The sequence below is a fragment of the Protomyctophum parallelum genome (assembly GCF_964188405.1).
Source record: "Protomyctophum parallelum genome assembly, chromosome: 8".
NCBI lineage: Eukaryota > Metazoa > Chordata > Actinopteri > Myctophiformes > Myctophidae > Protomyctophum > Protomyctophum parallelum.
Genome location: NC_139703.1, coordinates 51644187 through 51788365, shown reverse-complemented (window position 1 = coordinate 51788365; position 144179 = coordinate 51644187). Strand labels below are relative to the sequence as shown.

Here is a 144179-nt window from a genome sequence, read left to right as displayed (position 1 = left end):
TTACTGTTTGTCAGTCCCCCCCCCGGTCACATCTACAGTAAACCTTTACTGTTTGTCAGTCCCCCCCCCCCGGTCACATCTACAGTAAACCTTTACTGTTTGTCAGTCCCCCCCCCGGTCACATCTACAGTAAACCTTTACTGTTTGTCAGTCCCCCCCCGGTCACATCTACAGTAAACCTTTACTGTTTGTCAGTCCCCCCCCCCCCGGTCACATCTACAGTAAACCTTTACTGTTTGTCAGTCCCCCCCCGGTCACATCTACAGTAAACCTTTACTGTTTGTCAGTCCCCCCCCCCCCGGTCACATCTACAGTAAACCTTTACTGTTTGTCAGTCCCCCCCCCCCCGGTCACATCTACAGTAAACCTTTACTGTTTGTCAGTCCCCCCCCGGTCACATCTACAGTAAACCTTTACTGTTTGTCAGTCCCCCCCCCCCCGGTCACATCTACAGTAAACCTTTACTGTTTGTCAGTCCCCCCCCCCGGTCACATCTACAGTAAACCTTTACTGTTTGTCAGTCCCCCCCCCCGGTCACATCTACAGTAAACCTTTACTGTTTGTCAGTCCCCCCCCCCGGTCACATCTACAGTAAACCTTTACTGTTTGTCAGTCCCCCCCGGTCACATCTACAGTAAACCTTTACTGTTTGTCAGTCCCCCCCCCCGGTCACATCTACAGTAAACCTTTACTGTTTGTCAGTCCCCCCCGGTCACATCTACAGTAAACCTTTACTGTTTGTCAGTCCCCCCCCCGGGTCACATCTACAGTAAACCTTTACTGTTTGTCAGTCCCCCCCGGTCACATCTACAGTAAACCTTTACTGTTTGTCAGTCCCCCCCCCCCGGTCACATCTACAGTAAACCTTTACTGTTTGTCAGTCCCCCCCCCCCGGTCACATCTACAGTAAACCTTTACTGTTTGTCAGTCCCCCCCCCCCGGTCACATCTACAGTAAACCTTTACTGTTTGTCTGTCCCCCCCCCCCCGGTCACATCTACAGTAAACCTTTACTGTTTGTCAGTCCCCCCCCCCCGGTCACATCTACAGTAAACCTTTACTGTTTGTCTGTCCCCCCCCCCCCGGTCACATCTACAGTAAACCTTTACTGTTTGTCAGTCCCCCCCCCCCCGGTCACATCTACAGTAAACCTTTACTGTTTGTCAGTCCCCCCCCCCCGGTCACATCTACAGTAAACCTTTACTGTTTGTCAGTCCCCCCCCCCGGTCACATCTACAGTAAACCTTTACTGTTTGTCAGTCCCCCCCCCCCCCCACATCTACAGTAAACCTTTACTGTTTGTCAGTCCCCCCCCGGTCACATCTACAGTAAACCTTTACTGTTTGTCAGTCCCCCCCCCCCCGGTCACATCTACAGTAAACCTTTACTGTTTGTCAGTCCCCCCCCCCCCGGTCACATCTACAGTAAACCTTTACTGTTTGTCAGTCCCCCCCCCCCCCGGTCACATCTACAGTAAACCTTTACTGTTTGTCAGTCCCCCCCCCGGTCACATCTACAGTAAACCTTTACTGTTTGTCAGTCCCCCCCCCCAGGTCACATCTACAGTAAACCTTTACTGTTTGTCAGTCCCCCCCCCCGGTCACATCTACAGTAAACCTTTACTGTTTGTCAGTCCCCCCCCCCCGGTCACATCTACAGTAAACCTTTACTGTTTGTCAGTCCCCCCCCCCGGTCACATCTACAGTAAACCTTTACTGTTTGTCAGTCCCCCCCCCGGTCACATCTACAGTAAACCTTTACTGTTTGTCTGTCCCCCCCCCGGTCACATCTACAGTAAACCTTTACTGTTTGTCTGTCCCCCCCCCCCGGTCACATCTACAGTAAACCTTTACTGTTTGTCAGTCCCCCCCCCACACATCTACAGTAAACCTTTACTGTTTGTCAGTCCCCCCCCCCCCCCCGGTCACATCTACAGTAAACCTTTACTGTTTGTCAGTCCCGGCGGTCACATCTACAGTAAACCTTTACTGTTTGTCAGTCCCCCCCGGTCACATCTACAGTAAACCTCGCTCAATGTCACAGCTAAACGTGGTGAAGTCGGTCTTTCAGATTGTGATAACATTCCCATTAATAGGGAAGCAGCACGTCATTCAAATTGTTCAAAGGCGAAAGAGAAAAGAAGTCTGAATCAGCCATTCTGAAGTGGCAGACTCCCTTCGCTCCTTCCTGCCGTGAAGGAGGGCAGCCTATTATCTTGTTCTAATCTATATACAGTAGTAAGCTATAGAACACTTTGAGGGGGGAAACCATTTTGATGACCTGAATATGTTCATTTCTGACAGCTCTACTGTAATAAGGGTGTGGCTTCCATGTGGATAGTGTACTTCAGTCATTGACGATGTATGACTCCAAATTTCAGCCCGATCTGACCCAAATGACATTTGCGGCAAAGGCAAATGATTCGCCTACTGGCAGCGTGCGCAAATAAGAAATATGAGTGCTGATAATAATAATCTTTATTGTCCCGAAGGATATTTGTCTTCACGGTCTGTTCAAACACCCACGTCAAAAACAACACATAGCACCATAACAACAAGACAATGCAAAAACATGAGGTCCCCACTGCAGACACAACCATCCCATCATACATGTACAGTAACAGTACACTATACAGAACCATCCCATCATACATGTACAGTACCATCATAGCGGTGGGGCAGTTTGTTTAATGCCGCGATGACTGACAAAACTCCTACTAAAACGGACCTTTTTCCATGGCAAGGTTCTGTATCTTTGTCCAGATGGCACGAGGTTAAAAAAGCGATACAGAGGATGATCAGTGTCATTTTTGTTATTGAAAATGCTAGCCTTATTGTTCATATCAGAAAGTGTGGGTGTAGGGAGTCTGAAAAGTTTGTTTCTGTTAGGCATGGGCAGTATGGTACTATGGTGTAGAAACATGCGGAACAGTACAACAGAACAGGTTGAATAATACGTTTGTACAATATTAATAACAGACGATGAGGAGCAACATGGAGTCTTTGCTGAAAACGTGACTGGATAGATTAAAGGTATATTCAGTGATTTCACTCAAAAAACCTTAGGTTTCGTTTTTGGCTGTGGGACCCAGCCTTTCGTCCAATCAGGATAGAGAGTCAAAAACGAAACCTAAGGTTTTTTGACCCCCAGGGGTTAACTGGGGACAGGGAGGAACTCCTTATATGGTCAGCACACTCTATAGTAGGGAGGATTATCACAACAAAACAAAAAATAAGTGAAATCACTGAATATACCTTTAATGTGTTGATCAAACCTAAGTTTATTGTCCAGGATATGTGAAACTGTCAACCTGTTCTACGGTTTTACCATTAATGAGGAGTGTCCTCATCTAGTCCAGTGTGGGTTAATTGTTTCAATGAGCAGTTCTTTTGATCGGTCTAGTGGTTTGTGAGATTAGTCCCAGACAGACATGGACAGACATACAATCACACCCTCTACTGGATGGCTTGTGTATTACATGTCTTTATGCCGTGGCTCTGCAGGAGTAGTTTTTGGTCACATAACATTTTGAAATAACATACATTTTATAATGGATGGAAGTCAAGGGACTATGATTCATATGTCATAGATAGATATGCGTCATACAGTTTGTCACATACATGTCACAAGTCAGGCCTTGGAAACAGCTTGAATGTAGTATAAATATTTAAAAATGTTCCCAACTTGTTGACTTGTGAAAGCTTCCCCTGAAAACACTGATAGAATTTGCAGCCTTCATCATCACAAATAAAGGCTGTTTTGTATTGCTTTCTGAATTAATAATGTCTTTCTTACATGACATGCAGTGGTGGGTAAAATATAAGTACAAATTACAAAGTACATTTCAGAAATTGCCTGAAATTTGCAACATTTTAAGAAATGTTCAAATATACAGAAAATAGCAGATCTATAAGTTCTGTGAGCTTGTAGATTGACTATTTTCAATATATTTGAAATAGGGCTTAAGTTTCTGTTTCTGAGTCCCTTAATTCCTAGAAATGTGGTGGAGTCAAAAATCTCAAAATAGAATATTTCTATTTGAAGTACAGCACTCTACGTAAACTGTAGTTACTGTTCACCAATGCTGGCATGGCACTGCATGGCTGAGATCATCATTCATTAAATAAATCTTCCATCCATGCAGTTAATGTAATTGTATGGACGCACGCGTATTGGGCTCATTAAATAACAGCTCCGTATAAGGGCCTCATAAGGGCCTCATAAGGGCCTATAAGGGCTCATTAAATAACAGCTCCGTATAAGGGCCCAATGAGCGTATTGGGCTCATTAAATAACAGCTCCGTATAAGGGCCCAATGAGCGTATTGGGCTCATTAAATAACAGCTCCGTATAAGGGCCCAATGAGCGGCCATTGATTGACATGAAAATAGACAATTCGCACCCTTTCTGAATGGCGGCGTTTCGGCCCGGGTTTCTGAATGGCAGTGTTTTTTCGGAAGGCTGTCCCCAAATTGGTTCCTATGCAAGGGACTGCATAACATACTGTATCTAGCTCTCCAAAATTCTAGAATTGTGTAGAAATCCTAGATGAATGACAGGCAGTGTAACAGCAACCAGGAGTCTCTGGTGTAGCAGAGGAAAGAAGCTTGAAGAGAGTCAGGCCTGCTAGAATACAAATCTGTCTCACTAGAGTGAAGCTGAGCTTCACAGACTGTGCAGTATACTGTAGCTCCTACAAAAACAAGAAATATTGAATTGCCTCAGAGCCGTGTCTGTCCAGAGACTCATACAGTATTCCAACGGAACAACAGTGGGTCGGGAGTCGGGAACCATTTCCATGGGTCGTGAGTAAATATGTAGAGCAGGGGGGTGGGCAACTTTGACCATGGAGAGGGGGGTGGGCAGGGGGGTGGGCAACTTTGACCATGGAGAGGGCCATTATACTTCCACACTCACTCCCTATAGCCTAGGGCCACATATTACTGTCGTAGCAAAAATAGCCGATCTACAAGCTCAAAACGCGTCGATTTTGAGCTTGTAGATCGGCTATTTTTGCTATATTCGAATTAAAATCTTGAATTTTTGCTATTTTATGAATTGGCCTTTAATTATACGTGTGTTGAAGCAATGAGCTACTAATTTAGACTGAAGTAAATAAAAGCGGGTCATGTTTGCATATTGTGGAATAGTGACAGCTGGAACCAATATTATAATCAATGTTCTGACAATAACCTGAGGGCCACATTAAGTGAAGGTGGGGGGCCGCATGTGGCCCCCGGGCCGCCAGTTGCCCACCCCTGATGCAGAGGACGAGTGCTGCATAATGTAACACTATATGTACATACAGGACATGTAGTATTTCTATGTGCATCTGTAGAAGATACAATGCTGAATTATTAATTCAATATAACATAAGTAACACAAACGATGATCGTTCTGGCTGGCTATTCCTAGAGAGAGCCCTTTCATCATCCCCTACTTCATACTTAGTCGTTGCATAGCTAAAATAGCCTATTAGTTCATAGATTTTCCTACATTTGACGTATGAAATATTATTTACAAATATCTTTTACATTTACGTTTTACATTGTATTGTTTTATTGTAAATAAATGTCCTATACTTCGTCATACTACAGTGAATTGTTTGAAAGTGAAAGTCTGTCTGTGGGATTTATAATATTGAACCGCAATGAGACGTATTCAGAGTAAGAGCATTGTTTTAACCCATTCTGAACGGGCACCCATTTTGGTGTCAGCACTATGTTATGCTTTAGCTATTGAAAAATAGCAGATCTACAAGCTCGTAGCGCGCCACCGAGTGGCGCGCTACGAGCTTGTAGGTCTGCTATTTTTTGAAAAATCGAAGAACGACTGACATTTTTTTAAATCTGATCTCAGGTCAGAATGGGTTCATCAGACCAGTGTGTGTCCAGTGGAAACCTCGTATGAATCTGATCTCAGGTCAGAATGGTTTAAATCCCATGGATTCTTCACTATACTGTCATGAAGTGCTGATACATAGTGTAAAAGTGTTAACATGTAATTAGCTGTAAAAACCAAGACTCATCATGAAATGATATTATGCACGGCCCCAGCGGGACGTCTCCGTCTGCAGTTCACAGTAAAATGTTATTACTGTACTGTGTACTGTATATACATCCTCTCAGCCCCGTGCATGGCAGCAGGCAGGGACCAGGGTTGCTTATCCCATTCTGACCTGAGATCAGATTCATACGAGGTTTCCACATGGACACACACTGGTCTGATTAACCCATTCTGACCTGAGATCAGATTCTAAAAATGTCAGTCGTTCTTCGATTTTTCAAAAATAGCAGACCTACAAGTAGATCTGCTATTTTTCAATAGCTAAAGCATAACATGATGCTGACACCAAAATGGGTGCCCGGTCAGAATGGGTTATAGCTTTGTCATCAATTGTAACTAATAAAGGGCATTATTTAACAACTCTGCCTTCGGGGTCGAAGCTACGGTGGTTTTTATTTATTTATGTATTGCATAGTGCATTGTTTAACCACATGAACCCTATATAGCATCCCTATTCTGGGCATCTAATAATATATTGTTGCTAAAAACAGGAAATACGTTATAACAACACGCCCAGAACAAAACAGAGATCTACAACGTCATTAACACGTGTTTTATGAGTAGGGCTGCCCCGATCAGGTTCTTTTTTTGCTCCCGAATCATTTGATTTTGAGCATCTGCCGATACAGATTTTTCACGATCCGATATTTATATTTCATAGAACACCTTTATGCCATATCACAACAGTACAATATCCCAAATCACAGACAGTATCCAGTCTAATATCATGATATGGATATTATATTGATACTAGGTGGTCCAGGTGCATACCACATACAGTATAGGCTATGGCCTGACAGACATGGAACCAATTTGTACACTCTCAGAGTTACATACCGAACCCACTAAAGGACATTTTGAGACCCACTGGAGTAGCAGAGTGTTTCCGGTGAGCCAACATGCACAATAGCAGCACCCTTTCTCTGTTTGACCAGAATGGAACAGAGCCTTTATTAGTGGCATCGGTAATACCTGTGAAGGAAGTATAGGGAAGGCCCGGAAGTAGGATGCATACAGTAGGAAGCGTTACTCTGTGTGCATAGAGCCTATATATTGGGACTCCTACAGGTTAGTCTGGGTGCAGTAGGTGAAGTAGGATGCATACAGTAGGAAGCGTTACTCTGTGTGCATAGAGCCATTATATTGGGACTCCTACAGGTTATAGGGTGCAGTAGGTGAAGTAGGATGCATACAGTAGGAAGCGTTACTCTGTGTGCATAGAGCCTATATATTGGGTCTCCTACAGGTTATAGGGTGCAGTAGGTGAAGTAGGATGCCTACAGTAGGAAGCGTTACTCTGTGTGCATAGAGCCATTATATTGGGACTCCTACAGGTTATAGGGTGCAGTAGGTGAAGTAGGATGCCTACAGTAGGAAGTGTTACTCTGTGTGCATAGAGCCTATATATTGGGACTCCAGTCTGGGTGCAGTAGGTGAAGTAGGATGCCTACAGTAGGAAGCGTTACTCTGTGTGCATAGAGCCATTATATTGGGACTCCTACAGGTTAGTCTGGGTGCAGTAGGTGAAGTAGGATGCCTACAGTAGGAAGCGTTACTCTGTGTGCATAGAGCCTATATATTGGGTCTAGGTTAGTCTGGGTGCAGTAGGTGAAGTAGGATGCCTACAGTAGGAAGCGTTACTCTGTGTGCATAGAGCCATTATATTGGGTCTCCTACAGGTTAGTCTGGGTGCAGTAGGTGAAGTAGGATGCCTACAGTAGGAAGCGTTACTCTGTGTGCATAGAGCCATTATATTGGGTCTAGGTTAGTCTGGGTGCAGTAGGTGAAGTAGGATGCATAGAAGCGTTACTCTGTGTGCATAGAGCCTATATATTGGGACTCCTACAGGTTATAGTCCGGGTTGCCGTTGCAGCAGTGAACGATAGTGTTCCTCTGAATGTGCTGCACCCAGGCGGCAAGGAAGCTACACTGGATTGGGGGTAATTATTAATTAATAGTCTGGTCGCTCTATTTTCCTCCTGCTACTGGCTGCAGAAGCCTTCTCCCAGAAGGATGACCATGTCATTGATTTGATTGGACTTTACACTTGATTTTATTACCTTAGTGATCATTGTTGCGACTGTAGGTCACAGTTTACTGTGAAAACCCGCAATTCACGTCAGTCCGTCACGCCTCCATAATGAAGATCACGACACTGACCTCATCAAACCCTAGATAGCCATACATGGAGAACACTGGATCATCACCTAGATCTGCATATGTGGAGCAGGCCAGCAACTCTACATAGATCTGACCTCAGGACACCATGTTGATCTGACCTCATCAAACCCTTAGATCTCCATATATGGAGCTGACCTGTTCTGACGTTCCATTATGTTGAACCTTCCCCACCCGTCCTTCCATTCTGACTGATACCTGTCCATTTGACTGATACCTGTCCATTTGACTGATACCTGTCCATTTGACTGATACCTGTCCATTTGACTGATACCTGTCCATTCTGACTGATACCTGTCCATTTGACTGATACCTGTCCATTTGACTGATACCTGTCCATTTGACTGATACCTGTCCATTTGACTGATACCTGTCCATTCTGACTGATACCTGTCCATTTGACTGATACCTGTCCATTTGACTGATACCTGTCCTTTTGACTGATACCTGTCCATTCTGACTGATACCTGTCCATTCTTTGACTGATACCTGTCCATTTGACTGATACCTGTCCATTATTTGACTGATACCTGTCCATTTGACTGATACCTGTCCATTCTGACTGATACCTGTCCATTCTGACTGATACCTGTCCATTTGACTGATACCTGTCCATTTGACTGATACCTGTCCTTTTGACTGATACCTGTCCATTTGACTGATACCTGTCCATTTGACTGATACCTGTCCATTTGACTGATACCTGTCCATTTGACTGATACCTGTCCATTTGACTGATACCTGTCCATTTGACTGATACCTGTCCATTTGACTGATACCTGTCCATTCTGACTGATACCTGTCCATTTGACTGATACCTGTCCATTTGACTGATACCTGTCCTTTTGACTGATACCTGTCCATTCTGACTGATACCTGTCCATTCTTTGACTGATACCTGTCCATTTGACTGATACCTGTCCATTCTTTGACTGATACCTGTCCATTTGACTGATACCTGTCCATTCTGACTGATACCTGTCCATTCTGACTGATACCTGTCCATTCTGACTGATACCTGTCCATTCTGACTGATACCTGTCCATTCTTTGACTGATACCTGTCCATTCTGACTGATACCTGTCCATTCTGACTGATACCTGTCCATTCTTTGACTGATACCTGTCCATTCTGACTGATACCTGTCCATTCTGACTGATACCTGTCCATTCTGACTGATACCTGTCCATTTGACTGATACCTGTCCATTCTTTGACTGATACCTGTCCATTTGACTGATACCTGTCCATTATTTGACTGATACCTGTCCATTCTGACTGATACCTGTCCATTTGACTGATACCTGTCCATTCTTTGACTGATACCTGTCCATTCTGACTGATACCTGTCCATTCTGACTGATACCTGTCCATTTGACTGATACCTGTCCATTATTTGACTGATACCTGTCCATTCTGACTGATACCTGTCCATTCTTTGACTGATACCTGTCCATTCTTTGACTGATACCTGTCCATTTGACCATTCGAAATCTAGACGGGCCCGCCCTGAAAATAAAGGCGGCCTAAGAAGAACAAACAAGTCCATATATGGGTATTCCCAGACCTGGAAAATCCAAGATGGTGGATTTGAATTAACTGAAAAAGTGGCTTTAGAACCCAATGGGTCACGTGTGAGAGCCCTGTCCATATTCTTTACAGTCTATGGGTTGTATCCTCCTTCCAGAGGTCTTTAGAACCCAATGGGTCACGTGTGAGAGCCCTCACACTTCATCTTCATTCTTTAGAACCCAATGGGTCACGTGTGAGAGCCCTCACACTTCATCCATATTCTTTACAGTCTATGGGTTGCATCCTCCTTCCAGAGTTTTGGGTCCCGATACCGCTCCTGGTTTTGCAGTGTCCTAGGTTACCGATTCCTGAAGTTTTTACCCATATTTTGTGGGAAGAAATTGCAAAATAAATTCTAATCAATTTGAACACCTTACCTTATTGGATTAAATTCTAAAATAGCCTATTGACAAGCTCACAATGTGTGGTGACTGGTGATGCATCAGCTATTGAGCAGCGCTAACTGATCCAAAGTGTGGCTTTGTGTGTACCCCCGTGATGTCATGTGACATTCAAGTCAATGGCAAAATAAATGTAATAAATGTGTGTATGGCTGACGTCATAGAGGACTGTCATAGGCTGTTTTTTTTAGAACATAAAATTGGCATTCTATCATACTGAAGTTTAAATATTAAAAATCACGTTTTGGGGTGCTGTTCGGAATTCAAACTAGAACATATTTGCTAATTACCAGCGACCGGCTATCATACTGTAATGAATTACAAAATGTACTTTGGCGATACCGTGTCTGGTGTTCACATCATTAGCGACTTCATGTGATTTCTGTAGCGGCGCATTGCAGTGACAAGCCTGCATGAGGACCATAAATATGTATATATATATACAGTATATCTAGTGGTGAATGGTGTAGTTCTTGACAGAATGTGGATCATGAAGCGCCTGGAAGCTGGGGGTGAGTGCCACTACCTCTTCGCTGGTAAAGAGTATGTTGTGGGACGCAAGAACTGTGACATCCTGCTGTCTGGTGACCGGTCCGTCAGCAGGATTCATGCCCACCTCGCTGCTACTGACCAGACCCTAACTGTGAAGGACAGCTCGAAGTATGGAACGTTTGTCAACAATCAGCGTCTGTCAAAGAACACATCGCTGAGCCTGGGAGAAGGAGACCAAGTCACCTTTGGAGTTCTCCAAAGCGAGTTCAGCGTGGACAGGATGCAGCTGGTGGTTTGTTCATCGCGTGTGGATGCTGAGGGCAAGGCGAGGCTCTCTCAGGCCCTGCTTCCTCTGGGAGGTATGCTGGTCAACAGCTGGACAGAGGACTGCACTCACCTGGTCATGCCCACTGTCACGGTCACCATCAAGACTATAAGTGCTCTCCTGTGCTGCCGACCAATCATCAAACAGGAGTTCATCAGTGAGCTGAGCAGAGCAGTTCAGCAAAGGCATCCCATCCCTGAAGCTGACAGTTTCATCCCAGAGTTGGATGAGCCCCATCTGCATAGAGAGGAGGTGGATCTCACAGCCAGGCCAGAACGCCAACGGCTCTTTGTTGGGAAAACCTTTGTCTTCCTCAGTGACAAACAGCTCAAACGTTTGGGTGCAACGGTGGCTTTTGGAGGTGGGCAGAGCCAGCTGTTGGCAGAAGGCAGTCTTCCCCGCCCGCTGCTACAGTCGCCACAGAGCTGCGTGGTGAACGTGGTCACCAGGAGCTCCCAGGCCTCCATAATACCTTCTTCCACCATGGACTGGGCCAACTCTGTGGGGAGGATTCTACAAGAGAAAGCCTTGCGGTTGATCCCAGAGTCTGAGATTGGCCTGGCCGCCGTCTACATCTCTTGTGACAAATACTGCAATCCAACCCATGCCGTGACAGACACGGTGGGGGTTTCAGACACCGGGCAAACCCATGCCATGACAGACACGGTGGGGCTTTCAGACACCGGGCAAAGTGCAAAGTCCAGAATTCCAGGTGCCACACATTCCCAGAATGCAGTGGAGGATACAGTGTTAGCAGGAGTATCTCTGAACATCACAGCATACGCCGTAAACACAGAACCCTCACAAGGCATCAGTTTGGATCAACATGAGGTAACAGGGGTGACAGCAGTAGGAGAGACTCCCGAGAAGAGACACAGAGGCAGCTCAGTCATTACGGTGGCTGACACCATCAGTTCATCTATCAGCTCCACACAGAAAACAACCTCACACGAGAGGCAGACGGACAGATCACCACACCAAGGTGTTGTGACAGCAGGTGTGGCTGACCTTACTGTGCATCCAGTCCCATTTAAGGCGACCAGCTTTGGGGCCATGTTCTCTCTGAAGCAGTCCCCTCAAAAACAGAAGCCGTCTACAGTAACGTCTCCACAGAAACGGTCTTCTCTCGCCAGCTTCTTTCAGCCACTCGATAAGAAAAGACCTCGGGAAGATGACTCCTCCCCTGTTGTGTTGGAGTCAAAGCGGTCCATGCCTCCACCCACTGGCTCCAGACACACATCCTCCAACACCCAGCCAGACAGCTTCCCCAACGCCAGGGATCTTGGTCACCAGGCCTCGGGGTCAGAGTCTCTCCCGGGCCAATCTCCCACCGGCTCCTACCCTGACCGGGGCAGAAAGAGGAAGGAGATGGATGCAGGGATTGAGCTGGAAGAAACAGAGTTCATGAAGTCTGAGGACATGGACGACTTCGATGATCAGCAGGTTCAACCAGCAGGACGCAACAAAACCCGGCCTGATGCGCTTGTAGACGCTAAGAAGTGTGAACACTCCACAAATCAGAAAGAGGCTTTAAGTGTCGGGACACTTTCTAGCAAGAGGTTGCGGCTCGACCTGGAAGTGAGTGGTCTAGCCAATCAGCTGCCAAGCATGGAAGTAGAGGAGTTATCAGTGTCCAATAGAAACCAGAGCCTTGAAACAGAGGAGCGGTCTTCATCCAATAGGAGACAGCAGCCACAGCCTGTGGAAGATGAGGCATCCAATCAGAAGTCCAGTCCTCCTCTCTGGCAGGCTGCCAAAGAGGAGGAGGTGTCCGTTGTTGTGCATTCAGAAGAATGCAATGGTGTCTTTGGCCAACAGAAGTCTTCTGAGACCCCACTGAAGCCCACCGAAGTCAAACTGGAGACCCCTGTGTCGGGGGCAGACGGAGGTCTTCCTCAAACTGGGTTATTCATCGAGTTTAGATCACTGACAGTCAAACCACGGCACTTCCAGGGAAACGGCTCCACCACCAATTTCAAACGCTTCCGCAAGGTTCCAGTGCCCGGAGCCAAAGGCAGACTCAGCATCATAGGAGCATCAGATCTGTTTGGTTACAACAGGAGCAGCAATGCTGAGCTAGACGAATGGCTTAGAGCTGTTGCTGAGGACGAACAGCGGAACAGCAATGAGCAGACTCTAGAAGATGATCTGTTGAGGTACAACCCCAGCTAAGTTACGAGGAGAACATGAAATGCATCGCAACCTGAGGGAGCACGAGTATGTTTGACTAGCAGAGAATGTACAGTGGATGGATTGCATTGCATTTTTTAGCGCTTTGCTACAGTATGCACTACGTGCTTACTAAAGTTAATTTATAAATGATGTGTTGATTGAAATAAAACGTTTCTGTTAAAGGTTTTAAAGCACTATAGTAGCACACACCTGTTTGTTCACTAACAGGGGTCTCCCCGACTATCATGATGATTATGTATGATGTGAAGATGTATTTATATTGACCGACATGACCTCACACAAAGAGGTCACGTGATGTCATTTGCCATTGACGTGCCCCGAAAGTCAAAAAAATCATCATAAAAAGTCCATAGACATGATGGCGTCACAGGCGGAACACTGCACAGACAGATGTTGGAGGGGCTAGCACCCCTCAAAAAATACATTTTCAGGTGGGCTGCCATTTTTCAGCCAATCAAGAGAGTACCCATTTATCAGCTTTTTTAGTGTTCAAGTTCCAATTTTGTCTGCTCATTGTTTGTGTCATTATATTACTTCCAATTTCATTTGTATCCTGTCCGAGTTCTCTATCCTGATTGGATAAAATTGGTATCTCGACCTGAGAATATATTTTCTGTTTATTAATGAGCTGGATAGAAATGGAGACCCCCTATACTGAACAACTGAAGAAATGATTACTATTAGAGCTATACAAAGGTAGAGTAACCTAAAATATCACGTACCCTATACCCCAGAGCCGTACAATTTACAATTTAGGCATTTAGCAGACGCTCTTAATCCAGAGCGACTTACATTTAAGCAAGAACAAAGAAGAAGAGAGAGAAGAAGAGAAGAGAAGAAGAAGAGAGTCGCGACACGCTTTGATCTGGCCTCACTGCGGGGTGCTATGGGCTATATAGTTCCTCACTGCGGGGTGCTATGGGCTATATAGTTCCTCACTGCGGGGTGCTATGGGCTATATAGTTCCTCACTGCGGGGTGCTATGGGCTATATAGTTCCACACTGCGGGGTGCTATGGGCTATATAGTTCCACACTGCGGGGTGCTATGGGCTATATAGTTCCACACTGCGGGGTGCTATGGGCTATATAGTTCCACACTGCGGGGTGCTATGGGCTATATAGTTCCTCACTGCGGGGTGCTATGGGCTATATAGTTCCTCACTGCGGGGTGCTATGGGCTATATAGTTCCTCACTGCGGGGTGCTATGGGCTATATAGTTCCTCACTGCGGGGTGCTATGGGCTATATAGTTCCTCACTGCGGGGTGCTATGGGCTATATAGTTCCTCACTGCGGGGTGCTATGGGCTATATAGTTCCTCACTGCGGGGTGCTATGGGCTATATAGTTCCTCACTGCGGGGTGCTATGGGCTATATAGTTCCTCACTGCGGGGTGCTATGGGCTATATAGTTCCTCACTGCGGGGTGCTATGGGCTATATAGTTCCTCACTGCGGGGTGCTATGGGCTATATAGTTCCTCACTGCGGGGTGCTATGGGCTATATAGTTCCTCACTGCGGGGTGCTATGGGCTATATAGTTCCTCACTGCGGGGTGCTATGGGCTATATAGTTCCTCACTGCGGGGTGCTATGGGCTATATAGTTCCAAACATTGTAACTATATCCCATTGAGAATGAGCACGTCCTAGGCTTCCTACGGTTTTAGACGCTATTAGCACTTAAGTAGTTAACCAGATTAACCCTGCCGTCCCTTTGGTGAAATTAGTGAAAAGTCTTCACAGTTTATTTTCCACATTTTTCCATTAATTTATTTTGCCTCAAAAAGGCAAAAACAGCTAACCTGACTCCCCCACATTTCAGCAGTATTGAGTTCATAAGTTCCTCCTACCTTGATCTGGTCTCTCTCTAGTCCCCTCCTACCTTGATCTGGTCTCTCTCTAGTTCCCTCCTCCTACCTTGATCTGGTCTCTCTCTAGTTCCCTCCTCCTACCTTGATCTGGTCTCTCTCTAGTTCCCTCCTACCTTGATCTGGTCTCTCTCTAGTTCCCTCCTCCTACCTTGATCTGGTCTCTCTCAGGCAGAAACGATGAACCCAGAAGCAACGGGACAAAAATCTGATATCTCCATAATCATTTTGAGTTGTAGTCCTGTTAGGTTGTGTTTACATTCGCGCTGTGGCACAGCTACAATACGTCACCAGTCTCACGTTGATCGTGCATGGTCTCTGCCCGAGAGAGACCAGATGGGAACAGGAGGAGGAACTCACTGCTGCCGCTATCTGGCGTAGTCAGGTTGAAAAACAGCATGCAGTACAATCTCACAATGTGTTGCATGGTGACTATGAGCAACACCTTATTAAAGCATCTCACATGTGGACACAATGAGGAGGGCGTAATGAGGCCCTCTGTGGTGTCCTTGTGTAAAGTACTCTCCACTCATGCTGAAGGAATGATTAGACACCGTAACCTATGCTCTCTGGCTGCACTCATTATTTGCCAATCCTCATTTATAACAAGAATCTGTGGCTAATTACATGTTGCTGTCAGGCTGGAAACTGTCTGTCTGTCTGTCTGTCTGTCTGTCTGTCTGTCTGTCTGTCTGTCTGTCTGTCTGTCTGTCTGTCTGTCTGTCTGTCTGTCTGTCTGTCTGTCTGTCTGTCTGTCTGTCTGTCTGTCTGTCTGTCTGTCTGTCTGTCTGTCTGTCTGTCTGTCTGTCTGTCTGTCTGTCTGTCTGTCTGTCTGTCTGTCTGTCTGTCTGTCTGTCTGTCTGTCTGTCTGTCTGTCTGTCTGTCTGTCTGTCTGTCTGTCTGTCTGTCTGTCTGTCTGTCTGCCTGCCTGCCTGCCTGCCTAACATTAATCTCAATTGAAACCCTCCACAGATTACATACATACTGTACACACAAGCTTGGCGAGCACGCACCCACGCACGCACACGCACGCACGCACGCACGCACACACACACACACACACACACACACACACACACACACACACACACACACACACACACACACAAAACACTGACATGGGCTCTGTCTTGGAGCCTAAACGTTAAACGTTGTGTCCTTCCTCCTCCCACTCCATCCATCTACTTAGTTACCATTCAGTTCATTTATTATATTTATTATATCCATCTACTTAGTTACCATTCAGTTCATTTATTATATTTATTATATCCATCTACTTAGTTACCATTCAGTTCATTTATTATATTACTTATATCTACTTAGTTACCATTCAGTTCATTTATTATATTTAAAGCACTGCTGTTTGTCTCAGATTGTGCGGTATTTTTTACTTTACTGGAGTATTTCCAATCTTCAGTACTTCTTCTACTCCATCTACATCAATGCAAATATTGCACTTTTACTCCACTACAATTATTTTAAAACGTTCTTGTTAAAAAGTTACTTTGTATATTTTGATTCTTATTTCAAAACATACATTAAACACTTCGTCCCTATATATACATTTTGTCCAACAGCCGATCTACAAGCCATTTTGGTGTCAGCATCATGTTATGCTTTAGCTATTGAAAAATAGCAGATCTACAAGCTCATAGCGCGCCACCGAGTGGCGCGCTATGAGCTTGTAGGTCTGCTATTTTTCAAAAATCGAATAACGACTGACATTTTTAGAATCTGATCTCAGGTCAGAATGGGTTCATCAGACCAGTGTGTGTCCGGTGCGGAAACCTCGTATGAATCTGATCTCAGGTCAGAATGGGTTAAATATATAGCTTGTAGATCTGCTATTTTCAAAAGATTTTTATGATTTTTGAAAACTTGTGAAATTGGACATTCTGCATAATGAGTAGTATATAAGGCTATACTTTCTACTTTTGGTACAGAGTATTTCTACATTGCAGAATTGATACTTTCACTTTTTCTACCACATGGTGGACGCTAAATATACACAGGCTGCAGAAATGACCCAAACGTGGTCGTCACGATGCGGACATGACTGACTGACGCTCTGAACAGCTCAGTCAGGTCACGATGAGGACATGACTGACTGACTGACGCTCTGAACAGCTCAGTCAGGTCACGATGAGGACATGACTGACTGACTGACGCTCTGACAGCTCAGTCAGGTCACGATGAGGACATGACTGACTGACTGACGCTCTGACAGCTCAGTCAGGTCACGATGTGGACATGACTGACTGACTGACGCTCTGAACAGCTCAGTCAGGTCACGATGTGGACATGACTGACTGACTGACGCTCTGAACAGCTCAGTCAGGTCACGATGTGGACATGACTGACTGACTGACGCTCTAACAGCTCAGTCAGGTCACGATGTGGACATGACTGACTGACTGACGCTCTGACAGCTCAGTCAGGTCACGATGAGGACATGACTGACTGACTGACGCTCTGAACAGCTCAGTCAGGTCACGATGAGGACATGACTGACTGACTGACGCTCTAACAGCTCAGTCAGGTCACGATGAGGACATGACTGACTGACTGACGCTCTGAACAGCTCAGTCAGGTCACTATAGGGACATGACTGACTGACTGACGCTCTGACAGCTCAGTCAGGTCACGATGGGGACATGACTGACTGACTGACGCTCTGAACAGCTCAGTCAGGTCACGATGAGGACATGACTGACTGACTGACGCTCTAACAGCTCAGTCAGGTCACGATGAGGACATGACTGACTGACTGACGCTCTGAACAGCTCAGTCAGGTCACGATGAGGACATGACTGACTGACTGACGCTCTAACAGCTCAGTCAGGTCACGATGAGGACATGACTGACTGACTGACGCTCTGACAGCTCAGTCACATTCACTCCACTCCCACTCTGATCCCGTTGTCACTTCTAATGCAAGATTTGCCAAATATTAAGCCGATTTGCCACATAGACATTCCATTTCTCCGCCAAAATGTAGCATCCAAAGATGGAACCAGTTGTTCAGTAAATCCTCCTCCTCCTCCTCCACCATGTACTCCTCTATGCACTTTGAGCTGCATTTCATGTCATGAAAGGTGCTATACACATAAAGTTTTATTATTATTATTGTTATTATTATTATAGTCCTTCTCCTTGTCTTCCCCCCCCCCTCCTCCTCCTCCTTCTCTCTGTCCTCCTCTACCTCCTCCTCTCTCTCACTAGCTCTCCCCCCCCCCTCCTCCTCCTCCTTCTCTCTGTCCTCATCTTCCTCCTCCTCCTCTCTCTCACTCTTACGCCTCTCCTTCTCTGGTTGTCGATCTCTTCAAGGTTCTCCATTGTTCACCAGACAAAACAGAGGCTCTCTCAAGTCCCTTTTATGCTGCAGTCCTGATAGAAAATTGCTCACCAGACCTGAATGTTTAGAGACTTGACAGTCTGTGTGTTGTAGGTTTGATGCTTTGAGATTTAATGTGATAGTATTTGTAATATAGTATATCTAGTATATACTAGTGTATCTAGTATATCTATATCTATATATACTATAGAATGAATTGATATTATGAAAGTCAGAGTCTAATGCGGATAAGGGAGTGTGCTGTAGTGCAAAGTGTGTCGAGTGATTCAGATTAGGTACATGAGGTACATGAAGTACAATACATTTTTGCGTGTTAAATATCGTGAAAAACTGTAATAGGGTTAACCCATTCTGACCTGAGATCAGATTCTAAAAATGTCTATTACATCCTGACAGTTTCATTATGAACCCATTCTGACCTGAGATCAGATTCTAAAAGTGTCTTCGATTTTTCAAAAATAGCAAATCTACAAGCTCATATCGCGCCACCGAGTGGCGCGATATGAGCTTGTAGATCTGCTGTTTTTCAATAGCTAAAGCATAACATGATGCCAACACCAAAATGGGTGCCCGGTCAGAATGGGTTAAATAACCAATTAACCTGCAATTATATATAACGTGGCAACATGATTGTTTTATAATTGACTATATTATAGCTGAAAATAGTGAATGTGTATATATGTATTACATTATTTATTGTAATGTATTTAATACATATTTTATTGATTAAATCGGTTAGGTTGATTATCATTATTGCACTCATTTAATGCAATATAATTAAGTATCTGATGTCGGTTGCTGTTACTTGTATAGTTAGGCTGTTTGATGTGAGAGATGCTTTTGTTTAAATGCATGTGAGCTGAATGGAGTTGACGAGACGATACAGAACAATTAATGCATGTCACCAGATTTTGTGCAATCATCCATTAGAAACACAATGTAAAATTTGTAGGAGAATTGTTAATTCTTCATGAATACCCATAGCTCTCTTGAGAGGCAAAAAAGGTCTGCAACTCCACAGCTGTTGTTGCTGAATCAGAGAGAGAGAGAGAGAGAGAGAGAGGACACCAGACTGCAGTAACTGTAACGCACAGTAACGTTAACAGTAACGTCTGTTGTAACGGCAGCCACGCCCCTCAGAACATGCGCGACTTTATGGTAATTTTCTTTTATAAATGGGACCATAATTTTCCAAAAAGATTATTATGACATGAGAAATGAGACTTTAAACTAGTGACTGGAAGCAGAAAGTATTCATGGCCATGTTTATTAAGGTAATACAGTCTAGGTTGGGCCCAAATACATGGACCTCTACATGGCCCAATGACAGCACCACAACAGGCCATTATATATGAACTTTCAGGAAGTCAGATGCTTTCCCAGTTTTAATGGGTTAAAGGGACACTTTACCCTTTTTGCAAAAAAATATATGTTAATGACGTTTAGAAGCTTTAGAACACTTTCCTGGGGGTCTTTATGTGTGTAATATGTGGTTTTAGATATTTTAGATTGTAGCAGTGAGCCTGTTGTCTCTGATGTCATGGACACTGGGATCACTTCCTTCCTGGACTACATGTTGTCTCAGTAAGACAGCTCTCCCCCTATCCACAAGGAGGAGCAGTGCACCAAAGAATTATGGGAATTGTATTCCAGGAAGGTAGTGAGACCAGTGTCCATGACATCAGAGACAACAGGCTCACTGCTACAATCTAAAATATCTAAAACCACATATTACACACATAAATACCCCCAGGAAAGTGATCTAAAGCTTCTAAACGTCATTAACATATATTTCTTTTGCAAAAAGGGTGAAGTGTCCCTTTAACCATTCGGTGTGGGGTTTTTTGTTGTTTTTTTGGTAGCTGAAAAATAATTCGAATACAAATGGTACTGGCTGTCTAACAGTTGTACTTGTTGTGTTGTTGTGTTGTGAACAGGTTGTGTTGAGCGGTGTGTTCCCTGGTTAGGGCTGGTGTTGCCATGCCCTTTGGCTGTCTAACAGTTGTACTTGTTGTGTTGTTGTGTTGTGAACAGGTTGTGTTGAGCGGTGTGTTCCCTATAGGGCTGGTGTTGCCATGCCCTTTGGCTGTCTAACAGTTGTACTTGTTGTGTTGTTGTGTTGTGAACAGGTTGTGTTGAGCGGTGTGTTCCCTGGTTAGGGCTGGTGTTGCCATGCCCTTTGGCTGTCTAACAGTTGTACTTGTTGTGTTGTTGTGTTGTTAACAGGTTGTGTTGAGCGGTGTGTTCCCTGGTTAGGGCTGGTGTTGCCATGCCCTTTGGCTGTCTAACAGGTACTTGTTGTGTTGTTGTGTTGTGAACAGGTTGTGTTGAGCGGTGTGTTCCCTGGTTAGGGCTGGTGTTGCCATGCCCTTTGGCTGTCTAACAGTTGTACTTGTTGTGTTGTTGTGTTGTGAACAGGTTGTGTTGAGCGGTGTGTTCCCTGGTTAGGGCTGGTTGTTGCCATGCCCTTTGGCTGTCTAACAGTGTGTTGTTGTGTTGTTAACAGGTTGTGTTGAGCGGTGTGTTCCCTGGTTAGGGCTGGTGTTGCCATGCCCTTTGGCTGTCTAACAGTTGTACTTGTTGTGTTGTTGTGTTGTTAACAGGTTGTGTTGAGCGGTGTGTTCCCTGGTTAGGGCTGGTGTTGCCATGCCCTTTGGCTGTCTAACAGTTGTACTTGTTGTGTTGTTGTGTTGTTAACAGGTTGTGTTGAGCGGTGTGTTCCCTATAGGGCTGGTGTTGCCATGCCCTTTGGCTGTCTAACAGTTGTACTTGTTGTGTTGTTGTGTTGTTAACAGGTTGTGTTGAGCGGTGTGTTCCCTGGTTAGGGCTGGTGTTGCCATGCCCTTTGGCTGTCTAACAGTTGTACTTGTTGTGTTGTTGTGTTGTTAACAGGTTGTGTTGAGCGGTGTGTTCCCTGGTTAGGGCTGGTGTTGCCATGCCCTTTGGCTGTCTAACAGTTGTACTTGTTGTGTTGTTGTGTTGTTAACAGGTTGTGTTGAGCGGTGTGTTCCCTATAGGGCTGGTGTTGCCATGCCCTTTGGCTGTCTAACAGTTGTACTTGTTGTGTTGTTGTGTTGTTAACAGGTTGTGTTGAGCGGTGTGTTCCCTGGTTAGGGCTGGTGTTGCCATGCCCTTTGGCTGTCTAACAGTTGTACTTGTTGTGTTGTTGTGTTGTTAACAGGTTGTGTTGAGCGGTGTGTTCCCTGGCTATAGGGCTGGTGTTGCCATGCCCTTTGGCTGTCTAACAGTTGTACTTGTTGTGTTGTTGTGTTGTTAACAGGTTGTGTTGAGCGGTGTGTTCCCTGGTTAGGGCTGGTGTTGCCATGCCCTTTGGCTGTCTAACAGTGTGTTGTTGTGTTGTTAACAGGTTGTGTTGAGCGGTGTGTTCCCTGGCTATAGGGCTGGTGTTGCCATGCCCTTTGGCTGTCTAACAGTTGGTACTTGTTGTGTTGTTGTGTTGTTAACAGGTTGTGTTGAGCGGTGTGTTCCCTGGTTAGGGCTGGTGTTGCCATGCCCTTTGGCTGTCTAACAGTTGTACTTGTTGTGTTGTTGTGTTGTTAACAGGTTGTGTTGAGCGGTGTGTTCCCTGTGTTGCCATGCCCTTTGGCTGTCTAACAGTGTGTTGTTGTGTTGTTAACAGGTTGTGTTGAGCGGTGTGTTCCTTTAGGGCTGGTGTTGCCATGCCCTTTGGCTGTCTAACAGTTGGGGAGAAGGACTACAACACTCCTTCCCAAGTCGCTGACAAATATGACCTGGGACAGATGGTTAAATCGTGAGTATACCTGTGCAGCAAAGCATACATAACAGTATACATAACATAACAGTAACATAACATAACATAACAGTAACATAACATAACATAACAGTATACCTGTGCAGCAAAGCATACATAACAAACTGATGACTATAAAGGTCCTACAGTGTGTAGGCGCTATAACAGGGCAACCAGACTATATAGCAATGTCACACTTTATTTTTTATTTTTCTAGTCTACCATATTCTTTACAGTAATCATTGGCGAGGACTATTTATATTTAGATTGTTGAAGCTGTACAATTCTGATTATTATTATTCTTCTTCTTTTTTTGTATTTTTAAATTTCCATATAGAGTTTGTTCCACAGAGTCTGGGATTAAATGACCGTGTTGTCAGGATCAAAAGTGACCTTGATGAGCTGGCCGCCAAAAAATAGGGGAGTGTTCCAACTTCCAGCACATCTTTTCCATAGAACTGCACGGCAGAAAGTCACTGGCAGCTCAAAAACTGTTTCTGGCTGGTAATCCAGTCTGGCAGTGTGCCGCGGGTTCGACTCCCGATCCCGACGGCCGGCCTTTACTGCATGTCACCCCCCCCCCCCCCCCCTCATCTCTCTCCCCATTTCCTGTAAGCCTATACTGTCTGTCCCTCCATAAAAAATATAAAAAATAAAGGCGAAAGCCTAACTCTGTCTACCAGCTCTGTGTCTCAGAGGTGGACTGCACATGGTTGGTAGGCTGGTTTCTGAACTGCTCATAACCTAACTCTGAGAGGCAGTGGGTTTAGACAGAAATTATACCATGTTATAATGAGCATTTTAGTGAGGATAAATTGTATGAAGATAAGTTTGAAAATGGGTCTTGTAGCGTGTACCTCCACATGCGTTACACCCCCTAGTGAGACCTGTCACTGTCGGGTGGAAAGAAGATGTTGGCTTGACGGACCCGAAGCTTTCTTCACCCTCCCAAAGACTGATTGTGGGGGTTAGCGGAGATGGAGTACTTGTAGAGATGCTGCAGGGGAATTGGGAATTGGCTTTACTAAATTGGGACTTGAAGGGGAGAAAATGTTTTTCTTTTGTCTTGAAGGGGCATGTTTTGCACAACGACATAGTCTTTTCATTATGTCTGCCCATGATCTCTGTGATTCATACATTTGTTTATCTCTTGTCACTGATACTAAAATCTGATGTTTAATTTTTTTTTAATTCAAAGAACCTGTGACTTGACATCCATACTGTTATAAAAGCAAATAAAAAGATTTTGAAAAGAAAGAAAAGGGGTCTTGTTTTAATGGCTAAACTGATATGATGCTAATGTGAATTATTTCGTCTGTCTTGTCAGAGAGGAATTTTGCGAGATATTCCGAGCAAAGGACAGGAATACGTTGAAAATGTTCACCTGTAAAAAGTTCATCAAAAAGGATGGGAGAAAAGTGAGGAAAGCCGCCAAGAATGAGATCCTGATCTTGAAAATGTGAGTGAAGTTTTTTATTCTCTTATTGCTGAAATATACAATAACAAACATAAGACTGGATTTAAAATGTACTTTATAAATCCCTCATACATGCAGAATTGCAGACACATGCACTTTCAACCTGGTGTCCCTGTTGGCAAAGAATTTAAAGTGAAAATAGCCCATATTTATACATGCATCTTCTTTGAGAATTTTGAGTGACGTAAAAGATGAGGCATTCAATAATTTATGAAAGAAAACATAAAAATATGAAACATGAAGATGAAAGGTTTCTGCCCGACAGTGATGTTATTTTCAAGCTGATGTTGCATTGCTGGTATCATAGGCTTGAATGATAAGCCTGATTTATAAGTAACTTAAGCCTGATTTATCCTACGTTGCATGAGGGTGGTCAAAAATAGATGGTCAACAAGCTCATAATGTGATGAGTTGTGAGCTTATAGATCTGCTATTTTGACCAACTTGTACAACAAAGTATAAATGAGGATTTACTGCTCAAACTAAACACATTCCTCTCCTCTCCTCCTTTCATAGGGTGAAGCATCATAACATAACATAACATAACATAACATAACATAACATAACATAACATAACATAACATAACATAACATAACATAACATAACATAACATAACATAACATAACATAACATAACATAACATAACATAACATAACATAAACACATTCCTCTCCTGTCCTCCTTTCATAGGGTGAAGCATCATAACATCCTCCAGCTGGTCGATGTCTTCGAGACCAAGAAAGAGTACTTCCTCTTCCTGGAGCTGTGAGTGTCTTGTTGAGGTGCTTTGTGAGCCTTTGAATTAGAGACGGTGGTTCTAGGGACGCACGCACACGCACGCACGCACGCACACACGCACGCACGCACGCACGCACGCACGCACGCACGCACGCACGCACGCACGCACGCACGCACGCACGCATGCACGCACGCACGCACGCACACACACACACACACGCACACACACACACACACACACACACACACACACACACACACATGCAGTTAAGAATTTTTAATATATGCACAGTATATGCTAAGAAAAAGAAGAAACAAAAACAACAAAAGCCATATTCATAAACAGACTAGACCTCTTGGGAAAATATACACTCATTCTGTGGCTTTCGTGGTTTAGCTTAAATACCAGCAGCCTTTCATACTTTGATGGCAGCATCATTTACATTTTCCCTGCTGGCAATTTACATAAATTGTAGGCTTCCCAGCGGCTTAGCAGACAAAATGAGGAACAGTTTAAACACTTAAGCCCTGTTTTATTTTACAACTATTCAAAAATAGCTGATCGAATAGATTTGTGAACTTATAATAATATATATTTTTTAAGAGTTTACATTACAATACTCCATTCATTCAAGCCTTATTCATCATCCGTCCGTCCGTGTTTTTCACCCTTTCTTTTAACCGGCGCTAACCCCTCCAACGCCTGGCTTTGTGTCATATTTTCATATTGTGCTATTGCTAGTTTTACTTCACTGAAAAGAACAGTAATTATGGCATGCGGTCGTCAGGCCCACGCTTGAATCAGGGAGAAGGACGTCCAGGCTGCCATGCATAGACACCAAAACAATAACACAGGGGACAGAGTGTGGGTAGAACAGGAATCCTTCAGCTGGCTGCAGAGGGGCTGCATAGACACCAAAACAATAACACAGGGGACAGAGTGTGGGTAGAACAAGGATCCTTCAGCTGGCTGCAGAGGGCGGCATAGACACCAAAACAATAACACAGGGGACAGAGTGTGGGTAGAACAAGGATCCTTCAGCTGGCTGCAGAGGGCGGCAGGGAGAGGTCCCTGTCCCTGCTCTCCCGCCCAGAGATGTTCCGGGATTAAAGGAGCGAGACATCTGTGAAGGGTGGCTCCCGGCTGATGACCCTGGGCCTGACACACTTCATCTGTGAAGGGAGGCTCCCGGCTGATGACCCTGGGCCTGACACACTTCATTTGTGAAGGGAGGCTCCCGGCTGATGACCCTGGGCCTGTGAAGGGAGGCTCCCGGCTGATGACCCTGGGCCTGTGAAGGGAGGCTCCCGGCTGATGACCCTGGGCCTGTGAAGGGAGGCTCCCGGCTGATGACCCTGGGCCTGTGAAGGGAGGCTCCCGGCTGATGACCCTGGGCCTGTGAAGGGAGGCTCCCGGCTGATGACCCTGGGCCTGTGAAGGGAGGCTCCCGGCTGATGACCCTGGGCCTGACACACTTCATCTGTGAAGGGTGGCTCTCGGCTGATGACCCTGGGCCTGACACACTTCATCTGTGAAGGGTGGCTCCCGGCTGATGACCCTGGGCCTGTGAAAGGTGGCTCCCGGCTGATGACCCTGGGCCTGACACACTGACATCTGTGAAGGGAGGCTCCCGGCTGATGACAATTTACAATTTACAATTTAGGCATTTAGCAGACGCTCTTAATCCAGAGCGACTTACATTAAGCAAGAACAAAAAGCATGGGAATACATCACATAAAAGCATTTATCATGAAACATGCGTAAGCTAAGAAAGTAACAGTGGAATATCTATATAATGAAACTATACATACACTATACATATAAACTATACATATTTACTACTATGCTATACATATGTACTATGGCGTGCTATGACTATATACAATGCAATTATAGTGCTGTCTACATAACATGCTATAAGTCTGTGTCAAATGCTATCTAAGCCAACAGAAATGCTATCTAAGGGGGTAGGGTAAGTGCTACGGGCCATGATGGAGTCTGAAAAGGTGGGTTTTCAGGCTACGGCGGAAGATTGGGAGTGATGCTGCAGTTCTGACTGCAATGGGAAGTGCATTCCACAGTTTTGGAGCCAGAAGGGAGAAGAGTTTGGGACGTGTGGAGCGTTGTCCCGGCGTTTTTAGTGAGGGTATACTTCCAGTTGGGCCTGGGCCTGACACACTTCCGACGCAATGGTGCTGGCTCACTCACCGTCGTGCCAAGTGTGTCATGAGGAAATGTCCAGAAAGTGTTCTCACTTCTCCCTTTGTGCTTCCATCTATTGCACACCTCAGGGCTACAGGCAGGGAGGTGTTTGACTGGATCCTAGACCAAGGCTACTACTCAGAGCAGGACACCAGCAATGTGCTGAGACAGGTGCTGGAGGCTGTGGCCTACCTGCACTCACTGAGAATCGTCCACAGAAACCTGAAGGTACTTCTTATCACATACATAAATACACTGTCCATCGCTGCCACCTAGTGCTGAAAGGTAGCACTTCACATGCCACATTAATGTGCTTTAAAACAAATAATTAAATGAAATAAAGTGCAGTGGTGGAAAGTAAATGAGTAAATTTACTCAAGTACTGTACTTAAACACAATTTTGGTTTAGGTCGAGTCTGAGCATATGAATATTTTGAAACAGCCTGGGGTGCACACAAAAGCGAAAGTAGACGTTACAAATTGTTTTAGAGTGAAATAACCCTTTTGTGCATAGTGATTCTTACACCACAGAAGTGCACAGTTGCATTTGGTAATCATGGCAAAAAGAATACCTTCATGTAATTCCTTATCATCACAATGATTACTTTAATATCTATTTCTGTCTGGTGCAGCTGGAGAATTTGGTGTACTTTAATCGTTTGAAGAACTCCAAAATTGTTATCAGTGATTTCCAACTAGCCAAAGTGGAAAACGGACTCATTAAGGACCCCTGTGGCACACCAGATTATCTGGGTAAGGATTTGGTTTTAGATCAGTAACAAAAGCATTCATTTGACTAATTGGTCAACTGTATTAAGGCATTTTGATTAAAGATGATGTCAGTGGTTTTGAGGGATGATACATTTTATATATTGTTGCTGTTGGGCAGAAAGCTCTTATCTCCATATTTTAACTTAATTTATGTGTGTTTTTATTTAGTTATTAACCCATTCTGACCTGAGATCAGATTTAAAAAATGTCTGTTTGAAAATGACAGTTTTCTGAAAAAGCTATGTTTCTATGTCAGTCGTTCTTCGATTTTTCAAAAATAGCAGACCTATACAAGCTCATATCGCGCCACTCGGTGGCGCGATACGAGCTTGTAGATCTGCTATTTTTCAATAGCTAAAGCACGACATGATGCCAACACCAAAATGGGTGCCCGTTCAGAATGGGCCCTACTTTGCCCTACTAAAATAGATGTTCTACAGCTGATCTATAAACTCAAAACGTATTGCATTTTGAGCTTGTAGATCTGCTATTTTTTAATTCCAAAAAGTAACCATTTTGTAGGTTTCCACCCATCAGCAACGATATTATGATTCTGTGCATTGTGTTTTGTCAGCTCCTGAGGTGATCGGGAGGCAACGATATGGAAGGCCAGTTGACTGCTGGGCAATAGGGGTCATCATGTACATCCTGTAAGTGTTCCTGTAATAGGTTTTTATGGATTACTTTTTTTTTAACCCATTCTGACCTGAGATCAGATTCACACGAGGTTTCCACCGGACACACACTGGTCTGATTAACCCATTCTGACCTGAGATCAGATTCTAAAAATGTCAGTCGTTCTTCGATTTTTACAAAAATAGCAGACCTACAAGCTCATAGCGCGCCACTCGGTGGCGCGCTATGAGCTTGTAGATCTGCTATTTTTAAATAGCTAAAGCATAACATGATGCTAACACCTTAATGGGTGCCCGTTCAGAATGGGTTAATCATCAAATCAAGGCAAACAATTTAAAGGATTATTTCTAAATAAATGGCTAAATTAATTAGTCTGATTACCGTAACCACTTTGCCCTAAATTATGATTTTTGAGCTATTGTAACTATATACTTATACAGCATTATACCCATAATGAATTATAGAGGTGCGATGCATATAGTAAGTGTTACCAAACCTTGTGTTATCCTTGGTCACCTATAATAACAAAAAAGATGATCACTTACCAATTATCTGTTATAATCTGGGTTTTTTATAACTGATTGAACCAATTCGTTTGATGTATACTGTTGCAGCCCTATTCACAACCGCTTGAAAGTATAAAACAGTAACGTTTATATAACCTTTCACTGTTATATTTTTCACACGAACCATTCCACATGAGTATATATTTTTCTCTAAGCACTACTTTTAGTAGCAAGCTTCCAGCAGACCAAAATGACGTGGGCACGCTTTTAAAGAGTGGTTAACATTGTGTCTTTCTTTTAAAGAGTGGTTAACATTGTGTCTTTCTTTTAAAGAGTGGTTAACATTGTGTCTTTCTTTTAAAGAGTGGTTAACATTGTGTCTTTCTTTTAAAGAGTGGTTAACATTGTGTCTTTCTTTTAAAGAGTGGTTAACATTGTGTCTTTCTTTTAAAGAGTGGTTAACATTGTGTCTTTCTTTTAAAGAGTGGTTAACATTGTGTCTTTCTTTTAAAGAGTGGTTAACATTGTGTCTTTCTTTTAAAGAGTGGTTAACATTGTGTCTTTCTTTTTAAAGAGTGGTTAACATTGTGTCTTTCTTTTAAAGAGTGGTTAACATTGTGTCTTTCTTTTAAAGAGTGGTTAACATTGTGTCTTTCTTTTTAAAGAGTGGTTAACATTGTGTCTTTCTTTTAAAGAGTGGTTAACATTGTGTCTTTCTTTTAAAGAGTGGTTAACATTGTGTCTTTCTTTTAAAGAGTGGTTAACATTGTGTCTTTCTTTTAAAGAGTGGTTAACATTGTGTCTTTCTTTTTAAAGAGTGGTTAACATTGTGTCTTTCTTTTAAAGAGTGGTTAACATTGTGTCTTTCTTTTTAAAGAGTGGTTAACATTGTGTCTTTCTTTTTAAAGAGTGGTTAACATTGTGTCTTTCTTTTAAAGAGTGGTTAACATTGTGTCTTTCTTTTAAAGAGTGGTTAACATTGTGTCTTTCTTTTAAAGAGTGGTTAACATTGTGTCTTTCTTTTTAAAGAGTGGTTAACATTGTGTCTTTCTTTTTAAAGAGTGGTTAACATTGTGTCTTTCTTTTCCAAACTCAACAGTTTGTCGGGGAACCCTCCGTTCTATGACGACGCGGATGAGGACAACTATGATAATCACGATAAAAACCTTTTCCTGAAGATTTTGTCAGGAGACTATGAATTTGATTCACCATACTGGGATGACATTTCTGACTCAGGTATAACTATATGAGATCACTGGGCCTCATCAGGCTAATGTATTTTCTTTCTTTTTTTTGAGGCTTTTTATGCCTTTATTGATAGGGAATAGTATACACTATACAGACAGGAAAAGGGAAGAGAGACACAAAGGCCGTCAAGCTTGGGAGTCAAACCCATGGAACACCTTCCGGTTGACTTGGCAGCCAAGGTGCCCAGACGGCTGACTTGGCAGCCAAGGTGCCCAGACGGCTGACTTGGCAGCCAAGGTGCCCAGACGGTTGAGATAACCGTCCAGGCCAGCCAAGGTGCCCAGACGGTTGAGCTAACCGTCCAGGCCAGGCTAGTGTTTTTTTAAGCAGAACACAATAATTGTGTTTTAGTCGAATCAGCGGTTCTGGACAAACACCGATCGGACCGACTTCACCACAGGCACTGCACTCCCTGGGGTCCTTGGTGACACATGTGCCGAGTTTAAAGTCAATTAGTCAGGTGGAATTCGGGATAGGACAGAAGGTTTTTCCTTTTTATTTTTCTAAAGTAACAGGGAATGAGGACATTTGTGCAATCAAAGCCAGCAACATCCCATCAATGCCAGTTTTCATTGTTGCTACACTTAGAATATCAAATAACAAGTGTGGGAGGAACCCTAAAACAACTTAAAACTTGATTACGTAACTGGAATCTTTGCTTTATCAGCAGTGGTGCATGCTGGGGTGATCTGATCTGACTTTGTGATCCAGGAATGTTGATGATCATGTGACTAAATGGTCTAATATTCTATTTCAGTATCTTTATAAAGGTCTCTATTCTACTCTGACTGGTAGTTTGGAACCAAATGGACCGTTAATGGGTCTGTAACTCTGGCAGTGTATAAATTATATATATACGAGAAGTTAAGTGTAGATTGGGGTCCTCGAGGATGAAAAGTGATGTCAAATGGGGGTCTGTGGCAGCATAAACTGTGGGTCCTTTTCAGTATTTACATGTGAAATAACTCTAGGTTTGTTTGTTTTTTACAGCCAAAACACTTGTAGCATCATTGATGGAAATAGACCAAGATCAACGACTAACAGCACAGGAGGCTATAAACCATGAATGGTAAAAGCTTTCTCTCAGAAATACTGAAAACATTGTTTATTGGCTCAAATGGAGTGAGAGATGACAGTTCTCTGCTTCCCAGTGGTGCAAAGTTATTAAGTAAATATACTCAAGTGCTGTCCTGACCTTAAATATAATTTTAGTTGAAAATGACTAGTTTTACGATTAATACAAAACATACACTACAGTACTTATAGTACTGTACGTATAGTGATGAATGGTTATGTATTATTACTGTAGGTCATCAGGCTACTGCCGTGAATTGGCTCAACCAAAAATCTGAGTAGGCTTCTTCCACCAATGGTTGTCCTTTGCCTCAGGATCTCCGGGAACGCCGCCTCGAATAAGAACATCAAGGATGGAGTCTGTGCGCAGATAGAGAAGAACTTTGCCAAAGCCAAGTGGAAGGTAACTTTTACACATCGTATTATCATTTACTCCAGTATCCGAATCCACTACATCTCAGATGCAAATTATATTATATTTTTTACATTTATTTGTAGAGTGGAGTTTACAGTAGTGGCACCTCTAGACAATTGTTCCCAAACCTTTTAGTTTGAGATCCAAAAGAGGAATTTGCTATTTCCCCAGGATCCAAGCTATAGTGAAAATGTCCGATTTTCTACAAGCTTCACATCACGTGTGAGCTTGTAGGAAATCTTTTCAAATAATAATGAAAAACTAAATGTAGGACACAATGAAAAGGATATTTTAGTTGCAACCCATGAAAATGTGACCGCGACCCAAAAATGTGTCCCGACCCACTGTTTTGGAAACACTACCTGATGAAATACGGCGGCGGCTCAGGGGTAGTACAGTGCCTGGATGGTAACCGTAAGGTTGCCAGTTCGAACCCGGGCTCCCCCAGAGTTACTGTCGAAGTGTCCTTGAGCAAGACACTGAACCCCTAATTGCTCCCGATGTGCTAGTTGGTGCCTTGCATGGTTTCCGCTGCCATTGGTGTATGAATGGATGAATGTAATGCACAATCTCTCTCTATAAAGCGCCTTGGATAAAGGCGCTATATAAATGCACCATTTACCATGAACTAGAGCTAACTGGCCCTCCATTGTTTGTGGCTCACAGAAAGCGATAAGGGTGACCACCCTCATGCAGAGACTCCGGGCCCCTGAACAGAGTGAGTCGGGAGGCACTAGTCCTGTCGTGGGGCCTCCGCGGGGTCCCGTACCACCCCCAGCTGGACGCCCAGGGTCCCTGAGACCTGCTGGCACACAGGCTCCTGTCAACACATGCACTGCCATCAGCCCTGCAGCCTCCATGACCAGCAGTGCTGGCCAGCCATAGACCCACTGCCAGTCTGCCACGGTGGGGGACATTCTCCAAACATCATTGCAAACACAGGGTCATTAGACTGATTCAAAGTAGTATTTTAACGCCTACTGTGGCTTTCGCGTGCACCCGAGACAGTTACAGTATGTTGCTCGATTCAATATTTGATATTCATTTGGTCAGACACACAATTCAAACTCAAAAAGTGTTGAACTTGAACCATGTTAAATGAATTGAAAATACTAGTCCATTCTGGTGACAGATATTGTCCTTACTTATTTTTTTAATGAAAAAAGCAATGAAACACAGTGTGTGTGTGTGTGTGTGTGTGTGTGTGTGTGTGTGTGTGTGTGTGTGTGTGTGTGTGTGTGTGTGTGTGTGTGTGTGTGTGTGTGTGTGTGTGCGTGCGTGCGTGCGTGCGTGCGTGCGTGCGTGCGTGCGTGCGTGCGTGCGTGCGTCCACTCAAGCATTAGAAGGACAATATCAATCACCAGAAGTAGAGACGTGTTTCACGTTTTCAATATATATTTTAGCCTACATGTCTGAAATATACAGTAGGTGCATGATAATGTCTGAAATATCCAAATACTGAATCAAGCAGCTTTAAACTGTCTGGGATGCACGCAGAAGCCAGAGTAGATGTTAAAGTATCCCTGTAAAAAACAATGTAAAAAGGACCTGTGCCATCCCGGATACTGTATACATAATGTAGTGGCATATTGATAAAGTCTGTATCCTCTTCAGCTGTCTCCTAACCCACAGGAGCACTGCTTTGTTCACACTCAGCCCAAATCCCATTTCAGCCTATTCAAATTGTTTTAATCAAGTCTGAATTAACAGCAAAAAAAAGGGGGGAAATTTAAACCACATTCCTAGGTGGTTGGAAATTCTTTGGAATCGGATTTCCAAAGATGTGTGTGAGTTTGGACACTCGGACACGGACACGGAACCCTGATTTATATTTGGAAGTATGATGAGGTCGCTTAGCAGATCCTAGCACGTCGCATTGTCATCATACAACAGAGTACATTATGAATAAAGCATTACTCACACAATACATTACTTTGTTACCACCACCAATGCAGATATAGGTCAACAATGACACAAAATGCCATCTGATGACTTTTCAATTAACAGTGTGGACAGTCTGTCCTAGATCAGATTTCAGAAACGAATGGGATTTGCCTGCAGTCTGAACAAAGCCAAAGAGCTGTGTTTGTATATTTAATCCACCCTCTGTGAACTGTGTGATTGTCTTACTGTATGTATTGTACAGTACACTGTAGCCTACTTCCTTTAAACGTTGCTGTCCTGTCCGCTCTGTGCCCCTCAATGAGTGGACGTGTTATATTGTTGCTGTCGGGCATGGCTCCAAATATCAACTTTCAAATCTTTTTCGTAAATGAATGCCCTACTAAGGCCTACTTCATCATCATACAAGCCAGTCGCACTAAAGCAGTGAAAATAGCAGTACTACAAACTCACCACGCGCTCCTTATATGCGACAGATCGGCTGTTTAAAATATATATATATAATAATGAAGAAATTTCTTTTTTTTAACATAGGCCTATAGGCCTATTAGGTTTCCACCCAGCAGCAACAGTACTGAAAACAACTTTATTAAAATAGCTTATTGGTCTGCTATTTCTTCATATAGGCCTATATATTTTTTTATGCTGTCTCTTTATGTTGCTCCTTAAATTTGGTCAGTTTCACAAGTTGCTATAGGCCTACTGTAAGTTATCATGAGATATGCTCAAAAACATTTGCTTGTGTTTTGTCTTTATTCGCACTTTATTCGTTCAAAATGAAAACGTAGTACTATTTTCGTTCTGTGGAGAGTAAAGTTTTAGCTGTTGTGGCGTTGTTCGTAAAGTAGCTAATAGCCCACGTTTTGTTTTTCTTAGTTGATTGTAGCTTTTAGCTGAGAAAAGGGGTTTGTTAAATTGCTTGTTAACTAATAAACTTAGCAATATTACTATACTGCAACTGTGACACATTCCTTGAAGAATCACTCAACAAAGTTTTGTTTTTTTCAGAATATTTGTGGAGACTCATTTAAACCATGAAAACAACAGTCTTGTTTGAATGTTACTGTTGTGTTAATAAAACAAATCTGAAATAAATAGTAATTGGGTCAAATTGCATTGTTTCTATATTAACTAAGTATTGTAGCATTGTGTATGTGGTAGGGCGTGTGACTCATACCAGTGCATGGTTCCGTATCAGGGCCAACATAAAAATCATGAAATCATCTGACCGTATTTCTTTTATGTGGAAATGTGGAATTGCTCTGACGCATTCTGGAGTTATGAATGAATAGATAGCGGTTATTTGTAAGTCAAATGTATGAAATGTGTAAAAATAGTCTTATTATGCTTAAAATACATTTATTACAGTATTGATTGATTGATTGATTGAAATATTTATTAACAGTTTGTAGAATTTACAGTACATTTTAAGCACAAACTCAATACAAAGACTGTTAACTGTGAGTGGACGACCCAATTAAGCATTACACTTGTTTACAACAGGGTCCACATTGTTCAATTCATCAAAACATTTAGAGACATACAAACATTTAGAGACATACAAATAGACATTTCTATGTAGCTAAAGAACAGAACAGGAATTCATCATATAGGAAGCAAAAAGGGAAAAGATACATATACAGTGAGGGGAAATGGGGGGGGGGGATTCAGATTTTACAGAGGCCAGTTTAGGCCCTACAGTCATTGAGTAATGAGTTTTTTTGATTGATTGAAATATTTATTAACAGTTTGTAGAATTTACATTACATTTTAAGCACAAACTCAAATACAAAGACTGTTAACTGTGAGTGGACGACCCAATTAAGCATTACACTTGTTTACAACAGGGTCCACATTGTTCAATTCATCAAAACATTTAGAGACATACAAATAGACACTTCTATGTAGTTAAAGAACAGAACAGGTATGGAGTTACTTTTGTGTCTTTATTAACCAAACAAAAGAAAAACATTTGAGAGCGAAAAAATCTAAACAGAACAAAAAACTATTTTTAATTCAAACAAATTAAAAACGCAATCAAAAGATATATTTGCAAGCAAAAAAAATAAGATTTGAAATTAAAGAAAAGAAAAAATAAGGAAAAACTGTTTAACAGGAATTCAGGCTTGCCTAAAGTGGAAATTTGCACTTGTACGCAAACTCGGGTACAATAAAGCAAGTTAGAAAAAAAGGAAAAGAAAGAAAACAGCTCAGATTTGGCCTCCATCTTTGTTTCTGTGCAGACAGACAGTCAGACACACAGACAGTCGGCTCCGTCTTTTGAGCTAATTTAGAACTTCCTGTCTGAGAGCTAGCTAATTTAAGACATCCGGTTGCCTTCAGAATAAAATAAGGTTATTTAATTAATAATTATTACATTACATTATTAGTATTATTATTACATTACAGTTATTGTAAAGACACACATTATGTTTCTGTGTAAAAATAAGTAATTAAATAACATCAAAAAGTTATCTAAATGGATAAATGCTATTCACTGGAGTGAATATTCTATTATATTCTAAAAACGACTTATAAATCCTAAAGCCTTGTTTATACTTCACTGTGCAACGGTCCTATGCTGGACAATAGCAGATATGCAAACTCACAGCACATCTCATTCAAGACACTGAACTTGCAGATCTGCCATTTTTGAACACACTATAAAGTTAACCATTTATCATGCTGCTCTACGTGGCACTGCATTCTGTGACATTAAACCAAATGGCATTTTCCACTCTATGGGCCTGATTCTTCAACGCGCTTCCGCTTATATATTGACGTGACGCTAGCGGAAAGGCATTTACGTGGATTTCCCACATTAATTTGGAATTCATGAAAATGGCCGTGAACTTGACGCTGTCTTTGGTTGGTCGGAAATTCCGCTAAATCCTCCGCCACCTCTTTAGGTGGCGGAGAAATTTTCGGAAGCATACACTTGCATATAGATTTATTCAGAAGGCTTTAGTCTTCATGCTGAATCAATAAATAGTCCCCAAATCTCAGATAAAATATGTAGGCATGTGTCCCCAACATATTGGTCGATCAGCACATAAAAAAACGATATATATATATATATATATATATATATATATATATATATATATATATATATATATATAAAAGCCGAGTGCACTTGTATGCCTAAATGCATGCATTATAGGCAAGTTAGCCTATAGAGTCCCATACAGAAACTGCCCCGCAAGCACGACACATTTCTATTTATTTATTAGGATATTTATATCATGCGCGATTGGGGCTGCAGCTCACTGGCAGCCTTCTACTCGGAAGTGCAACGGTTGTGAGCTTGTAGATCGGATCTCGCGGACTCGCGCTGCATGTTAAAAAACAAATTCACAGTTATAATAAGAACATAGGCTTATCTGCATTCTGCACTGTACGAATCCAACATAGTTTAGTGTAGACAGTAATGCCTGCAGTAGGCGTGTGTGTGTGTGTGTGTGTGTGTGTGTGTGTGTGTGTGTGTGTGTGTGTGTGTGTGGCGGGGGGCAGACAGCAGCGTGCTGCCGATCCGATTCACATTGGAAAATGAATAGGGCTAATTAGCCCTATATAAAAAATAGAAGACCACATTTATAGCCTAATGAATGCAGCGTGTTTGAAAGTCGGCCAGTCATATCAGTTTTAAACCATGCAGCTCGCCTCCACTCGTGAACATGACGGACAGACAGACAGAATTTATAATAATGTATATTGATATTGATCACATGGATGCCACACACAGAATAGTTTAACTCACTGGATTATAATTTCTTCAGACAAGAGGATCCCAGGCCTATAATATATTTACTTATGAATGTATATGGGCTACTGTTCTTTATCGCGCAACAGTGTCGAGGGCCCATGCAGCCCCCCTCCCTCTCTCGTCTCTCTCTCTCTCTCGCTCTCTCTGAAAAGACGACTTTTGCATTGACAAAAATATCGGATATGTTTTACCTCTGCAAAGGTGTGAGTGAGCACCCGCCTTGGTCCCGAACTTAATTAAATAAATTATAATTATATTGCTTCAGCGGAGCACGCACTGTTGTAAGCTTGGATATAGCAGTGACCGCGGCTGTGATCTCAGACAAACTGCTGTCTGCTGAGTCATGCTTGAAGCCTTTTATGGTCGATATGGGGCGTGGATCAATGCAGATGAGGTTGTCGGTTGCTTTTCCGATCACTTTGCACCCGCTGCTTTCAGTATGACATACACCTGCGATACGCCAGCGCACCTGTGGTACACACCACTCTCTGAATAACACGTCATCTCAACGTAGCTTGATCGGACGGATAAATACGATATCTGTTTCCGTCACCGTTACACTCTGGCGCATTTCGTTTTTGAAGAATCAGGACCTATGACTAGGGTTGCCACCTTTGAGATCTTGAAATAAGGGACACTCTTTACGCCTGCCGCGGCCTTGCGGCGCAGGCGTGTGCGGCAAGGCCGGCAATAAGTTGAAGCAATAAGTTGAAGCAATAAGTTGAAGCAATACGTTGAAGCAATAAGTTGAAGCAATACGTTGAAGCAATAAGTTGAAGCAATACGTTGAAGCAATAAGTTGAAGTTTCCCTTCAACTTATTGTTTATGGTATGCTATCCACAACTTTTGAAGTAGAATTTTGTTTTCCAAATGAGCATAACAACATCAGCAGCCCATTATAAAATATATGCCAGCGACCCCCATAAGAGAAGATTTGTACACAGTGATTCTCAACCCATTTAATTTCAAGTACCAGTTTGACATGCATTAGTATACAGACCCCCATTTAATGGCATTTCTATCTCTGGGACCCCCAATTCATATTGTAAAATCAATGTTAATTTAACTCTGATGGTCCATTTGGTTCCATTTGTACACTCTCAGAGTTACAGACCCATAAGGGTCCATTTGGTTCCAAACAATAATTTAGCTGGGGACCCCCTGGAACTCCCTCAAGGACCCCTGGGGGACCTCACTTTGGGAACCACTGGTTTAGGCTACTTTAGGTAGTGTGTGCCTCCCGCTAGAACAATTGTGCTGACTTTAATATTTCCTGTGTTTTGTTTTGTTCATTATTGTTAAATTCAGTGTTGACGTGTAGGGGCTATTTAGGAAAATAAGGAACAAACTGCGTTCCTTATTGGTTCAATAAGGGACGCATCATTTAATTCTCAAATAAGGGACGATTCTGTATTTTAAGGGACACTACTGTTCTACATTTTTGTCTAATAAAATAGGCTATTAATTTAATCAATCAAACTGCATTAACTAACAGAGATAGCCTACTACTAACCAAGCTATCCATGTCAACATGCTCTATAGGAGTCTCAATAACAAGTAACGTTTAATGTTTAGTAATGTTTAATGTAGCAGAAGAGGCCATTCATTGAACAGAGTTTTGCACAATTTTAACATCCCAGATCGATTGAAATATGAATCTACTGTGCTGTGCTACACCATGATATATTAAGAGTACAATAACATTCCATTGTGAATAAAAACGTATTAACCACAGTGTAATGCTAAAGGTTTCATCACAGGGCTGTCTGCTTCATGTAATATCATTAAAAGTGTTGTTGGTGACAGTTATATGAGTTGGAAGCATTAAGACCCATTTTAACCCTCAATGGCTTCCTTTCTGACAAATAACGTTATTGTAAAAAAAAAAAAAAAAGATTCACGCGTTCATATTGTAGCGGCCAGCTATGGCTGCAGCCAATAGGACCGTCTTGGGGGCGGGACTTACTGGAGAGTGATTGACGGGGGCTTTTGGGTACACTGTGTGTGGATAGTTTGGTTGAGAGTGCAAACCAGGCTAGGAGGAACACAGACAAATGCTGTTGTTATACTGTTGATTATTGAAGGAATAAAGAAAGATCTTTATCATTGGAACTACGTCTCTGCCTCCGGTTCCTGGGATCGTTACAATATGTAGCTATTTTGCATTAGAAGCGGATGGGACCAAGAGACCCGGATGTAACGTAGGAGGACTACAATAATATTGTAGTCCTCCTACGTTACATCCGGGTCCCTTGGTCCCATTGTAGTCATATTATGACTACAATAGATTCGCTGTTAAATCTCGCGGGCGTGGCCTCACACCGGAAGGAAGTGCCGCCGTCCTCAAATACGGAAGAGACGCGTGGAGGTCGGCTTGGTCAGTGTTTGTTTGGAAGTGCCACGTCACCATCTTCCGGGTCCGTCTTCGGAGCAAGTAAGTGATTAAATGTTATTTAATACTTAACGCTGTTGTTGTTTTTGTGTTCAAACGTCTATCACTTGAAGTTACTTGTTATGATGTTTATATATGATGTTTGTACGACCGAATGGTACTGTTGAAGGTTTATAAACAACGGGCCCGTCGATGACCGAGTGTTTTTCCTTCTTACCAAAACAAACACAATTGTTTTTCCATCTAGTCGAGGTCCATTATTCATTAAGTATTTGAGCCACGGACCACCATGTTACATTTATAGACTCACATTAGAAATGAGCGAGTTATGATTAAAAGACGTATGATCTTGGCTCTTTGCTCTTTAACACACGACACAGACGGCTAGCTAACTAGGCTAGCTAGCTTCTAGCCTGTTGTTTGTTGGTGAAAGACTCCAAGCTGGGAAGTGTATTTCAGCGAGTAGCTATACGTGGTTTTGTTTATTTTCTGTAAAGTATAACCCTCGCTGCTACTCGCTGAAATACACTTCCCAGCTTGGAGTAAATAAACAAAACCACGTATAGCTACTCGCTGAAATACACTTCCCAACTTGGAGTCTTTCACCAACAAACAGGCTAGAAGCTAGCTAGCCTAGTTAGCTAGCCGTCTGTGTCGCTCATTTCTTGCTCATTTAAAAAAAGGTTATATACTATGTAAACTATGAAATGCAGGCTTTCATTTGGTATATAGAACGTTTGTGTAGGCCGTCTATGAAACGGTATCAATTGAAAAGGAAATGTCGGGAAATCGCTTTATTTTTTCCCTCGCGCACCCAGCGCCAAGATCACGCGTCGTGTAGGCCGTCTCTACGAAACGGTATCAATTGACTAATGATCATTATGACTTGCTGTTTGCTGTATCTGTTTTTTTTAAATAGCAAAATACTGGGTCAATTGTCTGACTTTGATTGCTTAAAGTAGACCTGCATAAAATTCTGTACTGCAGCTATTTACAACCAGGTAGTGTATAAGTTAAATTGAATTGTTGTACTTTCAAAAGGGTTTATTGGGGCACCTAAGGTGTTAGATCTCATTCTTCTGCCCTTTGTTTCATTGCACACATGTTAAAGCATTGGTCTAAAACTACATAGCCTATATCCATTGAAAACTCTGTTAGCCTACTAGTTACTTTTTAGATTGTATTACAAAATATACACTAAACAACTTCAGTCCTATATTTCTTTACTTTAACTTACTTTTACTTTAACCTAGTGGGGGAGTGGTTAGTGGGTGGGGGAGTGATTATGCAAGAAATTAGGGTTGTGGACAAGTATCTATTGTCACACCCATTCAAGTGGTGCTAAAATGTCAGGATTCTTTGCATGGCTTATTCTCTGCTTTGGGGTTTCTGTTTCAACAAGTTTTAGATGGTCATATCTCCTTCAATTATTGTCCAATTTCATTGAATGATACATCATATGAAAGCTTACATTCTGTACTTTAATAATTTACTGTAATCTGTAAAAATCGAGTTGAGGCATATTCTGCTGGCACTGGTCACAGATTCTAAACACAAGTAACTTAAAAAGTGATAACATGTTTGAGCCACGGACCACCATTTCACATTAATAGACTCTCACAATGGTGGTCAGTGGCTCAAATGGGTCTGAGAGACTAGATGGCGTCAAATGTTGGTCCGTGGTTCAAACGCTGAATAAATAATCGACTAGAGGTGAGAAGAGTATTGTTTGGTAGGTAAAGGACACACATTCTGTGAAAATTGGCGCGAAGCAACAAACATTCTTTGAAATTGGTGGGAAACGATCCCGGGCACTCATGTTAACAAAGCTCAGTCACTAACCACTATGCTACAATCAGCATTATATAATTAAAGGATCAAAAGTAGCAATCTTCTACATTCTCTAATTGTGTAGTTTTTTGGAAATTAAGCAGATGCTTAACAACAATTGAACTATTGAGAGTGTAAAGATCTACTATTGGGGTCAATTTGGTTACCTAAATTAAATTGCTCTGTATTGTGACAGTAATCATTGCTATAGAGTGTGTGTTCAGTAACAGTGTTAAATAGCTCTATAGTGTGACAGAAATCATTGCTATAGTGTGTGTTCAGTAACAGTGTTAAATAGATATTGTGACAGTAATCATTGCTATAGTGTGTGTTCAGTAACAGTGTTAAATAGCTCTATATTGTGACAGTAATCATTGCTATAGTGTTTGTTCAGTAACAGAGGTCTCCCGGTCTCTCCAGCTTTTTGTTAAACACAGTCCCATAGTCACAGTACCTCCCATTCACTCCCACTCAGTCCCATTCACTCCCATTCACTTTTATTCACTCCCATTCAGTCACATAGTAACAGTACATCCCATTCAGTCCCATTCACTCCCATAGTATCAGTCCCATAGTAACAATACCTCCCATTCACTCCCATCCACTCCCATGCACTCCCATAGTATCAGTCCCATAGTAACAGTACCTCCCTTTCACTCCCATTCAGTCCCATAGTATCAGTAACTCCCATTATCTTGCAACACAGCAGCCAAGTATATGCAGAACACGTATACACGCATTTGACATAACACAAACAACAAGACAATTTACATACATAAAGACATGAAGACAAGAGCAATATCCACCGCTTTGATTATCCTGTGGCTACTACAACTCCTGATTAAACCCTTTTCTATTTATTAAAGAGCTGGAGAGACAGGAATATTCCTGTTACTGAACACACACTATAGCAATTATTACTGTCACAATAACTTTGTACTTTTGCTACTGATGTTTGTGTGCAACATTTGAGCTGGTGTCAAGTCACCTTAATTCAAGTGATAGATTATATACAGGGGCATGCCATATGGTCTACCTGCACAGCCTTTGTGATTACTGGTAGATCACGATGTACCTTTTGGGCACCCCTGCAATACAGGATTCCTGTCCAGAATTGTTTTTTATTAAATATAGAGGGTTTAAGTGTAGGGTTTGTCATGTTGGTGTTCTCTATAACTTTTCGTCCTGGGCATGACGTTAAACTGTCCAGTGTAACTCCAAGTTACATGGGGTGGGTATGGTTTGAGAGTTTGTGATGCTCAGTTCTTTTTTTGCGTCAGGTGGAAGCTGCATAGTTGGGTTTTTGATGGGTTGGGTTTCAAGTGGCTGGTCGTTTGTTTAGATATTGAAAAGGAGGGGGGCGAGCGCGCTACCTTGTGGGAGGCCGTTCTTTTCGGCTTTCCATTTACTCCTCTGGTCATTTAACTGAACATAGAAGCGCCTGTTGTTGAGGAGGCTTTTCCTGACCATTGTGCGGTGTTGGACAGTGTCGTAGGCAGCAGAGAGATCTCTGAATGCTGCTCCAGTTATTTGTTTCCCCTCAAACCCATCCTCAATGTGTTGGGTGAGGTTGAGCTCTGTCCAGCACAGGAGCGGCTGGGACGGAAACCAGCTTGGTCTTTAGTCAGCTTGGTATCTATGAGTGGCAACAAGGCGTTGGAGTAGCAGCTTCTCATATAGCCTTGTAGGTGATGCAGAGGGAAATGGGTCGGTAGCTCTTTGTGGATAATGGGTCTATGCCAGGTTTAGGGATTGCAACCACGTTGGCCTTTTCCCAGACAGAAGGGATGGTTTTCTGTGCTATGCATGTGTTCAGCATCCCCACAAGCCAGGTCTTTGCGTTGGGTCCCAGGTGCTGTAACATTTCTGCCAGTAGGTCATCAATCCCTGCTGCTTTTCCGGGTTTCAACTTTCCCATTGCAGTTTCAAGTTCTTCTAGGTCGAAGGGTTTGGTTTGAGGGCTGACTGATTGTGGTTGGTCTGATACCACTGTGCGATGGTATTCTCCTGTGGGTCGGTGGCGGTCTTGGTCACAACTGGTGGCCAACAGTTGTAACCAACACCGCCACCGACCCACATAGAATACTATCGCACAGTGGTATCAGACCAACCACAATCAGCCAGCCCTCAAACCAAACCCTTCGACTTAGAAGAACGTGAAACTGCAATGGGAAAGTTGAAACCCGGAAAAGCAGCAGGGATTGATGGCATACTGGCAGAAATGATACAGCACCTGGGACCTATCGCAAGGACCTGGCTTGTGGGGATGCTGAACACATGCATAGCACAGAAAACCATCCCTTCTGTTTGGAAAAAGGCTGGAGTAGTTGCAATCCCTAAACCTGGCAAAGACCCATTATCCCCGAAGAGCTACCGACCCATTTCCCTCCTCTGCATCACCTACAAGCTCTATGAGAGGCACTACAATTTCTGAACAGACTATATTTACATCAATATGTCTGGGTCCCCACCTACTCACTCAGGGTTGACGTGTCACACCTGCAGTGATGGGAGGGGCACCAAAATGTGGTATTTTGATTGTTTAATGGGGGCACTCCCTTAGTATAAAAGTGTATGTTTTGTGTACACATGACCTGATGAAGATCAAATGGATCGAAACGCTGCCAGTATTTCAACAAAGAACGTCTTTCTTATACCTGTGGTGTGCGGGCTCCATCCAATACCTACACCAGTTGTGATGCAACAGAGTTTGCTGTGACCGTTGTGAATTATGGGTGGTGTGGTTTTTGCCAAGACGGTGGATTGTGGCCCATGCCTTCCTGCTGTTATTTGACATGTTGGTGTTCTCTATATCTTTTCGTCCTGGGCATGACGTTAAACTGTTCCGTTCGAGAGGACCAGCGACCCTCGAATGTAAACGGCCACAAAAGGAAATTATGTGTGTGTGAGGTGTTCTCTATAGGTTGGGTTTCAGGTGGTTGTATTGTAGTAGCTTGACATTTCTTGGAGGGCACTTTCAAGGACAGACTCAATCTTCTGGAAGTCTGCTTGTTGGGTCGTAATGCAGAGGTTGTCGGCGTAGATGAAACGCTGGCATTGGGTAGTGGCTGGTCGTTTGTGTAGATATTGAAAAGGAGGGGGGCGAGCACGCTACCTTGTTGGAGGCCGTTCTTTTGGGCTTTCCATTTACTCCTCTGGTCATTTAACTGGACATAGAAGCGCCTGTTGTTGAGGAGGCTTTTCCTGACCATTGTGCGGTGTTGGACAGTGTCGTAGGCAGCAGAGAGATCTCTGAATGCTGCTCCAGTTATTTGTTTCCCCTCAAACCCATCCTCAATGTGTTGGGTGAGGTTGAGCTCTGTCCAGCACAGGAGCGGCTGGGACGGAAACCAGCTTGGTCTTTAGTCAGCTTGGTATCTATGAGTGGCAACAAGGCGTTGGAGTAGCAGCTTCTCATATAGCCTTGTAGGTGATGCAGAGGGAAATGGGTCGGTAGCTCTTTGTGGATAATGGGTCTTTGCCAGGTTTAGGGATTGCAACCACTTTGGCCTTTTCCCAGACAGAAGGGATGGTTTTCTGTGCTATGCATGTGTTCAGCATCCCCACAAGCCAGGTCTTTGCGTTGGGTCCCAGGTGCTGTAACATTTCTGCCAGTAGGTCATCAATCCCTGCTGCTTTTCCGGGTTTCAACTTTCCCATTGCAGTTTCAAGTTCTTCTAGGTCGAAGGGTTTGGTTTGAGGGCTGGCTGATTGTGGTTGGTCTGATACCACTGTGCGATGGTATTCTCCTGTGGGTCGGTGGCGGTCTTGGTCACAACTGGTGGCCAACAGTTGTAACCAACACCGCCACCGACCCACATAGAATACCATCGCACAGTGGTATCAGACCAACCACAATCAGCCAGCCCTCAAACCAAACCCTTCGACTTAGAAGAACGTGAAACTGCAATGGGAAAGTTGAAACCCAGAAAAGCAGCAGGGATTGATGGCATACTGGCAGAAATGATACAGCACCTGGGACCTATCGCAAGGACCTGGCTTGTGGGGATGCTGAACACATGCATAGCACAGAAAACCATCCCTTCTGTTTGGAAAAAGGCTGGAGTAGTTGCAATCCCTAAACCTGGCAAAGACCCATTATCCCCGAAGAGCTACCGACCCATTTCCCTCCTCTGCATCACCTACAAGCTCTATGAGAGGCACTACAATTTCTGAACAGACTATATTTACATCAATATGTCTGGGTCCCCACCTACTCACTCAGGGTTGACGTGTCACACCTGCAGTGATGGGAGGGGCACCAAAATGTGGTATTTTGATTGTTTAATGGGGGCACTCCCTTAGTATAAAAGTGTATGTTTTGTGTACACATGACCTGATGAAGATCAAATGGATCAAAACGCTGTCAGTATTTCAACAAAAAACGTCTTTCTTATACCTGTGGTGTGCGGGCTCCATCCAATACCTACACCAGTTGTGATGCAACAGAGTTTGCTGTGACCGTTGTGAATTATGGGTGGTGTGGTTTTTGCCAAGACGGTGGATTGTGGCCCATGCCTTCCTGCTGTTATTTGACATGTTGGTGTTCTCTATATCTTTTCGTCCTGGGCATGACGTTAAACTGTTCCGTTCGAGAGGACCAGCGACCCTCGAATGTAAACGGCCACAAAAGGAAATTATGTGTGTGTGAGGTGTTCTCTATAGGTTGGGTTTCAGGTGGTTGTATTGTAGTAGCTTGACATTTCTTGGAGGGCACTTTCAAGGACAGACTCAATCTTCTGGAAGTCTGCTTGTTGGGTCGTAATGCAGAGGTTGTCGGCGTAGATGAAACGCTGGCATTAGGCATTGGGTAGTGGCTGGTCGTTTGTGTAGATATTTAAAAGGAGGGGGGCGAGCACGCTACCTTGTTGGAGGCCGTTCTTTTGGGCTTTCCATTTACTCCTCTGGTCATTTAACTGGACATAGAAGCGCCTGTTGTTGAGGAGGCTTTTCCTGACCATTGTGCGGTGTTGGACAGTGTCGTAGGCAGCAGAGAGATCTCTGAATGCTGCTCCAGTTATTTGTTTCCCCTCAAACCCATCCTCAATGTGTTGGGTGAGGTTGAGCTCTGTCCAGCACAGGAGCGGCTGGGACGGAAACCAGCTTGGTCTTTAGTCAGCTTGGTATCTATGAGTGGCAACAAGGCGTTGGAGTAGCAGCTTCTCATATAGCCTTGTAGGTGATGCAGAGGGAAATGGGTCGGTAGCTCTTTGTGGATAATGGGTCTTTGCCAGGTTTAGGGATTGCAACCACTTTGGCCTTTTCCCAGACAGAAGGGATGGTTTTCTGTGCTATGCATGTGTTCAGCATCCCCACAAGCCAGGTCTTTGCGTTGGGTCCCAGGTGCTGTAACATTTCTGCCAGTAGGTCATCAATCCCTGCTGCTTTTCCGGGTTTCAACTTTCCCATTGCAGTTTCAAGTTCTTCTAGGTCGAAGGGTTTGGTTTGAGGGCTGGCTGATTGTGGTTGGTCTGATACCACTGTGCGATGGTATTCTCCTGTGGGTCGGTGGCGGTCTTGGTCACAACTGGTGGCCAACAGTTGTAACCAACACCGCCACCGACCCACATAGAATACCATCGCACAGTGGTATCAGACCAACCACAATCAGCCAGCCCTCAAACCAAACCCTTCGACTTAGAAGAACGTGAAACTGCAATGGGAAAGTTGAAACCCGGAAAAGCAGCAGGGATTGATGGCATACTGGCAGAAATGATACAGCACCTGGGACCTATCGCAAGGACCTGGCTTGTGGGGATGCTGAACACATGCATAGCACAGAAAACCATCCCTTCTGTTTGGAAAAAGGCTGGAGTAGTTGCAATCCCTAAACCTGGCAAAGACCCATTATCCCCGAAGAGCTACCGACCCATTTCCCTCCTCTGCATCACCTACAAGCTCTATGAGAGGCACTACAATTTCTGAACAGACTATATTTACATCAATATGTCTGGGTCCCCACCTACTCACTCAGGGTTGACGTGTCACACCTGCAGTGATGGGAGGGGCACCAAAATGTGGTATTTTGATTGTTTAATGGGGGCACTCCCTTAGTATAAAAGTGTATGTTTTGTGTACACATGACCTGATGAAGATCAAATGGATCAAAACGCTGTCAGTATTTCAACAAAGAACGTCTTTCTTATACCTGTGGTGTGCGGGCTCCATCCAATACCTACACCAGTTGTGATGCAACAGAGTTTGCTGTGACCGTTGTGAATTATGGGTGGTGTGGTTTTTGCCAAGACGGTGGATTGTGGCCCATGCCTTCCTGCTGTTATTTGACATGTTGGTGTTCTCTATATCTTTTCGTCCTGGGCATGACGTTAAACTGTTCCGTTCGAGAGGACCAGCGACCCTCGAATGTAAACGGCCACAAAAGGAAATTATGTGTGTGTGAGGTGTTCTCTATAGGTTGGGTTTCAGGTGGTTGTATTGTAGTAGCTTGACATTTCTTGGAGGGCACTTTCAAGGACAGACTCAATCTTCTGGAAGTCTGCTTGTTGGGTCGTAATGCAGAGGTTGTCGGCGTAGATGAAACGCTGGCATTAGGCATTGGGTAGTGGCTGGTCGTTTGTGTAGATATTGAAAAGGAGGGGGGCGAGCACGCTACCTTGTTGGAGGCCGTTCTTTTGGGCTTTCCATTTACTCCTCTGGTCATTTAACTGGACATAGAAGCGCCTGTTGTTGAGGAGGCTTTTCCTGACCATTGTGCGGTGTTGGACAGTGTCGTAGGCAGCAGAGAGATCTCTGAATGCTGCTCCAGTTATTTGTTTCCCCTCAAACCCATCCTCAATGTGTTGGGTGAGGTTGAGCTCTGTCCAGCACAGGAGCGGCTGGGACGGAAACCAGCTTGGTCTTTAGTCAGCTTGGTATCTATGAGTGGCAACAAGGCGTTGGAGTAGCAGCTTCTCATATAGCCTTGTAGGTGATGCAGAGGGAAATGGGTCGGTAGCTCTTTGTGGATAATGGGTCTTTGCCAGGTTTAGGGATTGCAACCACTTTGGCCTTTTCCCAGACAGAAGGGATGGTTTTCTGTGCTATGCATGTGTTCAGCATCCCCACAAGCCAGGTCTTTGCGTTGGGTCCCAGGTGCTGTAACATTTCTGCCAGTAGGTCATCAATCCCTGCTGCTTTTCCGGGTTTCAACTTTCCCATTGCAGTTTCAAGTTCTTCTAGGTCGAAGGGTTTGGTTTGAGGGCTGGCTGATTGTGGTTGGTCTGATACCACTGTGCGATGGTATTCTCCTGTGGGTCGGTGGCGGTCTTGGTCACAACTGGTGGCCAACAGTTGTAACCAACACCGCCACCGACCCACATAGAATACCATCGCACAGTGGTATCAGACCAACCACAATCAGCCAGCCCTCAAACCAAACCCTTCGACTTAGAAGAACGTGAAACTGCAATGGGAAAGTTGAAACCCGGAAAAGCAGCAGGGATTGATGGCATACTGGCAGAAATGATACAGCACCTGGGACCTATCGCAAGGACCTGGCTTGTGGGGATGCTGAACACATGCATAGCACAGAAAACCATCCCTTCTGTTTGGAAAAAGGCTGGAGTAGTTGCAATCCCTAAACCTGGCAAAGACCCATTATCCCCGAAGAGCTACCGACCCATTTCCCTCCTCTGCATCACCTACAAGCTCTATGAGAGGCACTACAATTTCTGAACAGACTATATTTACATCAATATGTCTGGGTCCCCACCTACTCACTCAGGGTTGACGTGTCACACCTGCAGTGATGGGAGGGGCACCAAAATGTGGTATTTTGATTGTTTAATGGGGGCACTCCCTTAGTATAAAAGTGTATGTTTTGTGTACACATGACCTGATGAAGATCAAATGGATCGAAACGCTGTCAGTATTTCAACAAAGAACGTCTTTCTTATACCTGTGGTGTGCGGGCTCCATCCAATACCTACACCAGTTGTGATGCAACAGAGTTTGCTGTGACCGTTGTGAATTATGGGTGGTGTGGTTTTTGCCAAGACGGTGGATTGTGGCCCATGCCTTCCTGCTGTTATTTGACATGTTGGTGTTCTCTATATCTTTTCGTCCTGGGCATGACGTTAAACTGTTCCGTTCGAGAGGACCAGCGACCCTCGAATGTAAACGGCCACAAAAGGAAATTATGTTTGTGTGAGGTGTTCTCTATAGGTTGGGTTTCAGGTGGTTTTATTGTAGTAGCTTGACATTTCTTGGAGGGCACTTTCAAGGACAGACTCAATCTTCTGGAAGTCTGCTTGTTGGGTCGTAATGCAGAGGTTGTCGGCGTAGATGAAACGCTGGCATTAGGCATTGGGTAGTGGCTGGTCGTTTGTGTAGATATTGAAAAGGAGGGGGGCGAGCACGCTACCTTGTTGGAGGCCGTTCTTTTGGGCTTTCCATTTACTCCTCTGGTCATTTAACTGGACATAGAAGCGCCTGTTGTTGAGGAGGCTTTTCCTGACCATTGTGCGGTGTTGGACAGTGTCGTAGGCAGCAGAGAGATCTCTGAATGCTGCTCCAGTTATTTGTTTCCCCTCAAACCCATCCTCAATGTGTTGGGTGAGGTTGAGCTCTGTCCAGCACAGGAGCGGCTGGGACGGAAACCAGCTTGGTCTTTAGTCAGCTTGGTATCTATGAGTGGCAACAAGGCGTTGGAGTAGCAGCTTCTCATATAGCCTTGTAGGTGATGCAGAGGGAAATGGGTCGGTAGCTCTTTGTGGATAATGGGTCTTTGCCAGGTTTAGGGATTGCAACCACTTTGGCCTTTTCCCAGACAGAAGGGATGGTTTTCTGTGCTATGCATGTGTTCAGCATCCCCACAAGCCAGGTCTTTGCGTTGGGTCCCAGGTGCTGTAACATTTCTGCCAGTAGGTCATCAATCCCTGCTGCTTTTCCGGGTTTCAACTTTCCCATTGCAGTTTCAAGTTCTTCTAGGTCGAAGGGTTTGGTTTGAGGGCTGGCTGATTGTGGTTGGTCTGATACCACTGTGCGATGGTATTCTCCTGTGGGTCGGTGGCGGTCTTGGTCACAACTGGTGGCCAACAGTTGTAACCAACACCGCCACCGACCCACATAGAATTGTGGCTTGTGGGGATGCTGAACACATGCATAGCACAGAAAACCATCCCTTCTGTTTGGAAAAAGGCTGGAGTAGTTGCAATCCCTAAACCTGGCAAAGACCCATTATCCCCGAAGAGCTACCGACCCATTTCCCTCCTCTGCATCACGTCTTTCTTATACCTGTGGTGTGCGGGCTCCATCCAATACCTACACCAGTTGTGATGCAACAGAGTTTGCTGTGACCGTTGTGAATTATGGGTGGTGTGGTCTTTGCCAAGACGGTGGATTGTGGCCCATGCCTTCCTGCTGTTATTTGTCATTATGGTGTTCTCTATATCTTTTCGTCCTGGGCATGACGTTAAACTGTTCCGTTCGAGAGGACCGGCGACCCTCGAATGTAAACGGCCACGAAAGGAAACTGTGTGTGTGAGGTGTTCTCTATCATTTCATTCCAGACTTCACTGTCTATCTCCTGTGTTTTCCATTCATCTTGAGCGTTACACAGTCGTCTGATGTGCGGGGGGATGTGCCGGCTAGCGCATAAAGGCACGGACGGGACAGGTGTTGTCTTGACCCATCCCGTGATGATGCGACAGGTGTCATTTAGGGCTGTGTCGACCAATTTGGTGTGACGTGATCGGCTCCAGCTTGAGCAGGCATACTCTGCTGTAGAGAAAGACAGGGCCATGGCAGTTGCACGGATTGTTTGTGGGTCTGCGCCCCACTTGGGAGTTCACTAGTTTTCACAGGATGTTATTGTGGGTGTTGACCGTGGCTTTTGTGTTCTCCAGGTGTTTTTTTGAAGAAGAGTGTCCTGTCCAGTGTAACTCCAAGATACATGGGGTGGGTATGGTTGGAGAGTTTGTGACCATCCCAAGTGACGCTCAGTTCTTTTCTCGCGTCTCGGTTCCTCAGGTGGAAGCTGCATAGTTGGGTTTGTGTGTCTTTCTTTTTCTGTCTTTCTTTCTTAGGACGGAGATCAAGGTAGACGCCATAGGAATGCTCAACACTAGCCGATGCCCCTAGAGATCCATCCCAAAGCTTCCCTCAGGGAGCACAGCAAGCCAGCTAGCCAGCAAGCCTGCCCAGTCAGCCAACGCAGCCAGTCAGCTCCGCCAGTCAGCCAGTGTAGAAAGTCAGGCTGCCAAGCCAGAGCATATCAGCCCTTGCAGTCAGCCATTGCAGCCATACCAGCCTTGCTCAGTCAGCTCAGCCAGGCCTCTCTTGAGGCCTGGCTCTCTGTCTGCCTGGCCCGGTCTGCCCTGCCTTGCAGCAACAGAACCAGCCTTGCTGGAAAGCCAGCCAGCTCAGAATGCGAGCTGAGCAAGCCAGTGCAGCAGCAAGCCCAGACTAGGTTACCGCAGCCTTACTGTGCAGCCACAGCCACTCAGTCTAGACCAGCAGGAGCTGGCCAGGCTCCAACCCTTGCAGCGCAGCCTTAGGCCGGACAGTCCCCCTGCCTGCACTTTGTTGCCTTCCTGGCCTGTCTGCCTGCCTAGGCGCCTCGGTCTTCCTGTCTGTCTGCCTTGGCCTGCCAGTCTGAAACTGGTTTAGACTAACTGCGTGCTTGCCAGCTGCGCTGGCTTGCTGAGCTCGTATTCTGAGCTGGCTGGCTTGCCAGCAAGGCTGGTTCTGTTGCTGCAAGGCAGGGCGGGGCAGACCGGGCCAGGCAGACAGAGAGCCAGGCCTCGAGAGAGGCCTGGCTGAGCTGACTGAGCAAGGCTGGTATGGCTACAATGGTTGACTGCAAGGGCTGATGTGCGCTGGCTTGGCAGCCTGACTTTCTACACTGGCTGACTGGCGGAGCTGGCTGGCTGCGTTGGCTGACTGGGCGGGCTTGCTGGCTAGCTGGCTTGCTGGACTCCCTGAGGGAAGCTTTGGGATGGATCTCTAGGGGCATCGGCTTGTGTTGAGCCTTCCAACGGCGTCTACCTTGATCTTCGTCCTAAGAAAGAAAGACAGAAAAAGAAACACACACACAAACTCAACTATGCAGCTTCCACATGAGGAAGGCAGGCAGGCACGCAGGCAGGCACAAGCTGCCTGCGTGCTTGCTTCGCCCTCCAGTTGCTGCTCCAGTTATTTGTTTTCCCTCAAACCCATCCTCAATGTGTTGGGTGAGGTTGAGCTCTGTCCAGCACAGGACGGGACGGAAACCAGCTTGGTCTTTAGTCAGCTTGGTGTCTATGAGTGGTATGAGGCGTTGGAGTAGCAGCCTCTCTTGTAGGTGATGCAGAGGAGGGAAATGGGTCGGTAGCTCTTTGAGGATGATGGGTCTTTGCCAGGTTTGGGGATTGCAACCACTTTGGCTTTTCTCCAGACAGAAGGGATGGTTTTCTGTGCCATGCATGTGTTCAGCATCCCCATGAGCCAGGTCTTTGCGTTAGGTTCCAGGTGCTGTATAATTTCTGCCAGTATGTCATCAATCCCTGCTGCTTTTCCGGGTTTCAACTTTCCCATTGCAGTTTTGAGTTCTTCTAGGTCGAAGGGTTTGGTTTGAGGGCTGGCTGATTGTGGTTGGTCTGATACCACTGTGCGATGGTATTCTCCTGTGGGTCGTGGCGGTGTTGGTTACGACTGTTGGCCACCAGTTGTGATGCAACAGAGTTCGCTGTGACCGTTGTGAATTATGGGTGGCTCCCTGAGGTCCTTGATCGCCATTGGGTCCAACAGTGGTCATTGAAGCGTGCACACACATGCACACATGCACCTACACACACAGGGGCACATGCGTATGCACACCTGGACCTTTAAATGAACAACAACACAAAAACTAAGGCACTGGTGTCGGACTTCTGGTTTACCGGAACGGGGTTCAACTCCCTGCAGTGCCCTGCTCAATGTGTTGTATTTCATTCATTGGTCCATGGTCTCAGGTCATTGAGCGGCGCGCTATAGTGTGCGATTCTTCATCATTGTTGAGGATTTTTTTAAGGTGAAAATCAAGGAAAAGCAAAAGGCTATAGTCCATGGTCACGGACCGCATACTGGTCAAGGTCATTTATACTGGTGAAGATCATTTACTAGTCTTCTAAAGGTCATTTATACTGTTGAAGATCATTTACTAGTCTTCTAAAGGTCATTTATACTGGTCAAGGTCAATTACTAGTCTCATGAAGGTAATTTATACTGGTCACAGTCATATACTGGTCACGGTCATTTCTACTGGTGAAGGTCATTTATACTGGTCAAGGTCATTTGTACTTGTCAAGGTCATTTATACTGGTCAAGGTCATTTACTAGTCTTATTGAAGGTAATTTATACTGCTCAAGGTCATTGATATTGGTCAAGGTCATTAAGTGGCACGCTATAGTGCGCGATTCTTCATCATTGTTGAGGATTTGAAAAAAGGTTAAATTGCAGAAAAGCGAAAGGCTAAAGTCCATGGTCACGGAGGGCATACTATAGTATGTTGTTTTTCTTTTTTTTGGTGGTGTGCGGGCTCCATCCAATAACTACACCAGTTGTGATGCAATAGAGTTTGCTGTGACCGTTGTGAATTATGGGTGGTGTGGTCTTTGCCAAGACGGTGGATTGTGGCCCATGCCTTCCTGCTGTTATTTGTCATGTTGGTGTTCTCTATATCTTTTCGTCCTGGGCATGACGTTAAACTGTTCCGTTCGAGAGGACCGGCGACCCTCGAATGTAAACGGCCACGAAAGGAAACTGTGTGTGTGAGGTGTTCTCTATCATTTCATTCCAGACTTCACTGTCTATCTCCTGTGTTTTCCATTCATCTTGAGCGTTACACAGTCGTCTGATGTGCGGGGGGATGTGCCGGCTAGCGCATAAAGGCACGGACGGGACAGGTGTTGTCTTGACCCATCCCGTGATGATGCGACAGGTGTCATTTAGGGCTGTGTCGACCAATTTGGTGTGACGTGATCGGCTCCAGCTTGAGCAGGCATACTCTGCTGTAGAGAAAGACAGGGCCATGGCAGTTGCACGGATTGTTTGTGGGTCTGCGCCCCACTTGGGAGTTCACTAGTTTTCACAGGATGTTATTGTGGGTGTTGACCGTGGCTTTTGTGTTCTCCAGGTGTTTTTTTGAAGAAGAGTGTCCTGTCCAGTGTAACTCCAAGATACATGGGGTGGGTATGGTTGGAGAGTTTGTGACCATCCCAAGTGACGCTCAGTTCTTTTCTCGCGTCTCGGTTCCTCAGGTGGAAGCTGCATAGTTGGGTTTGTGTGTCTTTCTTTTTCTGTCTTTCTTTCTTAGGACGGAGATCAAGGTAGACGCCATAGGAATGCTCAACACTAGCCGATGCCCCTAGAGATCCATCCCAAAGCTTCCCTCAGGGAGCACAGCAAGCCAGCTAGCCAGCAAGCCTGCCCAGTCAGCCAACGCAGCCAGTCAGCTCCGCCAGTCAGCCAGTGTAGAAAGTCAGGCTGCCAAGCCAGAGCATATCAGCCCTTGCAGTCAGCCATTGCAGCCATACCAGCCTTGCTCAGTCAGCTCAGCCAGGCCTCTCTTGAGGCCTGGCTCTCTGTCTGCCTGGCCCGGTCTGCCCTGCCCTGCCTTGCAGCAACAGAACCAGCCTTGCTGGAAAGCCAGCCAGCTCAGAATGCGAGCTGAGCAAGCCAGTGCAGCAGCAAGCCCAGACTAGGTTACCGCAGCCTTACTGTGCAGCCACAGCCACTCAGTCTAGACCAGCAGGAGCTGGCCAGGCTCCAACCCTTGCAGCGCAGCCTTAGGCCGGACAGTCCCCCTGCCTGCACTTTGTTGCCTTCCTGGCCTGTCTGCCTGCCTAGGCGCCTCGGTCTTCCTGTCTGTCTGCCTTGGCCTGCCAGTCTGAAACTGGTTTAGACTAACTGCGTGCTTGCCAGCTGCGCTGGCTTGCTGAGCTCGTATTCTGAGCTGGCTGGCTTGCCAGCAAGGCTGGTTCTGTTGCTGCAAGGCAGGGCGGGGCAGACCGGGCCAGGCAGACAGAGAGCCAGGCCTCGAGAGAGGCCTGGCTGAGCTGACTGAGCAAGGCTGGTATGGCTACAATGGTTGACTGCAAGGGCTGATGTGCGCTGGCTTGGCAGCCTGACTTTCTACACTGGCTGACTGGCGGAGCTGGCTGGCTGCGTTGGCTGACTGGGCGGGCTTGCTGGCTAGCTGGCTTGCTGGACTCCCTGAGGGAAGCTTTGGGATGGATCTCTAGGGGCATCGGTTTGTGTTGAGCCTTCCAACGGCGTCTACCTTGATCTTCGTCCTAAGAAAGAAAGACAGAAAAAGAAACACACACACAAACTCAACTATGCAGCTTCCACATGAGGAAGGCAGGCAGGCACGCAGGCAGGCACAAGCTGCCTGCGTGCTTGCTTCGCCCTCCAGTTGCTGCTCCAGTTATTTGTTTTCCCTCAAACCCATCCTCAATGTGTTGGGTGAGGTTGAGCTCTGTCCAGCACAGGACGGGACGGAAACCAGCTTGGTCTTTAGTCAGCTTGGTGTCTATGAGTGGTATGAGGCGTTGGAGTAGCAGCCTCTCTTGTAGGTGATGCAGAGGAGGGAAATGGGTCGGTAGCTCTTTGAGGATGATGGGTCTTTGCCAGGTTTGGGGATTGCAACCACTTTGGCTTTTCTCCAGACAGAAGGGATGGTTTTCTGTGCCATGCATGTGTTCAGCATCCCCACGAGCCAGGTCTTTGCGTTAGGTTCCAGGTGCTGTATAATTTCTGCCAGTATGTCATCAATCCCTGCTGCTTTTCCGGGTTTCAACTTTCCCATTGCAGTTTTGAGTTCTTCTAGGTCGAAGGGTTTGGTTTGAGGGCTGGCTGATTGTGGTTGGTCTGATACCACTGTGCGATGGTATTCTCCTGTGGGTCGTGGCGGTGTTGGTTACGACTGTTGGCCACCAGTTGTGATGCAACAGAGTTCGCTGTGACCGTTGTGAATTATGGGTGGCTCCCTGAGGTCCTTGATCGCCATTGGGTCCAACAGTGGTCATTGAAGCGTGCACACACATGCACACATGCACCTACACACACAGGGGCACATGCGTATGCACACCTGGACCTTTAAATGAACAACAACACAAAAACTAAGGCACTGGTGTCGGACTTCTGGTTTACCGGAACGGGGTTCAACTCCCTGCAGTGCCCTGCTCAATGTGTTGTATTTCATTCATTGGTCCATGGTCTCAGGTCATTGAGCGGCGCGCTATAGTGTGCGATTCTTCATCATTGTTGAGGATTTTTTTAAGGTGAAAATCAAGGAAAAGCAAAAGGCTATAGTCCATGGTCACGGACCGCATACTGGTCAAGGTCATTTATACTGGTGAAGATCATTTACTAGTCTTCTAAAGGTCATTTATACTGTTGAAGATCATTTACTAGTCTTCTAAAGGTCATTTATACTGGTCAAGGTCAATTACTAGTCTCATGAAGGTAATTTATACTGGTCACAGTCATATACTGGTCACGGTCATTTCTACTGGTGAAGGTCATTTATACTGGTCAAGGTCATTTGTACTTGTCAAGGTCATTTATACTGGTCAAGGTCATTTACTAGTCTTATTGAAGGTAATGTATACTGCTCAAGGTCATTGATATTGGTCAAGGTCATTAAGTGGCACGCTATAGTGCGCGATTCTTCATCATTGTTGAGGATTTGAAAAAAGGTTAAATTGCAGAAAAGCGAAAGGCTAAAGTCCATGGTCACGGAGGGCATACTATAGTATGTTGTTTTTCTTTTTTTTGGTGGTGTGCGGGCTCCATCCAATAACTACACCAGTTGTGATGCAATAGAGTTTGCTGTGACCGTTGTGAATTATGGGTGGTGTGGTCTTTGCCAAGACGGTGGATTGTGGCCCATGCCTTCCTGCTGTTATTTGTCATGTTGGTGTTCTCTATATCTTTTCGTCCTGGGCATGACGTTAAACTGTTCCGTTCGAGAGGACCGGCGACCCTCGAATGTAAACAGGTGTTGGGACAGGGTCAGGTGTTGTCTTGATGCATCCTATGATGATGCCACAGGTGGGTGTCATTTAGGGCTGTGTCGACCAATTTGGTGTGACGGGATAGGCTTGTAGGTGATGCAGAGGAGGGAAATGGGTCGGTAGCTCTTTGGGGATAATGGGTCTTTGCCAGGTTTAGGGATTGCAACCACTTTGGCCTTTTTCCAGACAGAAGGGATGGTTTTCTGTGCTATGCATGTGTTCAGCATCCCCACAAGCCAGGTCTTTCCGTTAGGTCCCAGGTGCTGTATCATTTCTGCTAGTAGGTCATCAATCCCTGCTGCTTTTCCGGGTTTCAACTTTCCCATTGCAGTTTCACGTTCTTCTAGGTCGAAGGGTTTGGTTTGAAGGCTGGCTGATTGTGGTTGGTCTGATACCACTGTGCGATGGTATTCTCCTGTGGGTCGGTGGCGGTCTTGGTCACAACTGGTGGCCAACAGTTGTAACCAACACCGCCACCGACCCACATAGAATACCATCGCACAGTGGTATCAGACCAACCACAATCAGCCAGCCCTCAAACCAAACCCTTCGACTTAGAAGAACGTGAAACTGCAATGGGAAAGTTGAAACCCGGAAAAGCAGCAGGGATTGATGGCATACTGGCAGAAATGATACAGCACCTGGGACCTATCGCAAGGACCTGGCTTGTGGGGATGCTGAACACATGCATAGCACAGAAAACCATCCCTTCTGTTTGGAAAAAGGCTGGAGTAGTTGCAATCCCTAAACCTGGCAAAGACCCATTATCCCGAAGAGCTACCGACCCATTTCCCTCCTCTGCATCACGTCTTTCTTATACCTGTGGTGTGCGGGCTCCATCCAATACCTACACCAGTTGTGATGCAACAGAGTTTGCTGTGACCGTTGTGAATTATGGGTGGTGTGGTCTTTGCCAAGACGGTGGATTGTGGCCCATGCCTTCCTGCTGTTATTTGTCATTATGGTGTTCTCTATATCTTTTCGTCCTGGGCATGACGTTAAACTGTTCCGTTCGAGAGGACCGGCGACCCTCGAATGTAAACGGCCACGAAAGGAAACTGTGTGTGTGAGGTGTTCTCTATCATTTCATTCCAGACTTCACTGTCTATCTCCTGTGTTTTCCATTCATCTTGAGCGTTACACAGTCGTCTGATGTGCGGGGGGAGGTGCCGGCTAGCGCATAAAGGCACGGACGGGACAGGTGTTGTCTTGACCCATCCCGTGATGATGCGACAGGTGTCATTTAGGGCTGTGTCGACCAATTTGGTGTGACGTGATCGGCTCCAGCTTGAGCAGGCATACTCTGCTGTAGAGAAAGACAGGGCCATGGCAGTTGCACGGATTGTTTGTGGGTCTGCGCCCCACTTGGGAGTTCACTAGTTTTCACAGGATGTTATTGTGGGTGTTGACCGTGGCTTTTGTGTTCTCCAGGTGTTTTTTTGAAGAAGAGTGTCCTGTCCAGTGTAACTCCAAGATACATGGGGTGGGTATGGTTGGAGAGTTTGTGACCATCCCAAGTGACGCTCAGTTCTTTTCTCGCGTCTCGGTTCCTCAGGTGGAAGCTGCATAGTTGGGTTTGTGTGTCTTTCTTTTTCTGTCTTTCTTTCTTAGGACGGAGATCAAGGTAGACGCCATAGGAATGCTCAACACTAGCCGATGCCCCTAGAGATCCATCCCAAAGCTTCCCTCAGGGAGCACAGCAAGCCAGCTAGCCAGCAAGCCTGCCCAGTCAGCCAACGCAGCCAGTCAGCTCCGCCAGTCAGCCAGTGTAGAAAGTCAGGCTGCCAAGCCAGAGCATATCAGCCCTTGCAGTCAGCCATTGCAGCCATACCAGCCTTGCTCAGTCAGCTCAGCCAGGCCTCTCTTGAGGCCTGGCTCTCTGTCTGCCTGGCCCGGTCTGCCCTGCCCTGCCTTGCAGCAACAGAACCAGCCTTGCTGGAAAGCCAGCCAGCTCAGAATGCGAGCTGAGCAAGCCAGTGCAGCAGCAAGCCCAGACTAGGTTACCGCAGCCTTACTGTGCAGCCACAGCCACTCAGTCTAGACCAGCAGGAGCTGGCCAGGCTCCAACCCTTGCAGCGCAGCCTTAGGCCGGACAGTCCCCCTGCCTGCACTTTGTTGCCTTCCTGGCCTGTCTGCCTGCCTAGGCGCCTCGGTCTTCCTGTCTGTCTGCCTTGGCCTGCCAGTCTGAAACTGGTTTAGACTAACTGCGTGCTTGCCAGCTGCGCTGGCTTGCTGAGCTCGTATTCTGAGCTGGCTGGCTTGCCAGCAAGGCTGGTTCTGTTGCTGCAAGGCAGGGCGGGGCAGACCGGGCCAGGCAGACAGAGAGCCAGGCCTCGAGAGAGGCCTGGCTGAGCTGACTGAGCAAGGCTGGTATGGCTACAATGGTTGACTGCAAGGGCTGATGTGCGCTGGCTTGGCAGCCTGACTTTCTACACTGGCTGACTGGCGGAGCTGGCTGGCTGCGTTGGCTGACTGGGCGGGCTTGCTGGCTAGCTGGCTTGCTGGACTCCCTGAGGGAAGCTTTGGGATGGATCTCTAGGGGCATCGGTTTGTGTTGAGCCTTCCAACGGCGTCTACCTTGATCTTCGTCCTAAGAAAGAAAGACAGAAAAAGAAACACACACACAAACTCAACTATGCAGCTTCCACATGAGGAAGGCAGGCAGGCACGCAGGCAGGCACAAGCTGCCTGCGTGCTTGCTTCGCCCTCCAGTTGCTGCTCCAGTTATTTGTTTTCCCTCAAACCCATCCTCAATGTGTTGGGTGAGGTTGAGCTCTGTCCAGCACAGGACGGGACGGAAACCAGCTTGGTCTTTAGTCAGCTTGGTGTCTATGAGTGGTATGAGGCGTTGGAGTAGCAGCCTCTCTTGTAGGTGATGCAGAGGAGGGAAATGGGTCGGTAGCTTCTGGTTTACCGGAACGGGGTTCAACTTCCTGCAGTGCCCTGCTCAATGTGTTATATTTACATGGTTCATTGGTCCATGGTCTCAGGTCATTGAGCGGCGCGCTATTGTGTGCGATTCTTCATCATTGTTGAGGATTTAAAAAAAAGGTGAAAATCAAGGAAAAGCGAAAGGCTATAGTCCATGGTCACGGACCGCATACTGATCAAGGTAATTCATACTGGTGAAGATCATTTACTAGTCTTATGAAGGTAATTTATACTGGTCAAGGTCATTTACTAGTCTCATGAAGGTAATTTATACTGGTCAGTCATATACTGGTCACGGTCATTTATACTGGTCAAGGTCATTTGTACTTGTCAAGGTCATTTATACTGGTCAAGGTCATTTACTAGTCTTATTGAAGGTCATTTATACTGCTCAAGGTTATTGATCAATATCAATGACCTTGATGACCCCAAGGTCATTAAGTGGCATGCTATAGTGCGCGATTCTTCATCATTGTTCACGATTTGAAAAAAGGTTAAATCGCGGAAAAGCAAAAGGCTATAGTCCATAGTCTCGGAGGGCATACAAAAATGCGTGGTGCTATACAGGCCGTTCTGGAAAATTTGGGACAGAGGTTCATCGTTGGCATCCAGGGAGTGTGTGTGCAAAATTTGGCATCGACCGGGTTAATGGTGCTGGAGATTAGCTGTTAACAAACTGACGGACACACACACACACACTCACTCAGAGTGCAAAACATACTCTATCCCCATGGCTTTGGCCTGGTGCCATACCGTTATTAATTATTGCCTACAATGTCAATTGTGAAATTACTTTACCGTTGCAATGCAAAATTTACATTTCAACGAATGGACCTCGTAAAACAAAACAAAAACCAAGGCACTGGTTGTGGTACTTCTGGTTTACCGGAATGGGGTTCAACTCCCTGCAGTGCTCTGCTCAATTTGTTGTATTTACATGGTTCATTTTTATTTTCTGCTCATTGTGTTGCCTTTTCATAGATGATAACCCCCAGGTTCTTTAATGTGTTTGCACTCCCTACAGTTAGGTTACCAAGTCTATTTATTTATTATTTCTGTTCACTAGAACTAGAACCAATTACCAAAGTAGGCTTTCTAATGACACAACTCGCCTTTGTTTTTATGTGTAGCAAAAAAGTTCTTTTTATTTACGCCAAAGAGTAGAGGCTGGTCTGCATTCATGCGAGCGGGGAAGTTTAGAGTAACATAGCTCTAAATGAAACGCATTAGAGCTATGGACCAGAGCTAGTAGTCATAGCACTTCATGGTATATGCATAGTTTATATAGTTTCATTATAGATATATTAAACAGAGAGGACTGGAGTCAATTGGGTTATATTATGTTTAACACTAATTTGAAGCTGTCAAAATCTGACAGACTTCTGGCGGCCATGGCCACGCCCACCTTTTGGTAACGCCCACTTTCGGCCAAGCCCACAAAAAGGACCCCCCCCATGTCATTTGCCAGGCAGGCTCCACTCTCAGACAGATATTTGGCTCCGTCTTATGAGCTAATTTAGAACTTCCTGTCTGAGAGCTAGCTAATTTAAGACATCCGGTTACCTTCAGAATAAAATAAGGTTATTTAATTTGTTAATTAAATAATTGTCAATGCCCCAAGGCACAGCACTTTTTTGAGCGTTGACCTCAGTAGAAGGTCTGCTGCCGTGAATTTTACACCTCTCCCACTTAGCGGAGAGTGGGGTGTGGTACAGGACATCTCCCCGAACGCGTGGGTATACTGCATCTACAAGTAGTACAAGATAAATTGAAACCATTGACACCTACTTCGATGGTTCAGTTGTCATCTATGCCGGGGAATTTAGCAGCTCTCATTCAAGCGTTTTTTCAAAATCCAGGTCACACATTTGATTGCAAAACAATCTGTGGTGTCACTCAACAACTAGTGAATCTTACTTGGCCTTAGGAATGCACAATGACCCATTAGATTTTATACACAAACTAGTAGTTTGGTTGAGTATGTGTGGTGTCCACACAGTTGTTCAAGCAAAACATACAGACATCTGTACATTCTGTGCCTGGACAGTTGAAAGCAATTAACAGAACAATAACGGAGGACAATTTGGAAGAAGATGATGATGATGTGGTTTTATGCAATGAAAGTCTAAATGACAATATGTGTGAAGCTATACCATTACCAATTCTAACATTTCTACAACAGACATCTGCTATCAAAAAATGTCACACACGGCTTGAAGAAGCAGCAGCGCAGGACTCAACATTTAGACGGAAACTTGAGAAATTCAATCTAGCCAACACATCAGTGTCATTAGTGTCTCAGAAATGTTCTAGGACAGAAGTATGCACCATATTAAACAGCTTTGTAGAATACACACTTCGGTCTCCTTTCCTTGGAGATGACCTGCTTTGCCTGAAAAGTCTTAGTCTGTATAGTTGTACTCAATGTGGTGACAAGGCCTTACCATCTACAAAGAACATGTCACAATTCATAGTGCAGCCACTTGACGTGTCACAAAAAGGCATCTTAGACACTATTGCACAAATATTACCTGCTCAATCTGAACAATGTGAAACATGTCAGCAGGAAAAGAGCTTATCAACATATGAAGTAATTAACAGCCCACAGACCTTACTTCTCCTGTTAAGAGCTGGCACAAAAATTCCAAAAACGTTCAATTTATCCTGTCTGTACCAGCAAAATGAGTATGCTTTGACCAGTATGTGTGTATTTTTCGACAGGCCACCATATGCGTCATTGTACATCCTTAAAGATCATAAATGGCATATCTGGACAAATGAATCGAATGACACAGCAGGCTATACCTTTGAGCTGATGCAAAGAACATCCGCTCGACAGCACACAAAGACAGTAGTCACAAGTAGTTTCTATGTCGTGTCATACGAGAAAATAAACAGTCGAGAAATAATCAAGTTTCGTCAGGACAAACAAATGCATAAATGCACAGACAGATGCAATCAACGCACACAAGTGACACCCATTCCAAAGCTAGAGGTAACTCCTTGACCTGACTTAGCTTGCGTAGAGAAAGTGATTTCATGTCAATGCCCCAAGGCACAGCACTTTTTTGAGCGTTGACCCCAGTAGAAGGTCTGCTGCTGTGAATTTTACACCTCTCTCGCTTAGCGGAGAGTGGGGTGTGGTAGAGGACATCTCCCCGAACACGTGGGTATGTCCAGATAGTTGCCTCGCGGAGGCCTCTTTGTCCAGTGTCCATTCTGGGTCCGGAAACGGTACTTTTTGTCAGCATTGACCCCAGTAGAAGGTCTGCTGCTGTGAATTTTACACCTCTCCCGCTTAGCGGAGAGTGTGGTGTGGTAGAGGACATCTCCCCGAACGCGTGGGTATGTCCAGATAGTTGCCTCGCGGAGGCCTCTTTGTCCAGTGTCCATTCTGGGTCCGGAAACGGTACTTTTTTCAGCGTTGACCACAGTAGAAGGTCTGCTGCTGTGAATTTTACACCTCTCCCGCTTAGCGGAGAGTGGGGTGTGGTACAGGACATCTCCCCGAACGCGTGGGTATGTCCAGATAGTTGCCTCGCGGAGCCGTCTTTTGTCCAGTGTCCATTCTGGGTCCGGAAACGGTACTTTTTGTCAGCCTTGACCCCAGTAGAAGGTCTGCTGCTGTGAATTTTACACCTCTCCCGCTTAGCGGAGAGTGTGGTGTGGTAGAGGACATCTCCCCGAACGTGTGGGTATGTCCAGATAGTTGCCTCGCGGAGGCCTCTTTGTCCAGTGTCCATTCTGGGTCCGGAAACGGTACTTTTTGTCAGCATTGACCCCAGTAGAAGGTCTGCTGCTGTGAATTTTACACCTCTCCCGCTTAGGGGAGAGTGTGGTGTGGTAGAGGACATCTCCCCGAACGTGTGGGTATGTCCAGATAGTTGCCTCGCGGAGGCCTCTTTGTCCAGTGTCCATTCTGGGTCCGGAAACGGTACTTTTTTCAGCGTTGACCACAGTAGAAGGTCTGCTGCTGTGAATTTTACACCTCTCCCGCTTAGCGGAGAGTGGGGTGTGGTACAGGACATCTCCCCGAACGCGTGGGTATGTCCAGATAGTTGCCTCGCGGAGCCGTCTTCTGTCCAGTGTCCATTCTGGGTCCGGAAACGGTACTTTTTGTCAGCCTTGACCCCAGTAGAAGGTCTGCTGCTGTGAATTTTACACCTCTCCCGCTTAGCGGAGAGTGTGGTGTGGTAGAGGACATCTCCCCGAACGTGTGGGTATGTCCAGATAGTTGCCTCGCGGAGGCCTCTTTGTCCAGTGTCCATTCTGGGTCCGGAAACGGTACTTTTTGTCAGCATTGACCCCAGTAGAAGGTCTGCTGCTGTGAATTTTACACCTCTCCCGCTTAGCGGAGAGTGTGGTGTGGTAGAGGACATCTCCCCGAACGTGTGGGTATGTCCAGATAGTTGCCTCGCGGAGGCCTCTTTGTCCAGTGTCCATTCTGGGTCCGGAAACGGTACTTTTTGTCAGCATTGACCCCAGTAGAAGGTCTGCTGCTGTGAATTTTACACCTCTCCCGCTTAGCGGAGAGTGTGGTGTGGTAGAGGACATCTCCCCGAACGTGTGGGTATGTCCAGATAGTTGCCTCGCGGAGGCCTCTTTGTCCAGTGTCCATTCTGGGTCCGGAAACGGTACTTTTTTCAGCGTTGACCACAGTAGAAGGTCTGCTGCTGTGAATTTTACACCTCTCCCGCTTAGCGGAGAGTGGGGTGTGGTACAGGACATCTCCCCGAACGCGTGGGTATGTCCAGATAGTTGCCTCGCGGAGCCGTCTTTTGTCCAGTGTCCATTCTGGGTCCGGAAACGGTACTTTTTGTCAGCCTTGACCCCAGTAGAAGGTCTGCTGCTGTGAATTTTACACCTCTCCCGCTTAGCGGAGAGTGTGGTGTGGTAGAGGACATCTCCCCGAACGTGTGGGTATGTCCAGATAGTTGCCTTGCGGAGGCCTCTTTGTCCAGTGTCCATTCTGGGTCCGGAAACGGTACTTTTTGTCAGCATTGACCCCAGTAGAAGGTCTGCTGCTGTGAATTTTACACCTCTCCCGCTTAGCGGAGAGTGTGGTGTGGTAGAGGACATCTCCCCGAACGTGTGGGTATGTCCAGATAGTTGCCTCGCGGAGGCCTCTTTGTCCAGTGTCCATTCTGGGTCCGGAAACGGTACTTTTTTCAGCGTTGACCACAGTAGAAGGTCTGCTGCTGTGAATTTTACACCTCTCCCGCTTAGCGGAGAGTGGGGTGCGGTACAGGACATCTCCCCGAACGCGTGGGTATGTCCAGATAGTTGCCTCGCGGAGCCGTCTTCTGTCCAGTGTCCATTCTGGGTCCGGAAACGGTACTTTTTGTCAGCCTTGACCCCAGAGGTCTGCTGCTGTGAATTTTACACCTCTCCCGCTTAGCGGAGAGTGTGGTGTGGTAGAGGACATCTCCCCGAACGTGTGGGTATGTCCAGATAGTTGCCTCGCGGAGGCCTCTTTGTCCAGTGTCCATTCTGGGTCCGGAAACGGTACTTTTTGTCAGCATTGACCCCAGTAGAAGGTCTGCTGCTGTGAATTTTACACCTCTCCCGCTTAGCGGAGAGTGGGGTGTGGTACAGGACATCTCCCCGAACGCGTGGGTATGTCCAGATAGTTGCCTCGCGGAGCCGTCTTTTGTCCAGTGTCCATTCTGGGTCCGGAAACGGTACTTTTTGTCAGCCTTGACCCCAGTAGAAGGTCTGCTGCTGTGAATTTTACACCTCTCCCGCTTAGCGGAGAGTGTGGTGTGGTAGAGGACATCTCCCCGAACGTGTGGGTATGTCCAGATAGTTGCCTCGCGGAGGCCTCTTTGTCCAGTGTCCATTCTGGGTCCGGAAACGGTACTTTTTGTCAGCATTGACCCCAGTAGAAGGTCTGCTGCTGTGAATTTTACACCTCTCCCGCTTAGCGGAGAGTGTGGTGTGGTAGAGGACATCTCCCCGAACGTGTGGGTATGTCCAGATAGTTGCCTCGCGGAGGCCTCTTTGTCCAGTGTCCATTCTGGGTCCGGAAACGGTACTTTTTTCAGCGTTGACCACAGTAGAAGGTCTGCTGCTGTGAATTTTACACCTCTCCCGCTTAGCGGAGAGTGGGGTGTGGTACAGGACATCTCCCCGAACGCGTGGGTATGTCCAGATAGTTGCCTCGCGGAGCCGTCTTTTGTCCAGTGTCCATTCTGGGTCCGGAAACGGTACTTTTTTGTCAGCCTTGGCCCTTGACCCCAGTAGAAGGTCTGCTGCTGTGAATTTTACACCTCTCCCACTTAGCGGAGAGTGGGGTGTGGTATAGGACATCTCCCCGAACGCGTGGGTATGTCCAGATAGTTGCCTCGCGGAGGCCTCTTTGTCCAGTGTCCATTCTGGGTCCGGAAACGGTACTTTTTGTCAGCATTGACCCCAGTAGAAGGTCTGCTGCTGTGAATTTTACACCTCTCCCGCTTAGCGGAGAGTGGGGTGTGGTACAGGACATCTCCCCGAACGCGTGGGTATGTCCAGATAGTTGCCTCGCGGAGCCGTCTTTTGTCCAGTGTCCATTCTGGGTCCGGAAACGGTACTTTTTGTCAGCCTTGACCCCAGTAGAAGGTCTGCTGCTGTGAATTTTACACCTCTCCCGCTTAGCGGAGAGTGGGGTGCGGTACAGGACATCTCCCCGAACGCGTGGGTATGTCCAGATAGTTGCCTCGCGGAGCCGTCTTCTGTCCAGTGTCCATTCTGGGTCCGGAAACGGTACTTTTTGTCAGCCTTGACCCCAGTAGAAGGTCTGCTGCTGTGAATTTTACACCTCTCCCGCTTAGCGGAGAGTGTGGTGTGGTAGAGGACATCTCCCCGAACGTGTGGGTATGTCCAGATAGTTGCCTCGCGGAGGCCTCTTTGTCCAGTGTCCATTCTGGGTCCGGAAACGGTACTTTTTGTCAGCATTGACCCCAGTAGAAGGTCTGCTGCTGTGAATTTTACACCTCTCCCGCTTAGCGGAGAGTGGGGTGTGGTACAGGACATCTCCCCGAACGCGTGGGTATGTCCAGATAGTTGCCTCGCGGAGCCGTCTTTTGTCCAGTGTCCATTCTGGGTCCGGAAACGGTACTTTTTGTCAGCCTTGACCCCAGTAGAAGGTCTGCTGCTGTGAATTTTACACCTCTCCCGCTTAGCGGAGAGTGTGGTGTGGTAGAGGACATCTCCCCGAACGTGTGGGTATGTCCAGATAGTTGCCTCGCGGAGGCCTCTTTGTCCAGTGTCCATTCTGGGTCCGGAAACGGTACTTTTTGTCAGCATTGACCCCAGTAGAAGGTCTGCTGCTGTGAATTTTACACCTCTCCCGCTTAGCGGAGAGTGTGGTGTGGTAGAGGACATCTCCCCGAACGTGTGGGTATGTCCAGATAGTTGCCTCGCGGAGGCCTCTTTGTCCAGTGTCCATTCTGGGTCCGGAAACGGTACTTTTTTCAGCGTTGACCACAGTAGAAGGTCTGCTGCTGTGAATTTTACACCTCTCCCGCTTAGCGGAGAGTGGGGTGTGGTACAGGACATCTCCCCGAACGCGTGGGTATGTCCAGATAGTTGCCTCGCGGAGCCGTCTTTTGTCCAGTGTCCATTCTGGGTCCGGAAACGGTACTTTTTGTCAGCCTTGGCCCTTGACCCCAGTAGAAGGTCTGCTGCTGTGAATTTTACACCTCTCCCACTTAGCGGAGAGTGGGGTGTGGTATAGGACATCTCCCCGAACGCGTGGGTATGTCCAGATAGTTGCCTCGCGGAGGCCTCTTTGTCCAGTGTCCATTCTGGGTCCGGAAACGGTACTTTTTGTCAGCATTGACCCCAGTAGAAGGTCTGCTGCTGTGAATTTTACACCTCTCCCGCTTAGCGGAGAGTGGGGTGTGGTACAGGACATCTCCCCGAACGCGTGGGTATGTCCAGATAGTTGCCTCGCGGAGCCGTCTTTTGTCCAGTGTCCATTCTGGGTCCGGAAACGGTACTTTTTGTCAGCCTTGACCCCAGTAGAAGGTCTGCTGCTGTGAATTTTACACCTCTCCCGCTTAGCGGAGAGTGTGGTGTGGTAGAGGACATCTCCCCGAACGTGTGGGTATGTCCAGATAGTTGCCTCGCGGAGGCCTCTTTGTCCAGTGTCCATTCTGGGTCCGGAAACGGTACTTTTTGTCAGCATTGACCCCAGTAGAAGGTCTGCTGCTGTGAATTTTACACCTCTCCCGCTTAGCGGAGAGTGTGGTGTGGTAGAGGACATCTCCCCGAACGTGTGGGTATGTCCAGATAGTTGCCTCGCGGAGGCCTCTTTGTCCAGTGTCCATTCTGGGTCCGGAAACGGTACTTTTTTCAGCGTTGACCACAGTAGAAGGTCTGCTGCTGTGAATTTTACACCTCTCCCGCTTAGCGGAGAGTGGGGTGTGGTACAGGACATCTCCCCGAACGCGTGGGTATGTCCAGATAGTTGCCTCGCGGAGCCGTCTTTTGTCCAGTGTCCATTCTGGGTCCGGAAACGGTACTTTTTGTCAGCCTTGGCCCTTGACCCCAGTAGAAGGTCTGCTGCTGTGAATTTTACACCTCTCCCGCTTAGCGGAGAGTGGGGTGTGGTATAGGACATCTCCCCGAACGCGTGGGTATGTCCAGATAGTTGCCTTGCGGAGCCGTCTTTTGTCCAGTGTCCACTTTATAAAGTCCATGCACTCCAGTGAATAGCATTTATCCATTTAGATAACTTTATTATTATTATTATAAGGATTTAATTACTTATTCTTACACAGAAACATAATGTGTGTCTTATAGCATCATATAGCATCATTTAAATGCTTAATTTGTAGTTTTAATGTGCAAATTAAACTTTTTTTCAATACTCTAGAGGGTACTCTTATTTTGAAGAGATCGTCCACCGGAAGTCTTAAATTAGCTCACTAGATTAGCTCACTAGACGCTGCCCAGACAGTCAGAGCGTACTAGGAGACAGACAGGCTGTATCGGATCCTGATAAGACTGAAATCCCTTCATCCTCCATAGTGGACTATATATATAAAGGTTAGTATTTCAATATATATCGCACTGCCAGCTTGTTTAAAAAATATATGATACGAGATAATGATGATATTAGTTATTTTGACGCACGTTTCAGGTCGTTTTCTTAACCCTCTCCACCTAGCATTAGCTTCTAAGCTAATGTGGCTAAGCTAAGCGCGTCACCTTTTCCCCCCACAATGGCCTTGATAGAGGCGGTAATACATTAATTCACGTTACTCCAATAGCGCTATAATGTCTCCTGAATTAAACTGGATGGACAATCATAGCCACAATTCACCTGCATTTGCTTTTTTAAGGTCTCTAGGACGGGTTAGATTATTGTCAATATCAATCAATAGGCCGGGACGCCGGGTAGGCTAACGTTAGCCTGCAGTGTTAAAGCCTCATTATAATAATAATACCGTAATACCACGGGCGGCGCTTGCAAAAATAGACGCGCAAGCTAAGGCTTTTTGATTGATTGATTGAAATATTTATTAACAGTTTGCAGAATTTACAGTACCTTTCAAGCACAAACTCAATACAAAGACTGTTAACTGTGAGTGGACGACCCGATTAAGCATTACACTTGTTTACAACAGGGTCCACATTGTTCAATTCATCAAAACATTTGGAGACATACAAATAGACACTTTCTATGTAGTTAAACAAAGAACAGAACAGGAATTCGTCATAGAAGGCTCATACTACAATGGTACTTCAGTAGCCAAAATATAGCTGTGTGAGCTTGTAGATTTGAGCTATTTTAGTTTTTCACATTTATATTTGAAAAATCTAGTCTGATGTTGAATTATCCCATTCTGACCTGAGATCAGATTCATACGAGGTTTCCACTGGACACACACTGGTCTGATTAACACATTCTGACCTGAGATCAGATTCATACGAGGTTTCCACTGGACACACTGGTCTGATTAACCCATTCTGACCTGAGATCAGATTCATACGAGGTTTCCACTGGACACACACTGGTCTGATTAACCCATTCTGACCTGAGATCAGATTCATACGAGGTTTCCACTGGACACACACTGGTCTGATGAACCCATTCTGACCTGAGATCAGATTCTAAAAATATCAGTCGCTCTTTGATTTTTCAAAAATAGCAGACCTACAAGCTCATGCTACAAGCTATGAGCTTGTAGATCTGCTATTCTTCAATAGCTAAAGCACAACATGATGCTAACACCAAAATGGGTTCCCGTTAAGAATGGGTTATATTGTAAGACAGTCATCATACTGTATGTTCAGGAAAGCATAATTATGTTCCATTTAAATTATTGTATGGTATAACATACAGTCGGTGGCTGTTTCTTGGTCAAAAGGCCATATTTTAAGTTTTCTGTTCCGGTTTGGTAAATTAACAATTATGCTGTAAAAATGATACATGCTTCTGAATTAAACTTTGCCACCAGATAAGACACGTTCTGGAGGAAAATGTGGGATGGACCTGGACAAAGATCGCGAGGGGGCCCACCCTTTCGGTAAGCAGACAGAACTGTACTGATGGTGATTCGTGTTACTGAACTCAACATTTGTACATAAGGACTTATATTTGTTCATATTAGTAACTGTGATAATTGCTTAAGTTAAGTAATTGCACTTTGAGTTCAATGCTTGTTTATGTTGCCTATTTCATGGTCTGTGTTTCTTTGCCAAAGCTTAACTTCAAAGTATAAATGTTTGTTCTAGTGGTGACCACCGTGGAGAGATGTTTGCAGGCCGCGATGGTCCCATGCCTGATTTTAGAGGTAGAGATGGGATGAACATGGGTCCCAGGCCTCTAGATGGACCACCCATGGACATGAGGAGGGGTGATGGTCCCCCCATGGACATGATGAGGGGTGATGGTCCCCCCATGGACATGAGGAGGGGTGATGGTCCCCCCATGAGAGGACGTGACATGGAACAACGGGATATGCGAGATAGAGATCAAAACAGAGAGTTCTTCAGATCTGATGAAGAGCGAGACTTGAGTCTTAGGAGGCAATATGAGATGTCAATCAGAGACAAGCTGATGACGGCACCTGACTTCATGGGCCCCGGCAGGAACTCGGCAGACATGGAAGACAGGGGTATGCCACAGAGGGAGCCAATGAACCGGTTAATGGACATGAGAGACAGAGAGATGCATCGCTACGATAAGAAAGACATGGATGGGAGGAGAGGATTTCCCTCGGAACCAATGGGAAGAAATGATGGGTTTAGGGACATGCGTGATAGGCCTCCAATGGGCAGGGATGACATTGATGGCTGTGATATGGACATGCCTTCACGTGAGAGGAGGATGATGGACTTTGATAGAAGAGGTGGCCCACCGTTTAATGCAAGAGGAGGATTTGATTCCGATATGGACTTCAGAAATCGCCCTGGGCCTGAATTCAGAGATAGGGACCGGTCTCCCATAAGGTTCGGAAACGACGATCGTCCCCCGATGGAAAGGGGGAGACCAGGCTTCAGAGGTGCAGAAGGCGCACACAGAGACAGAGAGTTCCAGCATTCAACCGATAGCCCCCCAATCGACCACTACAGAAGTGGTGAAGAGATGACCCTCGCAGAGGAATGGAAGAACCGTCGCAAGGAGAAACCCCCCTTGACAAATATGTTGAAAGGTATGATGGATCAAAATGTACCTCCAAGCTTTGGCAGAGAGAGCATTCTTGGAGCCCCGCCACCATTCAGTGACAGGGAAAGGGAAAGGCAGCCTACAGAGTTCCCTGGGAAAGATGCTGGCTTCCCCCATGATCAGTTTGCTGCCAGGGATCTGCCATCAGTTGGCCTCAAAGCTCCACTCGACCTGCCATTCCCAGAAATGGGTCTTCCAGGTTTGCTTGGTAGAGCGCCCGAAAGTAAACTTTGGCTTGGAGAAAGGGATCCCAAGCAGATTCAAAACGATGGAAGGCCCCCTTACCATCAAGATAAGAATGAAAAAAATCAGGGACCTCCAAGTGAAGGCTTCAAAGGGCTTAAGGCTATAGTGCATGATCAGCGACCTGATAGGGCTAAGGTCGCTGCTGAACCCGAGTTCCAAAGTGGCAGTGCTACAGAAGGGAGAGACCAGGACTACAGGGACATTGATTATAGAACAGGGTCTGTGAGATCTTTTGATTACAAACACGAACCCTTTCAAGCACCAGAGAAAGTCCTGAAAGAATCCAAACCTTTCCCACTACCGAAATTTAGTGATTCTGGTTCACAGGTAAGTTTAATTTCCCCCTCTGGTTTGTTAAAGATGTTTGTGAACATTTCTTAGGAACCTCTTGTGATTTCTTTCATGCTTGATAACTGTTATTTGATTACAAATGTCCATGAAAGGATCAAGATTACAGGAGTGCATCTGTGGAGGACAAAGTTTCCAATACAATATCCATAATTGGCATTCCAAAGACTGCTACAATGGAGCAGGTAAGAATGAAGAGTGAGAAACGATCCATGTTTTAGGTTAGGCCATTCAAAATGTTCTTGTCTTGATTTGAATGAGTAGTTTTGGTCGACTGCCATGAGTCTTTATATTTTTCTTTTTTTCTTTTTTACTTTTCTTCACCAGATTCTTGGTGCCTTTGCTGTTCGTGATGGCGTTCCAATGCAGGGGATGAAAATAAAAAGTGTTGTACCAGGTGAGAAAAAAGTTGCTTTGTGGAACTGTTTAGGGCAATCGATCGCCCTTATACCCTACGATATATTTCGCTATTACGACATTCGAAACTTCGCACTCTTCTCTTCTCGAGCTTCTTTGTTGCCTTTGGTTTTCTGGGTCTTGATGAAATCACGCTGTAAGAGAGAGAATGTTCTGTTTTCAGACGACCTAGCCTAGGGATATCAACAGTCCAAGAGGACATATCTGCCTTGGAGAGTTATATTTTTGTTTGTTCTGTGACAACTGACAGACTCGCCGGGTCCTTCAGAGGTGTATAGTCCATTCTCTTTTCTTTTATCCAACTCTCAGTGTTGACCTCATCGACAACATGCCTGGAACAGAGATGGTTTTGTTCATGCTGTGCTTAGAACTCAAGTTGTTCATGTCACTGATGGATTGTTGGTACACATGTCAATATGATGTCAAACCCCTTTGTCAAAATTATTACCACAAACATTCCAGAAGCCATAGGTATTTGATTAAACTGTTTATTTAACATTAGATGAGTTCTCTACTCTTCTTATGCAAATCGTCATATCCCCTGTTCGGGGATATGACATACCCGATCTCCCCTTCGCTCTCTCTCTCCCCCCGTCTCTCTCTCGGCTCCCCTCTATGTCCCCCTGCTCTCTACTCCCTACTCCCTCCCCCTACCACTCTCCCCCTTCACTTATTTTGGCTCATGTGGCAAACCCGTTATGTGAGGCTCAGCCAATCGCAGCGCAGAATGACATACCTTCCAGCCAATCGCAGCGTGCAATATCTGTGGACGCGTTCGGTCCACACATTTCGTCCTCACATTTTGGGGACGTAATATCTGGAATTATTAGTTTTTTTGGGCCAAAGTTTGCCTTGTTCTAGACCCCTGAATCACTATTATTTACTTGCTTTTGCTCATCCCGACGTTTTCAAATTGTGTCGTGCAATTCAGAGGTCTGGTGTTGCCTTTGTCAACGGCTTCTAACAGGTCGGAGAAACATCAATCCAATCGGTACCTTTGCCATTGGGACTACGTTTTTGCTATACACTGACTGGCTAAATGGGCTTGCTACAGAGTGTCCAGATATGTCGGTCAATACTGATTCACCCGGCCACCCCCTCCCCAAATAAAAGAATAGGGAAAACAGAATTTCGGACAGAATACTGTGGTAAAGAAATGGCCATTCCGTCTGAATGTGAATATCAGACCGTAATAATCTCCATATATGCAGCTTGCATGTTCTGCTAACATGCAGCCTTTAAGTCGGTCTTGGGATATCTTACTTTAAACTTAAAGACATAGATAGCTTTAACACATCCTGTCAAACAAATGTCAATGTACTGAAGGCAGGAGAAGAAATAAGTATGAAATGTACCATGTAAAAAAAAAAAAAGGTATGCGTGTCAATGTTGACACTACAGAAATGCTGACTGTTACATCGATGTGTTCACGAACTACTGTTTTTTTACTGGGTGACTGTCCTTACAGGCATTGACTAACAAAAACCCATCTGTATTTCAAATGCTGTCCCCAGGTTACAGCTACGATACGGCCTATGTGGAGTTTTTAAACCTCGATGACGCAGTCCACTTCATGGAGTCGAACAAGGTGGCCCATTCTCGTCACTCTACGAAGGCTGTCTCTCCCACCAGGATTACGGGGGTTGACAGGGCTTTTCAGAGGAAGCGGGCGGGAGGGGGATGTGGGGTTTGGGGTGAAGCTGTTATTAGGCTTGGGCGGTATCTGTTTATTCATACCTTCATATCACCAGGTATACGGTATCCGACGATATTTTTGTAAAAAAAACCCGAAAAAATGAAACGCTGCCGGTGATAGTCTTTGTAGCATGTATGACATTGTCTAATCTAGTCTGATATCCGTGATATGCCTACTTAGACGAGGCTTGCCAACACATCAGTTGGCTGAACGCACTAGATGTGTGTGGGTTGTGGTGACAGACAGGCAGTTTAATAAAATCATGTGGCTAATAAGCTGCTTTTGTAGTTGAAAGAAGTCACGTTAAGGTAAAGTTATATATGGCATAGGTGTCTGTATTTTTGATAGCATTAAATCATTCCGTGGGGATTTCTTGGTACCCTGCCTGGTTTTACCGTACCGCCCAAGCCTATGATTATGATTACTGGGCCTGCATTAACTTTGGGGGTGGAGATAACTAACTTGACATTCACGGTCGCAGTATTTTGAAAGTAAACAGTTCGCACACCGTCTTTTACTAAAGTAATTCAGTTACTTGTCTAGTAATCCAGGATAGTACCTCATGTTACTTGGCTAGCATCTAAGATGAGGTTTAAAGATGCAATGTTTTACTTTTCTCCTGGAAGACACAGATCTCACAGATCTTATCGCACCCTTATGTCTATCTTTTAACCTTTGTACTGAAGGAATCGGAATGAATTTAATCCGAAAAGGACACACTTCAAACATTGTATTACGTCCTCACCTCCAGCTCAGAAGTTGGTCACTTTGTCCCACTGATGGTGTATTATAACAAAAAGGTAATTCCGGGACACTTCATGTGTTGTGACGTGGTGTTCGTTCTGTACAGGACAAGAGCATTTTTTAACTCTGCACCACATTGGAAATATTGCTATGCTGTTTGCTTCTTTTTCTGTGGTCACAAGCTTTGAAGAAGTTCTGTGGTCTTGGGAATACCTGCAAATTGCAATAGTTTAGTTTCTGGTGCCTCCTCACTGTTGCACACTCAGTTTAGGTTGTAATTGCAAACCTGCTTGTTTTATCTACATTACGAGCTGAGATGACCATTTTTATAGTACTAGGAGAACACTTGTGTAGTGCTTGTGTTGATAGGTTGATACTTGATAGAAGTTTGGTACTATTTGTCTTGATTGTGCATCCTCAAGCCTCTTCAGAGAGGCTTGGTCTGATTCAGTCCTTTAATATGGAAAGATTCTTGGCCTATTCACGCTCTTTTGCTGGTCTGTGACCTCTTCTTGAACAACGTATACCCTCTGCGTAGTAATCTCGACTACGTGGGCCATTTGTCACAAGATATTCAGCTTTCACTGGCATGCTTTGTACGTTTCTAACTTCTGGAGTTTTCATCTTGATATAATGGAAGCGCTCTTCAATCAAGTTTTTTTTTTTTTATATTTTTTTTTTTCAGTATTTGTGTATAGTACACTACGTGAAATTTGTCCTGTGCATTTACCCATCCTAGCTATTAGGAGCAGTGGCTGTCATTAATATGGCACCCTTATGTTGCTCAGGGACACATAGACTGGGCGGGTGAACGGGTGACTTTCAGACTCGGCTACGGTCCAGGAGAACTCTGCGTCTATAGTTTTATTTTGGGGATTAGTCTATCAGATGTTCATTGGGATGACCTCGGGGATTTGATGACTATGCAGATGCTGCATTTAGCACTGCGCTTTCCATTGGTAGAGGTTCACTGCAAATTATGCCATCGATGGTGTTTACTCTGCAAACTGAGAGCTCAACATAAATATTAAGATGCCACCATCAGCTGAAACCGCAATTTAGTTTTTATTTAATTCCATTACGATATTCGATTAAAAGCCATTTGGTAGGTGGTAAGCTATAGGGAACGTTTTCGTTGGTGATTTGTGCTAATTTCCAAATGCATTTATAGATGCATAGCTGGATGTGTTCTCCATCCCCCCCCTTGGCTTCTTGCAAACTGATGTCTGAAAACGAGTGCTGTGGAGGTTTAATATTTCTGATTCTGAGGAGGTTTTATGTTTTCTGATTACTTTTGTTTTGCGTTTGGTTACTCTTTTTATTTTATTTTTTTTTAGATTTGTTTTTGGCTTTTCTGCCTTTTATTGATAGTTTCAACTTTCAAGTGGAGATAGACAGGGAAGGGGGAGCGAGAGAAGGGGAAAGAGCCTATATGTGGCATGCGCCTCGACCACTAGGCCATCGGGTGCTTCTGTGTTTGGTAATCTTTGACATGGACCATTTTAGGCATAAGCTAGTTGGTTCCTAGTCACACAATGTGAATTTGTCACTTTTGTCTGTCAAGTATATTAACATGTACTTGGAAACGGTCTTTGAAGCAACTCGTTATGCTTTTGGAATAAGATGTAGTTTAGTATTCTCAACATTACCACAGTAGTTGCCATGGTTTGCTTCAGTTTGCAGTCCTTATTGACTGTTGTTTCTTTATTTCCTAATGGCAACTCTTATCATTTTGGTAGTCATATCAGAGATATGTAATATTTCATTTCCTTACAAGGAGTTTACCGTAGTATGTCCTCGCAACTCTGTCCTTTTTGTGCACAGTGCACACACAAACCTGGCTGTCCTGGTCACCCTCAACACTGAGGTAGAAGGCTGTACCTGCCACAGTGCATGTTGGGAGTCATTTGACATGTTATATAGATGTCAGTCAGTATTGATACAGTATTGTTGATGCACTGACTGTGGCTGTTTTTACTTTCAGGGCTCCCTCAAGGTTGGTGCTAAAACTGCCTCCATGAAATACGTCCAGCCAGTCAAGAGTGAGAGAGATCTGCATGTGAGTGACCCTGTTTTATCTCTACCATCATTGCATTAATACGCTTTACTACAGTGATTGGCAAAGTGGGGTTTCTTGAGGGGGTTTCAGGAAGGGTCCCCAGCAAAATGAGGAACAATTGAACCACTTTAACTTTCTTTAACCCTATTTGGTACTGATCTACAAGATTACAATGTGTCAAATTGTGGTGCGTTGTGAACTCACACTCACTCGGCAATTAGCAATGTTAAAATTTTAAAATGTATATACCGGTATATTGTTTTTTTTGGGAGGGGGGGGGGGGGGTTAGGTCAAAATCTGTAAATGAAAAAGAAAAAAGAACAAATGTTCTTATGCGTGTCCCTGGCGCGAAATCTTTCAGATGATTTGCAGTATGATTTGCAGCCAAATACATATCAATTTGGGGGTTCCCCTTGACACACTGTTTTACTGTATGTCATGAATTTCAATTCTCGATCTTTATCCTTTTTATATAATTCAGGAGTCCCTTCCCCAAAGACCTACAATACCCCAAGTTCTCCAGGAGGCCCTGCTGCCCGGTCCAGGTGAGCTCTTGTTGGACAGTTCAAAGAACACCGTGAACGGCTCCCAGCAGCAGCAGCAGGCCGCCACAGAGCCTCTGGAGCCTCTGGCGCCCTGGCAGAGGAACTGTGACCTCACTCCAGAGGCCTGGCAGCAGCAGGTGGACCGGCAGCTCAAACGGCAGGACGCCGAGCTGCAGTCTGAGTCCTGGGCCGGACGCACCGCGCCGCGCCACGGCCCGCCCCCCCACGGTGACCCCAACGCGCCGCGCCACGGCCCACCCCCCCACGGAGACCCCATCTTCAAAGAGAGCAAGAGTGAGTTTAATTTCTGACCTGAGATCAGATTCATACGAGGTTTATCCACTGGACACACACTGGGTCTGATTAACCCCATTCTGACCTGAGATCAGATTCTAAAAAATGTCAGTCGTTCTTACGAGCTTGTAGGTCTGCTATTTTTAAATAGCTAAAGCATGACATGATGCTAACACCAAAATGGGTTCCCGTTCAGAATGGGTTAACCCATTTTGACTTGAGATCAGATTCTAAAAAAAAATCTGTTTGAAAATGACAGTTTTCTGAAAAAGCTATGTTTCTATGTCAGTCGTTCTTCGATTTTTCAAAGATAGCAGACCTACAAGCTCGTAGCGCGCCACTCGGTGGCGCGCTATGAGCTTGTAGATCTGCTATTTTTCAATAGCTAAAGCATAACATAATGCTAACACCAAAAGGGGTTCCCGCCCAAAATGGGTTAAACCACTTTCAACCTGGCATCCCTATTTTGGGCATATCGTTGGTGAAAACACTTGATAATGTCCCTGTGTTGGGGCATGTCATTATAGGCCAAAACCTTAGGAAACACTTGATAATGTCCCTGTGTTGGGGCATGTCATTATAGGCCAAAACCTTAGGAAACACTTGATAATGTCCCTGTGTTGGGGCATGTCATTATAGGCCAAAACCTTAGGAAACACTTGATAATGTCCCTGTGTTGGGGCATGTCATTATAGGTGAAAACACTTGATAATGTCCCTGTGTTGGGGCATTATAGGCCAAAACCTTAGGAAATATCCCTATTTTTGGTCATTTATCTAGACTAACATTTTCAAAAATAGCGCATCCGCAAGCTCTCAACGCTTTGAGCTTGTAGAGATTGGCCATTTTTCAACATTTTTGAGTAGGGTCTAAGTGGTTAAAGGACAACTTTAGTTTTTTTCAACCAAGGTTCATGTTTTAGGTTGTTATCAGAGAAAGTAAAAGATGAGTGTTATTTTTTTTTCATTTGCTTTCTTTCATTTTAGGGGCATTCGAGCATGGGGATAAATATGTATTTCTTTACAAAATCTTATGCTGATTTATTTATTTATTATTTACTATAGTCCTAATAAACCCCAGGAAATTACATCTGGCCACAGAAGATCACAGGATCTACTGAATGTGAAGGTAGCCTACTGGGGGAAGGCTTATACTGTGTGTATAGGCTCAATATGTCAGTTTGTCACATTCAGTAGATCCTGTGATCTTTTGTGGTCAGATGTAATTTCTTGGGGTTTATTAGGACTATAGTAAAAAAAAAAAAAAGAAATCGCCATAATATTTTGTAAAAAAAATACATATTTAGCCCCATGCTCGAATGCCCCCGCCCCCTGTCAAAAAGAGCTAAAATCCCTAAAACTAAAGAAAGCAGCAAATGAAAGGAAATGAACACTCACCTTTTAGTTTCTCTAATAACAACCTAAAACATGAACCTTGGTTGAAAAAAACTAAAGTTGTCCTTTAACATGTTGCTGTTTTCAATCAATCTGTGTGCTTGTAGATCTGCTATTTTCACTGCGCAACACCAGCGTTTGACCTGTGTACATGAAGAGCATAATAGGCCTGTTTTTTGAGGATGCTTGCCTATAACATGCCTATAACATGCCTATAACATGCCTATAACATGCCCAATAACATGCCTATAACATGCCTATAACATGCCCAAAATAGGGACTGGTACAAGAGGGCTTAAGTCAACTTTTACGTCATTACTTAACAGCAATGATACTAAAGAACGTGAAGCCCACCACCACAGTGGAGACCATCCTCAAAGCCCTGGACCCCTTTGCATATCTGGACGAGAGGAACGTTCGCCTGGTCAAGGGCAAGACACCCGGCGCCAAATGCTTCTGCTTCGTAGACATGGACTCCCACGAGGTATTGCACACGACACTAACGCTGATACTCAAAAGGATCATGCATGCTGTGATTCCCCCCCCTAAAACATGAGCATCAGATTTGATTCTTCAAAAGAAGTGTACAGAAAGTGTTAAAATCATTTTATGTGGCCACAACCACCAAGTTCATAAAAGGGTAAGACCACTTTTTTTGAGGTTTGGGTTGTGTAGTTACTTTGCCATGATGCAACTCCAAATGTGGACAAGAAATAAAACATTACTGCTCCAGTGATTAGAAATTGATAATTCAAAATATGCTCCTCATTGACTTACATTGTAGCTAAAACAGCTCTCAAAGTCACTCTTTTAGTACGTAAACAAACACAAAGTTGATTCAGACAATATAGAGCATCACCAAAACTCATGTGGTTTTATTTTTTCATAAAAATGTTATCTTCCTGTTGATTTGTCCATTTTATTGGGAAGAAAACCCGGACTGGATCCTTGGATCCGGATCCACGGATCCTTCAAATAGTAAAATCAACAGGAATCTAAATTTTTTATGGAAAAATAAAACCACATGAGTTTTGGTGTCTGAATCAACTTTGTTTGTGTTTGTTTACGTACTAAAAGAGTGACTTTGAGAGCTGTTTTAGCTACAATGTAAGTCAATGAGGAGCATATTTTGAATTATCAATTTCTAATCACTGGAGCAGTAATGTTTTATTTCTTGTCCACATTTGGAGTTGCATCATGGCAAAGTAACTACACAACCCAAACCTCAAAAAAAGTGGTCTTACCCTTTAAGTATACCTGGTTTTCACCTTAGCACTACCCACCTGAATTTAAGCTTATTAGGGGTCAGGGTTATGATGATGTCACAAAAAGTGGTGTAATTCGATTGGGCCTTTTGACTCGAAAGCTTTCAGCTTTCAGGAAGAAACCAAAAATACACAGGGAAGACATATTTGAATATTATTATAACCACACCTGGGGGTCTATTTGAGTAATGTTAACTCCATAGACGCATACAAAACAGAAAAAGTATAAAAACCAAGGCACTGGGGCACGGTGGCACAGTTGGTAGTGCTGTCGCCTCACAGCTAGAAGGTCCTGGGTTCGATTCCCGCTCGGGACGCTGTGGGTGCTGGCGGCGTGTTTCCTCCTCCACGTCATCAGTGCCCATACCCGAAGGCGGGGTTGGCGAAAGGCCCTTTCTGTGTGGAGTTTGCATGTTCTCCCCGTGTCCCCTAGGGTAGGTACCCTCACATGTTCTCCCCGTGTCCCCTAGGGTAGGTACCCTCACATGTTTTCCCCGTGTCCCCTAGGGTAGGTACCCTCACATGTTCTCCCCGTGTCCCCTAGGGTAGGTACCCTCACATGTTCTCCCCGTGTCCCCTAGGGTAGGAACCTTCACAAAAAACATGCAGTAATCCTGGTCTCTATACTGCCTCCCCCTGGCCAGCCGGGGCACCTGATGGAGGGGAAAGGAACTGGTTGGAATAACGTGTTCCTTCCACGCGCTACGTCCAACCAGGGAAACTCCCCCCTGTCAGGTGTAAAGGAGCAACTTGGACACTCAGGCATGAAGGAAGCATGAGTTCAAGTCCGTTGCTCTCCCCTTGTCCCCCATATATGGGGACTAGGTTGGTCTCCCCTTGTCCCCCATATATGGGGACTAGGTTGGTCTCCCCTTGTCTCCCATATATGGGGACTAGGTTGGTCTCCCCTTGTCCCCCATATATGGGGACTAGGTTGGTCTCCCCTTGTCCCCCATATATGGGGACTAGGTTGGTGGAGGGTGTGTAGAGCCCAGGATCACATTAGATAATTGACACAGGGGTGAAAAATGGGTTACAAAATCGTGGGATAAAAAATATATAAAAAAAAAGAACCACGGCACTGCATCTTTAATTTGTTATTTATATTGTTTTGTAGCAAGTGGTGCGTCTGGTTGAGCTGCTCACCAAACCACGCCCCCTCAACGTCGACGGTGTCAGAGTTTATGCTGAGGTTGCCAAACCACTAAAGAACCAAAAGTGAGTATTCGGCTTGGAATATTGTCGTAAAATAATTTCCGGTAATGTAAATCATCACAAGTCATTCACAAGTGATGCATTTCCTTTCTTATTCAAGCATCAAGAGAGAATCGGACAAACCATTCACGTCTATTCTGGGGTACCCACCAGACGCCAATATGATGGAGGTAGGTCTGAGGCCCTTTTGTTCCACTTTTGTAATAGAGCACCGAAGTCCTGACGTAACTCGCTCATCCCTTCGATTCCCCTGGTTCGCGGAAGTAATTTCTCTATGGAGAATAACATGGGGTGATCTTAATATCGTCTACTATAAGCGTTGTGGTCCAAAAATAAACAAGCTGTCTCGGCGTTATTGTCGGGAAGGTGTCTCTGTATCGTTTGCAACAGTCAGTCACTCATATATGATACAGTCTGCTTCTAGCGAAAATCTAACTAATTCAGCAGCAGTAACATTAGCGTTTTCTCTCAGTCAGTTGATTCTTCATATCCATATGAGTGAAGCGGCCGGGGTGACATGTTTATTTTTCAAACACAGTTGCCATTGAGGCGATCTAAAATCGCCTCAATGGGGATTTCAATGCAACTAAACAAATACATGAACCTGGGGACTGACGCCCTCTACTGGAAGTGACGTCAGACTTCGGTGCTCTATTTAATCAACTGAAGATGTGACGGCATTGGCCTTGACCCTTTAGACCAGTGGTTCCCAGACGTTGTAGCTCGAGTCCAAAAGAGTCCAAACTAGTGATAATACACTCCTGGTACACACACATTGTGAGCTTGTAGATCTGCTTTTTTCACTATTCATTTTTATTATTATTTTTGGGAGGGGTGTTTTTGAAAAATTCTTGATGCTGTTTTTCGGCCACTGCGTTCGACAAGCATCGTTTGACAAAAGTGACTTATTTCCGAGTACGACTCAGCCACTAATCATATTGTTGTGTATAAATAAGTATAAATTAGCCTTTAGTAGTACTGAAATACAACCCACTGTTTTGTTTTGTGATTTCAGCCGCCACCGATTCCAGACTTCTCTCTGCAGTATTCACAACATCTGCAGCAAGCAGTTCATCCACCAGCTGACATGCAAGGTCAGATTCCCTCAAACATGGAATATCTTAGCCTTCATACAATGTATATAGATGAATGCTGCACACAGGATGGCTGCACTAGCCTAGTTATAATGTATATAGATGAATGCTGCACACAGGATGGCTGCACTAGCCTAGTTATAATGTAATAATATCTTAGCCTTCATACAATGTATATAGATGAATGCTGCACACAGGATGGCTGCACTAGCCTAGTTATAATGTATATAGATGAATGCTGCACACAGGATGGCTGCACTAGCCTAGTTATAATGCAAGTGTTTACTAAAGTACTAACATTTTGCTCTATGTTTTAGTGATTCCACACAAATTAATTGATGTTTTTAAAGTTTTTAAACTGGGTTCATTAAATGCCAACATTAAGGACTTCAGCATTTCAGTTGTCTTAACTTGATGGGATAATAAGATGAGTTTGACCAACATTCTGAATTGTTACCACCTCAATGTGTACAAAGTGAATTTAATGAATTTGTGTGATTTTAGATTTGTGTACATGTTCCATGCTAGCAAAACGGCCTTAGTCTTTGTATCCTAACTGGTACAAATGACCTGGTTGATGACATGGTTGCATGTTTACATACTGTATAATATCTGTGCAGCCATAACCCACTCCAAACCAATCCCTGAAAGTTGGCAACCTTGCACGACTGACACAGATTATTTATCAATGATGTAACACTAGAGTGCAGATACCTGCCGAATCGTGCCGATACCCTGAAACTACTACCCTAATTTCCGGACTATAAGCCGCGGCTTTTTACCCATGATTTGAACCCTGCGGCTTATACAACGGTGCGGCTTATCTATGGATTTTTACAGCTAACGCAGAGCCATCTCAGGCTCTGAGCTAACGTAGCTGCGGCTTATAGTCCGGTGCGGCTTATAGTCCGGTGCGGCTTGTATATGGGATTTTCCCTAAATTTGGCTGGTGTGGCTTATATTCAGGTGCGGCTTATAGTCCGGAAATTACGGTAGTTTAAAATAATTGAGTTTCAGACAAAACCAACAGGTGCTATAAACTGTGCTAATTACTGTTGTAAACCTTTCCTTGTAGACAACATGTCCTAACAAGTCATGTATTTCCCCAGGTGATCCAATGGCTGGAAGTATGAACCCACCTCTATTACCAGACCCCAGCAGCTACACCCAGGTGGGTGCTCTCTCTCTCTCTCAAGGTCAATGCCAGAAAACCAACCACTGTCTGCCCTGCCACAGTAGTTGATTAACATGGCGCCTCCCTTCCCTTGCCCTTCATTCTATAGGGAGTTGTCTACGGAGAGAGCCCTGCTGTGGACTCGTCCTACCATCAGGCGATGGTGCCGGCCATGTCTGCGGAAGCAGCCGCAGCCGGGATGACAGCCGCAGAACACGGATCGGAGGTTTACATTTATGGTACGAGAGACGACTGAAGCACACGTTAGGTTTACATCTATGGTACGAGAGGACTGAAGCACACACGTTAGGTTTACATCTATGGTACGAGAGGACTGAAGCACACACGTTAGGTTTACATCTATGGTACGAGAGGACTGAAGCACACACGTTAGGTTTACATCTATGGTACGAGAGGACTGAAGCACACACGTTAGGTTTACATCTATGGTACGAGACGACTGAAGCACACACGTTAGGTTTACATCTATGGTACGAGAGGACTGAAGCACACACGTTAGGTTTACATCTATGGTACGAGAGGACTGAAGCACACACGTTAGGTTTACATCTATGGTACGAGACGACTTTGTTGTTCTGCTATTTCGGTGCGTGACATCAGCTCGCAACTTAAAGGACCACTTGACCAGCTCCCATTAAAAATGGGACCCAATGCCTCCCTACTCAGCATTAACCCATTTTGACCTGAGATCAGATACTAAAAATGTCTTCCACATCCAGACAGTTTTCTGACGAAGCTATGTTTCTATGTCAGTCGTTCTTCGATTTTTCAAAAATAGCAGACCTACAAGCTCGTAGCGCGCCACTCGGTGGTGCGCTATGAGCTTGTAGATCTGCTATTTTTCGATAGCTAAAGCATAACATAATGCTATAACACCAAAAGAGGTTCCCGCCCCCAAAATGGGTTAAGGGCTGGGATTGGGGTGTCATGGCTGTACTTGTACATCGTGGCTGGGGGGATGCACTTGTCCTCATATTATATGAAGATAATGTTGAACATGGGCAAAGTGCTCCTTATATTATGAATTAGGTTTCATGAAGCTGTTCTCTGTTGAAGTTGTGAGACTCTTTGTCTTTCTCCACATTGTTTTTACATTGAGTTATGCTGCTGCAAAGCCAGCCGTGCTTTTTTATTTTTTATGATCAGTACTTTATTTTAGATTTTTTTTTACAAACACATAAAACATAAGACCTACAATACAAACACAAGCAACAACAGCAGAGTACGTATTCATATAGACAATTAAGATGGATAAGATAAACAAAATTAAATTAAAAAAAAGGAAAAATCAAATTAAAATGTGAAAATAGTTTACATTATTTACACGACCAAACGCAGCATCATCAACCGTATCATAATGTGTAGTAATACAATAAACAATCAAGAGGGCATTGCCTGACCATGGATCACACCAAGGGACCTGCAACATGACTGAGGAACACGTCCCACTTCAGATCATATTTATCCAACTGATTATTCATCTTAAAGGATAACCTCTCCAAAGCAGCCACAGTACCGAGCTGAGTGAACCATACATGTGCTGGAGGTAAAACCTCAGACTTCCATTCCTTAACAATGATCTTCCTGCCCACCATTAATGCTGTTTGAATCCAGTCAGCTAGAGGTGCAGGGAGGTGTTTTAGTGGCGATGGATCACCCAGAATAAAGAGAGCCGGTGTATAAGGAATATCCTGGTTTGTGATTTGCATTATATTCTCATGAATAGCACACCATAGCGTCTGTACCCTAGGGCACTCCCACAATACATGAATAAGTGTACCGAGGTCAAGCCAGCCGTTCTTTTGATGTTCGTACTGCAGTGTATACACATTTTGTTTGTCCCTCTCCAGGCTCTGAGACTCCAGACATGTCGGGTTATCTCTACGATGGCACATCCGGCTTCTTCTACGACCCCCAGACCACTCTGTATTACGACCCCAACTCCAGGGTGAGAATATCACACCGCCATTTTACACTGACCATATTCACTGTCACAAAGCGTTCTTTTTGCTCTTTTTGTCATATTCTGCTTTAATTTCAACCTTTTACCTACGTAGCACGCTTCCTGCCAATACCGTAGATCAACGGCATTTAATAAATATGATCCTTGGAGAAAGTATTAAGGGTGGACCTCATTTACAATCATGCATAGATTAATGACAAAATTATGACGGGTTAGAATTATGATCATTCATGAAGAAGAAACTAGGGCTTGAGTGGCTAAATAGACTAATCAAATTACTAGAATATCAATTAGGACTTTTGTTGACATCAAAAAACAACTTTCTCGGATATTTGATTAACCCATTCTGAACGGGAACCCATTTTGGTGTTAGCACTATGTTATGCATTAGCTATTGAAAAATCACACACGTGTGAACTGAGTGGTGCAATCCCCCCCCCCCCCCCCCCCCTCTCTCTCTCTCTCTCTCTCTCTCTCACTCTCTCTCATTAGAGTCACTACCCCTCTCACTGTTTCTGGCGCCCCCTACTGCTATTATTAAGTCACATACTCATGCTCACACAGACAGACACAAACAAACAAACAAACAGACAGACACACAAACAAACAGGTACGAGGACATTGCAAGCTGGTTGTAGGAGTGGTTGCACCACTCAAAAATAGCAGATCTACAAGCTCATATCTCATATATATTTTTTTGAAAAATCGAAGAACGACTGACATTTTTATAGAATCTGATCTCAGGTCAGAATGGGTTAATCAGACCCAGTGTGTGTCCAGTGGAAACCTCGTATGTGAATCTGATCTCAGGTCAGAATGGGTTAAGTAGTGGCTAGTTGCAGCCCTACTCGGTTCACTCACTCTCATCTGCCTCTTGTCCTATTTGTTTCCTGTGTGCATGTGTAGTATTTCTACAACTCCCAGACCCAGGAGTACTTGTACTGGGATGGACTGACCAAGACCTACATCCCCGTCCCCAGTGGTGGCTCAGCGACGGAGACCCCCGCAGTGAGCCAGCAGCCTGTGGCCCTCAGCGCTGAGGTCCAGGCCATCCTGGCCAACCCGGCTGCAGACGCTCCTCTGGAGATGAAGAAGCCTGCCGAGCCCACGCCACCGCTCCCCTCCACTGCCACGTTACCTCCCCCTATCGGTAGGCTTTACCTCCCCCCTATCGGTAGGCTTTACCTCCCCCTATCGGTAGGCTTTACCTCCCCCTATCGGTAGGCTTTACCTCCCCCTATCGGTAGGCTTTACCTCCCCCTATCGGTAGGCTTTACCTCCCCCTATCGGTAGGCTTTACCTCCCCCTATCGGTAGGCTTTACCTCCCCCCATCGGTAGGCTTTACCTCCCCCCATCGGTAGGCTTTACCTCCCCCCATCGGTAGGCTTTACCTCCCCCCATCGGTAGGCTTTACCTCCCCCTATCGGTAGGCTTTACCTCCCCCTATCGGTAGGCTTTACCTCCCCCTATCGGTAGGCTTTACCTCCCCCCATCGGTAGGCTTTACCTCCCCCCATCGGTGACCTGAGATCAGATTCATACGAGGTTTCCACTGGACACACACTGGTCTGATTAACCCATTCTGACCTGAGATCAGATTCTAAAAATGTCAGTCGCTCTTCGTTTTTTTCAAAAATAGCAGACCTACAAGCTCGTAGCGCGCCACTCGGTGGCGCGCTATGAGCTTGTAGATCTGCTATTTTTCAATAGCTAAAGCATAACATGATGCTGACACCAAAATGGGTTCCCGTTCAGAATGGGTTAAATAGTACTTTTTATCCAAGGCTCTTTACATAGATTGTGCATCAATTCACCCACTCACACACGCATCCATACACCGATGGCAGCGGAAAACCACGCAGGGCGGTTCAGTGTCTTGCTCAAGGACACTTCGACACTAACTCTGGGTGGAGTCCGAGTTCGAACTGGCAACCTTGCGGTTACCATCCAGCCACTGTACTGTAACCCCTGAGCCACTGTACTGTAACCCCTGAGCCACTGTACTGTAACCCCTGAGCCACCGCCGCCTTCATCTGTATGAAGACATCAATTGAAAAATGTTGATATGGAACATTTCCAAATATTTTCAGAAATGGCAGATCTACACACGCATTGTGAGCTTCAGTCTTTTTCAACCAAGGTTCATGTTTTAGGTTATTAGAGAAAGTAAAAGATTCGTTTTTTTTTTTTTTCATTTGCTGCTTCCTTTCGCTTATAAAATGTTGTAAAAAAATACATAGTTAGCCCCATGCTCGAATGCCCCCACCCCCTGTCAAAAACAGTTAAAATCCCTAAAACGAAAGGAAGCAGCAAATTAAAAATAATTAACACTCAGTCATCTTTCACTTTCTCTAATAACAACCTAAAACATGAACCTTGGTTGAAAAAAACTGAAGTTGTCCTTTAACCGGGAATATTAGATTTTACAATTTGAAAAAAATATCAAAAGTATCAAAATGTTATGTAGCCTATTTGTCATATCTGGCAAGTGCTATGTTTGTTGACTTTATGTGTTCCAATGTTCAGTGCCGAATTCAATCATTGATCACTATTTCTGACACTATCCTTCATCTTCAAAGAAAATGTCCAGAGTATGAAGGACGTTGCTCCAGAAGTCAAGCCACCACCGGCCCCAGATGCCCCTGCCCATTCTGCCCCTGCCGTTGCCCCTTCTGCCCCTGCTGCTGCCCCGCCCCCCACTGCCACCCCCCCAGAGTCTGCCCCGGCCTCCGTACCGCTGACCCCTGAGAAGAGGGAGGACGACGACCCCAAGAAGGACAACCGAGAAGAGAAGCCCAGAAGCCTTGCTGCTGTCAAGGTACCTGTTCATACCACGGCTTGTGAAATCTCCATATTTGCCAAAATAAAGCCTTCCATGACACGTCTCTCTCTGCCAATCAGTCCAAAGTGGTCTGTTGTAGGTGCTGTGAAAGCATAAATGATGATATACATGTAGGTACCCTTCATTGAAAAATACAGTACAGTAGGTGTCCTCAATAGCACATGGTGAGCATTGTGTTGACTGTCCTCAATAGCACATGGTGAGCATTGTGTTAGACTGTCCTCAATAGCACATAGTGAGCATTGTGTTAGACTGTCCTCAATAGCACATAGTGAGCATTGTGTTAGACTGTCCTCAATAGCACATAGTGAGCATTGTGTTAGACTGTCCTCAATAGCACATAGTGAGCATTGTGTTAGACTGTCCTCAATAGCACATGGTGAGCATTGTGTTAGACTGTCCTCAATAGCACATAGTGAGCATTGTGTTGACTGTCCTCAATAGCACATGGTGAGCATTGTGTTAGACTGTCCTCAATAGCACATAGTGAGCATTGTGTTAGACTGTCCTCAATAGCACATAGTGAGCATTGTGTTAGACTGTCCTCAATAGCACATGGTGAGCATTGTGTTAGACTGTCCTCAATAGCACATGGTGAGCATTGTGTTGACTGTCCTCAATAGCACATGGTGAGCATTGTGTTAGACTGTCCTCAGTAGCACATGGTGAGCATTGTGTTGACTGTCCTCAATAGCACGTGGTGAGCATTATGTTAGACTGTCCTCAATAGCACATGATGAGCATTATGTTAGACTGTCCTCAATAGCACATGGTGAGCATTGTGTTAGACTGTCCTCAATAGCACATGGTGAGCATTGTGTTAGACTGTCCTCAATAGCACATGGTGAGCATTGTGTTGACTGTCCTCAATAGCACATGGTGAGCATTGTGTTGACTGTCCTCAATAGCACATGGTGAGCATTGTGTTGACTGTCCTCAATAGCACATGGTGAGCATTGTGTTAGACTGTCCTCAATAGCACATGGTGAGCATTGTGTTAGACTGTCCTCAATAGCACATGGTGAGCATTGTGTTAGACCGTCCTCAATAGCACATGGTGAGCATTGTGTTAGACTGTCCTCAATAGAACATGGTGAGCATTGTGTTGACTGTCCTCAATAGCACATGGTGAGCATTGTGTTAGACTGTCCTCAATAGAACATGGTGAGCATTGTGTTGACTGTCCTCAATAGCACATGGTGAGCATTGTGTTAGACCGTCCTCAATAGCACATGGTGAGCATTGTGTTAGACTGTCCTCAATAGAACATGGTGAGCATTGTGTTGACTGTCCTCAATAGCACATGGTGAGCATTGTGTTGACTGTCCTCAATAGCACATGGTGAGCATTGTGTTAGACTGTCCTCAATAGAACATGGTGAGCATTGTGTTGACTGTCCTCAATAGCACATGGTGAGCATTGTGTTGACTGTCCTCAATAGCACATGGTGAGCATTGTGTTAGACCGTCCTCAATAGCACATGGTGAGCATTGTGTTGACCGTCTTAGATCATGAAAGACATGGAACGCTGGGCAAAGATCCAGAACCGTCAGAAGGACACGGTCCGCTCCCCGTCCCCCGTCCTGAAGCCTGGACAAGACGACAAGAAGACCTCCAAGGCAGCTGATGCAGGGTTTGCCATCTTTGCCAAGGCGGTAAGGGGGAAGCCGTCTTCCATGTCCAAATGATTTCATTCATTTTAATGTGTATTGTGTTATCACTTGGTGTCACCGTTGTTGTTACTGACTCACCTGCCAGTGGGAGGGCATAGACTAGAGCCTTTCTTCTATTCCTCCTGTAGCATTACATACAGTGATATCACCCTCCTGGCTTTAGCATTACATACAGTCATATCACCCTCCTCCGTTTGTATAGTACTGTATGTACTTTAACACTGCGCCACCTGAACGGCCTACTGTCCTTTTCCAATGGAGCGTTGGGTACTGCCTGGCTGCTGACTAAAGGCTTACGTCAACACTGGAAGCCCAAATCTGATTTTGGCCTCAACGGGCCTGAATATTAAGGCCCCGCCCTAACAATATATGTATACTGTATATGTGACCGGGGCCAGTGGTTTGATATACAATATATGTATACTGTATATGTGACCGGGGCCAGTGGTTTGATATACAATATATGTATACTGTATATGTGACCGGGGCCAGTGGTTTGATACAATATATGTATACTGTATATGTGACCGGGGCCAGTGGTTTGATATACAATATATGTATACTGTATATGTGACCGGGGCCAGTGGTTTGATATACAATATATGTATACTGTATATGTGACCGGGGCCAGTGGTTTGATATACAATATATGTATACTGTATATGTGACCGGGGCCAGTGGTTTGATATACAATATATGTATACTGTATATGTGACCGGGGCCAGTGGTTTGATATACAATATATGTATACTGTATATGTGACCGGGGCCAGTGGTTTGATACAATATATGTATACTGTATATGTGACCGGGGCCAGTGGTTTGATATACAATATATGTATACTGTATATGTGACCGGGGCCAGTGGTTTGATATACAATATATGTATACTGTATATGTGACCGGGGCCAGTGGTTTGATATACAATATATGTATACTGTATATGTGACCGGGGCCAGTGGTTTGATATACAAGGGGGCCATGGTCATTTTTCAGTTTGTTACATATTATGAAACTGCACACTGTAACCTTTCATAAGATCTATTGCTCATTGAAATTGGTGGGAAAATGAAGAAGATATGACCATTTGAAACTCCCTCTTCAAAGTTTCCCTAGAAGTTGAGCCCAGGAATGGGTGTGACAATAGATACTTGTTGTATCCACCCCTAGATACTTGCATAAACACTCCCCCCATCCACTAACCACTCCACACTGTCAACTGCACGTAGGCTATAAATTAAAAATAGTCTTTCATTATAGAGACATTTTTGCAACGACTTAATGACACTAAAACGACTTTAGAAACATTCTTTAACATTCCAACTGTGTTAATGTGGCTAAAAACGAAAACCACACAAAAAAAAGATAATGTATTTCGTTCTATAGTGACATAACAGAGTTGGCGACTTGTGGTTCAAATCACTGGACTGGGACACATATATATATATTTTCCATGGAGGCCCAGCCCGGCCCGGTACTGATTAGCATAGATTTTAGGAGCGGCCTGGGTTTGGAATCACATTGGTTTGAGCAAGTCTGAAAATGCATGAAAATGACTTTTGTAAAATCAGATTTGAACCACATTCCTGGGAGGGGGTTGAACTTGAAATGTGAATCTGAATTGGATTTAGTTGCACGACGATATCACTCTTTAAAAATAGCTGATCTACAAGCTCACAGTGAGCTTGTAGATTAATCTACATCTCACATCTATGTCGGACTCATTACTGATCAAATAATGTGTTAATCCTCTCTTTGTGTCTCTCTACACAGGGTGCTGGAGATGATCTCTTCAAGAAGCCCCTTGCTCCTCCTAAGAAAGACCATGAGAAGGGAAAGGTGACGATCACATAAATACAAATACAGTGGAAAAGAGATTAGCGGTGTGGAGGTCAAGTAAACACAATTTAGCGGTTCGGGGAAAAAAACCAACAGATTCATCTAATTTAAAGCTGCAAACCAGAACAAAGCGTGGCTCTGTTTCTCTGCTCGTCTGGAGCTAATCTGGCAAACTGCAAGACTGATCAACACCAAACTGTATATGCAGTACAGACTGCAAGACTGATCAACACCAAACTGTATATGCAGTACAGACTGCAAGACTGATCAACACCAAACTGTATATGCAGTACAGACTGCACGACTGATCAACACCAAACTGTATATGCAGTACAGACTGCCAGACTGATCAACACCAAACTGTATATGCAGTACAGACTGCAAGACTGATCAACACCAAACTGTATATGCAGTACAGACTGCAAGACTGACCAACACCAAACTGTATATGCAGTACAGACTGCAAGACTGATCAACACCAAACTGTATATGCAGTACAGACTGCAAGACTGATCAACACCAAACTGTATATGCAGTACAGACTGCACGACTGATCAACACCAAACTGTATATGCAGTACAGACTGCAAGACTGATCAACACCAAACTGTATATGCAGTACAGACTGCAAGACTGATCAACACCAAACTGTATATGCAGTACAGACTGCAAGACTGATCAACACCAAACTGTATATGCAGTACAGACTGCAAGACTGACCAACACCAAACTGTATATGCAGTACAGACTGCAAGACTGATCAACACCAAACTGTATATGCAGTACAGACTGCAAGACTGACCAACACCAAACTGTATATGCAGTACAGACTGCAAGACTGATCAACACCAAACTGTATATGCAGTACACTGCCAGTAGGCCACAAAAGTATATCCACTCATTTCTTTGTTTTATATAAAATAAAAAAAACTTGTGTAAAAGACACTGCGATATAGTGCCGATAAAAGCGCCCGTCGACGCCTCCCCGACGCCCCTCCCCGACGCCTCCCCCCCCTCCCCGACGCCTCCCCTCCCCTCCCCTCCCCCCCCCCCTCCCCGACCGTTTCTGAATAACTAGCAGGTTTGATATTTGTCTCTCTCGCCGACTGGACATCCTACAGTATTAACTGAGCTGTGACGGCACTCCGAGAATATTACAGCCAATGAGAGCACAGGACAGCTGTGCTCACAGACACTGTCTGTTGACTGTATTGATAGATGATAATATATATATATATAACCTTTATTCCTTGGGTCCCTGTGTCGTACATATTGGTAGATATATTATCCCAATGTTGCTGTTAAATGGTCTATAAAACCAACGCATTTCACTTGAATAATGTTGATAAAACGGCATCGGAGTCAACAGTGCAGAGCAAACATTTGGACAGTGTGTGCGTGCGCGCGTGTGCGCATTGGGAGAGAGACAGTCATGAAAATCAAGATTTAATGTCCTGTCTCGCTGTAGCGCACAGAGGCTACACGCCATCACAAACATGTTGCCCTATGTAGCCACTAGCCTGGCTAATGGCTATTCCTGTGTGTGGCATGCACGCAGAGAGAGGCGTCCTGGTCGGTCTCACGGCGTCCTGCACGTGCGTGAGATGTCAAAATGAATTTAAATAAAATAAACATTTATGTAGCCTATATGTATGTATCGGGTCTGGAGCGCTTCTTGGTGAACTCTTGCAGTGTGTGATGCCTATTCGGTGACCAATCGTTTAGTGTGAAAGCCACAAAGATATAATGACAGGCGATAAAAAAAAAAGACTCCTGTAGTGTGAAATACATAACGATCTGATGACTCGCCGACAACTTTAAAACTCCTACAGTTTGTAGGGGCCACAACTCATTCAATTCCTAAACCATTTTTCACCATCTGTGGTAGAGTCTGTTAAGTGGAGAAAAACAGTTGTTGTCCCTAAGTCACTTATTAAAATGTGCCTCCCTCCCCAGCGTCTTCAGACTACGGTGTTTAAAACGTGCCTCCCTCCCCAGCGTCTTCAGACTACGGTGTTTAAAACGTGCCTCCCTCCCCAGCGTCTTCAGACTACCGTGTTTAAAACGTGCCTCCCTCCCCAGCGTCTTCAGACTACCGTGTTTAAAACGTGCCTCCCTCCCCAGCGTCTTCAGACTACGGTGTTTAAAACGTGCCTCCCTCCCCAGCGTCTTCAGACTACGGTGTTTAAAATGTGCCTCCCTCCCCAGCGTCTTCAGACTACGGTGTTTAAAACGTGCCTCCCTCCCCAGCGTCTTCAGACTACCGTGTTTAAAACGTGCCTCCCTCCACAGCGTCCGTTGAGCTCCCTGGGCCTGCTGGCTTCAGACTACGGCGCCGGCAGCGATGAGGAGGTGGAGGAGGAGAAACACGACGCTCCGAAGCCCTCCAAGAGCAACAAGGACGACAAGGACGACAAGCTGACGGACTGGAAGAAGATGGCCTGCCTGCTGTGTCGACGGCAGTTCCCCAATAAGGACGCACTCATCCGCCACCAGCAGCTCTCTGACCTGCATAAGGTAGGGCTGTCCTGATCATGGCATTGTACTCTCTGACCTGCATAAGGTAGGGCTGTCCTGATCATGGCATTGAACTCTCTGACCTGCATAAGGTAGGGCTGTCCTGATCAGTGATCATGGCATTGTACTTGACCATTCATTGTCACACAAATAATTGCCATTAAAGGGATAGTTCAGATTTCTTTAACTTGAGTTGTATGAAATACTTGCCATTAATATAGTGGTTGCAACTGTATTAATTGATTGCCAGAGTCCTGTGGTGAGAGTTCTGCTCTGGTTTTGGTGAAATATCAAGTAGTTCCGGTCATTTTGTGGGGGGGGGGGGGGGGGCACAGGAGGCCACGCAGTAAAGGTAAATGAATCCACAAAACTAACGTTGTTTGTATCGTTGACCTATTTCTAAAATATTAGTGCAACTTTCGTTATTTTTTTACCCCTCCATCACACAGAGCTATCTTTTTTGTGTCCATATCACTACGCCCAAAGAATAGTTCCATGTGATAGAGGGGTCAAAGTTGAACGAAAGTCGCGCTAATATTTTAGAAATAGGTCAACAATACAAATTACGTTCGTTTTGTGGATTCATTTACTTTTACTGCGTGGCCCCCAGTGCCCCCCCACAAAATGACCGGAACTACTTAATATTGACCTAAAACCAGAGCAGAACTCCCACCACGGGACTCGGGCAATTAATTAATACAGTTGCAACCACTATATTAATGGCAAGTATTTCATACAACTTAAGTTTAAAAAATCTGAACTATCCCTTCTGTTTTGAGGCTTAGAACATTCATTTGGAAAGTTTTGCTTTTAGGCTTTGTAAACCAAACTAACCTAAATAATATACAAAATATATAAAGAAATTACTGACATATTTAATAACTTAATACTTTCAAACGTTTAAAACAATATATATATTGGAAATGGCAGATACACAATAATGCCAAAATAATTGTGATTATCTAAAAAATTATGGTTAGGTGATTATTGTGACAGACGGGTATCACTGTTTACCATCAACTCATAAGCACACACACAAAGGAAGGTTTTTATGCATTCACATCTCTCACACACAGGAAGGTTTTTACCCAGTAGAGACACAGCCACCGGCTGTATGCATTCACATCTCACACAAAGGAAGGTTTTTACCCAGTAGAGACACAGCCCCCGGCTGTATGCATTCACATCTCACACACAGGAAGGTTTTTACCCAGTAGAGACACAGCCACCGTCTGTATGCATTCACATCTCACACAGAGGAAGGTTTTTACCCTGTAGAGACACAGCCCCCGGCTGTATGCATTCACATCTCACACACAGGAAGGTTTTTACCCAGTAGAGACACAGCCACCGTCTGTATGCATTCACATCTCACACACAGGAAGGTTTTTACCCAGTAGAGACACAGCCACCGGCTGTATGCATTCACATCTCACACAGAGGAAGGTTTTTACCCAGTAGAGACACAGCCACCGTCTGTATGCGTTCACATCTCACACACAAAGGAAGGTTTTTACCCAGTAGAGACACAGCGACCGGCTGTATGCATTCACATCTCACACACAAAGGAAGGTTTTTACCCAGTAGAGACACAGCCCCCGGCTGTATGCATTCACATCTCACACAAAGGAAGGTTTTTACCCAGTAGAGACACAGCCACCGGCTGTATGCATTCACATCTCACACACAGGAAGGTTTTTACCCAGTAGAGACACAGCCCCCGGCTGTATGCATTCACATCTCACACACAGGAAGGTTTTTACCCAGTAGAGACACAGCCCCCGGCTGTATGCATTCACATCTCACACAAAGAGGAAGGTTTTTACCCAGTAGAGACACAGCCACCGGCTGTATGCATTCACATCTCACACAGAGGAAGGTTTTTACCCAGTAGAGACACAGCCCCCGGCTGTATGCATTCACATCTCACACACAGGAAGGTTTTTACCCAGTAGAGACACAGCCACCGTCTGTATGCATTCACATCTCACACACAGGAAGGTTTTTACCCAGTAGAGACACAGCCACCGGCTGTATGCATTCACATCTCACACACAGGAAGGTTTTTACCCTGTAGAGACACAGCCCCCGGCTGTATGCATTCACATCTCACACACAGGAAGGTTTTTACCCAGTAGAGACACAGCCACCGGCTGTATGCATTCACATCTCACACACAGGAAGGTTTTTACCCTGTAGAGACACAGCCCCCGGCTGTATGCATTCACATCTCACACACAGGAAGGTTTTTACCCAGTAGAGACACAGCCCCCGGCTGTATGCATTCACATCTCACACACAGGAAGGTTTTTACCCAGTAGAGACACAGCCACCGTCTGTATGCATTCACATCTCACACACAGAGGAAGGTTTTTACCCAGTAGAGACACAGCCCCCGGCTGTATGCATTCACATCTCACACAAAGGAAGGTTTTTACCCAGTAGAGACACAGCCACCGGCTGTATGCATTCACATCTCACACACACAGAGGAAGGTTTTTACCCAGTAGAGACGCAGCCACCGGCTGTATGCATTCACATCTCACACAAAGGAAGGTTTTTACCCAGTAGAGACACAGCCACCGGCTGTATGCATTCACATCTCACACAAAGGAAGGTTTTTACCCAGTAGAGACACAGCCCCCGGCTGTATGCGTTCACATCACACACACAGGAAGGTTTTTACCCAGTAGAGACACAGCCCCCGTCTGTATGCATTCACATCTCACACACAGAGGAAGGTTTTTACCCAGTAGAGACACAGCCACCGGCTGTATGCATTCACATCTCACACACAGGAAGGTTTTTACCCAGTAGAGACACAGCCACCGGCTGTATGCATTCACATCTCACACAAAGGAAGGTTTTTACCCAGTAGAGACACAGCCCCCGTCTGTATGCATTCACATCTCACACAAAGGAAGGTTTTTACCCAGTAGAGACACAGCCACCGGCTGTATGCATTCACATCTCACACACAGGAAGGTTTTTACCCAGTAGAGACACAGCCACCGGCTGTATGCATTCACATCTCACACAGAGGAAGGTTTTTACCCAGTAGAGACACAGCCACCGGCTGTATGCATTCACATCTCACACACAGGAAGGATTTTACCCAGTAGAGACACAGCCACCGTCTGTATGCATTCACATCTCACACAAAGGAAGGATTTTACCCAGTAGAGACACAGCCCCCGGCTGTATGCATTCACATCTCACACACAGAGGAAGGTTTTTACCCAGTAGAGACACAGCCCCCGGCTGTATGCATTCACATCTCACTCATAGGAAGGTTTTTACCCAGTAGAGACACAGCCACCGGCTGTATGCATTCACATCTCACACACAAAGGAAGGTTTTTACCCAGTAGAGACACAGCCCCCGGCTGTATGCATTCACATCTCACACACAGGAAGGTTTTTACCCAGTAGAGACACAGCCACCGGCTGTATGCATTCACATCTCACTGCCGTGTCTGTCTTACAGCAAAATATGGAGATCCACCTCAAGATCAAACGCTCCAAGAAGGAACTGGAGGCTTTAGAGAACCAGGAAAAAGAGGTAAGCCTCATTAACCCATTCTGACCTGAGATCAGATTCATACGAGGTTTCCACTGGACACACACTGGTCTGATTAACCCATTCTGACCTGAGATCAGATTCTAAAAAAATGTCAGTCGTTCTTCGATTTTTCAAAAATAGCAGACCTACAAGCTCGTATCGCGCCACTCGGTGGCGCGATATGAGCTTGTAGGTCTGCTATTTTTCAATAGCTAAAGCATAACATGATGCTGACACCAAAATGGGTGCCCGTTCAGAATGGGTTAAAACGTCACTCCTGAATGCCAATGAGAACCATGCATTGTCTTCATTGATTCATCATCCCCTGTAGCTGATCGCCAAGGATGCCATCAAGTCTCCAGAGCCCAAGAAAGGAAGGAAACACCACCACCAGCAGCAGCAGCATCACCACAACACCTGGGCTGGAAGCTCCAAGTAGGTGGCCCCACCTTTCCTGCAAAATGTCATTGTAAGTCTCTCAACTAGGGTTGGGATTCTTTTTTTGGGGGATTTTAACAATTCCGGTTCCTTAACGATTCCTATAGTAATAAATATATATATATATATATATATATATATATATATATATATATATATATATATATATATAAACGGATAGCTTCTCATGCACATCCAGGTGTGTGTGTGTGTGTGTGTCCTTAAAATTAAAAGGTTTGAGAACCACTGGTATTGTATAGCGGTCCACATAGCAGCTCTGACAGTGTGATTAACCTATTCCAGAATTGGTTTCAAATAATTATGATGGAACCGATTCCTCAATTTTTTGCGTTTGTTCTGCTTTAACCAGTAACCGCAGTCGATGAGCGTATAGTTAGCCCATCGTCATTAAATATTTGCGTCTTTGTCCACACTCAGGGATAACTACAAGGGTAGCGAGAGGCCTGGTCTGGGTGCCGAACCTGTGGAGGTAGGTGTTAAACATTTACGTTATTTAACCTGTGGAGGTAGGTGTTAAACATTTAACCTGTGGAGGTAGGTGTTAAACATTTACGTTAACCTGTGGAGTTAGGTGTTAAACATTTACGTTAACCTGTGGAGTTAGGTGTTAAACATTTACGTTAACCTGTGGAGTTAGGTGTTAAACATTTACGTTAACCTGTGGAGTTAGGTGTTAAACATTTACGTTAACCTGTGGAGGTAGGTGTTAAACATTTACGTTAACCTGTGGAGTTAGGTGTTAAACATTTACGTTAACCTGTGGAGGTAGGTGTTAAACATTTACGTTTGGCTGCAGAATGTGCCACACATTATTGTCAATATATTAAAAGCTGCTCTCTCTCTCTCTCTCTCTCTCTCTGCATTTCCTCGCCCTCCCTACAGAAGAAAAAGAAAGAGCCTGTCGTTTGGGACCATGCCACTTACAAGCAAGCTGTACGAAAAGCCATGTTTGCCAGATTTAAGGAGCTGGATTGACCTGACCCCCCCCCCCCCCCCCCCCACCATGTGAGGCAGTGGATATCGTGTCACCCTTTGTCTCTGTGAAGAGTTAATCCAGTGGTTCTCAACCTTTGTCTCTGTGAAGAGTTAATCCAGTGGATATCATGTCACCCTTTGTCTCTGTGAAGAGTTAATCCAGTGGTTCTCAACCTTGTCAAGAGCGTTGGAGGCCCACCCATCTGACCACATTGGCAGCCGAAAGTTCAATTTAACGGTAGCTCAATCGATTGTGATACAGATTCAACACAGACGCAAAGAAAACATATTTCTCAAGGTTTTTAAGGAAAAAACAGAATAGCATGTCATTTGTTTTACATAATGTATTTTTAAATTATATTAATGTTATTAAAATCAATTTTTGGGGGACCCACCAGTGGTCTTTGGCCCATAGGTTGAGAATCACTGAGTTGATCAGAATGAGCTTACCTGCCTTGGAGTGAGAAGCCCCCCAATCCCCTCACAGCGTAGGAGGCTATACCAACCCAAAGTTGCTATTCCCTCCTGTTGCCAGCCCTGTTCGTGGGACACAGAAGTCCAATCTGATTATATTAAATGACGATAAACTCACCAATATGTCTACAGATAGCTTGGGTTATCGTTTGTTTCAAAAGAATCCACCCTTATTGTCTTTCAGTGGAAGAAATTGTAAATTAGAGGTTGGAATAGCCTCTTAAGATGGCTTGTGGCTACCTCCCTCTTGCACACCTGCGTGCGCGGCCGTACGTACGCGCACACACACACACACACACACACACACACACCTCTGCCTGTGTTTACTGCCTCTGCCGTGGCTCGTTCATGTACTTGTTTTGGACTGAGGTTAACAGAATAATGCGATGAGCCAAAAGGCTGCGTTTCTCATCTGCAGTGGACCTGCGAGGGCTTTTCTAGAGCAGTGGTTCTCAAAGTGGTCCTTGAAGGGTTTCAGGGGGTCCTAAATGACTGATTAGGAACCAAATGGAACCATACAGGTCTGTAAAGAGTTATTGGGTCCGTGGCCTAATGCATACAAAATTGGGGGTCCTTGAAATTAAAAGGTTTGAACTGGAAAGAAGATGAAAAAAATGGGGAGAAAAAAAAATCAAATTAGGTTCGTTTAAGATTTTGGTTTAGGGTTACATGTTTTAGCGTTTCGATCTGCTATTTTCTTTTTTACCCCCTATTCTTTAAGCCATTTAGCAACATGGGGGCCACAGCCAGAGGCTATGGGGGCCACAGCCAGAGGCTATGGCTGTTTGGGGATCCTTGGCATAGACCAGTATTGTGAACCACCGGTCTAGATAGTTATGCGTCGTCACTGTTTTACGGTTTGTGTCGATGATTCCTTAACTCTAAAACTTGTTTATTTTTCTGCTCCTAGTATGTTTGACCGATGTACAGTGTTGTGATGAAGTGTCCAAACCTGTTGTGAAGATGTTTCTTTTGTTATGTTTTTTTTTTGTATTGTATGTTCACAAGCTCGCTGCTTGGTTTAAATTTGTTTTAACAGGCGTTTTTCTTTTTTTTACATGGACTATTATCTTTGTATTGGTTAGAGTTGGTATTATATGTACCCATGTTTATGTACAAAGAAGTGGACTTGTATAACATGGCATGGTCTGGATTAACACAATGCTCTGTGTTATGAGTGCTCAAGTCCCTCTGTGCAGTTTCTTCTTATTGCCACTGGGTGGCAGCAAGACCTTTTTATGTTCATATACCTGGGGGAAAAACCTCTTAGCTAATGACAATAAAGACATGATAGAAATACTTAACACACTGAAGCTTTTCACCTGTATCTTTTCTGTCCATGGACTTACTAAATTAACATTTTGTTTTCCAAAAAAACAAAACAAACATTGTAACGGATGGGGTTCTTGCCAATGTGAGTCATGCATTGTCTTACGTTTCAAACACTGCAAGTCTCCTTTGAATTCTTAACAGTAAAAGTAATTAAAATCCCCTCAGGCGAACTTGAGTTGATTTTGAAGCATAGTGTGGTCAGAGTGAAGCCCCAGATGAGGGCCTTACACTGGCCCATGTATTTTATGTTGTAATTATTAGGGGATTAGCGGAGTTGTCTCTGACAGTTCTCTGAGATCTACACTCCTATCCCAAACAGCAGGGACCCATTCAGGGCAATGTATCCCAGCATGGGGCCTCTCCTATCCCAAACAGCAGGGACCCATTCAGGGCAATGTATCCCAGCATGGGGCCTCTCCTATCCCAAACAGCAGGGAACCATTCAGGGCAATGTATCCCAGCATGGGGCCTCTCCTATCCCAAACAGCAGGGGACCATTCAGGGCAATGTATCCCAACATGGGGCCTCTCCTATCCCAAACAGCAGGGAACCATTCAGGGCAATGTTTCCCAACATGGGGCCTCTCCTATCCCAAACAGCAGGGACCCATTCAGGGCAATGTATCCCAACATGGGGCCTCTCCTATCCCAAACAGCAGGGGACCATTCAGGGCAATGTATCCCAACATGGGGCCTCTCCTATCCCAAACAGCAGGGACCCATTCAGGGCAATGTATCCCAACATGGGGCCTCTCCTATCCCAAACAGCAGGGAACCATTCAGGGCAATGTATCCCAACATGGGGCCTCTCCTATCCCAAACAGCAGGGAACCATTCAGGGCAATGTATCCCAACATGGGGAGGGGGGGGGGGGGGGGGGGTGCTGCTCCCCCACCACACCCCTGCTCTTGCACAGACTGTCTGTTTGGAGGCAGTCCAACAATGTTAAACATGTTGCAAAAACCTGAACTCTTTCATTCATTATATTGCTTGTAGGCTATATGTTTGCAATGTCATATCAGTATAACTTGTCGTACAGAACTTTTTTATTTCTTTTTTTTAAATAAAATCTACAGTAGGTTGGATAAGTCCCCTATTTGTACAAGAATCAGGGCGTAAGTGTCCAAAAAACAAGTGTGTGTGACGTGTGTGCAATTTGTGCATTTGTGGCTCAGCTTTAGTCAGATGTAAGAAAGGGTTCCAAGGAAAACAAGATTGGGAACTACTGCTTCAGGCAGAGTTCTCCTGATGAGGGCCAGATTCCAACACCTTTTTATCAGTGATAGGCTTCAGTGCAGAAAATGCACTCACACTTAGTCCTGAAGTGTTTCTGACAAAGAACCCAAAACTATGCTCTATGACAGGGGTACTCAACTGGCGGACTGCGGTCCGCGACCGGTCCACTCCGGGCCTGCACCCCATTATTGGTTGGGTGGAAGGGGATCTGATTTGTATAAGCTTGGCTTGACCATACTAAACGGGCATAGAGCCCCGCTCTCCGATGGACGCCGCGCATGGGACCGGACCTCGGTCTTATTCAAAAAAATATTTGTGGACCTTCATCATTTCTAGTTGAGGACCCCTGCTCTACGATGAAATCTGTGCTTTGTGCAATAACGGTAGAAAGAATTTCCTCTGATTTTACGTCATTAAGAAGTGGTCTTTCATATTGCCTGTCTTTCGTGTATCCAAGCTCTCACTACGTGAGCCAAGCAAGAGCAAGTATAAATCTGGCTTATCGAGGGGTCAAATCTCACCCCAGATTCACAACCAATTTGACTCCTCAGTCTGGCGCCCAAGACCCATCGTTTTGCAACCCATTTTGATAGTGGGTAGAAAACAGAGTTAATTGAAATTGGGACTGACATTTAAAATAGTAAATGCAGCATTGCCCTCTATGCCATTCTGTACCTGCATACCTGACAAACTACCTAAAGAAAGTGAGCGACTCCCACAGCCACAACAACGATCTGGTACCGCCCACTTTCAAAACAAACATGGGCAAATTCTCCTTCTACAGCACTGTGGAAAGCCCCGACTCCCTCCCTCAAAAAATGCAAATCCCTGGCGTCCTTTAAAACAGGCGAAAATCTACCTTTCAGCATGCCAAAGGGAGAGGAAAGGATTACCCTCCGCTAAGTCTAGTGACTACCCCCACCTCCTTATAACCCCAACCTGTACATTATATTTTATATTTTTGCTATTTCTTCCTTTTATGATGATTTGAATTTTTGTTATTTTCCATGTCATGATTATGAATTGAATGCCCAGGACCTGAATGGATCGATCCCATTCGGTGATCGGTGATCCCATTGGACGTGTGTTTGACTGTACCCTGTACTGATTACTGTTCTGTTTGACTGTACCCTGTACTGATTACATTTCTGACAATAAAGTATTCAATCATGAGATCATGAGATCATACTGTACGTATTTGCATGTGTCAGAACAGATCCCCATGATACCTAATTTCCTTGTAAGCAGTGTAAATCTGTTTGTGATGTCTGTGTATAAACTATGACACCTTTTGAAATTTAGCAATATTTGCATACATTATGTAGTAATTAGGCTGAGACCAAGAAATAGCTAAATAGATTTATTTTTTATTTTTATCAAGATAACCGTGGGTGCTTAGCAGTCCTCCATCACTTCTGGTAATGACCAATTGCCCTCTGAAAGATTTGAGGCGACAGCAGTCCAATATTCACCACAGCCAGCAGCTGAAACCAGGGTTAAGCATCACAATATTCACCACAGCCAGCAGCTGAAACCAGGGTTAAGCATCACAATATTCACCACAGCCAGCAGCTGAAACCAGGGTTAAGCATCACAATATTCACCACAGCCAGCAGCTGAAACCAGGGTTAAGCATCACAATATTCACCACAGCCAGCAGCTGAAACCAGGGTTAAGCATCACAATATTCACCACAGCCAGCAGCTGAAACCAGGGTTAAGCATCACAATATTCACCACAGCCAGCAGCTGAAACCAGGGTTAAGCATCACAATATTCACCACAGCCAGCAGCTGAAACCAGGGTTAAGCATCACAATATTCACCACAGCCAGCAGCTGAAACCAGGGTTAAGCATCACAATATTCACCACAGCCAGCAGCTGAAACCAGGGTTAAGCATCACAATATTCACCACAGCCAGCAGCTGAAACCAGGGTTAAGCATCACAATATTCACCACAGCCAGCAGCTGAAACCAGGGTTAAGCATCACAATATTCACCACAGCCAGCAGCTGAAACCAGGGTTAAGCATCACAAGCTTCACCACAGCCAGCAGCTGAAACCAGGGTTAAGCATCACAATATTCACCACAGCCAGCAGCTGAAACCAGGGTTAAGCATCACAATATTCACCACAGCCAGCAGCTGAAACCAGGGTTAAGCATCACAATATTCACCACAGCCAGCAGCTGAAACCAGGGTTAAGCATCACAATATTCACCACAGCCAGCAGCTGAAACCAGGGTTAAGCATCACAATATTCACCACAGCCAGCAGCTGAAACCAGGGTTAAGCATCACAATATTCACCACAGCCAGCAGCTGAAACCAGGGTTAAGCATCACAATATTCACCACAGCCAGCAGCTGAAACCAGGGTTAAGCATCACAATATTCACCACAGCCAGCAGCTGAAACCAGGGTTAAGCATCACAATATTCACCACAGCCAGCAGCTGAAACCAGGGTTAAGCATCACAATATTCACCACAGCCAGCAGCTGAAACCAGGGTTAAGCATCACAATATTCACCACAGCCAGCAGCTGAAACCAGGGTTAAGCATCACAATATTCACCACAGCCAGCAGCTGAAACCAGGGTTAAGCATCACAATATTCACCACAGCCAGCAGCTGAAACCAGGGTTAAGCATCACAATATTCACCACAGCCAGCAGCTGAAACCAGGGTTAAGCATCACAATATTCACCACAGCCAGCAGCTGAAACCAGGGTTAAGCATCACAATATTCACCACAGCCAGCAGCTGAAACCAGGGTTAAGCATCACAATATTCACCACAGCCAGCAGCTGAAACCAGGGTTAAGCATCACAATATTCACCACAGCCAGCAGCTGAAACCAGGGTTAAGCATCACAATATTCACCACAGCCAGCAGCTGAAACCAGGGTTAAGCATCACAATATTCTCTTTTTTTTTGTTATCAAATGATTTTTATTTTAAGACAAAAATCACAATAAGACACGTTAACATCATGAATGACTTAAAGAAAACAACACATAACAGCAAAAGCAAGCAACCCCCCCCCCCCCCCCCCCCCCCCGAGACCAAAGATGCCACAAAATGTCATTACTCCTACTACTGTGCAATGGAGACAAAAAATAAATAAATAATGATAATAATAATAATAATAATGATTAAACCATGCCCTTAACCAAATCTGCAATACCAGACCAAATCTCAATGTTTTCCTCTTTTGCACCATGCAATCTTCCTGTAGACATCTCTAGATAAATGATATCTAGAAAGGTCAAAGCCCATTGGCGAAATGACAATGTATGAGGCGGTTTCCAGTGCGAAGCAACCATCTTCTTTGCGGCCGTTACGCCAGCAAAGAAGACACGAATACGGGTGTTATTTAATTGGCAACTGGGATACATCATTTAATAAGAATAGAGATGGGGAGGGTGTGATGGGATGGGATACATCAGCATCACAATATTCTCCAGTTTTAGGTGATGACCACCGAAACGGTATCCGGAGAACTCGCCAGTTTACCAACTCGACACAATTTAGTGCATTTTAGTTTTACTTCACCTTCATTTAAAATGCATTGAATTGAGAGAGAGAGAGAGAGAGAGCTGGACAGTTGTTTAGAGTTAACAGTAAACACTATAGCGAAAGTATGAATGCTAAAGGTTTAAACACCAAAGTACCGAAACAATGTAATTCATTAGTAAACAATATCCTGAAATAGTAGGCCTACTTATCATTGGTATTCACATACTCAACCTTTTATCACTGAATAGCTGACCATTTAATTACACAAAATAATTTGATCACTTTGGAACTATAACATCTGTGAGTTTAACATATAGATACTTCACTGATGAAGACAGCATGTTAGCACAACGATGAAGACATTGATGAAGAATTTTCGCTGCGGCGATTTGGTAAACTGGCAAGTTCTCCGTTATCCACCGAAACGGTGGTTAGTAAAAACAAGAGAGATGAGTTTGGCTGAGCGGTGAGTCAAGGCTCATTCATAGTCTGGATTTCCGGTGGTGAGGTGACCACCGCTCCGGTGGTGAGCTGACCACCCGGAGCTGAAATAACGTTGAGCTATGATGAGTAAAAACAGAGAGAAGGGCTGGGGCGGTGGCGGTGGTTTGCTCTTCACCGCGGCTCGTGACGTCATGTTGTAGTTCGGTGGTCACCTCAGTGACGTCATGTTGTAGTTCGGTGGTCACCTCAGTGACGTCATGTTGTAGTTCGGTGGTCACCTCAGTGACGTCATGTTGTAGTTCGGTGGTCACCTCACCACCGAAAATCCAGACTATGAATGAGCCTTCACTTACCACCGCGGCGTGACGTCATGTTGTAGTTTCCAGTGGTCACCTTATCACCTAAAACTGGAGTATAGGCCTTTACCTGGACATGGCCCTAAAGCAACTAGAGCAGGGATGACTGCATGGCTGAGACTGTGAAATGCAGTGGTGGAAAGTAACTAACTAAGTACATTACTTAAGTACTGTACTTAAGTACAATTTTGATGTATTTGTACGTTACTTGAGTAGGCCTATTTCCAATTTCCAATACTTTTACTTCTACTCAACTACATCTGAGATCCAAATATTGTTCTTTTACCCCACTACATTTATTTTAAAACTTTAGTTACTATTTAGCCTATTATTATTACTTTTTCCACCACTGGTGAAATGTAACCTCGCGTCACCAGGCGTAGGTGAAATGCATAATGTGATGAATTGAGTGCACGCTTATTTTTTAAATGTGTATATTCAAGGTGTTGCCAATTAAGTCCCTTCATTTGTGTCACAGTCACAGACTTTTGTCATTTATTGTACAGTCTAGGTCTTGTATTTCTATGTTTTGTTCCCTGGTCTAGTTTCCATGGTTCTATGTTTGTTTGCTCCAGCTGTGTCTCATTTGGTAATCAACCCTCATGTGTATATCAGTCTTGTTCCCCAGTCAGTCCTTGTTGAGTCATTGTATCCTGTCACCTGTTTCAGTCTGTTTTAAGTTGTTCATGTTCACCTGTATTCTGTATTAAATTAAAACACCAATTCATGGTTTTGAGAACACTACATGCCTGGCTGTCCTGCGTTTGGGTCCTTACCTCACCTACACATGACAATTTGAAAGAATTGTGCAAGCTGCCTAGAATTGGACTGATTGGAATCAAGCTCAGTTGTGGTTGGAGTTTGAACAACAGCTGTGATGGGTTTTTTAACTATTCCTGCTAACAGCCACTGACAGTGGGGACATAATAAGGCTTGGGGAAACCATTCATTTCGACTATGGGGTCAAATGTTTGTTGTTACGGACGGAAGGAATGGACGGTTAAGGAAAGAACAGACAGAAGTCGTGTTGAGTACCACCATGAAGAAATGGCAAAGGAGCAGCAGGGCCATGATGTCCAACCTGTGTACAACTAATCTCGCCAGTTGCGTCACCAGACTTTTTCAAGTCCAACAAAGTCCTGGAGGCCTATGGCAGTGTTTGACAAGAAAGAGGCCATGACCCCTCACATGGAAGAGACTACAGGGTGGCAATTAAGCCCCAAAGTACTGATAATGTGGAAGATGGCACGGTGGTGAGTGAGTGGGCACACTGGGGTTGGGGTAAGTGTCAGATTTTCTTTTTAGTTTTGTTCCTGTTGACTTATGGTGCAACCAGAGCCATCTAATAGAAGAGTTGCAATATTGAGGGGTCAGAAAACAGCCCGGCCACGTGACGCATAGACTCCAATGCATTCCGTAAACTTCCGGTTGTCCCTCCCTTCAAATAGGGAGTTTGCGTAACTGTATCTTACGCTATGGCTCTGGGTGCAATGCATCAGCAATTTACATTGTCATAGCAGCCAAGATGAACAACAAGACTATAATTTGAGTCACATACCGCCTTATAACCAAATGTCCTAAATGAAGGGAGGGGCGCTCTTATCATCGTACATCATCATGCATCACCTCATACTGGCCAATCAGAATGCCTGTTTCTCCTTTCATTGTTAATGGCAAATATTGAAACATACCAAAAGCTGTATATAGGAGGGGCTAGAAATCACACCCGTGTGAAGTGAGGGGTGCTTTGTGTTGCCACAAATGTACGTCATATTTGGCGGACATTTGACCTATCTTCTCCTTTCATTGTCAATGGGAAATATGAGATGTATGGGGCCTATATATATATATATATAATAATTATTATTTCAATCAAAAGAAATCTGCAGAATAATCACTAAGAACATGATTCCATAGTTGCATCCCTAGTACGCTATCAGAGTTAACCTGCTATAGTGAGGGTTGTCAGGACTTGGACTCCTTGTATTACATCTACTCTAAAGCCTACATCGTACATCTTCCTTTGCCGAGAATCGCTTACTAGTATCAACACTATCGATGATAAGTTAGGCTTACGCGAGGATAGGACTCGATCTGGCCACAGAACTCACTTCATCAAGCTTTGATCTGAGAGCCGAAGACAACATTAGTGTGCAGACTTTGAGTTTAATCTCTATGTCTATAGAGCTGTGGTTCTCCCCCAAAATAATCATATTTTCATACATGACGAACACTTGGAATTGTAGGTGTTGAGAGGCACAAATATAGTTTGACCCCCGGAAATGCTTTGGCTTATATGTCTCACGACCCCCGACCCCCTCCCCACCACCAATACAAATTGGCTGCTACATTAACCTTAATAATAGAGAAAATGCATCATAAATAAATATTGAAACTACCGGTAGATATAATCATTAAGGAAAGTGTATGCATGCACTGTGTGTACTATGTAAACTCTAAATTTACATTTTCCAGCCATTCAGTTGCATAAATAAATAAATTATATATATATATATCTAATTCCAGGGCCCCCAAGGGGTTGCGACCCCCAGGTTGAGAGCCCCTGATGTAGATCGTAGGGGTTGCGACCCCCAGGTTGAGAGCCCCTGATGTAGATCGTCTATTTTCACAATTTTGCCTCTAATATTTGACAATTGGGCCAAATATCTGATACATTTTTCATGTTTGTTTGATTACGTTTGACACAGTAATGGTTATAACTAGACATGTGCCCGTTGGTCACTGGCCTACTTGGGAACGATGCAAGTCGGGAACCTAGTATGCAATACCCGTTGTCATAACACCCGTTTGTGTCACATTATGGAGATCCCTGTGTCTGAACCTAGTATGCAATACCCGTTGTCATAACACCCGTTTGTGTCACATTATGGAGACCCCTGTGTCTGAAGAGTGCAAACTGAGTGAAAAGTGTACTGGTTTAAATTGATTGCAATGGCAATCAATTGGCAGAGGCAGGGGATTGTACAGGCGAAGGGACTTACGCCAGGGCTCCACTGGGCGCGTCTGCGTCGCGTTGCGTCACGCGTGCGTGCGTCAAAAAACGAACCGGTTCAATTTTATGGTGACGGAGACGCGACGCAACGCGGGCAGTGGAGCCACCCTCCATTGATTAAAAGGGCACATTCCCGACGGAGACGTGACGCAGACGCGACGCAGACGCGCCCAGTGGAGCCCTGGCGTCAGGCTCCACTGGCAGTGGTCCAGCCTGACCAGAGCCTTTTGTGGTGTTTCTGGACAACAGTGTATGCCACCGACTCAAGGCCGGGCACTGCACTCCTTGTGGTGGTGTGGACACTATGCAGTGGGCAGTCAGTGGGGAAAACGGTTCTCGAGTTACGTGGATTACAGACGTATACGTATGTACGTACGTACAGATGTGGTGCATTTATAGTAGGATGTTTTTTTTTTTTTTTTTACAATATATTTATTGACTTTTCATTTTTTTTGACAAACAGACAATACAACAAAACGATACATAATACAGACAATACAATACAATTACTTAAAATGAAAAACAAACAAAAAACAAAACAATAACATACGTACAGTATAATAAAATAATGGCACTTAGAATGGTAACAACAACAACAGAGTCCTTATGGCCACAAGACCAAACGGCTGCAGAGAATACAATTAGACAATTTCCACCATTAAATAAGATAAATCATTAACCGTAATATATTGGATAAACCTTCCCCATATCTTATCAAAAAGGATGTTTCATTTTAGAGGTCTTTGTCACTTTATTTATTAATGTGCAGATATACTGTATACACGTAGCCCTAGATCTTGCGCCACCCCTTGGTCCCCTTATCCCTAAACTTATTTGCCATTTTTTACTATTTAAAACATTTAACAATTGTACGAATGGCTGATCTACAAGCTAACAACGTGTCGATGTAGATTGGCTAGTTGAACTATTTTTAAATGTTTTAAAATAGTAAAAAATGGCAAATAAGTTTAGGGATAAGGGGTAAGGGGTGGCGCAAGATGGAGTCCTTATACTGTAGGGCAGGCTATGTTGGTTTTGTTTACTCTTGAGTGAGAAAACAGTGTTGCACATTAAGCAAATTATCTAGGACCCCCACCCCATAAATTTGGGGACATCCCAGGGGGTGTACCCCTTTAACTGTAGGCCTACACATCAGCTATTTGAAAATGGCCGATCTGCTATTAAAAAACAAAAAAAAGTATATATCTTTTCCAGCCATTCATCCCTGGCACAGGACATTTTCAGAAGGCGATTTATGACCAAACACATGAATTTGTGGGGTCCTTGACATGAAAATATTTAGAGAACCACTGCTCTGTTCAGTTTAACATGTGACCTCCGCTCCTCCACAGAGATATTTAAAGCTGTAACATATTCATGCCAGGTCCGTTTGGACAAATCAAAGCCGTTTTCTCTTGTTCTTCTTGTTGTGGTATGTTGATTGATATCTAGCATGTGGGAAACATTGTGGAATAATCGTCAACTACGCAGTTGTAGCAACATTTCTGTTCCTGTGTCGCTTTTATCTCATTTACATCTGTTTCTTCTAGTGTGTGCTGCACAGCGTTAAGTGTCCTAGCTCTGTGCAGCCGGGAGGAAGTGAAAACATATCTGGCATGGAAGGTATGAAACTGTGGTTTCTAAAACTATTGCAAGTGAACCCCCCAATTAATTGGCAAAACGCTAAGATTTTCATATATATATATTATTCATCATTGAATAAGAAGCATACTATTACGTTCTATTTATCCAATTTGGAACACAATCGATTGATTAATCATTAAAATATGCTCTGAAACACGGCTTCAAGAGGTGAATGCTTTCAAGATTTTCAAGTGGGCACTGAATGATCCAGAACATGTTGAGAGCCACTGGGCTATAGTATACAAGTAAGACGCGCAAACGCGGGAAGCGAACGCAGCTCGTAAATTGCAATAACAACAATTAGAATAAATTACGTACTTTTTTTTTCTTTTTAGTTAGTAATTTTTTTAAGTTTTCTACTGTGTGTGTGTGTGTGTGTGTGTGTGTGTGTGTGTGTGTGTGTGTGTGTGTGTGTGTTACAGCTGCGCCCTCTGGTGGCGGGCGGGTGGTGTCACAGCGGGACAGACACACAGACAGACACACAGACATGATCTGCAGGGTCTCATAGTTAGTGCTCACTGAATTCGCAATCACTGCGTTCGCAATCACTGCGTTCGCAATCACTGCGTTCGCAATCACTGCGTTCGCAACTATAGAAGCTCGACCCTAAGCAGGCGTGTATATGTGTCTCAGTGTGATCCGACTGAGAAACACACACTTTATGGCGCCTGACACACTATTAAAACGACATCGCTCTCTCTGTTCCAGGGGGAGAGGGGGGGAGGGGGGGGGGGCAGAGCGGCTCGCAGTTCGTTTTCAATGGGAGTCACTGGGTTTGACAGAGCTGCTCTGCTCCATATGGCTGTGTTCTGCCCCCCCCCCCCCCCCCCCATGGAGCAGAGCTGCTCTGCTCCATATGGCTGTGTTCTGCCCCCCCCCCCCCCCCCCCCCATGGAGCAGAGCTGCTCTGCTCCATGGGGGGGGGGGGGGCAGAACACAGCCATATGGAGCAGAGCAGCTCTGCTCCATATGGCTGTGTTCTGCCCCCCCCCCCCCCCATGGAGCAGAGCAGCTCTGCTCCATATGGCTGTGTTCTGCCCCCCCCCCCCCCCCCATGGAGCAGAGCAGCTCTGCTCATATGGCTGTGTTCTGCCCCCCCCCCCCCCATGGAGCAGAGCTGCTCTGCTCCATATGGCTGTGTTCTGCCCCCCCCCCCCCCATGGAGCAGAGCAGCTCTGCTCATATGGCTGTGTTCTGCCCCCCCCCCCCCCCCCCCCATGGAGCAGAGCTGCTCTGTGAAAGCCAGTGACTCCCATTGAAAATGAATTGCGAGCTGCTCTGCCCCCCCCCCCCCCCCTCCCCCGGAACAGAGAGTGATTTAGTCTCAATAGTGTGTCATAGTGTGTGTTTCTCAGTCAGATCACACTGATTTAGTTTCAATAGTGTGTAATAGTGTGTGTACGGGTGTTTTAGGTTGTGTTGTTGTTTCTCTGTGAGGCTTCATACACACATCAAAGTCACATGGTTTGACCAAACACTTGTGTTTGATTGTGGGGGGGGGGGGCAATCAAACACAAGTGTTTGGTCAAACCACGTGACTTCCATTGGAAATGCATTGGGGCGGCCATGAAACACAGGCAGAGCACAGAACATTAGTTCTTTATGTGTGTACGAAGCCTGATCGAGGCCTCATTCACACATAAAGAACACTATGTTCTGTGCTCTGCCTGTGTTTCATGGCCACTTTTCCAATGGGAGTCACATGGTTTGACCAAACATTTGTGTTTGATGGAGGGGGGGGGGGGGACAGAACACAACACAGCCATCAAACACAAATGTTTGGTCAAACCATGTGCCTCCCATTGGAAAAGCATCAAACACAGGCAGAGCACAGCACAAACGTTCTTTATGTGCGAATGAGGCCTGAATGTCGTGTGTCCGTGTTGTTTCTTTGTGAATGTACGCAGGGGTCGGATCGACCGGTGACGCATGGCGTCCGTGGAGCACAGGGGTCGGATCGACCGGTGACACATGGCGTCCGTGGAGCACAGGCGTGGCGGTGCTTTGGCGTCCTCTGCATGTGTCACGGTCTATGACTTGCCCAACTGAACTGCACACGAAGTGTGCGCTCACAACTTAACGTCTCAAATGTAATAATAGATGGGGCCACAGATGGGGTCCGGGGACCCCCTCAGGGTCCATGAGGTGGGCTCTGGGGACCCCCTCAGGGTCCATGAGGTGGGGTCCGGGGACCCCCTCAGGGTCCATGAGGTGGGGTCGACCCCCTCAGGGTCCATGAGATGGGGTCCGGGGACCCCCTCAGGGTCCATGAGGTGGGCTCTGGGGACCCCCTCAGGGTCCATGAGGTGGGGTCCGGGGACCCCCTCAGGGTCCATGAGGTGGGGTCGACCCCCTCAGGGTCCATGAGATGGGGTCCGGGGACCCCCTCAGGGTCCATGAGGTGGGGTCTGGGGACCCCCTCAGGGTCCATGAGGTGGGGTCCGGGGACCCCCTCAGGGTCCATGAGATGGGGTCCGGGGACCCCCTCAGGGTCCATGAGGTGGGGTCCGGGGACCCCCTCAGGGTCCATGAGGTGGGGTCCGGGGACCCCCTCAGGGTCCATGAGATGGGGTCCGGGGACCCCCTCAGGGTCCATGAGATGGGGTCCGGGGACCCCCTCAGGGTCCATGAGATGGGGTCCGGGGACCCCCTCAGGGTCCATGAGGTGGGGTCCGGGGACCCCCTCAGGGTCCATGAGGTGGGGTCCGGGGACCCCCTCAGGGTCCATGAGGTGGGGTCCGGGGACCCCCTCAGGGTCCATGAGGTGGGGTCCGGGGACCCCCTCAGGGTCCATGAGATGGGGTCCGGGGACCCCCTCAGGGTCCATGAGATGGGGTCCGGGGACCCCCTCAGGGTCCATGAGGTGGGGTCTGGGGACCCCCTCAGGGTCCATGAGATCCGTCCCGGCAAAACGAGGAACCGTTTTAAACACTTAACCTATTTTATTATTCGGATATTTGAAAATGGCCGATCTACAAATCTTGTAGATCTGAAAATGTTTTACAAACCACTGCAATAGCCTACATTTTATACATTGCCTACATAATTATAGTAACATTCACACATTTTGCTACATTTTATACATTGCCTACATAATTATAGTAACATTCACACATTTTGTTTTTTTCTGTATTTCCCAATTGGAGGAAACGACCACAATGACTGTACTTTAGCTACATAGAAATGTCTATTTGTATGTCTCTAAATGTCTGTATGTCTTTAAATGTTTTGATGAATTGAACAATGTGGACCCTGTTGTAAACAAGTGTAATGCTTAATTGGGTCGTCCACTCACAGTTGACAGTCTTTGTATTGAGTTTGTGCTTAAAATGTACTGTAAATTCTACAAACTGTTAATAAATATTTCAATCAATCAATGACTTACTGATGTCAGAAGGTGCTGAAATGTCTTCATAAACATGTATATTTCTGACGCATGTTTCAACTTTTCCAAGGTCGCCTGTATGATTTGTCCAGGTTGTTTTCATGCCGATTAGTAGAAGAAATCTGCACATTATTCTCATCTCAAGAAATGCATTGCAAGCCTACGGCTACCGATCACAATGAATATCTTTAACACCTATAGGCCTTTAGCGTCTGTGTATTTGCATATAGATGGAGTATTTATCGGCGCAGATCTAACATGGATGGTTGCACTCATTTATTTCATTAAACTGGAGTCCACGTCGCACAAAAGCCCAAAGTCAATGAAATGTGTGAAGCCTTAATGCCAGATAATCTGATTGGCAATGCGGGGAGAAAATGTCATTTCAGGGAAACTGCAAAGCGCCGTGTGGAAACAAATGGGCAAGTTTGATTCTGTAAGCCCCGAAAGACAATGAGATGTCTGTGCTGATAATGAGCAAACGCTCAACACTGACCGATGACCGCTTTGCCACACACACACACATCCACCGTATAACAATGTGCACGCTTGTGCATGGCGCGGTGTCAACAGCAAGAACGGGGCTCTTTGCAGCTTGATTTATGCAGACGTCTCAATTAAAGTCAGGAAAAGGGGATCAGTATAGGGGAAATTCCATTATTTTTCTGTTGCATCGCAGCAAAGAAAATGGGGAAAAGGGGCCATTTTGAAGAGTGGTCTCGGGGTATTGTGATCTAATTTCCATTCCTTTTTTCTCTGTCCCCCCAAAGCCCCCCCCCCCCCCCCGCTCTCCCAAGCCCACCGTCTCAGCTCCTGCAATGACAGATGTCATCATTAAGTTAGATTTATACTTTATGCCGTATGACATTGTCGTGTAGCAAAAATAGCCGATCTATACAAGCTTTTAGATATTTTCGTAGGACAGAGCATTAATGAGGCTTTTCCCCCAGTCTGACTGTGACTTCACCGGATGAGGGGCTAAACCAGAGACGCAGGGGGCAGACGGTCACCTTATTTTGTATCCCCAGCACGTGCTAACAGGGCTTTCAGGCACCAGGGGTGGCAGTCGGGGTTGGACTGGGGGGCCAATTATCCTCCCAGCTGGCTGGCTCCCAGCTAACGGCAGCAGGCAGGTGGGGCCCAGGCTGGCTGGGATGCTGGGCTGGGCTGGGCTGGGCTGAGAGGGCAGGCGGAGTGTGGGGATGGGGGTTTGTGAAGAACACAGCCAGCAGGGACCCTCAGATATTTAGATGTGCCATCCGTCACCACCAGTGGAGAGAAAAGCAGCGAGAGGCTCTTTTGATGGCGGTGGCTGCGCGCTCGAACCCTGCGGCCGCAAATGGACAGAGACACTAATTATTGAAAAGAGAAGAACAAAAAGAACCTGAATAATTGTGAATATCATTGATTACAGTTTGTAAATGTCCTATATTCATACTCACATTTATGAACCCTATAGCGTCCCTATTTTGGGGTGAACATTCAGCGAAAATACGCAATCAACGCAGCTTCTCGATCTGTTGTTTTCGGTGAAGAATACAGTAGATATTTCTGTTATAGTTAGTCGGTTTGGTCTGACCTCATGATTGTATTCAATGCATTTTGTCCATGCTGAATGAATATTATTTTGCAAAAATTAAGAGCACATATCTTTCTAGATATAAACCTGTAATTATCTGCATGATTGTATGCAGCAAATGTGGCCTGATATTTTACACATTTGTTGAATAAATCAACTAGTTGACCATTTTTTACCCTGACATTTCTGTGACTTTATTCTGCAGTCCTGAAAAGCACTGATGCACACATCAGTACGCATAGTGGAACAGCCTTTGATTTACTGTACATCTTTATTTTCTTTAAGTAAGTGACAGAAGTGTCACATTTTTGTGTGTTTAAGAAATTCTATCCATACAGTATTTACAGGTTGATACATGATACTTTGAGCATCAGGCTTATGTAACAGTCACACGCACACGCACATGCTTTAAGGCCATCTCCAATATCTTTTGTCCAACGTGACAAATGATCAAATGTATGTTTCATGTCCAATGGCTTCCCTTAAGGAGTAGCATGTGTTTGCGGTCGGCCCCGTGCAAACAAAAAGGAACAGATCATCAAAAGACTAATCAGAACATCATGCTGGTCTGAGCGTACTTGCTGAGCACATTATGCTTTCAAGTGTGAGTTGAAAAATGAGTTTTGCTCTTGACTGATAATCTACCAGATCATCTTCAAAGTGTCCTTGTACTGTACTTGTCAGACTAGGGAGCATATTTGGGAAGCGCTGCGTTATGTTGTGACTGGTTTGACCACCGCTCCAATGTCTGACCTGTCGCTTAAGAACGTTATTATAGACGTCGGCCGTCAGTGTTCTGCCTCATCGCGGACATGAGAGCGTGCGAGCAGCACGTCTGACAGCCCTTAAACCAACACATGAAAACATTCGTTTATATACATACGGTTATATACATACGGTTATATACATACGGTTATATACATACGGTTATATACATATGGTTATATACATACGGTTATATACATTCGGTTATATACATACGGTTATATACATACGGTCTGACAGCCCTTAAACCAACACATGAAAACATTCGGTTTAAATATTTCCAGCCATTTCTTCTCTCCATGTCTCTCTCTATTCCCCCTCTGTCTGTCTGTTGTCTGTCTGTCTGTCTCTCTATCCCCCCTATGTCTGTCTGTTGTGCCCAAGCCCTGTCTGTCTGTCTGTCTGTCTGTCTGTCTGTCTGTTGTGCCCAAGCCCTGTCTGACGTCACACACAACAGCAACCATGGCCCCGTGCTAACCGTCGCTGAAAATAGCAGAGATACAAGCTTACTTACTTACTATGGTGCATGATGGATGGATTGATTAAAATATTTATTAACAGTTTGCAGAATTACAGTACAATTCAAGCACAAACTCAATACAAAGACTGTTAACTGTGAGTGGACGACCCAATTAAGCATTACACTTGTTTACTACAGGGTCCACCTTGTTCAATTCATCAAAAATGAGCATGTGGATCAGCTATATTTGCCTTCTGCCACCAGTCATACATTTATTGATTGACTGAATAGTTTATTAGCAGGATTGTTAACAGTACAGGTAGTACAGTCAAAGGTTATGCTAAAGGGACACAAAAAGTCCATTGTTGTCCATCTATTTACAGTATCTATAAATGCACCACGTCTCTGTGTATGCGAGTACGTCTGTAATCCACATAACTCGAGGACCATTCGCTGCACCAACTTAAAATTCAACACGTGCGTCCGCAGCGCTCCATACCCCCACAGGGAGTGCAGTGCCCGGCCTTGAGTCGGTCGGACCCACGGTTGTCCAGAACCAGCACAAAAGCCCCTGCCCAGGCTCCATATATGGAGCTGGCCTGTTCTGACATGACTGATGTTCTGACATCTGCATATAGACTCCATAGGCATGCCTGACAAAGAACTCCATATATGGGCATAAATGTGACACAGACATAATAACTGGGTGGGGCATTCATTTGACACCACCACAATGATGCGCGACCTCGCCCTTTATTAGCCAATTGATCACACCTGATCAGCCCCAACGCGCACTGTTCCAGTTGTACTAAATTAATTAATGCATATTAAGCACTAAAAAAAAAGGCAAATCAAACCAATGACAAAGCTTTGAATGCAGATTGTGGCCCCTAGCTGTGTCACAGAGACTACTGTCTACTTCCTGATTGGTTAGTCATTTCGAGCGGTTTTGTTTTCGACCAATGACAAAGCTTCTAAGAATATCTTTGAATGCAGATTGTGGCCCCGATATATGTCAGTTAAGAAGCGTTTTACACATCGTTGTCTGTCTGAATACCAAAGCGTTTTACACATCGCTGTCTGTCTGAATACCAAAGCGTTTTAACACATCGTTGTCTGTCTGAATACCAAAGCGTTTTAACACATCGTTGTCTGTCTGAATACCAAAGCGTTTTACACATCGTTGTCTGTCTGAATACCAAAGCGTTTTACACATCGTTGTCTGTCTGAATACCAAAGCGTTTTACACATCGTTGTCTGTCTGAATACCAAAGCGTTTTACACATCGTTGGTTGTCTGAATACCAAAGCGTTTTAACACATCGTTGTCTGTCTGAATACCAAAGCGTTTTACACATCGTTGTCTGTCTGAATACCAAAGCGTTTTACACATCGTTGTCTGTCTGAATACCAAAGCGTTTTACACATCGTTGTCTGTCTGAATACCAAAGCGCTTTACACATCGTTGGTTGTCTGAATACCAAAGAATAAATACAAAAACAGTAGTCTGCGTGAATGAACTCTTGACGTTTGGTATCTGTTTGCAGTTAGCAGCATGGCTGTCCTGCAGATATTTATTAACCCATTCTGAACGGGTACCCATTTTGGTGTTAGCATCATGTTATGCTTTAGCTATTGAAAAATAGCAGATCTACAAGCTCATAGCGCACCACCGAGTGGCGCGCTATGAGCTTGTAGGTCTGCTATTTTTTGAAAAATCGAAGGACGACTGACATTTTTAGAATCTGATCTCAGGTCAGAATGGGTTCATCAGACCAGTGTGTGTCCAGTGGAAACCTCGTATGAATCTGATCTCGGGTCAGAATGGGTTCATCAGACCAGTGTGTTGTCCAGTGGAAACCTCGTATGAATCTGATCTCAGGTCAGAAAGGGTTCATCAGACCAGTGTGTTGTCCAGTGGAAACCTCGTATGAATCTGATCTCAGGTCAGAATGGGTTCATCAGACCAGTGTGTGTGTCCAGTGGAAACCTCGTATGAATCTGATCTCAGGTCAGAATGGGTTCATCAGACCAGTGTGTTGTCCAGTGGAAACCTCGTATGAATCTGATCTCAGGTCAGAATGGGTTCATCAGACCAGTGTGTTGTCCAGTGGAAACCTCGTATGAATCTGATCTCAGGTCAGAATGGGTTCATAAGACCAGTGTGTTGTCCAGTGGAAACCTCGTATGAATCTGATCTCAGGTCAGAATGGGTTCATCAGACCAGTGTGTTGTCCAGTGGAAACCTCGTATGAATCTGATCTCAGGTCAGAATGGGTTAAGACTGACTGCTGAGCCACCCTCACTCACACTGTGTGATTATCAGACATACAGTACAGACCGCAGAGGTACAGTAAAGCATTTAGGCTAAAAGGATAACAGGGCCTTGTTTCCATTGTGGTCCTATGTATGCAACATGGCATATAGAACAGTAAGACATTAATACAAGCTGTACACAAAAACCCATCCATTGATATAGAGAAACGCATGACAAGTGATTTACGACACATTTGCTTCACGACAAAGTGATGACTTGTTATGCTTTATCTCTTCTGCCAGATAGTTTGCTTTTTTTATCATTTTCATATGAGCTGTCATGACGCCTGGCAAGTCTTATTGAATGTTCCATAAATTATAATCCCCTTTGTCACATGAGGGAGGGAGAGATCCCCATGAATATTAGTGTGACATTATGAGAGGTCACAGAATGGCTACACCTGCCTTTTTATGTGACCGGTTGGTTTATAATTGAGTAATTCTAACATTCTGAATGTAAGACAATTTGCAGAGAGAACTTACTGTATTCACAATTCTCATCTCATTCTCATGACACAGACTGTCATAATACATGTAGATGTATACATAATAGAAGTCCCATATTTGTACCTGCAACAGTTTTGCAATATTTCGTGACTGATATTTTGTATAGTATAATTTTGGCATTCACGATATGTAGGTATACAGTTTACACAATGTTTTACTTCCTTACTAAAATACAAGATACCGTAGCTTCATAACTGTACTCTCAGAAATATTGTGAAGAAAATCATTTTGAGCTGGAATTAATAAAAGTGTTATTTGCATATTTCCATTTTTATTTTATATTTCCGAGTACAGGCAGGGATTTTGTGGGATTAAACTTGTCAGGATTATGAAATTCATCATGATTACCTCACTCTACTGGAATATACAGTAACCTGTAAACCACACCAAGGGTTGGGTTGGGACAAAACGTTTTTTAAGGTAGACCACACCACACCAATGCAACTCATTGTGCAAACTCAATGAGTTGCATTGGTGTGGTTTACCCTAAAAACTGTTCCAGGGGGTCCCCAGCAATTAGTTAATTGGGTAACACTTTACAATAACGACCTGTTATAAAACATTTATAAACATTCATAAGCAGTTTGTAGATGAGTAATAATGATGAACAGACTGTTTGTTGACATCCGTAAATGTTTACCTAAACATTTATAACTATGTGAATAGTTTACTATACTTACTAATACCTTACTAATAACGTATAAATGATGTTTAAACATGTTTAGGTAAACATTTACGGATGTCACCAATGATTGTTCATGATTATTACTCATCTACAAACGATTATAAATGTTTATAAATGCTTTATAACAGGTCGTTATTGTAAAGTGTTACCGTTAATTGTGACGCTATAGCATCACAATTATTTTAACCACGTTATCCATATTCTATTCTCGACAAATCTCTTCTGGGGGTCTCTGGCACAAATACTTTTAGATGGGGGTCCGCGGGCAAATACATGACATGACACATGACAAGGTTTGAGAACCACTGACCCAAACTGGATCCCCAATTTTACAACATGGCTCTTTATCACTGCCAAAATATGAGCTGCCCTACCTTTCATCATTCTGTTATCTATTATCACTGCCAAAATATGAGCTGCCCTACCTTTCATCATTCTGTTATCTATTATCACTGCCAAAATATGAGCTGCCCTACTGTACCTTTCATCATTCTGTTATCTATTATCACTGCCAAAATATGAGCTGCCCTACTGTACCTTTCATCATTCTGTTATCTATTATCACTGCCAAAATATGAGCTGCCCTACCTTTCATCATTCTCTGTTATCTATTACCACTGCCAAAATATGAGCTGCCCTACCTTTCATCATTCTCTTAGACTGTAAATCTATCCCACACCCTTACAAAGCACTCTCTAAAACACATTTGTGGGGAACTGCAAAGTGACAGCCGCTATCATGGCTTTAACCTAATTGATGTCATTCTGTGTTGCATAGTGTGAGTTACAGTAACACGTTCTGGTAGCATGCCTGCTGGATTGGAATAGATATAGACGTTAACTGGTAATTGAGGTTGAAAAGTATTCCATTCTCGGTTATGGTTTTGACAATCACAAGGATAACTATTTAGTTTTCCCATGTGGCTGGCTGTAATGACAGCTTGAGGCAGTAGAAGAACATTGCTATCATATATGAACAATATAACTGGTATCCTCCGATTGGTTTATCGTTTAGATGCAGCGTCTGAAATGAAAAGCCTTGATTGCTATCCCCTGTTATTGCTCTGTTGTGCATCATATCCATGTTACTTATGTTTTTGTATACCTCCTTTTCTAGTTGTTATATCAATTGATTCCTCCCTACACACATTAAGTGTTGCCACTGTTGTTTTATCCTACTGAGGAGGATTCCCCACCGGGAGGACGTAGACTCAGAGCCTACTCCTCCTGCCTAACATCTAGTAGTAGTAGTTTATTTATTTTGGTCATTAAAACAAATCAATACAGTGCCTGCTTTATTTCTTTGCAAAAGAAACATTGACCAAAAAGGTGTAGGCTGAAGCCTAAGCTTATAGTGCCTACCCTTCTAACAGATAAATGGCTTTCAGAGGTAAAATAATACAACAAAGCAAACAACAGAAGGGGAAAAGAACAAGAAAACAAAAACAAACTAACATAACGCAACGCAACGAGAACTAATATGTTGTACTGTTAGTATACTAGTAGCCTATAAGCTAGTGCTACTTACTTGATTGATTGATTGAAATATTTATTAACAGTTTGTAGAATTTACAGTACATTTTAAGCACAAACTCAATACAAAGACTGTTAACTGTGAGTGGACGACCAATTAAGCATTACACTTGTTTACAACAGGGTCCACATTGTTCAATTCATCAAAACATTTAGAGACATACAAATAGACACTTCTAAGTAGCTAAAGAACAGAACAGGAATTCATCATATAGGAAGCAAAAAGGGAAAAGATACATATACAGTGAGGGGAAAGGGGGTGGGGGGGGAACTTAATCGGGAATACAATGAAAACTCTTTTTTCAAGGTTTTTTAAAGAAAATTATTTATTTTTACATAATTCTTTCTATATAGCCTATTCTAAACTTATATTAATATCAATGCAATCTCAAAGTGTTTTGCCAATTAATATCATCACACATGGGTCACTTGCTACGCCACAGACTTAATATAGTACATATGTACGCCATAGTACATATGTACTGTATAGCATAGTAGTATATATATATAGTTTATATGTATAGTCTCATAATATAGATATTCCACTGTTACTTTCTTAGCTTACGCATGTTTTATGATAAATGCTTTTGTGATGTATTCCCATGCTTTTGTTCTTGCTTAATGTAAGTCGCTCTGGATTAAGAGCGTCTGCTAAATGCCTAAATTGTAAATTGTAGGAAATGTTTATCACTTGGCCAGGCGGAGGCCTATATGTTTTCCATGATCTAATGTTCTTCTCAGAGAGATCTCGTATTGGCCCTCAGGTATGGAGGTAGGGAAGGCAGAGAGGAGTCTGTTGTCTGTGTTTGTGATCTGGAGAGCAGAAGGCACATTCTTCTCTACGATATGTCCTCGTGTTGGCATACTGCCATCGGCTACACCTGCCCCCCCCCCGCCCCCCCCCCCCCCCCCCCCCCCATAAGCACGAGAAGATAAGATGAATGAGCTTATATACCCCACCCCAAACCTCCGCCAATCATGTACTCTGTATCTGGGACACATTCTTAAACTTGTCTTTCGTAGCTGTCGGGTATAGAAACCTTGCATCTCCAGGTTTTAAATTATTAGGTTTTTTTCGTACTTTTGAACCCATTCTGAACGGGAACCCATTTTGGTGTCAGCATCATGTTATGCTTTAGCTATTGAAAAATAGCAGATCTACAAGATCATAGCGCGCCACCGAGTGGCGCGCTATGATCTTGTAGGTCTGCTATTTTCTGAAAAATCGAAGAACGACTGACATTTTTAGAATCTGATCTCAGGTCAGAATGGGTTCATCAGACCAGTGTGTGTCCAGTGGGAACCTCGTATGAATCTGATCTCGGGTCAGAACGGGTTAATGCGCCCTACTATAGTCTAAATGTCATCAATCGAGAGTGTCACACAAAAGTAGTGAAAATAGCCGATCTACAAGTTTACAACTGAATTTCCCTTGTGGGATCAATGTAGGGCTACTCGGTTACTGAATAATTAAAAATGGTATCCTTGCACCTTTTTAAAGTGCGTTCTTTCCACTCTGCATAACCATCAACCCTGCTGTTTGTCTAGGATTCATTCCATTTTAGTACCATGTTGCATTTTGTAAGTTGACTCAATACAACGGCCTGTAACGTGTAGATTGTAAATTGTAGGAATACTCCATGTCCATTTGCTGCTTTGAGGAATATAAGAACCTGTATTTCTCAAGAGATTATGGATGTCAAACCCCGGAGAGTTAATCTTGACAGTGTTATATAAAGCAGAGTATTGTAACAGCTGGTAAAGAGATCCCAGAGTAGAGCCCCCGATGACAGAAACATGGCCGTGGCTTTGGGCTCACAGTGCAGTGTACCTGTGGTGTAATGTGGGGCCCTCTAAATCAGTGTTGCCAGATTCAGCGGAAGGAACCAGCAGTCCGTTGCTCTCCCCAGGTTGGCAGAGGGAGGATTACGTTAGACAAAAACTGGGTGTGGTCTAACTCATGTTGATTAGGTGATGTAAAAGAAATGGCGCAAACACGAGCATTAAACGCCATTAACAATAAAGAGATAATATGACGTGAATGCCACATTAAGGCGTACATTTCCCCTTCATTCTCAACGGCGTTTACAAAACAAACATTGAACTAAAGACAAACATTAAACCTGTGTATAGGAGGGGCTATATATAGCGCCCCTCAAAAATGGGTTACAAAAATCGTGGGATAAAAATGTATATAAAAAAGAAATGTCGTTGTCTATGACGTGCCCAAAAGGAGAAACTAGGCATCATGAGCGTGCGCGCGCGCGCACACACACACACACACACACACACACACACACACACACACGGTTTGAGATCCACTGATTTAAACATTTACAGTAGAATAAGCAACTACACTTTAGAAATAAGCCCCCCCCCCCACCCCCACGTCAAAAACTCTTAATTGTCTGGATTCAGATAAAAAATAGCAGATCTATAACCTGAAAATGTGTCGCTTAGTGCAGCTGTTTCAAGCCTGAGGATCTGCTACTTTTGCTTGTAGTTAGTATGATCAAGTAGGATGTTAATTTATGAAAGAAAAAAAAAAGAGGTTATTCACAAGAAACTTTACAGGAAGAAAAACAAGCCCAAACTCGCTTGTAATAAGCGGACATGGCAACACTGCTCTAAATGTGCAGTGAATCAGCGGGTGCTGAAAGGTGCTTACAACACCAGCCTTTTACCCTGATCCAGGAGTCCTGTGTCTTACACGGACTTCCCACCGCGCTCCTGGGACCCCGGGGGGGGGGGGGGACACATGGCTGGGTTCATCAGCGCCGCGGTTAGGTTTACGTTAGTTTTCTTCAGCTGATAAACCTATCAGCACAGCAGGGAAACAAATGGAGATGTGATGGAGTTGCCTTTTGCGTTCCTTTCCTCAGCCACCTTATAGTTCCCTCAGAGACCCTCAGTACGCTGCCCTGGGGGCATTCTAAAATAAAGCATAATCACGCTATAATGCAATATAACAGTGACTTTAATGCAATATGTTAGTAGTATTATTATGTACTAGAACAGTGCCCGTGTTAGAACAGGCCAGGGGCCTATTTCACGAAACTTGGATTAGAGATTAAGCCGGGCTTTAACACATATCCTGGCTTAATATATCCTGGATCAGTACTTAACCGGTTTCATGAAAGCTGGTTGATCTTGCCAGATTAACTTAACCAGTTAACCTGGATATGTTGAGGCTTGATTCGGTTTCATGAAAGTGATGCTACATAAGTTACCATGGAAACTAATGCTTTGGACTTAGCCTGCTCCGGACCAGGCTAACAGCCAGGTTTAACCTAATCCTGATGTCTTTACTTTTCATTAAGCAGTCAAACTGATCACAAACCAATGATGTTTTCCAGATTTATTCAATTATTATGGGTTTATGTTGCCTTATTTGTATCCGTCTGCATTAAAGGACTAATTTAAGCACTATATAAAATCAAATAACCAAAATATATAGGCTGCACAACATCATGACAGCTTGTGAGCTTGTAGATCAGCTGCTTTTGGTGAATGTTCCCCATGAATAGGTTTGCTGTCGTGCAAGTGCACGGTTAAGAAGAATTATTATATTATATTATATTATATTATTATTATTTTTTTTGTAAAAGTGAAAACCACTAAATATTACCATTACTCATTGTTTTACAACATATTACCATTGTAACGTTTCACCCACTACTAGTCCTACATACTTACACCTAGAAACCCCATTCAAACCTATTTAGGTTCATCCTACGGTGGACATGTGTGCCTGAAAAGGAATCTTTGAAATGTTTCATAGTTTTAGAAATATAGTGCTTTCAAATTTGAGACATTTATAGGCAGATAGTGGCACTTAAAAAAATCACTTTCACCTAGAAACTCCATTCACACTTTGTAAAATTCAGCTTACTGTGGAGACACATGCTGGAACTTTTTACTTTGAAATGTTTTGTAGTTTCTGAGTTATTTAACTTAAACGCCCAATGCATTCTCAATGGCAATAGCACAAACTTTGGCATGCTACATGAACCATGACCCGGCCCTGTCTGGACCACAACCCCCTTCTCCAAAGGTAGCTCCCTCAGAGGAGGGAGTTATGGCCAAATATCACAATGCGACAATATCATTATGCTTACAATATTAAGAATTCTGTTTTAAGTTAATAGTAGTGGTAAAATGTAAACTATATTTTTGGGGTAGTTAATCATTCAGTCTATCCACTATTGAGAGTATGTTCTCTCTTTAATTACAGCAGCAGTATTTATTTTAGAAGCTTAAGTCCTTGTATCAGTAAGTCTTGAATAGATTAGTAAAGATAATGAGATATACAGAAGGGGGCTGTAATGCAACTATTAAGGATGCAAACTGCCTTAATACCCCATGAAGAAGAAGGATCAGTAAATCTGTGTTCTACAGAATGGGTCTAGAGACAAAAAGCCAGACTGTCTATTCAGCCAGGCTTGCTGATCCCGGCTCGCCAAATCCACCAATTCTGAGCCTCGCTTGGCTTTAGTGGAACGGAATAAACCAGGCTATAAAGATCAGGATTTAAAAAGCCTGGCTTTGGCCTAAATCCTGGATTAGTTAATCCAAGTTTCGTGAAATAGGCCCCTGCTCCATATATGGAGATCTAGGGGGTGATCTGGATGTGGGCCCTGTCCGACGTGTCCGGAGCCTGGGCAGAGGCTTTTGTGTTGGTTCTGGACAACCGGACATCCGGCGGTCTCGACACCGGGCACTACACTCCGTGTGTGTGTGTGTGTGTGCGTGTGTGCGTGTGTGCGTGTGTGTGTGTGTGTGTGTGTGTGTGTGTGTGTGTGTGTGTGTGTGTGTGTGTGTGTGTGTGTGTGTGTGTGTGTGTGTGTGTGTGTGTGTCGGTGGGGCGAACGGTTCACGAGTTGTGGATTACAGACGTTCTTACACACAGAGACTTGGTGCATTTATAGATAATATCTATAAATAAAAAACATAAATATAAAACCTTATATTATAAGGTTTTGACTATGGCCAAAGGAAAGTATTATGACGCTCACTATAAGCCATTATAGTTATTATTATTATTATTATAATCTTATGATTGCATTGAGTGCTTTTTATTCTTTATACTTTTATACTTGACCTAATGACTCATAAAAGGCTTCATGAAATAACTATAATTATACATCGTCATAAGCATATTCTATAATCTAATGCATTATAAACTTAAGTTGTATGTTATAGTTAATCCCTTTCTCTTGGCCGACAACATTCAGTATCATTCCATTTTATATTGTACAGTTATTGCGATACCAGCACCTTCACAATAACAATAATAATAATACCAGCACCTTCACCATAATAATAATAATAATAATAATAATAATACCAGCACCTTCACCATCGCAGCCAATCTGTGGCGAAGCAAAGTGACTGTACAAATGGGCCCCTTGTCCCTGAGGCTCAGAGCAGTATGGCCACAACGTTAACATCCATATTATCAAGGTTTGTCACGCAGCCGTGAGGGATTACAGTGCTTCTGTAATGTTGCCTGCACTATTTTACACAAATTAAAATAGATGTTATTGTCTGCGATATGTGCTCCCACCCCCCCCCCCCCCCCCCCACCATCCACTCTCATTGATTGTCACCAATGCTAAAAGATTACATCTGTGATAATGTAACCAGCAGTGCGTTTGATCTATCGCTCTGCACAGGGATATAAATGTCATGTTTTCGTGGCCGACCTTTGGGCTATTCCAGGAGTAATGACAAACCATTGCTGATTGTTTGACTTTACAGTTTTTCAAAATTGCACAATAGTCTTGATATAGTATTAAGATAAATGTCAGTGGAACAGAACACCTTTTGTTGAAACAATGCCAGGGTCTGTACGCTGTGGGGGAAAAAAAAGACATTATGTTTTGTCGTTGTTAAAGACATTATGTGTTGGCGTTGTTAATGTCATTTGTCTTCAGCTGAAGTGCTTCATGAGGCCCCCTGGGGGACGAGGAAAGGCCATAAATCACTCACATGCTGTTCACATGCTGTTCACATGCTGTTCACATGCTCTCCCAGACTAGAGGAAGTGCATGGAGTAGACCTATGGCAGACAGGAGACCTCCAACAAGGCTGTACTGTGAGCTTGTAGAAAAAAATATATATTCATAATGAGTACTTTTACTTTGGTACGTACATTATAATTTATTTCTATATGGCACAGTAGCTTGTTTTCTTTGTGTTTCTATTTTGTATTTAAAATATGGTAATAAAGTAATCTAAAGGTACTGTGGTATTGTTACTCGTCCTTAAGCCACTCTAGTCTTTGAGAACAGCTGAGAACAACTTGAGTTACAATCTGTACTTTTCCCCCTCTTTCCCCTCTTCATCAAATCTCTTTACAGAAAATAGCTGATCTACAAGTTCACATTGTGTTGCAACGCGACTTCGTGTGAGCTTGTAGATCTGCTATTTTACCCCAAATATTCGCCCCATAATAATATGGTTGCTCAAGTGGCTAAGTAAAAACTAATCTGAATACTTCCTCCACCTGCACTGACAGCTGAGCAGGACTCTACCTGTGACCTCACCTCTATTGAAGGGATGACGGCTCAGACACTGAGCAGGACTCTACCTGTGACCTCACCTCTATTGAAGGGATGACGGCTCAGACACTGAGCAGGACTCTACCTGTGACCTCACCTCTATTGAAGGGATGACGGCTCAGACACTGAGCAGGACTCTACCTGTGACCTCACCTCTATTCAGTATTTAAGTCCGACGTCATTTTGTAGTCCTACGTTACATCCGGGTCATTTTGTAGTGCTACGTTACGTACGGGTCCAAGTGGCACCAGCTCCCGTCCGCATCTCATTGTAAATAGAATATCTAAATGCGTGAATCTTTTTACAATGACGTTATTTTTCGGAAAGGAAGCCATTGAGGGTTAAAATGGGTCTTAATGCTTCCAACTCGAGTAGAATTATTAATGTTTTGTACAAGTGTCCATGACAAAGAAAATGTGGAGACAATAAAGACTATTATTATCATTATTATTGAAGGTGGTAACAGTCCATTTGCTCAGTACAATATTTCGGGGGCATATTTAGAATGTGTGCAGGCTTGAGTATATGAATCTAGTTTGCATTAATGAGGATTTAGACGCAATGAAATAAAATGGCGATAGTATTCTGTGTAGGGCAGACGGCCTGTTACAGACAGAATTGGGAGAGCAGCAGTTTTGTTTTTGCGAGGAAAGCGGTAAAATGAGACTTTCGTGGTTGTTTTCGTCTCAGATTTAGTCCGACGGAGCGTCACAATATAACTCTATGGGGACACAAAAGCGACACAAAAGTAGGATCCGGAAGTATCTCTGGAGGGGGCGCTCACGTCACGGCTAAAATACTGAAGTATCTCTGGAGGGGGCGCTCACGTCACGGCTAAAATACTGAAGTATCTCTGGAGGGGGCGCTCACGTCACGGCTAAAATACTGAAGTATCTCTGGAGGGGGCGCTCACGTCACGGCTAAAATACTGAAGTATCTCTGGAGGGGGCGCTCACGTCACGGCTAAAATACTGAAGTATCTCTGGAGGGGGTGCTCACGTCACGGCTAAAATACTGAAGTATCTCTGGAGGGGGCGCTCACGTCACGGCTAAAATACTGAATAGAAGTGCTGACGGCTCAGACACTAGACGCGTTCAGCCCCATGGCTGGCGGAGCTGTAAGCGTGCGTGAGAAGGAAGGCTTTAGTGTGGGTCACTGTCTTTTAATGGAAGCCTGTTGAATGTGAGCTTTTTGTGGGACAGCATTGTGCCAGTGCATGGTGGCTGCTATGCTATCTGTGGAGAGTTGTGGTCTGGCAGTGTACAGTACAGTACAGTACAGTACAGTCAGTTTCATGCTCCGATGACAAAGTGACGCGGCGCTTCGACACGTTGTCGCCGAAGCATAAATCGGCCGTTAAAATGTTTCCATTGGATTCCTCAGATGTGTTTTTAGCTTTGTAAGAGTCAAGTCACGTGATTTTAATTTAAAATGTATTAAATGTTTTCCCCTATATATATACCTATATGATTGTCCCGTGGTTTAAAGCAGTGGTTCAAACCTTTTAGCTCAAGACCTAAAAGAGAAGGTAGACGTTTGCCCCCCCCCCCCCCGACCCAAACTAGTGAAAATGGCAGATCTACAAGCTCTAAACGGGTTGCTTCAAGCCGCGTTGGGTGAAGTGGTCCTTTAAGGTCAGACTAAAGATTAGCGATGAGAAGAGAAACCCTTTCAAGCCTCATTTGTAGTTGTGTATACGGTGCTGTGGAGCGCTGATGATGAAGAGATGGCAGATTATGTGTCTGCGATGTGGTTTAAGCCATTCTGACCTGAGATCAGATTCATACGAGGTTTCCACTGGACACACACTGGTCTGTTTAAGCTTGCAGATCTGCTATTGTCAGCGTACCACGCCATCGTGCGACAGAGCCATAAATGATCTAAATTCATCTGAACACCCAGTGGCCGATCGGAAGCAGCAAATCTGTCCTCGCAAACAAATGATGCCTGATGACGGAGCCGAGGAAAAATCTGGTCAGAATCGTGATCAAATCATAGGTGTGTGTGTGTGTGTGTGTGTGTGTGTGTGTGTGTGTGTGTGTGTGTGTGTGTGTGTGTGTGTGTGTGTGTGTGTGTGTGTGTGTGTGTGTGTGTGTGTGTGTGTGTGTGTGTGTGTGTGCTCTATTTCATAGCATCTATTAGGTCAATGGGTTCACTACTGGAGGCGGTAGAATTCCCATGCACCGTGAACACATCACGTGCCTGACCTCACGTTGGTAAACATTTGCAACATCTGTCTGCTCTCAGATCAGTGCTTCTCAACCTCTCTGATGCCACACAGATCAGTGATCTGATCACAGATCAGTGCTTCTCAACCTTTTTTCTATCACTTCAAAATCTCACCCCCAATAACACGGCTGCAATGTTATGAGGTCAGATGGGTGCATTTTCAGAGCATGTTTATTTTAATGATGAATCAATCCATTGTTTTCTGGCTTGGATCAATACAGCCTATTTTACTTATTATTTATCACAAAGAAAACAAATTATTCAAGGTTTTAAAGAAAACATTTTTCTACATATATATTTATATTGTCATATTATCCAAATCTTTGTGTTTTGCCAATTGTTTGGGGTACCACTTTGCAATATTCCTCATGGCCCACAGGTTGAGAACCACTGACACGGAGAGAGTGATCCTGAGTCCAGGTGACTGTACCCTGTTTGGACACCATTACGAGAAGATTTGTGTTGTCAGATGTAGTACATAAGTCTACAACCACATCATTACTGCATACGGTAACCCTAACCCTAACCCTGAGGAGGATGAAAGTGAAATGTCATTCTTAAACTGGAGTAAAGCCTGAACGGGCACCCATTTTGGTGTTAGCATCATGTCGTGCTTTAGCTATTGAAAAATAGCAGATCTACAAGCTCGTAGCGCACCACCGAGTGGCGCACTATGAGCTTGTAGGTCTGCTATTTAAAAAAAAATCGAAGAACGACTGACGTTTTTAGAATCTGATCTCAGGTCAGAATGGGTTAATCAGACCAGTGTGTGTCCAGTGGAAACCTCGTATGAATCTGATCTCAGGTCAGAAGGGTTTAAGTGGTTACAAACTAAAGTTCTGAATGTGAAAAACTGCAACTCCAGAAATCCCAGAAAGTCTTGCCGGGGGCCTTTTGTTAAATCAAACGCACCGAAAAACAAAACAAATGATGTCAGATCAACCAATGACTCTATTATTTGGACTAAATGAGGCAACGTCCCCAAGTATTAAATAGTCATAAAATGAATCCTCAGTCAAAGAGCTCCTTTGTGCTGTGCTGATTTCAGCACTTCTTTTGTGACGCGTGCCAGGCTCCTCCACACTGCCGAGAAACTGTTTATACGAGCTCTGATCCCCAAGTGCAAAAGAAAACATCACAGTTGATATATTCAATGCCATCGGACAGCTTGGATGATGGTTAAAATAACGCAAAAGCCTTTTTTCCTCTTCTGATGGTAGTTTTGACATTTTAAAGCAAGACTGCCATGGCATTAATTCAAACCCCTTCCTTTTTTGTTCATTGAATCAAGGCATTTCACACAAGAATAGCATCAAAGTAAAAGAATGTTCCAGCATGACATATCCTAGGTTTCATTAGAGAACACAAACATGATGATAACCTTGCATTAGACAGTTGGATGGTTGAATTCACTACAGGGAATAAATCCAACATGAAAATAAGAAGTCCTTTGTTGTCCTTTGACTTTCCTTGTTCTGTTTTGACAACCGTAATGGTAATACAATATATGGGTATGGCAAAGAATCTATTGAATCTGTGTATGGCAAAGAATATATCGCTATTATAAATGAATACAGTATGTGCTATATCTCTGTATATCTATGTCTGTCTGTCTGTCTGTCTGTGTCTCATATGACATCTTGGAATGCACATTTGACATTGCTTAGCCTACAGTACAGCGTGTTTCCTTGCCAGCTCATTCCCACCCATAATGCAAACAAGTCTCTACTCGCTTTACGGAGCAGAGCAGCACTCGGGGCAATAAATGTGTTATCAAGTTCCCATTGCTGGAGGTCTGCCTCAGACACCTGTCTTCATACAGCAGACAAGGACCCCAAATTAATATATAGTCTCTGGATTCTACTAAATGCCTGAATTGTAAATTGTAGTCTAAAGCGGCTATAGTCCCATCACTTGATTCTGATTGGGTGGTTTACGTTTAGTAGACGTGATAAAATGTACTATAATCTACTCCTTATCACCTTATATCAATCACAGGTGCGTTATTTGTTAATTGTGAAAGGCTATGTCGCTGAAGTAGTATTATTGTGCAGGCAGGTTTCTGCTGCTTGCAAAGCCTTTGAGGGGGGGAGGGGGGGGGGGCTCATTTTCAACAGAAAAAAGTATCCTTTGACAATTTAAGCCTTTACCACCCATTGCGGGGGTGCTTAAACCCACAAATGTCAGATATTTCTCTCATGCTTAAATCACCACGATCAGCCAATGTGAGAAACATTTACAGTGAAACTGTTGAAGGGTTTAAAATATGTAGTTTAAATGCAGCCATTATGCTCCCAATACACATAATTATATTTGTTTGTAATTTCCTCTTGGATAAAGTTAAGAAGCCCTTATAGCCTGGGGGTTCAAAGCAGTGCTGGTTGTATATGGGCCCAGGAATCCGCTGAGCTGAGAAGCTCTTTCAGAGCTGCTGTCACTGTCAGTGCTGCTTAACCCTCCTGTCCATCAATAAATATCTCTCTTCAGAATCTCTGTGCACATGCAGGTGCCATTTCTCCTGAGAGCCTCTTTCAAGTTGTCCCTCTTCTGCCTGTATCTGCAGTCAGAAGTTTACCTTTGAAATCCCTGGCTGTTTCGCACTTGTCTATTCCGGCTCCCCGCCGCGCTCTCTACCCAATTAGTGTCAACACAGTGAGTCTTCCCTCTTTGCCTTTCACATGATCTCTCCAGCGCTATACTCTGCTACTCCTCGTCAAAATGGTGAATATTTTCACTTTGAAACCACACACAAAGGGAAAGCCAGGGTATTATTCTATCTATGCCCCACACACAGGGAGAAAATGAAAGCCAGGGTATATTCTATCTATGCCCCACACACAGGGAGAAAATGAAAGCCAGGGTATATTCTATCTATGGCCGTGTTTTGGCGAAACGTCAACCCAAACATGAGGGGCCACGTGTCCTCCCCACAACAAAGCCCACCCATCAATCAAGTTCCCGGGAGAGACTGGGGGGTCCCGTCGGTGGTCCGCATTCCCGCCACCTGGCCGCACAGCCTTGACTCAGAGCGGCTCAGTGAATGGGTGATGTCACTAATGATGTCACTAATGGGTGATGTCACTAATGATGTCACTAATGGGTGATGTCACTGAAGCCTGACGGATGGCCTGACATGACGGGTCACGCTGCTCAGGGCCACGTGACGCGTGACCACAATGGAGTTTAACCCATTCTGACCTGAGATCAGATTCATGCGAGGTTTCCACTGGACACACACTGGTCTGATGAACCCATTCTGACCTGAGATGAGATTCTATAAAAATGTCAGTCGCTCTTCGATTTTTCAAAAAATAGCAGACCTACAAGCTCGTATCGCGCCACTCGGTGGCGCGATACGAGCTTGTAGATCTGCTATTTTTAAATAGCTAAAACACGACATCCGTTCAGAATGGGTTAACCACGCTCGGCCTGCGTCCCTATTTTGAGAATTTAATAATAATAATAATAATAGCTCAGATTTATATAGCGCTTTTCTAAATACCCAAAGCGCTTTACAAGGGAACACTATAGGAACAGACTTTATTAAGAGAAAAAAAAACAAAGCAAAAAACATAACAGATACAGGGTTAAAAAGATAAAAAGATAAACAAGACCTCAGCTGGGGAAGGCTATCCTGAAGAGGTGGGTTTTGAGTGAGGTTTTGAAGGAGAGGAGAGAGGGAGCAACTCGGTGCGGTACCTTGGACCTTCAGGAGGTTGGCTTCACTGGACCTGAGGGAGCGGGGGGGGGGGGGGGGGGGGGGGGGGGGGCATATGGTTCGAGAAGATCGGAGAGGTAGGGGGGAGCCAGGTTATTGAGAGCTTTGTAGGTGGAGGTAGGGGGGAGCCAGGTTATTGAGAGCTTTGTAGGTGGAGGTAGGGGGGAGCCAGGTTAATGAGAGCTTTGTAGGTGGAGGTAGGGGGGAGCCAGGTTATTGAGAGCTTTGTAGGTGGAGGTAGGGGGGAGCCAGGTTATTGAGAGCTTTGTAGGTGGAGGTAGGGGGGAGCCAGGTTAATGAGAGCTTTGTAGGTGGAGGTAGGGGGGAGCCAGGTTATTGAGAGCTTTGTAGGTGGAGGTAGGGGGGAGCCAGGTTATTGAGAGCTTTGTAGGTGGAGGTAGGGGGGAGCCAGGTTAATGAGAGCTTTGTAGGTGGAGGTAGGGGGGAGCCAGGTTAATGAGAGCTTTGTAGGTGGAGGTAGGGGGGAGCCAGGTTATTGAGAGCTTTGTAGGTGGAGGTAGGGGGGAGCCAGGTTATTGAGAGCTTTGTAGGTGGAGGTAGGGGGGAGCCAGGTTAATGAGAGCTTTGTAGGTGGAGGTAGGGGGGAGCCAGGTTATTGAGAGCTTTGTAGGTGGAGGTAGGGGGGAGCCAGGTTATTGAGAGCTTTGTAGGTGGAGGTAGGGGGGAGCCAGGTTATTGAGAGCTTTGTAGGTGGAGGTAGGGGGGAGCCAGGTTATTGAGAGCTTTGTAGGTGGAGGTAGGGGGGAGCCAGGTTATTGAGAGCTTTGTAGGTGGAGGTAGGGGGGAGCCAGGTTATTGAGAGCTTTGTAGGTGGAGGTAGGGGGAGCCAGGTTATTGAGAGCTTTGTAGGTGGTGAGCAGGATTTTGTAGTGAATTCTTTGAATTTCATTATATAGGACAAAATTTCCCATAAAAAAAAAAAAAGATCACTCCTGTGTGTAGTGAGGGGCGCTCATCATTGTACAGCATCCATTCATTGACAACGGGAATTTAACCCATTCTGACCCAAGATCAGATTAATACGAGGTTTCCACTGGACATACACACTGGTTTGATTAACCCATTCTGACTCGGTGGCGCGCTATGAGCTTGTAGATCTGCTATTTTTCAATAGCTAAAGCATAACATAATGCTAACACCAAAATGGGTTCCCTTTCAGAATGGGTTAATGACAAAAATAGCCGATTTGCTCATCTACATGTGACGTAAATTCTCCATTAATTGACAATGGGAATTTAATGTTTGTTGTAAGACGAACATCTACACTAGCTGAACCCCTCAGAAATCTAATATGTCTAATATTTGTGAAATTAGAATGTCTAATATTTGTGAAATTAGAATGTCTACAAGCTCACAGCGCATCTATTGTTGTCTTCATAATACGAAAAGGTATAGGACAGGCAGTGGTGTGCACAGACATTTAGAGGGGCAGGTGCTCAAGTGAAAAAAAGGGCACCTAACCTTGTGCAGCGCATTTTGGGGCGGGAACCCATTTTGGTGCTTTAGCTATTGAAAAATAGCAGATCTACAAGCTCATAGCGCGCCACCGAGTGGCGCGCTACGAGCTTGTAGGTCTGCTATTTTTGAAAAATCAAAGAACCACTGACATAGAAACATGGCTTTAGATTGTTGTGGGGGGCCTAAATAATATAGTAGAAGCGTTTTTTTTTTATCAAGATTTGAAAAAAAAAAGGGCAGGGGGTGCTCTAGCACCCCCTAGTGTCTATCTGTGCACGCCACTGAGGACAGGGGTGGGCAGTGGGCAGCCACCGTTTGTGATCTACCAGAACAGGCGTTTTGGATCGACCCATCTTCGGGGTTCAATCATCTATCCGGTCCTCTTCTATCACATTGGATTATTACCATTTATTACTATTATATTTACACATTGTTCTGCAATGGAAAGCTGTACATACAGTACATATTGGGTATAGCTACAGTTCTTTTGTCTGAGCCGAGCCTTCAATGATCTGTGAAATCCAACCCAGAGACCTCCTGGAAGCAGGCTGAGAGTTTAATGGGAGATCATATCATATTGTCTTTGGAGTATAGACAGGATCCTCTGCTGAGCTGTAAGTCGATTTAAGTCCTATAGTCTAAAGACGTTATGCAAGCTTGCAATTTCTCAGTGCGGTCTGGAGCAGTCGACAGGTGGGAACTAGGCTGCCATGACACAAAATAAACTACAACAAAGACATCAAAGGGTACATACAGTACTGTGATTCTGGACACATAAAAACAATGTGCTCGCTGCCAGCACGTTCCACTTAAGAAATCTTACACGAGAGGGTGTGCTTTTTTTACCGTGATTATTGGCACGCCTGTGATGCGGTCAGGAACGAGGCAGAGATTTCCGTAAGCATCACTGCACCACGAGCAGACACTCCTCTGCACCAACGGGGCTCTGCACCACGAGCAGACACTCCTCACCATGGGGCTCTGCACCACGAGCAGACACTCCTCACCAACGGGGCTCTGCACCACGAGCAAACACTCCTCACCAACAGGGCTCTGCACCACGAGCAGACACTCCTCACCAACGGGGCTCTGCACCACGAGCAGACACTCCTCACCAATGGGGCTCTGCACCACGAGCAAACACTCCTCACCAACGGGGCTCTGCACCACGAGCAGACACTCCTCACCAATGGGGCTCTGCACCACGAGCAAACACTCCTCACCAACGGGGCTCTGCACCACGAGCAAACACTCCTCACCAACGGGGCTCTGCACCACGAGCAGACACTCCTCACCAACGGGGCTCTGCACCACGAGCAAACACTCCTCACCAACGGGGCTCTGCACCACGAGCAAACACTCCTCACCAACGGGGCTCTGCACCACGAGCAAACACTCCTCACCAACGGGGCTCTGCACCACGAGCAGACACTCCTCACCAACAGGGCTCTGCACCACGAGCAGACACTCCTCACCAACGGGGCTCTGCACCACGAGCAGACACTCCTCACCAACAGGGCTCTGCACCACGAGCAGACACTCCTCACCAAAGGGGCTCTGCACCACGAGCAGACACTCCTCACCAACGGGGCTCTGCACCACGAGCAGACACTCCTCACCAACGGGGCTCTGCACCACGAGCAAACACTCCTCTGCACCAACGGGGCTCTGCACCACGAGCAGACACTCCTCACCAACGGGGCTCTGCACCACGAGCAAACACTCCTCACCAACGGGGCTCTGCACCACGAGCAAACACTCCTCACCAACGGGGCTCTGCACCACGAGCAGACACTCCTCACCAATGGGGCTCTGCACCACGAGCAGACACTCCTCACCAACGGGGCTCTGCACCACGAGCAAACACTCCTCACCAACAGGGCTCTGCACCACGAGCAGACACTCCTCTGCACCAACGGGGCTCTGCACCACGAGCAAACACTCCTCACCAACGGGGCTCTGCACCACGAGCAGACACTCCTCACCAACGGGGCTCTGCACCACGAGCAGACACTCCTCACCAACGGGGCTCTGCACCACGAGCAAACACTCCTCACCAACGGGGCTCTGCACCACGAGCAGACACTCCTCACCAACGGGGCTCTGCACCACGAGCAAACACTCCTCACCAACAGGGCTCTGCACCACGAGCAGACACTCCTCACCAACGGGGCTCTGCACCACGAGCAGACACTCCTCACCAATGGGGCTCTGCACCACGAGCAGACACTCCTCACCAACGGGGCTCTGCACCACGAGCAGACACTCCTCACCAACGGGGCTCTGCACCACGAGCAAACACTCCTCTGCACCAACGGGGCTCTGCACCACGAGCAGACACTCCTCACCAACGGGGCTCTGCACCACGAGCAAACACTCCTCACCAACGGGGCTCTGCACCACGAGCAAACACTCCTCACCAACGGGGCTCTGCACCACGAGCAGACACTCCTCACCAATGGGGCTCTGCACCACGAGCAGACACTCCTCACCAACGGGGCTCTGCACCACGAGCAAACACTCCTCACCAACAGGGCTCTGCACCACGAGCAGACACTCCTCTGCACCAACGGGGCTCTGCACCACGAGCAAACACTCCTCACCAACGGGGCTCTGCACCACGAGCAGACACTCCTCACCAACGGGGCTCTGCACCACGAGCAGACACTCCTCACCAACGGGGCTCTGCACCACGAGCAAACACTCCTCACCAACGGGGCTCTGCACCACGAGCAGACACTCCTCACCAACGGGGCTCTGCACCACGAGCAAACACTCCTCACCAACAGGGCTCTGCACCACGAGCAGACACTCCTCACCAACGGGGCTCTGCACCACGAGCAGACACTCCTCACCAATGGGGCTCTGCACCACGAGCAGACACTCCTCTGCACCAACGGGGCTCTGCACCACGAGCAGACACTCCTCACCAACGGGGCTCTGCACCACGAGCAGACACTCCTCACCAACGGGGCTCTGCACCACGAGCAAACACTCCTCACCAATGGGGCTCTGCACCACGAGCAGACACTCCTCTGCACCAACGGGGCTCTGCACCACGAGCAGACACTCCTCACCAACGGGGCTCTGCACCACGAGCAAACACTCCTCACCAACGGGGCTCTGCACCACGAGCAGACACTCCTCACCAACGGGGCTCTGCACCACGAGCAAACACTCCTCACCAACGGGGCTCTGCACCACGAGCAAACACTCCTCACCAAAGGGGCTCTGCACCACGAGCAGACACTCCTCACCAACGGGGCTCTGCACCACGAGCAGACACTCCTCACCAACGGGGCTCTGCACCACGGGGCTCTGCACCAACGGGGCTCTGCACCACGGGGCTCTGCACCAACGGGGCTCTGCACCACGAGCAAACACTCCTCACCAACGGGGCTCTGCACCACGAGCAGACACTCCTCACCAACGGGGCTCTGCACCACGGGGCTCTGCACCAACGGGGCTCTGCACCACGAGCAAACACTCCTCACCAACGGGGCTCTGCACCACGAGCAAACACTCCTCACCACAGGGCTCTGCACCACGAGCAAACACTCCTCACCAACGGGGCTCTGCACCACGAGCAGACACTCCTCACCACAGGGCTCTGCACCACGAGCAAACACTCCTCACCAACGGGGCTCTGCACCACGAGCAGACACTCCTCACCAACAGGGCTCTGCACCACGAGCAAACACTCCTCACCAAAGGGGCTCTGCACCACGAGCAAACACTCCTCACCAACGGGGCTCTGCACCACGAGCAAACACTCCTCACCAACGGGGCTCTGCACCACGAGCAGACACTCCTCACCAACGGGGCTCTGCACCACGAGCAGACACTCCTCACCAACGGGGCTCTGCACCACGGGGCTCTGCACCACGGGGCTCTGCACCACGGGGCTCTGCACCACGAGCAGACACTCCTCACCAACGGGGCTCTGCACCACGGGGCTCTGCACCACGGGGCTCTGCACCACGAGCAGACACTCCTCACCAACGGGGCTCTGCACCACGGGGCTCTGCACCAACGGGGCTCTGCACCAACGGGGCTCTGCACCACGAGCAAACACTCCTCACCAACAGGGCTCTGCGGGCCCAGGCCATGGGTTCCGGGGCTTGCTACTGACCCTTGTTTATCAATGCAATGAGCTCAGTCAAGTGTGGCGTGTTAAAGCTGCAATCCGTAAATTCTCTGTCCTCACCCGAGGCAGAGAGAGAACACTTTTGATTACAAGCCAGGCCTCCCGTGTGTGGAGAGGGGATGGAGAGGGGATGCCCTACTTGGCCAGGGGAGATATTGGGCTCCATGAGCTTCAGACAGGACTATACTCAACCAGTAGATGCAATGGCGTGCACAGATAGACACTAGGGGGTGCTAGAGCACCCCCTGCCCTTTTGGCAATTTTTCTCTTTTTTTTTTCTGCAAATATTGATAAAAAACGCTTCTACTATATTATTTAGGCCCCCACAATCTAAAGCTATGTTTCTATGTCAGTGGTTCTTCGATTAAAGAAAAATAGCAGACCTACAAGCTCGTAGCGCGCCACTCGGTGGCGCGCTATGAGCTTGTAGATCTGCTATTTTTCAATAGCTAAAGCACCAAAATGGGTTCCCGCCCCAAAATGCGCTGCACTAGGTGCCCTTTTTTTGAGCACCTGCCCCTCTAAATGTCTGTGCACGCCACTGAGTAGATGTCCTACCAAAGTACCGGATTGCAGCTTTTAACCAAAGCATTTTCCACATTGGGAGGTCAGCATCAGATTATGGTGTATTTTGGCACGAAGGACCATATGTGGGTGTGATCATGCATGTGGCTGACCTTAATTTTGTCCATCTTATGTGCACAGAGAGAGCACCAGCTTCACATGTTGTTTTCTTAGCACGTTATATATGCTGTCATGAGTTACACAGCAAAAATCCTCACTGTTAATTTAACGCTGAGCATGTAGAATATAGAATGAACCAAATGAACCCGCTCAGAGGTGTGTGTGTGTGTGTGTGTGTGTGTGTGTGTGTGTGTGTGTGTGTGTGTGTGTGTGTGTGTGTGTGTGTGTGTGTGTGTGTGTGTGTGTGTGTGTGTGTGTGTGTGTGTGTGTGTGTGTGTGTGTGTGTGTGTGTGTGTGTGTGTGTGTGTGTGTGTGTGTGCGCGCGAGAGATGAACCCACTCAGAGTTAAGTTACTGTGTGTGTGTGAGACTATGCGATACATATATGGTATATATGTGAAAGTTGGAGTCACATACTAAGATTTATTAATTGACACAAGAATTCTAACACACAGCAATATTGAGCTGCATAAATGAAGTGCAGCGCGGAGTGCAAACAGAGTACAGTGTTTTTCACATGACCTAAATGCTTTGTGTATCTGGGCTTTCCATCAAGGCTGATTTCACTTTCATAGATTTGTGCTACAGTTTAGCTATGCTGACAGTTATCCTTTGAGCCGTTGATCAAAATGTCATGATAGTCATGATGGGCGTTATATAACAGTGTCGCGGCCTGGAAATAGCCGATCTACAAGCTCACGCTGCGTCACAGTGCCACGTGCTGTGAGCTCGTAGATCGGCTATTTTCGGGCTGTTCTATATAAATCAGGCTTTAGCCGGCTAATGGAGTTCATGAGCCGGGGACACAGCCTGGGATCCTCGCTTGTCTGCACCGTGTTTGGACCAGCGCCAACGAGCCAGGGCCTCCCAGTGCCTCGCTTTGCACGTCTTTTCCCCTTGATGTGATGTGAACTTAATCACCTTCATGGATCATAATACCACGGGCTGCTTTGGGTAGGGTTACATTACAGCGCCACAGAGCCAGCTAGCGCCCACCTTTGTGATGTGTTCTCATTATGTGTGAAGTTGGCTGGCCTGCCAACCACCTCTGCAGCTGTTGGGGCATAAATCAATGAGGCCCCCCTCAAGGGCAGCACGTGGGCATGTTTTGACCAATGAGGCCCCCCTCAAGGGCAGCACGTGGGCATGTTTTGACCAATGAGGCCCCCCTCAAGGGCAGCACGTGGGCATGTTTTGACCAATCGCAATGGCCACCAATGCCCTCCCATTTGTGGACGTTTTTCGTTTGTTATTTTGTGCATTGCTTTTTAATGGCAGCCAATTACTCCTCACACAAGGTGTAAAAACAACAATGTTGTCTTCCTTTCTGAGGTTGAAAGGGATACGTCATCATACTATAATTCTAACAATGTCTGTCTGTCTGTGTGTCTGTCTGTCAGAAACAGTGCCGTAACTCCTTACTGCCTGCACCAATCACTCCCACTTTTCACACAGGCATTGACCATATGAATGAGCACAGATTCATAAAAGTATACAATCAAAAGTATACAATACATTACAGATTACACGATATTAGGGCTGTCCCCCGACTAAGGATTTGTATAGTCGACTGACAGATGAATAAATTTGCTGTTAGTCGACTAATAGTCGACTAAGCCCCAAAAAATTGTATATAAAAATACAATATTTACAAAAATATACAAAAATATTGTATTATTCCACTAGGTCTGTGGGGGACATAAACACATTTGAACATTCTGACTGTTCAAATCTTTTTTTTAACAACTGAGAGGCTTGTCATTAGCCAGATTGAGCACAGCAGGTGAGATTGAGATTCTGGAGTCTATTAGGCCAGCGCACTGTGCGATTCAAGTCACAGGCAGTGGCACATTGCCACACAGGCAGACACACTCCACATGCACATTGGAGATTTGAACAGTCAGAATGTTCAAATGTGTTTATGTCCCCCACAGACCTAGTGGAATAATACAATATTTTTGTATATTTTTGTAAATATTGTATTTATATATATATATATATATATATATATTTTTTTTTGAGACCCGTTCCGATC

At 45.0% G+C, this 144179-nt stretch overlaps 3 protein-coding genes and 1 long non-coding RNA gene across 5 annotated transcripts; 3 read left to right on the top strand and 1 right to left on the bottom strand.

Moving 5' to 3' along the window:
* Positions 1–10696: 10696 nt before the first annotated feature.
* On the top strand, positions 10697–13204 carry LOC310863079 (nibrin-like; the record flags this gene model as incomplete). The annotated part of the gene is made up of 1 exon (XM_083771203.1): positions 10697–13204. The coding sequence occupies one exon, from the start codon at positions 10697–10699 to the stop codon at positions 13202–13204; it is 2508 nt and encodes an 835-aa protein (XP_083627329.1).
* An 8914-nt stretch (positions 13205–22118) lies between these two features.
* Positions 22119–32173, top strand: LOC310863078 (caM kinase-like vesicle-associated protein; the record flags this gene model as incomplete). The annotated part of the gene is made up of 10 exons (XM_083771202.1): positions 22119–22219; positions 23547–23678; positions 24388–24462; positions 26728–26866; positions 27271–27391; positions 27984–28059; positions 29651–29787; positions 30790–30868; positions 31189–31276; positions 31955–32173. Exons 1-10 carry the CDS (start codon positions 22128–22130, stop codon positions 32171–32173), a joined length of 1158 nt encoding a protein of 385 aa, XP_083627328.1. The 5' UTR covers positions 22119–22127.
* Positions 32174–69041: 36868 nt separating this feature from the next.
* On the top strand, positions 69042–100358 carry rbm6 (RNA binding motif protein 6). Of its 2 annotated transcripts, XM_083771971.1 has the most exons (25): positions 69043–69118; positions 70534–70602; positions 70811–72317; positions 72434–72523; positions 72666–72735; positions 74270–74343; positions 77180–77254; positions 77736–78093; positions 79814–79971; positions 81870–81970; positions 82068–82137; positions 82983–83061; positions 84171–84232; positions 84345–84474; positions 86107–86204; positions 87126–87369; positions 88799–89037; positions 90570–90716; positions 92507–92572; positions 94864–95088; positions 98575–98649; positions 98981–99084; positions 99526–99577; positions 99991–100130; positions 100218–100358. In XM_083771971.1, exons 2-24 carry the CDS (start codon positions 70556–70558, stop codon positions 100081–100083), a joined length of 4164 nt encoding a protein of 1387 aa, XP_083628097.1. In that variant the 5' UTR covers positions 69043–69118; positions 70534–70555; the 3' UTR covers positions 100084–100130; positions 100218–100358. The 2 variants fall into 2 exon arrangements, with proteins under 2 accessions (XP_083628098.1, XP_083628097.1); XM_083771972.1 differs by lacking the exons at positions 99991–100130; positions 100218–100358 and having other exon boundaries at positions 69042–69118; positions 98981–99118.
* On the bottom strand, positions 100044–101814 carry LOC310863542. The gene is made up of 3 exons (XR_014569678.1): positions 100843–101814; positions 100258–100812; positions 100044–100176 (listed from the first exon to the last, which is right to left on the bottom strand). It is a non-coding gene; the product is annotated as an uncharacterized lncRNA (long non-coding RNA).
* Between the last annotated feature and the right edge of the window lie 42365 nt (positions 101815–144179).

Excerpts from the sequence above, each read along its gene's own strand:
- rbm6 (XM_083771971.1), top strand. The coding sequence starts at position 70,556 with ATGTGGGATGGACCTGGACAAAGATCGCGAGGGGGCCCACCCTTTCG. Across the intron at positions 79,972-81,869 it reads TAGACATGGACTCCCACGAG|CAAGTGGTGCGTCTGGTTGA; the intron begins GTATTGCACACG and ends ATTGTTTTGTAG. Across the intron at positions 99,085-99,525 it reads ACCTGGGCTGGAAGCTCCAA|GGATAACTACAAGGGTAGCG; the intron begins GTAGGTGGCCCC and ends GTCCACACTCAG.